The following is a 144179-nucleotide window of genomic DNA, read 5'->3' on the forward strand; positions in this document are numbered from 1 at the left end:
AAATCCAAACCAGTAGAGTGTGGCCAGTCTCCTCTGGCCACTCTTAAACTCCTTGGAAAAGTCTGGTCAAATGTCCAATATCCACACTCCAGGAAAGGAAGAAGTTCTCTAAATCCAGAGGTATAATCCACATCCAAGGGAATAATCCAACTCCAAGGGAATAATCCAAAAGGGAAAGAATGGCAAGAACATGGGAAATATTCCTCTTGCCCACAGCAGCAGCCTGTCTGTCTCCCTGCTCCTTCACCCTGCACTGCCTGAGTCAAACTCCCCAGGTGGCCCAAACATTGTGATTGCCCATCAACCCCAGGTGAGCTGTGGGCGGGGCTTCACAATCACTGCCTGTTGCCATAGCAACCCATCCAACTGGCTTCTTGTAGCATAGTCCAGCAGATAATTAGAAACATTTCATAGCGCAACGGATTGGTAGAAAATAATAAAATACATGAAAAATGGTGCATAGCAAACAAAAAATGCATGGAACCAATGTGACTCTGGGCACAGATGTTACAATATCACTGTTTACTATAGACCCTACTAAAGACTCACTGTTTTATTTCATATGATTTGAAATGTATTTGACTGAGTTTAAAGGTCTGATTTGTTGAACATATACATATATAGCTGATCAACAAGCTCGTATAGGTCGGCTATGGTTTCAAATAGCCGATGTGTATAATGGTTTATTATAGTGGAGCTACAGCTGATGTCGATATTAAAATAAAATAAAATAAAACACGAAACGAAATCGGACGGACCCTGCAGCAGTCTGAGACTCACTGTGCTATATAATTTAGGCCTATTGTGGTTATAGGTCAGCTAGGTCTGTCAGTGAACACTTTGATTGATTGATTGATTGATTGATTTAAATATTTATTAACAGTTTGCAGAATTTACAGGATACATTTCAAGCACCAACTCAATAACTGTGAGTGGACGACCCAATTTAGCATTATACACTTGTTTACAAGAGGGTCCACCTGACCACCTTGTTCAATTCATCAAAACATTTAGAGACGTAATGGACACTTCTATAATAGTTTGTAGCGTGTGGACCATGGTGACATTGATCAAATCTTGATAAAAAACGCTTCTACTATATTATTTAGGCCCCCCACAATCTAAAGCAATGTTTCTATGTCAGTGGTTCATCGATTAAAAAAAAGTAGCCGACCTACCACTCAGTGGCGCGCTATGAGCTTGTAGATCTGCTATTTTTCAATAGCTATAAAGCACCAAAATGGGTTCCCAACCCCAAAAATGTGCTGCACAAGGTGCCCTTTTTTTCCTTCACTTGAGCACCACCTGCCCCTCTAAATGTCTGTGCACGCCACTGCGGTTGGCCCTAGTTGACCCTCTGACTGTCGTGGAAAGAAACATGGCTTTTGCGAGCATTCGTTGACAACCCTCGGCCAAGTCTGATGTCTTCTTTAAAACACGGGGTGCCAAAACAAGGAGGAGCGATGGATGGAATGATGGAATTAAAATTGCTAAATTATCTAGGGACTAGTATTATCCTGGCCGGGTCAATGCATGAGGCACTTGTTTTCAGAATGCCATGTATTGCATATTTCTCCAGTCTCTGTCCTCGCTTGTGCAGAAGACACCCTCAGTTGATGTTTTGGTTATAGCCCATTTTGGGTGGGAACCCCTTTTGGTGTTAGGTGACTTATTATCACTAAACACTTTACAATCCAAAATAAATTATTACGTCCCTGAGGGGAATTATAACGGGAAACTATAAATAACACGAGGAAAGGTTTTTATAGCTCAGTTAAGTCCCCAATACGCAAACCTGCTGGCTGCGAGGAACAGTCTTCAGCCAGAGAGACGTTATGTTGTCTGCTATTACCATCATCACACATCTTAAGTATAAAGATTAATATAGTACGTCTTCAGCCAGAGAGACGTTATGTTGTCTGCTAATACTATCATCACACATCTTAAGTATAAAGATTAATACAAAATCCCCCAATCTCCCATTAATAAAATCAGGGTAGTGGAAAAGGTTTGGTATTTAAAAAATGTTGGAAAAGTGTTGGAACTCTGTTGTGTATCCACAGATGGGACTAAAGATGTAGTCTGGCACCCTTCGTTCGCGGCTGGCCCCCACCCAGTTCTCGCTAAACTCTGTCCACATCTTAAGGTCCCTTAAGGTGCGTGTGCGTGTGTGCGTGTGCGACTGTGCGTGTGTGCACGCACGCGTACAGTGCTATAGCTCTGGAAAACTCTGGATTCTTGCGGCGGTTTTAACTGGCATACCTCCTGTCCTGGCTGCCTCCTGTTAGCAGATGATCAACTACACACACACTCTCTCTCTCTAGCTGTGCCCCCAAAGACCCCCCCAATATACACACTACAGACCATGCCTTCATTTACAGTGATTCATAATGTATTCCCACATGGAAAAGGCAAAGCCTAATATGGCCGGGTTATGTGTGTGTGTGTGTGTGTGTGTGTGTGTGTGTGTGTGTGTGTGTGTGTGTGTGTGTGTGTGTGTGTGTGTGTGTGTGTGTGTGTGTGTGTGTGAGAGAGAGAGAGAGAGAGAGACAGAGAGAGAGAGAGAGAGAGAGAGAGAGAGAGAGAGAGAGAGAGAGACAGAGACCTGCAGGCTGCCACTGTAGGCTGGCACCCTGGTGTTAAACACAAAGAGTGGAAGTAGGAGGTCATTAGGAAAAGAAACAACATGCTTTCCTGTTGTTGGCTTCTGGGCGGGGGGGGTGGGGGGGTGGGGGGGGGGGGGCAGAGAGAGAGAGAGAGAGAGAGAGAGAGAGGCTGAGAATGTAATGAATAAAGAAACTGTGCCAAAGATTCAGGGATGTGCTTTTTTTCAAACTGTTTTCAAGGATTTTTTTTTTTTTTTGAGGATGCATGGGTGGGTGAGTGGGTGGGTGGCAGGGGTGGGAGGGGGGGGGGGTGCGCTGCAGTGCACAGCTCCCATTCATTTCTTTCTGTGTTTCTGACTCAGACGGTGCTCTCTCTCTCTCTCTCTCTCTCTCTCTGGTCTGGATTGCAAACCAACCTCTGCAAGTGAACGAGTCAGTCAGTCAGAGAGAGAGAGAGAGAGAGAGAGACGTACCGGTGGTGCGTGAAAGGAAAGGGCAAAAGAGTGGAGTGGAGGGGGGGTAAGGAGAGGAGGACAGGAGAGGGACGGAAAAACACACACACACACACACACACAGAGAGAGGGAGAGAGAGAGAGAGGGAGAGGGAGAGGGAGAGGGAGAGAGACACAGAACAGACACAGAATTAAGAGGCGACTGGCTGCTATTTGGGAGAAAATGGAAACAGCCGTCACTCTCATTTCTACTTTGTGCCTGTGTTCTCTGGTGCTCTGCGTCCCCACGGGGACCAACACGGCCACGCCGACACAGGTGAGGACTGTATATACGTGTGTGTGTGTGTGTGTGTGTGTGTGTGTGTGAGTGTGTGTGAGTGTTTGTGTGTGCAATGCATGTGGACGCAGTGGGGCAGCGGTGGTGGCTGAACGATTTGCGGAGCGGTCTTGATATCGGAAGGTAGCTATAAAGTTCGTTTACCCACGTTACAATGACCACCGCTGAAGTGCCCTTAATGGACAAGGCATTGAACCCCTACCATGAAATGTTCTATGAGCAGGGCCTGGCTGTAAACAAGTTCTTGAGCTTAGTCCAGTTACCCTGCAGGGTAAACATAGTAGCCTACCTTTCCTTTCCTTTCAAGTGTATAGGCCTATACATAAGTAAGTTACATGCATACTGCAGAGTCAACTACTACTTTGTAAGACCTGGTTACAGGAACATTTCACATTACAAAATACTCATTTTATAGGCCTATAGGGTGAAGTATATATTTTCAATACATGTGCTTTCTCTTTTTCCCTCCAATAATAGCTATATTGTTTTTATTTATTTATTCTCAATTGCATTTTGCGCCATGCATGGCCCAGATGAAGACTGATGTAAGTCTCGATGTGATAATGATTACAATAGCACACAGTAGGCTACACATCAATCATTTCTGTTACTTTCATCATGCTTTCAAATTGTTTGCACATCCTGTGTGTGTGTGTGTGTGTGTGTGTGTGTGTGTGCGCGCGTCTGCCTACTGATTCAGTATCTCTGAGAAATTTCCCCGTTATGCTATGAATGTAAAAATGCAGTCCTAATCCATTCAAGCAGCATTTGCTGCATAGTTCTGAGTGAGTCCTCCTGCATCTGGAAAGACTCACTGTTCTCAGCACTGTATGTATGTATCAATTAATGTGTCAGATTTGAAGGAAAACAGTAAAAAATGAAATAGCTTAACACATTAAAGGAGAATTCCGTACTAAAAGGCTTTCTTACCTTTCTTTGTAGTTGTTACGTCCCCACCAAAGAGGTCCAGGTGTTATTTTGTGCAAAAACTCCTTATTGGCTATTTTCCCTACCATAAGCCCTCAATGAATTGCATTGCATTGAATGGGAATTGAATGGGGCTATGGGGGTGTTATGCTAGTTCGCTTATTTCCATCGAAATAAGTAGTAAAGTGTGCCGCTTGGGATATTATTTACATTATGAAGAGAGGATATATACAAAGAAATTATAATTTTGAGCGATGGAAATAAGCGAATTAGCACAACACCCCATAGCCCCATTCAATTCCCATTCAATTCAATGCAATTCATTTAGGGCTTATGGTGAGGGAAACAGCCAATAAGGAGCTTTTGCACAAAATAACACCTGGACCTCTTTGGTGGGGACGTAACAACTACAAAGAAAGGTAAGAAAGCCTTTTAGTACGGAATTCTCCTTTAATCTGGACCCCATGACATGATAATCAATCAAATCAATCAAAAATAACACACTGGATATTTGTCTATATTTCTGGTGGGAGAAAAAAGATGGCTCCATACCAAATGGACCCAGTTGTAGTATTGAATAGGCTACAGATCTTTAACTCTTGAGAGCGTAAAATGAAACCAAATGGACCCTGTACGCCGGGTCCATTTGGTTTCATTTTACGCTCCAACTGTTTCACGGTTGTTTCACAGTTAGATGTCTCTAACTGTGAAAGGCCTCAAGTATATGTTTCACCCCTTGACACCCCTGTGTCTATATAAACCTGCACGATTCTCAGCCTTCTATATCCAGTGTCATATCATAATTATCTTGTTGTACTGCAGAACATGATGCCACGCTAATATTTCACTGTACAAAACTACTATGAGTGAGTGAGTGAATGAGTGACAAATAAACCCATCTTTAATCTTTCGTTTCCGACCGACAGCCATCCGTTACTATAATGTGGTGGAGAGTTGGTTCTTCTAAAATGGATGGTGAGATGATTTCATGTTAGATGTGGGGTTTTTTTCTCTTTCTTTTTCTGAGAAGCTTTACTTTAAATGTGTGTTTATGTGTGTGTGTGTGTGTGTGTGCGTGTGTGTGTGTGCGTGTGTGTGTGTGCGTGTGTGTGTGTGTGTGTGTGTGTGTGTGCGTGCCCTATAGGCCTCTATGGCGGGGATAAAGAAGACCAGAGGAGATGTTCCCGATGACCTCACAGAGCCTGACCCTGAACCCACCAGCCCTGTGTCAGACTTTGAGAACACATACAACTACATCTGTAAGTAATACATACAACTACATCTGTAAAGCCCGACACACACCGGCTGCGTCCCCCACGCGGCGCCGTGCGGCGCGCACAGCCGCCTCCATTATTTTCAATGAACCTAACGCACACCGGCTCCGTCCGCCGCGCGGAGCCGCGCCGCCCGGCGCGCCGATAGAACACAGTTCTATTTTCCAGGCGGCGCCGCGCGGCGCCGCGCAGCAACGCGCCGCGCCGCACACGGCCGCAGACGGTGTGTGGTGGGCTTCAGTAATACATACAACTACATCTGTGAGTAATACATACAACTACATCTGTGAGTAATACATACAACTACATCTGTGAGTACAACTAACTGTCCCACTTATTACACGGCGGTGGCCGAACGGTTTGCGGAGCGGTCTTGATATATCGGAAGGTCGCTATAGTTCGTATCCCCGTAACCGCCACGTTAAAATTACCACCGCTGAAGTGCCCTTTGAGCAAGGCATTGAACCTCCTCTACCATGAAATGTTCTATATGAGCAGGGCCTGGCTGTAAACAAGTTCTTGAGCCCAGCTGGACCACACTTTGATAAACACTGCACGACTCTGTCTTTGTGTCTCTCTCTCTCTCTCTCCATAGTGTCCAGCATGGACCAAGCCATCCACAAACTGAACCTCTCTCTGTCTCTCTCTCTCTCTCTCCCTCCATAGTGTCCAGACTAGCCAGCATGGACCAAGCCATCCACAAACTGAACCTCTCTCTCTCTCTCTCTCTCTCTCTCTCTCTCTCTCTCTCTCTCTCTCTCTCTCTCTCTCTCCCTCTCTCCCTCTCTCCCTCTCTCCCTCTCTCTCTCTCTCTCTCTCTCTCTCTCTCTCCCTCTCTCTCTCTCTCTCTCTCTCTCCCCATAGTGTCCAGACTGGCCAGCATGGACCAAGCCATCCACAAACTGAACCTCTCTCTCTCTCTCTCTCTCTCTCTCTCTCTCCCTCCATAGTGTCCAGACTGGCCAGCATGGACCAAGCCATCCACAAACTGAACCTCTCTCTCTCTCTCTCTCTCTCTCTCTCTCTCTCTCTCTCTCTCTCTCTCTCTCTCTCTCTCTCTCTCTCTCTCTCTCTCTCTCTCCCTCCATAGTGTCCAGACTAGCCAGCATGGACCAAGCCATCCACAAACTGAACGTTGGTCACTACACCTTGGATGTTAAAGTCAGCCAGTTGCTGGACCGTCTCTCCCGGATGGACAGTGAGATGATCCCTTCTTTTTTATTTTATTTATTACCCTAAAGCTAATAATTCATGTTTCCTTTGGCCAGGAATATTTGTGTTGCTATAGTTCTTTCTCCAAACATGTCAGATATTGGTCATGATATTGGTCAGCTATACACCAGCCGCCCGGCCAAACAAAAACAAACATAGGTTTCTGACCTAACTAAAGAAAAACAGGGAACAAACTTGATTGTTGTCATGATTTGTCACGACAAGAGTTGGCTTTGTACGACGCTTATAAGGTCTTTAAATAAATACGTTTTTGAAATGTCTATGAGGAACGGGACTGCGACACTCTATTGTAATGTGTTTGAGTACAGAATGAACAAGTAAGCTGTCTGTCTGTCTGTACACGTATGTCTGAAACATGGCTCAACTATGAACACCTCTAGATTGCTACAGGGACATTCGGGAAAGTTCCCGATGAAATCCTCAGATGTTTCTCTCTTTCTGTCACTCCCTGTCATCAACGCATGTCCAGCTAAAGTGGGGGAGTTGGAGGACAACATCCATGACGTGGAACAGTACAGCAGGGATAACCGCAAGGAACTGGGGAGACTGGAAGGTACCCGGACGGAACAGACTGTTCATTAACCCTGCATCCAGGTTGCCTTTTATAGCGTGGAATTGTATTATTTTGAGGATTATCATACAGTAGGCTACTTACTGTATGTTTCCTTGTAAGGATTCGGTGAAAATAAATGTCCGAAGCAGTAAAGGTGCCAGTGTAAAAACTAAGAAACGTATTAAGCCATTTCAAGGGGCGGGAACCTCTTTTGGTGTTTTAAGCATTATGTTATACTTTAGCCATTGAAAAATAGCAGATCTACAAGCTCGTAGCGTGGCACCGAGTGCCACGCTACGAGCTTGTAGATCTGCTATTTTTTTTAAATCGTAAAAATGTGGCACAAATCTTTGAATAGGTATATATTCTTTCAGAGCGAACGTAGGTTGTATAGGTCTGCTATTTTTTTGAAAAATCGAAGAACGACTGACATAGAAGAAATTTTTTAAATCTGATCTCAGGTCAGAATGGAAAACTGTCAGGATGTAGAAGACATTTTTTTAGAATCTGATCTCAGGTCAGAATGGGTTAATAAAACATTCCTCCTTCCTCCTTCCTCCAGGTTGCCAGAAGGGTCACCGGATCGGCTACAAGTGCTACCTGGTGTACCGCGCCTACAGGGACTACGCCGGCGCGTCCCGCAAGTGCCTGGAGCGCGGCGGCCGCATGGCCATGCCGCGCGACCGGCGCGAGCAGGAGGCGCTGGCGGACTACGTGAAGTCCTTCTTCCACCCGGGCAACTGGCCCGTGTGGCTGGGCGTGAACGACCTGCGCGCCGAGGGCCTGTACCTGTTCGACGACGGCTCGCGCGTCTCCTACTTCCAGTGGCGCAAGCACTTCCTGTCCAGCCAGCCGGACGGCGGGAAGCGCGAGAACTGCGTGGCGATGTCGTCGGACGACGGCGACTGGTGGGACCACTACTGCGACCGCACCATGAACTACGTCTGCGAGTTCGACGACAGGGTGGCGCTCTAAGGAGAAAAAATAATAATCAATGAATGACTACGCAGATTTTTATTTTTTTCATCCCGTTCAGGACGGTCGGGAACCCCTTTTGGTGTTTTTAAATTCTAAAGTTTTATCCCACGATTTTGTAACCCATTTTTCACCCCTGTGTCAATCATCTACTGTGATCCTGGGCTCTACACACCCTCCGCCAACCTGGGGAGAGCAACGGACTTAACTCATGCTTCCTTCATGCCTGAGTGTCCAAGTGTCTCCTTTACACCTGACAGGGGGGAGTTTCCCTGGTTGGACGTATAGCGCGTGGAAGGAACACGTTATTCCAACCAGTTCCTTTCCCCTCCATCAGGCGCCCCGGCTGGCCAGGGGGAGGCAGTTTAGAGACCAGGATTACTGCATGTTTTTTGTGAGGGTACCTACCCTGGCTAGGGGACACCTTTTGGTGTTTTTAAGCATTATGTTATACTTTTTTTAGCGTTTGAAAAATAGCAGATCTACAAGACAGACCTACTTTGTAGGTCTGTTATTTTTGAATAATCGTGAAAATTTGCAGCACAAATCTTTGAATATAATTATATTCTTTCAGAGCGAACGTTTGTTTTAACTCAAATGTCAAATCTTTGCTTCTGAGGGGGTTCCTGGAATAACGTATTTTCAGATGGGGGTCCGTGGCCCAATTACATTATAGTTTTTGGGCACCACTGATACAGAAACATGAGGTATTTCAGAAAACTGATTTAGAAGACATTTTTTAAAGTTTTGATGTCAGGACTAAATGGGTTAAATATGCCTATAGCTAATCTCTATCAGGGTGGCACTCTAAAAAATGAATGACTCTCTGAATTTATAGCAATACAGACTCATCAAAGTTGGTGTTGTGACTTTATTATATATTGTCAATTACTTCCATGAGAGGGAGAGAGAGGTGGTGGAGTTAGTTGCTTTATAGCAGACATTTTGAGGGTCCAATGGAGTTAAGAGGTCTCACGGTGCTCAATCTATAGGTCTGTTTTTATAATAGCTTTTTTACTTTAGCTATTGAAAAATTGCAGATCTACAAGCTCATAGAACTTGTATTGTAGGTCTGCTATTTTTTGAAAAATCGTGAAAATGTGGCGCAAATCTTTGAATATACTCTTTCAAAGCGAATGTTTTTTAACTCAAATCTTTGCTTCTGGGGGTGGTCACTGGAACGACACATTTTCAGATGGGGGGGTCGGCGGCCAATTACAGATAAATCTTGGGGGGGTCCTTGACATGAAAATGTTTGAGCACCACTGACATAGAAACATGAGTTTTTCAGAAAACTGTCAGGATTTAGAAGACATTTTTAAAATTTCGACGTCAGGCCTAAATGGGTTAAGCTCAAATTATCTCGGGGGGCCCATTTCCTACTCCTCCCTCTCCTCAGATGTTGATGTTGATTGTACTTCTGAATATTTATGGCTTTAGCGACGTATACTTGCCTTTTAAATATTTAAAGGGGGTGTCAGTGATTTCAGTCAAAAACCCTTAGGTTTCGTTTTTGCCTTGGGACACAATCTTTCATCCAATCAGGATAGAGAACAAAAACGAAACCTAAGGTTTTTTGACCCCCAGGGGTTAACTGGGGACAGGGAGGAACTCCTTATATGGTCAGCACACTCTATAGTAGAGAGGATTATCACAACAAAACAAAAAAATAAGTGATATTTGAATTAAGTGAAATCACTGAATATACCTTTAAAAATGAGTGGAAATCTTTATACTGGAAGGGAAAGTCATCACCGTGGCTCTCTGGTGGTTGTGTTTAGGCCATGCATTTCCAACTTGCATCGTTCCAAGAGGGCAGTGCCCAACGGGCACCGCTCTAGTTCTGTAATAATTTTACTTCAATGAATAACATTGTAATATTATAATAGCATGTTACCATTACACTTTATTACAGTAGTAACTATATGAAGCTTTCAATCAACTCAAGTACACCAATTATGAAAATGCAGATTGTCTATCATACTGTGTACTGATAGAGGGCGCTGTTGCTTGTGTTTATTACTCGTGACATTTTGGCTGCTAAAATACCAATTTTTTTTGTGGCATCATTCCGTAAAATATTATTCAACCTTATTCTCCTGCTTTTGTGCTTCATTGTTGTTTTCTGAAAGTAACAAAAAAAATAAAAATAGAACATGTTATTTAGGGTAGGGTCTTTCTGTGTGGAGTTTGCATGTTCTCCCCGTGTCCCCTAGGGTAGATACCCTCACAAAAACATGCAGTAATCCTGGTCACTAAACTGCCTCCCCCTGGCCAGCCGGGGCGCCTGATGGAGGGGAAAGGAACTGGTCGGAATAACGTGTCCCTTCCACGCGCTACGTCCGGCCGGGGAAATTCCCCTCTGTCATGTGAAAAGAAGCAGCTTGGACTCCTCATGCATAGAAGGAGGCATGAGGTCAGTCCGCTGCCCCCCCAGGTTGGCAGAGGAAGTGTAGCGCCCAGGATTACATTAGATAATTGGCACTGGGTGAAAAGAAAACTGGGTTACAAAATCGTGGGATAAAAATTTAAGTAAAAAAAATAATATTGTTATATACTTTATTTGATCTAATAAAAATATGCATTTTTTTAAATGAACTTTCCACACTGTAGCCTATATAATTATACTACACACTGTTGGTATCCTACAAACTATAAGCATGTCCCTGATGGCACCGTTTGAATATTAATGTTGCGGAATACTGTACACCACAAAATACAAATGTTGCCATTATTCTATTGTAATTACACATTGTCTGATATGATCTGCAATATCAAATCAACTTTTCCAGAAGGCTAATGGGAGAAAATATCATTTATTCAAAACAATCACATTTCATATTTCGTTTAGACGGCTCGACGCATTTTAGCCAAGTCTCATTCCACTCAAGGCCAGAGATTATCCTTAAAATTAGCATCCTATAACAAAGCTCATCAATTTACAATTTAGGCATTTAGCAGACGCTCTTAACCCATTCTGAACGGGAACCCATTTTGGTATTAGCATCATGTTATGCTTTAGCTATTGAAAAATAGCAGATCTACAAGCTCATAGCGCGCCACTCGTCTGCTATTTTTGAAAAATCGAAGAACGACTGACATTTTTAGAATCTGATCTCAGGTCAGAATGGGTTCATCAGACCAGTGTGTGTCCAGTGGAAACCTCGTATGAATCTGATCTCAGGTCAGAATGGGTTAATCCAGAGCGACTCACATAAGGCAAGTATAACATGTATATATATATAAATGTTTCCAGAAACAACATTAATTTCCCTACGTATCCCTAAGTGATATTTGGAGATAGATAGGTGAGTGTCTATTCTATTGTACTGTACTATACTGTACTGTACCTGAATGGGCAATTTGTGTACAATTTACTAGGGACGTCATAATCACGTTTCTTTGCTCCCGATCCGATTCCGATCATTTGATTTTGAGCATCTGCAGATACAGATTTTTCCCCGATCAGATTAATATTTTTATAGAACACGTTTATGCAACATCACAATAGTAGGCTATACAATATCCCAAATCAATCATATGGATATAATATTAATGATACTAGGGATGTCCCCATCACGTTTACAATTACAATTTATGCAGGGTTAGAGCTACAGTATATATCTCCTGAATTGTTTTTATCTAAAGAAAATTAAAACATTCAAACTTCAACAAATTTCAAACCAATTCAAGTAATGCAGTGTCGCAAAACCTACTGAGCCCTTCAAATATTATAGTGCTTAAAATGTATTATAAAGAAATCACACCCGTGTGAAGTGAGGGGCGCTCTTATCATCGTACATCATCATGACAAAACATGTCATGTTTGCTCCGACACATATGATGTAAATTATCCATTAATTGTCAATGAATTCTCCAATTCCTTGACAATGAATTCTCCAATTCCTTGACAATGAATTCTCCAATTCCTTGACAATGAATTCTTCATGTATAGTATGAAAATAGCCAATTTGCTCGTCTACATATGACTTAAAATTCTCCATTCATTGTCAAAGCAGCATTTAATGTTTGCGTTAGGACAGAAAATCTACACTTATAGCTGAATATAGGAGGAGCTAGCTAGCGCCCCTCAAAAACCAAGTGTTCGTTTGGTTTAGCTCAACAGCGCTGATGCAAAGCCCACGAAAAAGCCTGTACGACGTCTTCAGTGCAACATGTTTCTATCGGTCACCTCTCTTCATGACGTCATGAGTGTGAGACGTGACGTCATCAATGTGCGCCAAAGAGGTTTTTTTTTGTGTGTGTCGCGTCAGCGCTGCGCTGTCAGAAAAAAGAACACCCTTTGTTCCCCAAAAACTCAACCCCTGTCCTGGTCTGTGGGGCAGCTATGATAGGCTGTTTCTTTGTCTGTCTGAGTGGATTCACAGAGAAGATCGTGTGCACATCGCATCTCAATGCCTATATTTAGGCCCAGGTGCTGGAAGTCAGGCATCAAGGCAAACATCGAGGAAGTTTCGTTGCCTCTAAATAAAGTAACTTACTTTATTTGTAGCCTGTTTTCACCCAAAACTTACTTTATTTAGAGGCAACAAATTGCAACGTTTCGACCTTGTAAGGTCGAAACGTTGCAATTTGTTGCCTCTAAATAAAGTAACTTACCTCTAAATTAAAGTAACTTACTTTATTTATAGCCTGTTTTCACCCAAAATTACTTTATTTAGAGGCAACAATTTGTTGCCTCTAAATAAAGTAAGTCTCGGATCTTACTTTATTTATCTCTAGCATGTCTGCTAGCTAGAGGGCCTTATAGGGCCGATTCATACTCCTATTTTAGAGCCGAATAAAAGTCGTTTGAGGTCATTTGAGGTTCGGGGGGGGTGTTCTTCGGTGCTACTGAAAATTGAAATCCTTTCGGCACTACAGCGCCGAAACAGAGCGGTAAAAATAGGAGTATGAATGGGCCCTTTATAGACGGATGTTTCTATTGGCTGGCAGAGGCGCCGTCACTGGGCACAACCTGCAGCATCTCCGCTAGCGTGGGCCGGTCCATCGGGTTCTTAGACGGATGCGCCAGCAGAACCCGTCCCGCCTGGTCCAGAACGATGTTGCCTCCCAGCTGGAGGAGAGAGAGAGACATGTACAGTATTATAGAAACACACAACAACAACACAGATTAGTGATGTGGACGAGAGACGTTATGAGCTAAAGATGTATTTAATTATGTATATGATTTCATGGAAGAATCGGAGTGCCAACGTGAAAAAAACCCAAAAGAGCCTCTGTTCTAGAGCTATAATCAGACTATGCGTTCTAAATAAACCGATGTGGTCTTTATTGGAGTACGTGAACTATAATTTCGTGTACCGAATGCCAGCGAAGAAACCCATTGGTTATAACTTATAACTTATGTGAAAAAAAACTGCACAGTGGGGATGGAATTGGTTCCCATGACAAAAAAATATTTTCATCACTTGTCGAAACGAAACTCGCAAAGCACACATAATGTAATTCCATAAAGTAATCTACTTCTGGTTTTGCTTGTGGCCTATATATATATATATATATGCCACTGGTTCTCAAGGTGCGGTCCCGGAGACCACCAGGGGTCCAATTGGACCCTTATAGGGGTCTAAAACTGTTTACATAAACCCTTCAGAGTCAGGGACGTGCAGAGTGTGTTAGAGGGGTTAGGTTAGGGGCTGGAATCCGTAAGAGGGCACACTTGGACGAAAATAGCAGATCTACAAGCTCACAATGCGTCGCGCTGAGAGCTTGTAGATCAGCTATTTTCGGCGCGCAACCCAGCACTCTTTAGCTAGTGGAGATGCAGGTGTGTAACGACATGAATTTCTTAACCCATTGACGCCTGGTGCAACGTATACGTTGTTCTACCCTTGATGCCGGCCGCGCTCTCTGTGTCTCATCAGCTGTTGCTATACATGTAGCAACATAACAAAAAAAATCATCAGAATTTGAAGGTTTTCAGAAACCTTAGGTCAGGCCCTATAGAAGGCGTTCCCAGATTCGGCCTCAGGCATCAATGGGTTAAACTAATTTGTTCAACACAAAAAAGTTCAGGAAAAAATGCAAATGATCCTGAATGCAGACTTTGGGCATGGCATGGAAAGGAAAAGGAAAGGAAAGGAGAGGCATTTCTTTCACCATGTAGTAAACGCTGCATTCGTGGTCTGGAGAGGGCAGTTGTTTTACAGACGGGTAAAAGGGCAGGGGCTGAAGGACCCCTTTGATGTCTATGTGTGGACACTGAGCATTGACTACAGTGTAAATTGGGGGCACCTAGTAATAATAAAAGATTGTGTCAAATGGGCGGCCTGAGGGCATATGAAACTAAACCCTAGGGCATATAAAACTGGGGTCTTTGAAATTAAACACATTTACTGCCAGAGTTTCTGTAGAACAGTCTGCACACACTGCCAGTTTTTAAAGTGTTTTTTTTTTAGTGGTGCAACCACTCCTACAACCAGCAAGGTCCGTGTACCTGTTTGTGTACGTCAATGAGCACGAGTGGTGTGCGCATGCGTGAAATTGGAACGACAGAAGTATGTGACATGGCTGCCACCTGCTGGACGCAAATCCAACTTCTGACTGTCTAGGTTCGCTAAAGAAGGAAAGGCTGAGCCAAAATAATAATGAAAAAATAGTTCTCAGTGACGCGGATTGATATCCATAATAAAGCTAATCTGACGGAGCAGAAAGAGAGAGAGAGAGAGGAGGGGGGAGAGAGGTTCACACAGGTGTGATTTTTTTACTAATCTTTTAAGACGCAAATAATATTTTGTTCTATGGCGATGCCACGATGTTCCATAGGCTAGTTATTGCCAGTTAAATATAGCCTGTTTTCTTCCAAAACGCTTTCTGGGGAAAATAAAGCAGAGAATGTTTTATTCTTTATAAATCCTAGAATGGCGGTCAGTGAGCTAAAAGGTTGGAAATTGGTGTTCTACTCCCTCTCTCATCTTTAGGGTTATATATATTTTTTTTCTTTTTGGCTTTTTCTGCCTTGATATTGATAGGATGAAAGTAGCTAGTCTGACAGGAAATGGGGAGACCCCGGACAGTTAGCAGATCTACAAGCTCGTAGCACGGCACCGAGTGCCGCGCTACGAGCTTGTAGATCTGCTTTTTTTAAATTTTATCGTGAAAATGTAGTGCAAATCTTTGAATATATATTCTTTCAGAGCCAACGTTTTTAACTCAAATCTTTGCTTCTGGGGGGGGGGGGGGGGTCCCTGGAATAAGGTATTTTCAGATGGGAGTCGGAGGCCAATTACAGATATTTTTGGGGGTCCTTGACATGAAAACGTCAGGATTTAGAAGACATTTGTAGAATGGGCCCCCCCCCCAGGTCTAAACAGTCTATAGTCCTACTACCTGGTAGATGTCTTCCAGCAGCAGACAGGGTGGTGTGTGTCTAGTACCTGGTAGATGTCCCCAGGTTTAAACAGGTCTATAGTACCTGGTAGATGTCTTCCAGCTGGTCTAAACTAGTACCTGGTAGATGTCTTCCAGCTGGTCTAAACTAGTACCTGGTAGATGTCTTCCAGCTGGTCTAAACTAGTACCTGGTAGATGTCTTCCAGCAGGCGGTTGGGGATGTCGGGGAAGCTCCGATCGGCAGCGATGTACTCCGAGTACTGCAGAAGGCACCTGAACCTCATCACCTTGGCGTAGGACGAGCCCAGGCCGAAGGTCCTGTAGATCTGCAGCGACACACATGTTGGGACATTTAACATCGTTAGTACTGGGCGCCGGGAACCCCTTTTGGTGTTTATAGCACTATGTTATGCTTTAAGCCATTGAAAAATAGCAGACCTACAAGCTCATAGCGCGCCACCGAGTGGCGCGCTACGAGCTTGTAGGTCTGCTATTTTTGCAAAAATCGAAGAATGACTGACGTAGAAACATAGCTTTTTCAGAAAACTGTCAGGATGTAGAAGACATTTGTAGAATCTGATCTCAGGTCAGAATGCGTTAAAGAACCACCATCCGTCTGTGCATTAGAATCTGATCTCAGGTCAGAATGGAGTTGGAGAACATTCCACAGGGGATAGCAGGCCTGTTTCCCATGGGCTTAAATTGAGATACATTTAGGAGTAAAAACTAAAAGCGGTCATAATCAATTCTCTGTGCTGTGGTTTTTAGCTGGGGATTTAGATTGCACTCACACATCCACACGGACACACACGCACAAGCACACACAAACCTTTCTGCTTGGGTCCAACAGCATGTGGTATGTACATCCAGTCTGCTCCAGCCAGAGTCTGGCTCCCTCCACGCCGCCAAACGAGACCACCAAGACCTGCACGGACCGAGCTTCTAGGAGCTCCTACACAGCAAAACATGTCGGTTTAACTCAGACAGCTTTTAGGAGCTCCTACACAGCAAAACATGTTCATTTAACTCAGACAGCTTCTAGGAGCTCCTACACAGCAAAACATGTTGGTTTAACTCAGACAGCTTCTAGGAGCTCCTACACAGCAAAACATGTTGGCACGTCATGAGAACATGTAGAAACACTACAGCATGCAGAGGAGAAGTCATAACAGAACCATCTAAACTCTACAGCATGCAGTCATAACAGAACCATCTAAACACTACAACATGCAGTCATAACAGAACCATCTAAACCAGGGGTAACCAACCAGGGGTTCGCGAGCTACCAGTAGCTCGCAGGAACCTTTCAAGTCGATCGTGAAATGTCAGACCCATTGGAATGCAAATGCTTGCCTTTCAGGCTGCTTTTATATCCTACTCGTCTCTTTGAAAACGCTTCTTTTGATTGTGGGTGGGGGGGCGGACGGATGACGGGGACCAAACGGCGGTGAAAAGTTGACTTCACTGACTGATTTATAAACGGCTTCGAGTCAGTGTTACTTCCATGTTGCGTAGCACTGTCCAATCTTTGGTATCTTTGGCAGCAGCAGCTGTAGGCTATTTTGTCACGATCGCGTTAATGAAACCAAACGCTACACGCGGTGCAGGATTATTATTTCATGTGAATCATGTCAAAATGAAAAGATGATGATGTGGTTGGCACACAGCGCAGCAGCAGCGCAGCAGCAGCGCAGCACAGCGGCCCGAGAACAAAATAAGAAATATAACATTATTCTCCTCCTCCTCCTCCTCCAACAACTCGATAACGTTCTCATTTTAGTTTGTTACTCATTTTCTGAGCCATGCAAAAAAACAACAACCAGCACTGACGAGACGGAGAGGTTCATGTGCCCTGCGCGTAAAGCTTAGCCAGAAACAGGACAGTCATTGCGTCAGCATGGATGTGCTATCGTTTGGGGGTAACGTTTGCGGCTTCCATCTGTTACTTCTCTGACACAGCGCAGTTCAAACAGACTTCAGCCAGTCAATAGTGGGACACCGCACGCTGAGAGCCACATACACAGCTGCATTTGGTTTTTAATTAAGGGCGCGTTCTGAATATACCAGTCTGCAATGCAAACTAATAGGCGAGTGCACTCCGGTGCATATGCAAAGGGAAAGAATGACTTCTGTCCGTGACAATAATCAATGCTACAGTTTGAATTCTGTACACACGCACACAGAGCAAAAAATATGAAATATGAAAACTTGTTGAAGTACAACGCATGAGTCAAGTAGCTGCTTTTGTATCAAACCCTTTCCTCATTACTGAGCCTACTGTCATTGAACTGCTGTCCGATAAAATGCAGGATGTGTTTGCATTAACTTCAGATATTTAAATGGAGATTATTGGATTAGTAAGTGACTGTCACCTGCAGGTCAGAGCTAAAGAGAAGGAATTTTGGTCTCTTGTGAGCAGAGAAGTATCCCCTGATTGTGTCGTGTGGACTCAAGCTGCATGCCTACGTACTTATGTGAAATGGCCTTTTCACAAATGAAAATAATAAAATCCAAGTTTAGAACTCGTATGACTGACTCACATCTTAATGACACCCTCAGACTGGCAATCACTAAATATGAACCAGATTTCAAAACGCTTGCAGATAAAGTGCAGTCACAGCAGTCTCATTAAAGGTGGGCTGACCCTGAGAGTATGTCACCATATCTGTGCAAATATATATGGTCATGTTATGCCTATGTCATTTGAACATCTGCCAATGTGAATATTCATTGAAATGAGAAACAAAATATTTCTAATACTAATTATTTCAAATTTGTCTTAATATTATTTGACATTGATAATATAACTTACTATAAGTATTTATTCTAATTTAAGCTTCAGTCTTTGTGTGGATGTGTGCACATGCATTGAGACTGTCAGAAATAGCAAAAAAACAAGTGTTTTTTCTAACACGTTTTAGTGGTAGATCTTGGCTTACAATTGGGAATAAAATGGGCTCTTGGGCTTGAAAAGGTTGGTTACCACTGATCTAGGCTAAACCACAGCTGTGAGAACACATCATGAGAACATGTAGGCTAAACCACAGCTGTGAGAACACATCATGAGAACATGTATAGGCTAAACCACCAGCTGTGAGAACACATCATGAGAACATGTAGGCTAAACCACAGCTGTGAGAACACAGCATGAGAACATGTAGGCTAAACCACAGCTGTGAGAACACAGCATGAGAACATGTAGGCTAAACCACAGCTGTGAGAACACATCATGAGAACATGTAGGCTAAACCACAGCTGTGAGAACACATCATGAGAACATGTATAGGCTAAACCACAGCTGTGAGAACACATCATGAGAACATGTAGGCTAAACCACCAGCTGTGAGAACACAGCATGAGAACATGTAGGCTAAACCACAGCTGTGAGAACACATCATGAGAACATGTAGGCTAAACCACCAGCTGTGAGAACACATGATATGAGAACATGTAGGCTAAACCACAGCTGTGAGAACACAGCATGAGAACATGTAGGCTAAACCACAGCTGTGAGAACACATCATGAGAACATGTAGGCTAAACCACAGCTGTGAGAACACATCATAAGAACATGTAGGCTAAACCACAGCTGTGAGAACACATCATAAGAACATGTAGGCTAAACCACAGCTGTGAGAACACATGATATGAGAACATGTAGGCTAAACCACCAGCTGTGAGAACACAGCATGAGAACATGTAGGCTAAACCACAGCTGTGAGAACACATCATGAGAACATGTAGGCTAAACCACCAGCTGTGAGAACACATGATATGAGAACATGTAGGCTAAACCACAGCTGTGAGAACACAGCATGAGAACATGTAGGCTAAACCACAGCTGTGAGAACACATCATGAGAACATGTAGGCTAAACCACAGCTGTGAGAACACATCATAAGAACATGTAGGCTAAACCACAGCTGTGAGAACACATCATAAGAACATGTAGGCTAAACCACAGCTGTGAGAACACATCATAAGAACATGTAGGCTAAACCACAGCTGTGAGAACACATCATAAGAACATGTAGGCTAAACCACAGCTGTGAGAACACATCATAAGAACATGTAGGCTAAACCACAGCTGTGAGAACACATCATGAGAACATGTGTAGGCTAAACCACCAGCTGTGAGAACACAGCATGAGAACATGTATAGGCTAAACCACAGCTGTGAGAACACAGCATGAGAACATGTATAGGCTAAACCACAGCTGTGAGAACACATCATGAGAACATGTAGGCTAAACCACAGCTGTGAGAACACATCATGAGAACATGTAGGCTAAACCACCAGCTGTGAGAACACAGCATGAGAACATGTATAGGCTAAACCACAGCTGTGAGAACACATCATGAGAACATGTAGGCTAAACCACAGCTGTGAGAACACATCATGAGAACATGTAGGCTAAACCACAGCTGTGAGAACACATCATGAGAACATGTAGGCTAAACCACCAGCTGTGAGAACACATCATGAGAACATGTAGGCTAAACCACCAGCTGTGAGAACACATCATGAGAACATGTATAGGCTAAACCACAGCTGTGAGAACACATCATGAGAACATGTAGGCTAAACCACCAGCTGTGAGAACACATCATGAGAACATGTAGGCTAAACCACCAGCTGTGAGAACACATCATGAGAACATGTATAGGCTAAACCACAGCTGTGAGAACACATCATGAGAACATGTATAGGCTAAACCACAGCTGTGAGAACACATGATATGAGAACATGTATAGGCTAAACCACCAGCTGTGAGAACACATGATATGAGAACATGTATAGGCTAAACCACAGCTGTGAGAACACATGATATGAGAACATGTATAGGCTAAACCACAGCTGTGAGAACACATCATGAGAACATGTATAGGCTAAACCACCAGCTGTGAGAACACATGAGAACATGTAGGCTAAACCAACCTTGTTGGCCAGTAGCTCGGTCACATGGTCTCGTCACGGAAGTCACCCGAAGTGTCTGATGAGAACCAGCAGGAGACTCTGTCCTCTGCCGAAGTACTGTCCCAGAGTCACACCCCTAAAGGAGAGGAAAGGTACCATGTTTACCCAGGGTGACTGGACTAAGGAAAGGAAAGGTACTATGTTTACCCAGAGTCACACCCCTAAAGGAAAGGAAAGGAAAGGTACCATGTTTACCCAGAGTCACACCCCTAAAGGAAAGGAAAGGAAAGGTACCATGTTTACCCAGAGTCACACCCCTAAAGGAGAGGAAAGGAAAGGTACCATGTTTACCCAGGGTGACTGGACTAAGGAAAGGAAAGGTACTATGTTTACCCAGGGTAACTGGACTAAGGAAAGGAAAGGTACTATGTTTACCCTGCAGGGTAACTGGACTAAGGAAAGGAAAGGTACCATGTTTACCCTGCAGGGTAACTGGACTAAGGAAAGGAAAGGTACTATGTTTACCCTGCAGGGTAACTGGACTAAGGAAAGGAAAGGTACCATGTTTACCCTGCAGGGTAACTGGACTAAGGAAAGGAAAGGTACTATGTTTACCCTGCAGGGTAACTGGACTAAGGAAAGGAAAGGTACTATGTTTACCCTGCAGGGTAACTGGACTAAGGAAAGGAAAGGTACTATGTTTACCCTGCAGGGTAACTGGACTAAGGAAAGGAAAGGTACTATGTTTAGCCTGCAGGGTAACTGGACTAAGGAAAGGAAAGGTACTATGTTTACCCTGCAGGGTAACTGGACTAAGGAAAGGAAAGTTACCATGTTTACCCAGGGTAACTGGACTAAGGAAAGGAAAGGTACTATGTTTACCCAGGGTAACTGGACTAAGCTCAAGAACTTGTTTACAGCCAGGCCCTGCTCATAGAACATTTCATGGTAGGGGTTCAATGCCTTGTCCATAAAGGGCACTTCAGCGGTGGTCATTTTAACGTGCCGGTCCGGGGATACGAACTATAGCGACCTTTCCGATATCAAGACCGCTCCGCAAACCGTTCGGCCACCGCTGCCTAACACACACAAAACGACAGTGATGCCAACGTTGAAGCCACCAGCTGCGTGCGTGTGTGTGTGCGTGCGTGGACTCACTCTCCGCTGCGCGCGTCGGTCAGTGCCACATCAGCACTGAGGCTGTCCGTGGTGGAGATCTGGAGATCTGCCAACTGTCCGTCTGTGGTCTGCAGCTTCTCGTCCACATGCTCCAGGAACATGTCCCACTCACTCTGCGCACACACACACACACACACACACGCACACGCACACACACACGCACACGCACACGCACACGCACACGCACACGCACACGCGCACACACACACACACACACACACACACACACACACACACACAATTAATGATGAAGTTATTGCATGTCTTAGACACATTTCCAAAGTAAGACAAAATCAGCTGGACAGTCCGTCACGACACTCACTTAGAAATAGACACTATAATTCAATTGGTAATAGTGTTTAGAAATAGACACTATAATTCAATTGGAGCCGTATTATTAGACTTTTAGCGTCTTATTGTCAGGCCTGACAAAAAGACAAAAAAAAGTTCATAATATGATCTCGTCTTGGCTCAAAGGTCTGAGGAACACACTAGTGTCAACAGCTGTTAAATGAATGTAGCTGAATTTCATCACCGTCTAAACACGCCATTTTAATGGAATTAGAGACGGCTGCCCGGTATAGTGTGGAAACAACTGCTTGGCGGACCAGATGGGTGATTATTATTCTTTTCTTTCAAATATATTTTTTTTGTAACCCATTTTTCACCCGTGTCAATCATCTAATGTGATCCTGGACTCTACACACCCTCCGCCAACCTGGGGAGAGCAACGGACTTGAACTCATGCTTCCTTCATGCCCGAGTGTCCAAGTTGCTCCTTTACAACCTGACAGGGGGGAGTTTCCCTGGTTGGACGTAGCGCGTGGAAGGAACACGTTATTCCAACCAGTTCCTTTCCCCTCCATCAGGCGCCCCGGCTGGCCAGGGGGAGGCAGTTTAGTGACCAGGATTACTGCAGAACACCCTCCTCAATGGCCCCTGGGGACCCCCAGAACACCCTCCTCAAGGGGCCACTGTGGACCCCCAGAACACCCTCCTCAAGGGGCCACTGGGGACCCCAGAACACCCTCCTCAAGGGCCCCTGGGGGTCCCAGGACATCACTTTGAGGACCACTGCTCTCTGGGAGGCATAAATCCCCCTCAATACCTAAAGAGATTAACATAGTGAAAACCTGTGACCACAGCAGAGGCAACAATAGACCACTGTGTCGCAAACCACAAAGGTCAAAGGGCAGCCTGGAGAATTACAATATAATCCTTGACACAGAGATCAGATCAGCCACGTAAGAATGCCAGCTTAACTGGAATTGTTGATCGTACCAATTTAGGATTTTTCTTTAGCAGACGCTCGATATTAATCTAGAGCGTGTTACATGTGTTGATGTGTAGTCTGTAGTGTGTTATTTGGCAAAGACTTTGTTTGGGTTAGTCTTTATTTATAACATTTTTCATTCTGTACCAGTATAAAACATTGAAATTAAGTGAAGTGAATGTTTAAATTTAAATCATCCACGTCCGGCCGGGGAAACTCCCCCCAGTCAGGTGTAAAGAAACAGCTTGGACTCCTCATGCATAGAAGGAAGCATGAGGTCAGTCTGCTGCCCCCCCCCCCCAGGTTGGCAGAGGAGTCTTGATTACATTAGAGAATTATTGACACTGGGTGGAAAGAAATGCGTTGCAAAATCGTGGGATAAAGATTATTAAAAAATATAATAGGCCTAAATCAGAAAGAGGCGACAGAAAAGCGATAACAAACCTCCAACTGCAGGAGGTCGTCCACTTGTTCTCTGACATCGGCAACGCTGGAAAACACAACAGGGAAAGTGTGGCCAATCAACACAATGTAATAGCATATACACCTTATTGGCCAAAATACTAGGGCAAAATATACCGTAAATACTTTGAAATGCTAGTATAGGCTGACCTTGGCACAATGTGCATGTGTTTGAAATAAAGTGCATCAATAGCATAGTAGTATATATGTATAGTTTATATGTATAGTTTCATTATATAGATATTCCACTGTTACTTTCTTAGCTTACGCATGTTTCATGATAAATGCTTTCATGTGACGTATTGCCATGCTTTTTGTTCTTGCTTAATGTAAATCGCTCTGGATTAAGAGCGTCTGCTAAATGCCTGAATTGTAAATTGTAATCAATTCTGCCTCACTCAGACAATTTAATTGATTACTATGTTATATTGTAGCTTTTGGAATAATAGCAGATCTACAAGCTCATAGCGTGTGAAAGTGTGGCGCAAATCTTTGAATATATATTATTTCAGAGCGAACGTTTTTAACTAAAATCTTTGCTGCTGGGGGGGGGGGGGGGGGTCGCCTGCCAATTACATATCATTTTTGGGGTGTATAGAAAAACACTGACATAGAAACATAGGTTTTTCAGAAAACTGTCATGATTTAGAAGACATTTGTAGATTCTGGTGTCAGTCCTAAATGGGTTAATTGCATTAACCCATTTTGGTGTTTTAAGCATTACGTTATACTTTAGGTATTGGAAAATAGCAGATCTACAAGCACATAGCGAGCCACCGAGTGGCACGCTAAAAGCTTGTAGGACTGCTATTTTTGAAAAATCGTGAAAATGCGGCACAAATCTTTGAAAATTGAACATATATTCTTTCAGAAGACTTTTTGTTTTATTTCGACGTCAGGCCTAAATGGGTTAAAATCACATTAGTGTTCATGCACTGGTGACCTACAGTGTTTATACAATGTATTGATTGTATTAGCAGTGGTTGTGTTGCTTACACACAAAGATTATAGCTCACCTCACTCACCCTATATAAATTATCTGTATCCATTACCGCCCCATTACCGCCAGCAAACTCTTTGTACTAAAGTGGCCAAGGAGTTACTGGTAATATGGCTATGAATAAAACAACAATAAGTGTGAAAAGGGTCTGAGAAATGTTCATCTTTCATGGCTGTGATCCCAATAAACCCTGTCCCAGTCCAGGCAGCACTTCTCCAAATCTTACCAGGAAAGGGAAGCCAATCTCTGGACATATTATTTCGACTTTGGGTGGGACCACTTTTAACCAAACGTCTAGCTTAGCTATAGCGTGTATATTTGCACAACATGGTTCATAGTTTTGTTAAACTATTAGTTACAGTATTACTCACTGATAAGACGCCTGCCATATCGTCTCCGCTTCACTCCTCTTCTTCACTCCAAGGCTGGTGAAATAAAAACATCAAATATTGTTAGTGTTCAACATGGGGTGGAGTGGTTACTTTAGTTTAATGCCTTGTAATGGCATATGGTAGCAGGCTAATAACCACAACAACAGCACACATCACAACTAAAGGTACTGCTCATTTAACTCATTTAGCTGCATTTAGGTTTAGGTTTATTTATTTAGCATGTAGTACAAACAAATAGACAATAACATATCAAAGAACAAAAATACAATGCAAGGAATGCATCCTACTTCCATGCTTCCTACAGGAAAGGATTCCAAATAAGCCAGCTGTCTTCTTGGCTTATTTGGAATCCTTTCCTGTAGGGAAGAGGTCATTGGTTTAAACAGATTAAAAGTTCATAAAGAACAGTACATAAGTCTACAAGTTGGCAAAGGGGGGCAGCTGTGCAGTAAAGAAGGACTGCACAAAAAACAGAAATAAACAATACAACAACAAACACACAAAAGAAAATATAACGGCAAGGTAAAACATGTAATCTACAGAGAGGAAGAAATAAGATATTTCTTTAGATGTTTTTTGAATATTGGCAAGGATACTGAGGATTTAAGTGAAACATCTATAGGGAGTTCATAGATGAGGGCCTCTACATTGTCTGTCGGGTGGAACCCTCTTCATTATGTCCATCAAAACAGTTACTTTTCAGGATTCAAATCCAAAAAGTTGCAGCTCAAAATGTGGCGCGTTTGGAGCTAGTGGATCGCAATAGCTGTACTATGATCAAGTAGGGTGATAATTTACAAAATAAATACATTAAATAAAAGTTAAAATCTGGAGATAAGAGAATTTCTGCCTAATAGCACGATATATACTGTAGCAACATTTGTTTTTCAGAAAACTGTTTTAGACGACATTTGTAGAATCTGCCTAAGATCAGGTCTTGAAGCAATATGCTTTGACTACTTTCTTCCTTGGGTTATGTTTAACTGTAAAAACCTCTTTTGTATTGTTTTATCTGCTTCTTCACTTGCATTACATACTGTAGGCCTAGCTGATCATTTGGAGCTGGTGTCTGGGTTAATTGTCTTTTGACAGCTAGAGCCAAGAGGACCAAACAACCACCAAGAATGCTGCTCTACCTCCTCCTGAGCCACTGCTGCCCCCTAGTGGTGGATCTCTGTTCCTCCCTTCCTCTCCTACTGATTCTTTCCACTGCTGAACTGTTAAAGGGACACTTCTGATCCTTCCTTCATTTCATTTCTATAGCATTGATAAATGTGACGGCTGAAATCAATCTGGCACGCCCTATGAAATCAAGCCTCGCCTCGTTTTTTTTGCGACATGAACAACTGCAATACGACCACCAAAACAACGCATTGGGAACCATGGTTGCATGATGGAAAAAGCCAATAAAAAATGTTTCCCCCGCTTGCCACATTTGCATTCGAGCGACGCGTCGGGTTATCCTTAACGAGGAGATTGCACACATACCGCCACTCCAGAAAGACATGGGCCTGCATCCTGTAGATTAGGATACATAGGGCGTAGGCTACCCCCGTTGGGAGACTTGACTCCAGCTGCAGCAGTCCACTCTGCACTAGCCTGTCTCTCCACTCTGCACTAGCCTACTCTCCGTCCACTCTGCACTAGCCTACTGTCCACTCTGCACTAGCCTACTCTCAGTCCACTCTGCACTAGCCTACTCTCAGTCCACTCTGCACTAGCCTACTGTCCACTCTGCACTAGCCTACTCTCCACTCTGCACTAGCCTACTCTCAGTCCACTCTGCACTAGCCTACTGTCCACTCTGCACTAGCCTACTGTCCACTCTGCACTAGCCTACTCTCCACTCTGCACTAGCCTACTCTCCACTCTGCACTAGCCTACTGTCCACTCTGCACTAGCCTACTCTCAGTCCACTCTGCACTAGCCTACTGTCCACTCTGCACTAGCCTGCTCTCAGTCCACTCTGCACTAGCCTACTGTCCACTCTGCACTAGCCTACTGTCCACTCTGCACTAGCCTACTGTCCACTCTGCACTAGCCTACTCTCCACTCTGCACTAGCCTACTCTCCACTCTGCACTAGCCTACTGTCCACTCTGCACTAGCCTACTCTCTGTCCCACTCTGCACTAGCCTACTCTCAGTCCACTCTGCACTAGCCTACTCTCAGTTCCACTCTGCACTAGCCTACTGTCCACTCTGCACTAGCCTACTGTCCACTCTGCACTAGCCTACTCTCAGTCCACTCTGCACTAGCTACTGTCCACTCTGCACTAGCCTACTCTCCACTCTGCACTAGCCTACTGTCCACTCTGCACTAGCCTACTCTCCAACGTCCCCTCCAAGTCAGGAAAATATCCCAGCACAGCTGCACAAATCCTCGCATGTATGCACTCATGCAAAACACTGTTAGACCCGAGTTAAAAACATTCACTTTGAAAGATATATATTCAAAAATTTACGATTTTTCAATAATAGCAGACCTATAAGCTCATAGCGCGCCTGCTAATTTTTCAATAGCTAAATTATAACATAATGTTTAAAACACCAAAAGGGTTCCCGCCCCAAAATGGGTTAAATGGCATCTAAGCATCTAACTTGCAACATGGTTTTTAATTGCGCGATTTTAATTGCTTGTAGGCTACACTTTGGAAATGTCCTAACCAATTTCATATGACATGCTTTTACAAAATATATATTTCTCACGTGTATAATATGTATTCATTTTATATGCATTTTAGGAGTGAAAACATTATGTTTAGATAGATGCCTGTGACAGCCTGTCAGCTGGTCAGACAATGCTGCTGCCGTGATATTTGTCTGGGGCACACGTTCAAATTGAAGTTCAAGTGGAATGATAAATGCCGAAAATTGCGGTGATTTCCGGTGTGCGCCCATAATTTGGGCGTACGCCGCGTTGATAAATGAGGGCCTTATTAGTGAATACATTCTATGCAATGGTACGAAGACGTGCATATAGTGCATATAGCACCGCCGAAGGTCTTAGGACCGAAACGTTTGCTTTTTAATTGCACTTTGAGCACAGAGCACTTTAAGAGCATGATAGTCTAAGGACTCATAGTCTAAGGAGTTTTAATTCTATGTTCTATACGGTGAGCGAGTCTTTCCCTGTCAAAGTTTCCCTTATGGTACGAAAAACACAAGCAGTAAGAACCACAAATGCATTTTTTAAGAAGTCTTTTCACTCAATATTCACAGAACTCACACACATAATAGGAAGATATAATAAGAGCACCTTGTGTAGAAGTCGGCCCCTGCTGTCATCAGGCCAAATAGAGTGCTGATCTTATTGGGAACAAACTCTTCCAGGGAGGCTGTAACGAGAACAAGGAGGCATTGGTGATCTTATTGGGAACAAACTCTTCCAGGGTGTAACGAGAACAAGGAGGCATTGGTGATCTTATTGGAACAAACTCTTCAGGGTGTAACGAGAACAAGGAGGCATTGGTGATCTTATAGGGAACAAACTCTTCCAGGGTGTAACGAGAACAAGGAGGCATTGGTGATCTTATTGGGAACAAACTCTTCCAGGGAGGCTGTAACGAGAACAAGGAGGCATTGGTGATCTTATAGGGAACAAACTCTTCCAGGGTGTAACGAGAACAAGGAGGCATTGGTGATCTTATTGGGAACAAACTCTTCCAGGGTGTAACGAGAACAAGGAGGCATTGGTGATCTTATAGGGAACAAACTCTTCCAGGGTGTAACGAAACAAGGAGGCATTGGTGATCTTATTGGGAACAAACTCTTCCAGGGTCTAACGAGAACAAGGAGGCATTGGTGTGGTCGTTGGAATGATTTTGCAATAACCAATTTGATTTTCTTTTTTTTTTAAAGAAAAATATTTTTCTGAAAAACCTCATGTTTCTGTATCAGTGGTTCTCAATATTTCATGTCAAGGACCCCCAAAAATTGGCCGCCGCCGACACCCATGTGAAAATATGTAGTTCCAGGGACCCCCCCCCCCCCCCCCCCCCCCAGAAGCAAAGATTTGAGTTTAAAACTGAAACTCTGAAAGGATATATATATATATATATTTCACGATTTTTCAAAAATAGCAGACCTATACAAGTTCATATAGCTTGTACATCTGCTAATAGCTAAAGTATAACATGATGCTTGAAACACCAAAAGGGGGTTCCCTGTTCAAAATAATGTCTTTAGTGCAAAGAGCATGACAAGGATTACAGTGCCTTGCTCGATTTGACATTTCACTGGCTCTGTAATCCTATGTTATGCTCTGTGTTTAGGGTTACTGAGTTACTATGCCAACAAGCACATTAAGAATATTAATTCTTGAAACAAGCATGAGGTCGATTCTGACTGTACACATGCCATTTAAACCATTTTGGGCATGAGGAACCTGTCGTATAATTTTATAAATGAAACCATCACACCTAGCAGAGCCAGGTTACTTGACTATGCGTGATTGCTTTTCAAACTTGCAGACAGACAGACAGACTCCAACAATTGGTTCACAGACATGTATGATATAGTATGAATTATTGATTCCTGGATACGACAAACCGCTTTTACATTATGTTATAATTTTGCTATTGAAAAATAGCAGATCTAGTACAAGCTCATACGAGCTTGTAGGTCTGCTATTTTTGGAAAAACCGTGAAAATATTTATCTCAGAAAACCGGAGGATTTAGAAGATTTATTTTATTTTATTTTGAGGTCAGGCCTAAATGGGTTAAGAGGCACAAACACGGTATATTTAACGTCTGCTTTTTTTTTGCGATAAATAATCAAAATAATAAGTAACAACAAATTGATTTGCGGCTTATAGCATCACGTCCTCTCATCATGTCTGATGACTCTTCCATCAAGTCCATAATTGTATACAATATACAGTAGGCTATATTATGAATGTCTTCAGAATAAATACTAAACAGATTCTCACCTTCCGCCTCTTGCTTGGCGTTCTGTAACATGAGCCTGCCCAGGTTCACCAAGAGTGTCAGACCGCTGATTAGGGTGTCGTCGTCTGCATGAGCACTCACGACCTCGGCCATGCCTGCCACCTGATTCCCCTCCCTGGCTTCACGGACGGTCAGATGGGTAGTGGGTGCCACCTGATTCCCCTCCCTGGCTTCACAGTCGGTCAGATGGGTAGTGGGTGCCACCTGATTCCCCTCCCTGGCTTCACGCACGGTCAAATGGTTAGTGGGTGCTGGGCTCCAATTTCCCTATACAGCCAATAAAAGGCACCTCCTGGTGAGAAGCGATATATGACAAACGGCAAGGGAGGAGCATATTCTGTGCTGTCTGGGAGAGAAACCACCTAACTCCGAAATGTTCATTTTTCATGAAAATGAAAAATATAGGCTACGGTTATCAGAAAACCTTGTATATATATATATATATTTTTTTTTTAAACACAAAGCAATACAGCCTCATCAAAACTTGGTGTTGTGACTTTATGTATTGTTCAATTACTTGCATGAGAAGTGGGAGAGGTGGTGGAGTATAGTTGCTTTATAGCACAGTTTGAGGGGCCAATGGAGTTTAGGGGTCAAGGACCCCTAAATTGACACTAATTACTAATTAGCCCGCGGACCCCCATTTGAAAATACATGCCAGGGACCCCCATGAGTTTGAAATGCATTAGTCTACGGACCGCCCCCATTTAAATGGCATTTCTATCTCTGGGACCCCCAATTTATATTGTAAAATCAACGTTAATTTAACTCTGAGAGTGTACAAATGGAACCAAATGGACCTGTTTAGGGTCCATTTGTACACTCTCAGAGTTGTATACAGACCCATATTGGGTCCATTTGGTTCCTAACTTAACTATCATTTAGGTTCACTTTGGGAACCAGTCTGAGCTATGGCACTAAGCACCATCACGTGGTCACCACGGGTTCCACAGACACAAGTCATGCAAAGAGTATTAAGGACTGCTCAGCCAGCCAGTCCAACTAATAAATAAACTATGATCACAGCTGTGAGCGAACGCCGTCATCAATATAAGATTAATGAAAACAAGTTTTTTTTTAACATGAGCACGGTAAAACTTGAACAAACATCTATAAGAGCAGTAGCCTGCGCTAGTAGTCAAATATACCCATAAGTTAACGTTATAGTATAGGCTTACCAATACGCACACGTCCTCTTTTGGGGGGGCTGTCCGGGGGGCTATAAATTCCTTCAAATGTCCGGGGTTTTACACGTATCTGCACGCTCAGTCACCATTCAGATTTCAGACCAATGTTAGTGTGTAAGTGTATATTACAATGCACGTTCAATACACAAACCTGTGGTAGTGCACAAATAATGCTAGCCTACATTGGGATGGTAGATTTGTCAAGAAATTAGAAAAATAATAAACACGTTCCAACCTGGTGAAGTTCTAGTTCAACGGCTACTAACTAGTAGCATGACTCATCACAACCAGGACGGACCGTCTCGTCTCCAGCCTTGCTTGTTGTTTGGAACTAGTCTGACACCTAGTGGTGAAAAGTGTACATTTCAGGGACATCTGTATCCGGATCTGTAAATGCATTATTATGACCAACAAAAAACACCACAAAATACGTAATAAATTACGTATTTTAAGTGAAAATGTATGTACATTCAAAACATAAAATATGCTAATATTACCAAAAACATATTACATGACTAAATGAAGACCTTTCTTTTTTTTACCATAGGAAAATGTCAAAATAAATAAACTAAAGAAAAGACAATTCACCCCAGAATAGATGCTTCAAGTATGAAGTTATTTTTCAATCTGTCATAATAATGGAAACTATTGTTTTCCTCGATCGTCACATACTGTATGTTAGAGGGGAACATCAACATATTTAATGTACTGTATTATATGACATAAATGTAAGGTTCTATAAAGTAAGTAATAATGTAATTCAGGGGTGCAGTTATTTATAGGGGTGACCTGAGACAGTGGTTCCCCCAAAAGTGGGGTCCGGGGACCCCCAAGGGTCCTTGAGGGAGTTCCAGGGGGTCCCCAGGCCAAATGATAGTTAGGAAGTAACTCTCTGTAACTCTCTGAGAAATGCCATTAAATGGGGAACCGTAGCCGATTTCAGGTCAAGTCCTTGAAATGAAAATGCTAGAGCCGTAAAAAAAATAAATAATAATAATCTTTGGCATATCTTTTCTAATGGGGGTCCGCAGGCTAATGAGTGTCAATTCGGGGGGTCCTTGACATGAAAAAGTTTGGGTACCACTGACCTGAGACAAACGGTTTTGTAGGATGGCTACAAAATAAAGAAACCTTGGCCGTGTGTGGGTTGGGATGATCAGTTCAACACTTCGGTCAGAAAACAACCGGACTTGAAAAATGATCGGCAATGATTTCCACTTAATTGCGCACAGACTTTGAATCTCATGCTACAACTGAGAAAATGGTGCATTTAGTATACTAGCCCTTACCCGTTGTGAGGTATTTGCCCCCCTCTTGTGGCCGTGGGGGGGTACTGCGCCCGGAGCGTTTTTAATTCAGTAATAAATCTTGCATCCTTTGGTATTCTTCTCCTGATAAACTACACGGTTTGCACACATCTCACCATGCACAACGGCGACAGGTAGCCTGTCCACACATGGACCGCTACTTTGCATTCATATTCATGTCATATTGACAGTACAATACCCATTTTTGCATTTTTTAATCCACTAATAAATTCATTATAAATCATGAATGTGTCAAATTGGAAAAAGGGCTCCATTAAGACCTCCATATAATTATGGTCCATGCCTGTGTGAAAAGTGGGAGTGATTGGGGCAGCCAATGTTGAGATAAAGCGCTGTCAGGGACATTCAGACAGACAGACAGACAGACATTCGCTGAATTTTAGTATGATGATGATATGATGATGATGATAGCGCTTTACGTAAATTGTGAATTATACATTCACACACACACATTCACACACCGATTGCGGCGGAAGCCATGCAAGGCACCAACCAGCACATCGGGAGCAATTAGGGGTTCAGTGTCTTGCCCAAGGACACTTCGACATGTAGACAGGAGGAGGAGGAGGAGCCGGGATTCGAACCGCCGACCCATGGATCATTGGACGACCTGCTCTATACCTCCTAAGCCACAGTCGCCCCCCCAGGAGAAGGAAGCGTACCGCTTTTTGGTCAGGTTTGGTCCGCTTTGGCCTTTTTAAATTCCTCTAGGTCGTCCTCAGAAGAGCCCTCCTCCATCCATCCATCGTCACTTCCAGACTCCAGTCATTCCCGGCTCCAAAACCTTCACAGTCTTGCACACAATGTAGGCTCTACTGTATCTCAAAATGTAATGATAGAAGGTTAAAGATAAAGAACACTTTTTATTATCCATTAAATTAAACATAACGTGAAAGTTTGCCTTTGGCAACATGGCATACAATATACGACAGACAATGAAACGAGTAATAAAATAAACCACACCCACCCACACACACACACACTTAAAGCTGCTAGAAGCAATAATATGTAATTTTTTTAAATTTTAATTGCTTTTTTTCTTATATTCAGACAGCCAGCAATGGGTAAAACGCTCCCACTGTGACACATCTAGGAGCCGCAATGTGCATTCAAATATTTTCCTAGAAACCTGATTGGTTAGTCATTGCGAACGGGATTCTTTCGACCAATGACAAAGCTTCTTGGAACATCTTTGAATGCAGATTGGAGCCCCTAGATGTGTTCTAGGTGTGTGTTCTACCCATTGGCTGGCTGTCTGAATACCAAAAAAGAAAAAAAGTCATTACATTTTGACATATTATTTGCTTATAGCAGCTGCTGCTTCAACCAATTCTAGGCACCAATGAAAATCTTACTTTTAGTTTCCAGGCCCTCTAGTGAACGCACATTCGCACAAGGCACCTCGCCAATGTTGGACGATTCAAACTACATTGGTAGTGAGCTTGTTAAGACCCCAAGGGCTCCATTTGTCACCGCTAAACCCCTTATCCCTAAACGTCTTTGCCTTGTCAACGTGTCAACGTGTAGATCGGCTTGAACTATTCAAAAATGTTTTTCAAAATAGTAAAAAAAAAGGCAAAGTTTAGGGATAAGGGATTTAGCAGTGACGGAAATGGAGCCCTAAATATCACTAAGTACTACTAGTCTCGTTTTTGCCCTCGGCTCACACACACACACCAATAACTCACTGGATTTAATGCTCTGAACTGAACATTACAATCATATAGAACTAGCAACCAACCACAAAAGCAAATAGTATCCAATAGCTGTGAGGTGACTGCCGAGGTTTGGAAGAATGCTTTGACTTAGTACAGTACAGACTAACTTAAATAAACAAGTGCCTGTTTGTTTTCCCTTTGAAATAAATAAATAATGAAATGATAAGCTTCAGAATATTTTCTATCGTATCTCGTGGACCTTAGTCTCTAGAACTTCTTTGTGCACTCTGGGCTACGTGCAATAAGGACTACTGTGTGTGTGCAATATGGATCTGACAATATTGAATGTCTATTTCTTTATTTATCGCCTTATATTATATATGCTTAATTTAATTATTTAATGTCTACTGCTTTTACTGCATTTACTTACTGACCGGCACACTGGATGTATGTATCACTTTTTAGTTTTTACTGACACGTTTGCACTCTGGTGAGATGCGAAGACACCTTTCGCTGTACTGTACTGTACTGTACTGTACTGTACTCTACTGTACTGTACTGTACTCTACTGTACTGTACTGTACTGTACTGTACATTGACAATAAATTGAATCTCATCTCATGAATTGAATCTCTCATTTTCAGTCACAGTTCCCGGCAGATCAACACGTTTGATATTTTGTTTTACGATACGGATTTTAAGGTCCATCCATGCATAAAGCTCCACTTGGACGGATGACTGAAAGCTACGATGGCGGATTGATTTTATACTCTTACGATGTTGTCCCACGACAGGACTCGACACGCTCGTGTCAGCGGTGCGACGTGCAGTGAGCTTGCAGCAGGGTCGGGGGGGGGGGTCGGGGGTCTTGGGGTCTCATTTCTCAAAGAGGGAGCTCAGGTTGCCTTTGACTCTGCGTTCCTTCTCGATGCTCTCGAAGGTTGGCGTCCCGTGCGGCAGGCCCAAGAGCTCACGCTCCGAGACCATGATTCCTTCAGCCTCCCCTAGGCAGACACAACGAAACATACATACATATGTTAGTCCTTCTATTCCTGACTGACAAATAGCAAGTCTGTGAAGCAAAGTTATCATGGTTTTTGTGTAAATAATGTATTCTCATTAATTAATAATAGACCAGTTGTGATTAATCTTTGGTTTCTTGTTTCCTTAGGAGACAGCCCATAGTATGCTCACGACAGTAATATAGGGCACCGAAGTCTGACGTCAATATCGGTAGAGGGCGCAAACCCACAGGTTCATGTACTTTATATTTGCATTGTAATCCCCATAGGGGGATTTTAGATCACCTCATATAAGAACTGTGTTTGAAAAATAAACATGTCATCCTGGCCGTTTCACTCATATGGATATGAAGAATCAACTGACTGAGAGAAAACGCTATTTTCGCTAGAAGCAGACTGTATCATATATGAGTGACTGGCTGTCGCAAACGATACAGAGACACCTCCCTGACAATAACGCAGAGACAGCTTGTTTATTTTTGGACCACAACGCTTATATGAAACGCTTTTAAGATGACCCCATGCTATTCTCCATAGAGAAATGACTTCCGTGAACCAGGGCATGAGCGGGTGACGTCAGGACTTCGGCGCTCTAATGGCTGCACTTTAGCCAGAAACTGGAGAAGTCCCCTAGGGTAGGTAGCCTCACAAAAAACATGCAGTAATTCCTGGTCTCTAAACTGCCTCCCTCTGGCCAGCCGGGGCGCCTGATGGAGGGGAAAGGAACTGGTTGGAATAACGTGTTCCTTCCACGCGCTACGTCCAACCAGGGAAACTCCCCCCTGTCAGGTGTAAAGGAGCAACTTGGACACTCAGGCATGAAGGAAGCATGAGTTCAAGTCCGTTGCTCTCCCCAGGTCGGCGGAGGGTGTGTAGTTAGGTGATTAGGTGAAGAATGGGTTACAAAATCGTGGGATAAAAATGATAGAACAAAAAACTGGAGAAGCATTTGTCTGAGAAGTCTTACCTCTCATGCGGTAGATCAGAGTTCCATAGGCCATGTCTATCTGATAAGCCAATACAAAACTGAGAGGGACTATGGGGGCAAACAGAGCCGGTCTCCTCCTCTTTATGGCACTAATGGAAGGGAAAGAAAATAAATGGATGTCTTCTCATCACCATGCCTTAAGAATGACATAGAATTATGCGTGCATCATACGAATACATGACAATAAACACATTCAGAAAACGAAGATGTTTGTGTGTACGATTTTGTGCAGCATGCTCAACATTTTTGATACGCACGCTCACAAGTACTCTATGTGTGCATGCGCAGGAATGAGGGCTAAAGTGGAATGTGTCACATTAAAGGAGAATTCCATGCTAGAATGCTTTCTTACCTTTCCTTGTAGTTGTTACGTCCCCACCAAAGAGGTCCAGGTGTTTTTTTGTGCAAAAGCTCCTTATTGGATATTTCCCCTACCATAAGCACTCAATGAATTGCATTGAATGGGAATTGAATGGGGCTATGGGGTGTTGTGCTAATTTGCTTATTTCCATCGAAATAATTAGTAACCTGTGCCGCTTGGGATATTATTTACATTATGAAGAGAGGATATATACAACAAATATATAATTTTGAGCGATGGAAATATGCGAATTAGCACAACACCCCATAGCCCCATTCAATGCAATGCAATTAATTTAGGGCTTATGGTAGGGGAAATAGCCAATAAGGAGCTTTTGCACAAAATAACACCTGGACCTCTTTGGTGGGGACGTAACAACTACAAAGAAAGGTAAGAAAGCCTTTTAGTATGGAATTCTCCTTTAAGAACACACATCAAATGAACATATTCATTATATTTGGCGATTGCTTGTGCGTGTGTGGTGTATGAACAGGCCTATCTGTTTTTTATTTGTTTAAAAAAAAAAAGTGTGTTAATAAAGACTCACCCCGCTGTGAGCCCCAGAGTGGCCAATGCGAAGAAACTTCCAAAGTAATTGAGGAACTCTCTGGACCAGGCGATCTGCATGGCCACCTGTCTCTCCCTCATCTGGTTCTGCATCAGGATCTGACGTTCCATCTACACACAGTCACACACACACACACACACACGGAAGAATAGTATGTACTAAAAGTACCATAACAGATGGGCCCAATACAAACTAATACAGTACAGTACAGTCCATAACAGCCTCTGCTGCATCTCCTACAAACCAAGTGCTGACTGCTGACAATAGAAAATGTGTGCCACACACGTGTATGCATGTGCGGTTTGGGTCAGTTTAATTCAAAATGGATTTATTTGCATTAAATGTAGAAAAGTATTTGACAAAGATTGTTGTTAAATATATATATATATATATATATATATATATATATATATATTCTTTTAATATTTATATCAGGATTTGTTAAAGAATATAATTTACACACCAGATGCCACTGCCAAACAATGAGCTAAATAAGTGGGTCCCAATTTTTTTCATGTCAAGGACCCATGAGATTATTATATAATAATTCATATATTTACGGCTCTAGCAGTGATTCTCAACCCGTTTAATTTCAAGGACCCCCCCAGTTTGACACGCATTATTAGTCTACGGACCCCCCGTTTAATGGCATTTCTATCTCTGGGACCCCCAATTTATATTGTAAAATCAATGTTAATTTAACTCTGAGAGTGTACAAATTTGTACACCCTCAGAGTTACAGACCCATATAAAGGGTCCATTTGGTTGGTTCCAAACTATCATTTAGCTGGGGATCCCCTGGAACTCCCTCAAGGACCCCCGTGGGGGTCCCCGGCCCAAATCCCACTTTGAAAAACCACTGTCTATGAATAGACTGTGAGGTATGACCTTATGCACATAATAATGAATTGCATTTTCATAGCGCTTTACAATGGTTCATTCATTCATACATTGGGAGGTGAAGGTTCATTCATTCATACATTGGGAGGTGAAGGTTCATTCATTCATACAATGGGAGGTGAAGGTTCATTCATTCATACATTGGGAGGTGAAGGTTCATTCATTCATACACTGGGAGGTGAAGGTTCATTCATGCATACATTGGGAGGTGAAGGTTCATTCATTCATACATTGGGAGGTGAAGGTTCATTCATGCATACATTGGGAGGTGAAGGTTCATTCATGCATACATTGGGAGGTGAAGGTTCATTCATTCATACGTTGGGAGGTGAAGGTTCATTCATTCATACATTGGGAGGTGAAGGTTCATTCATTCATACATTGGGAGGTGAAGCGGTGAACAGTCGACGCCAGCGTCCTCACTTCCCCACATTCACACACCGACGCTGGCGAGCTCACACCGACCGACTCATTGGAGGCAGTGTAGGGTTCAGTGTCTTCTTGCCCAAGGACACTTCCACATGTGGGACAGGAGGAGGAGGAGCCGGGATTCGAACCGCCGACCCAGGGATCATTGGACGTCCTGCTCTCTACCTCCTGAGCCACAGCCGCCCATAACAGTAGAGCATGAAGACCCCCTGGCCAGCATGTCAATCACAGCTCCTCTCTCTCTCTCTCTCTCTCTCACCTGTAGCCTTGCATTGTGAAGCATAAACTCCTGCTGCTTCTTGAAGTTAGCATCCATGGACTTAGACACCATGAACCCCATCGTGATGGTTTATCTATGTTGCTGTTGGACTGAAAGAAGACACAGCACACAAAAAAACACAAGTATTTAAATTATTGTACAGTCATTGCCAGCCAGCCACCGTTCATTCACATCATCACTCAGATATCAACCCTCCTGTTAGTTTTCTCAACAAAAAAAAACATTCCCGTAAAAATATCCCGCATTTTAAAACCTTTCCGCTTAAAAGAAAAGATTGGCGATAAGAAAGTGTCAACTCATGTATGTTGTCACTGACAGATGTGCTACAATACAAACCAGAAAGGCAAAGGCAGCCACAACTGTTAAATCAAAACCGTTTCTGTCACTTAAATCCACATCAACGAACGAAGTGTCTGTACGTACCTAACGCTGTAGATGATTATAACTACCGTATCTCATGTACAATTAGAGGTAGTTATATTATATTATATTTGCTCAAGCTAACAGGCTTAGCTGCCAAAGTTCCACCAAGGACAACATGCTTCTGGATCAAAACACGCACACAAATACACAAGCACCGCCCAATTAAAAGCACAACGCCGTCTCATTGGCCGAGCACTCTGACAGAGGACAGGCCAGCGACCAATCCGCGTTCAACTGTAACATTGCGTCACCAGGCCGGAAAGCCTGTCTCTCAGTGAGATCCGGTCACACACACGCACGCACACCACACACACAAACACACACGCAGTTTCCGTATCTGCTCTAGCCCAAACCGGATCAGCAACCTGCAGAGCGAATTGACCCCTTGACCCCCCAGTCTAGCGAATAACACACAAACTTGTTATTAAACAGCCTAATTTTTTTTCTTTCTACCAAACGTCTTTCCAGAACATAGCCTACTCTTTTTAGATATGTTCTAAATGCTCCCAATGTCTGTGTACTAGCTTAAACCTGCCACACACACACACACACACACACACACACACACACACACACTTAAACTCACCAGTTTTATTGACTGCTTTACATTCCCATTACATAAAATAAAAATCTTCCTTCAAGTTTTAGACTTCAAGATGGGAGGTCGACTCCTCGTTTTAAAAGGCCCAACTTTAGGCTTTAGCACTTAAAGTTAGGCTATACTTGACCCAGTGCAAAAAAAAGTAGGACAAAGTGAAAGTGAATTACAGAAGGTCTTCCCAAAGAGATCAACGCTGTCACAGTAATACTAATAGTATAGTAAGAGTTTTTTTCTTCTAAAGCAGTGTGGTCCGGGGACCCCCAGGGGGCCCTTGAAGGCATTCCAGGGGGGCCCCCAGCTAAATGATAGTTTGGAACCAAATGGAACCCTTATATGGGTCTGTAACTCTGAGTGTACAAATGGAACCAAATTGACCCCAGTCAGATTTTACAATATATAAATTGGGGTCCCAGAGATAGAAATTCCATTCAATGGGGGGTCCGTGGACTAATGTATGTCAAACTGGGGGGGGGGGGGGTCCTTGAAATTAAAATGGTTGAGAATCACTTCTAGAGCTGTAAACATGTTCTCTTATGGGGGAGGGGTCCCTGACATGTTTTTTAAATGGGGGGTCTGCAGGCTAATAAGTGTCAATTTGGGGGGTCATCGACATGAAAAGGTTTGGGAACCACTGTTCTAAAGGACCCAGCTGTGTCGCGGCAATACCGTATAGAATAAAATTAGAACACGAAACCAATTCCCTTTAGTCTCTTTTTGACCGACAAGCAAAAATTGGCTTATTGGACATCGTTTTTGGAAGAACAGCAGAAGATTTGATATTCATGGGAGCATAAACTCAAAAATATTTTTAAACAAGCATATTATTAACCCATTCTGAACGGGAACTCATTTTGGTGTTAGCATCGTGTCGTGCTTTAGCTATTTAAAAATAGCAGATCTACAAGCTCATAGCGCGCCACCGAGTGGCGCGCTACGAGCTTGTAGATCTGCTGTTTTTGAAAAATCGACAGAACGACTGACATTTTTAGAATCTGATCTCAGGTCAGAATGGGTTAATCAGACCAGTGTGTGTCCAGTGGAAACCTCGTATGAATCTGATCTCAGGTCAGAATGGGTTAAACAAGCATATTATTAACTATTCAGACCATAAATATGTGCTTTTAAGTTTTAGCCATTGCTTTTAATGCACGACAGAAGGAATTCTGGGCAAGACCATCTGAACTGTGAATATCTCTTAACCCATTCTGACCTGAGATCAGATTCATACGAGGTTTCCACTGGACACACACTGGTCTGATGAACCCATTCTGACCTGAGATCAGATTCTAAAAATGTCAGTCGTTCTTCGATTTTTCAAAAATAGCAGACCTACAAGCTCGTATCGCGCCACTCGGTGGCGCGCTACGAGCTTGTAGATCTGCTATTTTTCAATAGCTAAAGCACGACATGATGCTAACACCAAAATGGGTTCCCGTTCAGAATGGGTTAATAGACCAGAACAAGTGGTCTACTTTCTTTGAACTTTTTAGTGGATTATATCCACACAAAAGAAAAAAAGAAAAACGTTCTATGTATTCATTGGTTTAATGCATATTAACCATGTCTGTATAGCTCAACCCGAAAGGCTGCAACGTTCTGTAACATTAAAGTTGTAACAATTTAAAAACATTAAATTGTTAAATTTTAACAAACAGGTGAAGTTGAGTGTTCCGTCCTCTCTCTCTGTTTCACTATGAAACAGATGAAGGGGGGGGGGGGGAAAGTTCTAAAAACCTCAATTGGGTTATAGATCATTTTAAAAACAGAAATGTGAAAATCCAAAGGGATTAAAAAAACTAAAAAGCAGGAAAGCAAAAAATGTAAAAGTCACAGTTGGATGCCACTGGCACAGCAGTGTCTCAATAAATAAAGCACAAAGAATCCTCTCCAACAGACAGTCGACCACACAGAGATTTCGATGGACGCCGAATGAGTTACACCTGTAACTCTAAAACACACAGAACTACTGTGAGAGAATGCCATAAGATGCCGGAAACAATTGACTATAGCAACATAGAAATGGGTTAAATTTGCATCTTTTAGGACATCATCTTTCAGGTGACCTTTATAATCCAAATTGATTTAAGAAACTTGAAATGCCATAAAAAAAATCTAGTCTCCATAATCTTTCCAAAAATCATGTTGATATATATATATATTTGTTTAAGAGGGAAATTAAAATAGAACTGAGGCGCGGGAGTAGACAGTTTAAATCCAAGGATTTCCTGCAGGCTCATTAGAAGTTTAACCCTAATTCCACACAGAGGTCTGTCTCGATGGAGTTTCTTGCATCAGCCTTGGGGCCGATTCGTTGTACACACAAACCCAAATCTTTCCACAGCTCGTCTCCGGCAACTAAGCCATGGAGTCCAGATTTATATTTAGCACACACAACATGGCAGGTCGTCTAACTCACAACGTTGCGGTTTTGTTTTTTAAATGTATAACTGACACCACGCTATAGACAGGAACGCCCATAAACGTCACATCCGGTTTTAGCCCAGGGTAAGAATTTTCTATGGCTAGTGCCAATGCAACTTATTCCAATGCTTAATCACATACGGACAAACATCTATGCCGATAATATCAAACTTGCGGAGGTATACAGCGTGCCTTGTCTTGTCCACGCGGGCAACAGATCTTTCAACGTGTGGCATTGCAAATACGTTTGATAATCGCTATACTCTGCGCAATATTGTTTTGGAAATGCCGCAAATTGCATTGCAGTGAACGAGAGCAAATCACAACTTCCCCCGGGGGTGGTGACTCCGCCCTGAATACGCTGTGTGGTGTCAGTCTATTATGTTGTAATTTAGCTATTCGAAAATAGCAGATCTACAAGCTCATAGCGCGCCACCGAGTGGCGCGCTACGAGCTTGTAGGTCTGCTATTTTTTGAAAAATCGTGAAAATGGGGCACAAACCAGTTGGAATATTCTTTCAGAGTGACCGATTTTAACTCAAATCTTTGCTTCTGGGGTTGCCCCTGGAACAACATGTTTTGAGATGGGGGTCGGCGGCCCATTACATATAATTTCTGGAGTCCTTGACATGAAATATTGAGTGATATAGGCCTAGAAACATAAGTGTTTCAGAAAAATGTTTAGAAGACATTTTAGAAATGTCGACGTCGGGCCTAAATGGGTTAAGCACCTACAAAAAAGTATCCGTTTAGTGTGGCTCTCAATGTTCCTTATATATATATATATATTCTCTATAAAATATCACTTTTCTGAAATCTCTGAGGTCGGTTCTTCAAGAAGATTCCTTGTTAAAAGAAAAAAAAATAGTTTTTAAGCAGCCAAACCATCTTTATACCAACAAACAACCTGCGATTCGTCAATTTAAAACTGTGAGGGTCAAACGCCCTTTAGAGGGCAGAAGACTTTGTTCTTTATATTGTTCAAGTAATCCAAGTGGAATAGAGTAGCCCTGAAGTTTATTTTTCTTTCTTTTCGTCTATTCTATAGCATTAACCCATTCTGACCGGGCACCCATTTTGGTGTTGGCATCATGTTATGCTTTAGCTATTGAAAAATAGCAGATCTACAAGCTCATATCGCGCCACCGAGTGGCGCGATACGAGCTTGTAGGTCTGCTATTTTTGAAAAATTCGAAGAACGACTGACATTTTTAGAATCTGATCTCAGGTCAGAATGGGTTAATCAGACCAGTGTGTGTCCAGTGGAAACCTCGTATGAATCTGATCTCAGGTCAGAATGGGTTAAAATCGTGTCCCTTTTCTCTGCTGATGGACTGTGTGTGTGTGTGTGTGTGTGTGTGTGTGTGTGTGTAAATGACATGTTGAGGAGAGGTAAAGTGCCAATTAGAATGATGGCATATTCACAAGATATCCACCACCGCAAAGGCTCAGTTCATCTTGGTGGCAAAAGGGCTGTGAGATCCATATCCTAAATGCCTCGTCATTCGTTGCACTTTGACGAGTGAAACAAACCCAGATATATATATAATAATTAACCCATTCTGACCTGAGATCAGATTCATACGAGGTTTCCACTGGACACACACTGGTCTGATGAACCCATTCTGACCTGAGATCAGATTCTAAAAATGTCACAGTCGTTCTTCGATTTTTCAAAAATAGCAGACCTACAAGCTCGTAGCGCGCCACTCGGTGGCGCGCTACGAGCTTGTAGATCTGCTATTTTTCAATAGCTTAAAGCATAACATGATGCTAACACCAAAACGGGTTCCCGGTCAGAATGGGTTAAAAGGTAGGATTCAGGTCAGTGCGATTTAAGATTGTTTATGCTAATATTTCAAGGGATGAAAGTTGTGCTTTGTGGTTTGGAGTGTGGCCTATAATGGGCAGAGAGAGAAAGAGAGACAAACAAACAGGGCCATGGGGGGGGGGGGGGGGGGGGGATCCCTTCTGCATCCCGAGCCAACCTAGCAGCCTAGTTTTCTCAACACACATTCTGTGCGTCCGCTGAAGCTCACACAGTGGATAATATACAAGCATAGCGACGCTCAAAACGTCACGTGTTGTGTTCCGTTGTTTTAGGGTAATAATCGACTGGTGAAGATTGGATTGTGCTATAATAATAATAATAATAATATGCCCATCCAGCTATAAGCACCACGGCGGATTTTGGCAAAATCAAATAGATCACACCTTTACACTCTTTAAAAAGGTCCAATAGAAATAATAATTTTAATTTGCCTCAAAAGAATGGTGGGTAACACTTTACAATAACGACCTATTAGAAGACTCCCCAGGGTCTAGGAAGACTCCACCAGGGTCTAGGAAGACTCCACCAGGGTCTAGGAAGACTCCACCAGGGTCTAGGAAGACTCCACCAGGGTCTAGGAAGACTCCACCAGGGTCTAGGAAGACTCCCCAGGGTCTAGGAAGACTCCCCAGGGTCTAGGAAGACTCCACCAGGGTCTAGGAAGACTCCACCAGGGTCTAGGAAGACTCCACCAGGGTCTAGGAAGACTCCACCAGGGTCTAGGAAGACTCCACCAGGGTCTAGGAAGACTCCACCAGGGTCTAGGAAGACTCCACCAGGGTCTAGGAAGACTCCACCAGGGTCTAGGAAGACTCCCCAGGGTCTAGGAAGACTCCACCAGGGTCTAGGAAGACTCCCCAGGGTCTAGGAAGACTCCACCAGGGTCTAGGAAGACTCCACCAGGGTCTAGGAAGACTCCACCAGGGTCTAGGAAGACTCCACCAGGGTCTAGGAAGACTCCACCAGGGTCTAGGAAGACTCCACCAGGGTCTAGGAAGACTCCACCAGGGTCTAGGAAGACTCCCCAGGGTCTAGGAAGACTCCACCAGGGTCTAGGAAGACTCCCCAGACCCCAGAGTGGCACTAAGACGATCTAGGGTTCATTGAAAGGTTTGGTTTTTTTTGGGTAACCCGTTCCAGACTGGTTTTGGGCTGCAGAAGGAGGGGCGTATCTCGTCGATTCTGTCCAGTGTTTAAAGAAGCTCCTTTTGAAGACATCCCATGGGACAGACTCTGTCCCAGGCGAGGACATCCCATGGGACAGACTCTGTCCCACACCAGGACATCCCATGGGACAGACTCTGTCCCACACCAGGACATCCCATGGGACAGACTCTGTCCCACACCAGGACATCCCATGGGACAGACTCTGTCCCACACCAGGACATCCCATGGGACAGACTCTGTCCCAGGCGAGGACATCCCATGGGACAGACTCTGTCCCACACCAGGACATCCCATGGGACAGACTCTGTCCCACACCAGGACATCCCATGGGACAGACTCTGTCCCACACCAGGACATCCCATGGGACAGACTCTGTCCCACACCAGGACATCCCATGGGACAGACTCTGTCCCACACCAGGACATCCCATGGGACAGACTCTGTCCCACACCAGGACATCCCATGGGACAGACTCTGTCCCACAACAGGGTCTTTCTGTTAGGACTGCTTGGGACAATGCGAGGTAGAGTCTGTGTTTAGGACTTCTATCATGGTTCTGGTCGAAGGGAAGGTCTCTGCTACAGATGGAAGACTCTGGTACCAGCTTGGTAAACTGCAGAGGGAGAAAAGGAGAAAGATGATTAACCCATTTTGGACTGAGGTCGATTAAAAAAAAAGGCTTCTAAATCCTAACATTTTTCTGAAAAACCCATGTTTCTATGTCAGTGGTGCTCAACCTTTTTCATGTCAAGGACCCCCAGAATTATCTCTATTGGGCCACGGACCCCCCCCCCCCCCCCCCCCCATCTCAAAATATGTAGTTCCAGGGACCCCCCAGAAGCCAATAATTGAGTTGAGTTGAGTTGTTGTTCGTTCTGAAATATATATTCAAAGCCACTCGGTGGCACGCTATGAGCTTGTAGATCTGCTATTTTTCAATAGCTAAAGCATGACATAATGCTTGAAACACCAAAAGGGGTTAACGGCCAACCCAACCTAACAGTAAAACCACTTTGTTGAGTTGGTGAATGATACATACTTCAGAATTCAGAGAATTGAATATACTTCATAATTGGAGTTAATTGATTTGGGGTCCCAAAATCTTGAGTGTTACGACCCCCAGAACTACGAGGAGTCCATTATTAAACCCAGAAATAATCATTGTAACGAACCATTTGATCACTCATTTGAGTATTTGAGTATTGAGATTATCGGTTCAAAAGGAAAGAATGTAAAGGTTTTGTCATTAAGATAATTCAGTAATGATCCAGTAATTCATGCGTTGCACTCAAAGGATTGTCATTTTGATATAAAAACAGTTAATGCTGAGCAATAGTAATTCAGAGGATCATTGTCAAATGTTATCGATGTATTTGTGACTTTATGATTTTCGTATAGTTTTACAGTATTCAGCTTTGCTACAATATGGTTTGTCAATTGTTTTCGTCAGAAGCCATAATATATGTAACATTTGTGTACCGTTTGTGTGTTTTTCCACCTATAGTTCTTACGGTGTTTCTGGAATAAAGCATTCTAAATCATCAGTTCGAGAGCTCATCCTTTTATCAGCCGGGGTTGCTTACAATCATCATAAAAAATTTAAAACCCTAAATGTCCCCAGTTGTCCTCACCTCTTCAGGTTCATCCAGCTCTTGGCTGTTTTACTGAAGCCATCTGGGCTCGGTGTGGTCATGGCCTCAAAGTCCACCAGCTGAAACCCAGGGGGAAAGAATTAGGGATGCACGGAATTCTTGGCCGAAACGAATACCGAATATAGGAAACAGTTGGGGCAGAGGTGGCCGAACGGTTTGCGGAGCGGTCTTGATATCGGAAGGTCGCTAGTTCGTATCCCCGGGGCCGGCACGTTAAAATGACCACCGCCGAAGTGCCCTTGAGCAAGGCATTGAATCTCTACCATGAAATGTTCTATGAGCAGGGCCTGGCTGTAAACAAGTTATTGAGCTTAGTCCAGTTACCCTGCAGGGTAAACATAGTACCTTTCCTTTCCTTAGTCCAGTTACCCTGCAGGGTAAACATAGTACCTTTCCTTTCCTTGGCCGAAAACAGAATACCCGAATATAATTTATATTATATATAATTTTTTTCCTACAATTGCTGTCATGACCGTACCTTAAAGCTACCTGATTTATGGCAAAACTTAACTTAAATAATAATCACTATTATGGGTCCATAAAACATTTATTCAGCTCTTTTGATTTGAATGCATTAATTGCATACACTATTATTCTGTCATATACAGTATTTTCTGCCTATTCGGGCCGAAACAGAATGGGCCGAAAAATCGAAGAACGACTGACATTTTTTAGAATCTGATCTCAGGTCAGAATGGGTTAATCAAACCAGCGTGTGTCCAGGTGGAAACCTCGTTATGAATCTGATCTCAGGTCAGAATGGGTTAAAAAAAATATATATATATATTTTACCTTTCCTTTGGGGATCCTGCCAATGACCTCCTTACCACTGGCCATCAGCGCCCCCATCACCACAGAGTACGCCACCACGCTGCAGAGAAACACAGGAGGAGGGGAAGCACAAGGTCAGGACAACGCTCTCACATGGGGGCGCGATCGGAGCACACTGTGCAATAGAGCACCGAAGTCTGACGTCACTGTCAGTATAGAGGGCGTCAGTCCCCAGGTTCATGTATTTGTTTAGTTGCATTGAAATCCCCATTGAGGCGATTTTAGATCGCCTCATATAACAACTGTGTTTGAAAAATAAACATGTCACCCCGGCCGCTTCACTCATATGGATATGAAGAATCAACTGACTGAGAGAAAACGCTAATGTTACTGCTGCTGAATAAGTTAGATTTCCGCTAGAAGCAGACTGTATCATATATGAGTGACTGACTGTTGCAAACTATACAGAGACACCTCCCTAAACAATAACGCAGAGACATCTTGTTTATTTTCGGACCACAACGCTTATAGTAGACGATATTAAGATCACCCCATGTTATTCTCCATAGAGAAATTACTTCCGCGAACCAGGGGAATCGTCGGGATGAGCGAGTTACGTCAGGACTTCGGTGCTCTATGCAAGCCAATGGGAGAGTGTGCTCCGGTGCGGATATTCCCGAACGCATCCCCTGATTTAATCTCTTTTAGTACACGGGAACTCTATAGAAAATACAGGATCAACCTCAATCTAATTACATAAAAAACACTCCTTTGGGCTATTAATAACAGCCATAGCCGTCATCACAAATGTGATGAGGTCAGCACGGCTACGTATGGCCGTTATTATTAGCCCAAGGAGTGTTTTTATGCAAAACTAATGCTTGGAATGGACTCGGCATCATGGAAACACCCTAGTTTGACATGTCAATTCAATTCAATTCAATTCAATTCAAAGGGCTTTATTGGCATGAGAAAACATACGTTTACATTGCCAAAGCAGAAAGAACAATACAACAATACAGCAATACAATCAAAACAGAAATTATGTACATTTGAAGGTCAGAATCTTCAATAGATCAAATTCTATGTACCAAGGTCACTCAATGCAGGTATAGTGCAGGAATATACACAATGATTAGTCTTTAGGGTGGTTGTGTTCCATTTGATATCCTTCTCCTATCACAGCAACTCACAAATCTTGCTGCTGTGTTTGCACATTGTTGTACTTCGCCCAGCAGATATGGGAGTTTTTTGTCATTGGTCATGTTTTCAAAATCTCTGTGTGTGGTTGTGATCTGTGGGAAGTATGTGTCTCTGATGTCTTGGTACAATGGACAGATGGTTAGGAAGTGTAGCTCGGTTTCCACTTAGTTTAGTGTGCAGTGGGTGCATAGTCTGTCTTCTCTCGGGATACAGGTCTGCCTATGACGGCCTTTCTCGATTGCGAGACTGTGCTCACTGAGTCTGTACCTAGTTAAGATTTTTCTTTGTTTTGGGTATATCATATCACATATCACATTATGCTACTTAAAGCAAAAGGAAACGTGTATATATATATATATATAGATATTTGCCTTATATTGGATGTCTATGGCGGCCATACTGTATACAGGCCATTTTCAACACTTTCCCCTCAAGCAATTCCAGGCTGTTAATCAGGATATATTGAAGATACAAAATCAGCTGAGTTTGGGTTTTTTTGCAATTAGATTTGAGGTCAAATTACATTATTATTACTGGACTATTTACAATCATACCAAGATCATTAATGTCGCTGTCGACAGAAACCTTGCATCTACAATTTTTTTTTTCAATAAACGGATAAAAGAACCTTGGTTCCAGGAGTAGTTACATTTACAGATTTCCGGGGCGTGTCACTGTAAATGAGTCCGTTTGATTAGGGCTAGGTGCACAGAAAAATGACACACCAAAAAAATCCATCGTTGCCAAAGATTTATTCATTCAAATGTTTCCAAAAATAATGTTTAAAATAATTTCGCAGGACAGCACAAAAATAAAATATAACTTAATTATTTTTATTCTTAAATGACATGCTTAAATTCAAGCACCCAGTGTGGACATGACCAGTCCTAACACTGTCCTAGGGCAGAGCTTCTAGCATTGTGCCCCTTTTCTCCCCATGTCTCAACCATTGGACTGACTACATCAACTCAAACCTCAAAATTTAGTAGAGTATTTGAACTTGTCCTTACCTCGACCCTCTGGAGAGAGGCATCAGGTTGCAGAAGTAGTATACCAGGGAGAGGATCAGGTTACACACAGCGTCTGCATCCTGAAGGACCAGAAAAGACGTGTGTCGTTTGGTTATTTTGTACCCTGTTTAGGCGTGTAGGGTGCAACAGTGAATTTATGAATTATTAAAACATAGAAGTAAGACGCGTGAACGCGGGAAGCGAACGCAGCTGTTGTGGCAGTCTGACACACATACACACAGAGCTTTTTTTCCCCTTTTTTTTAAGTTTTTTTTTTTAACGTTAAAAAGTGTATTATTCTTTTTTATTTTAATTTGTCTTAAGTTATTTTGTGTGCATGCATGTGTGTTTTTGTGTGTAATACAGCTGCGCCCTCTGGTGGCGGGCGGGTGGTGTTACAGCTTGACACACAAGGGCTACACACACCGTCTGCGAACGCCGCGTGTCAAAACAGCCGCCTCTGTTATTTTCAATGAACCTAATCGCACACCGGCTGCGTCCGACGAGCGTTCACGCCTCGCCTGACGCTCCGATACGCCACCGTTCTATTTTCCAGGCGTTGCCGTGCGGCAACGCCTGTGCCGTCACATGTGTGGAAGTGTCCTTGGGCAAGAAGACACTGAACCCTACATTGAAGTGTCCTTGGGCAAGAAGACACTGAACCCTACATTGAAGTGTCCTTGGGCAAGAAGACACTGAACCCTACATTGAAGTGTCCTTGGGCAAGAAGACACTGAACCCTACATTGAAGTGTCCTTGGGCAAGAAGACACTGAACCCTACATTGCCTCCAATGAGTCGGTCGGTGTGAGCTCGCCACCGTCGGTGTGTGAATGTGGGGAAGTGAGGACGCTGGCGTCGACTGTTCACCGCTTCACCTCCCAATGTATGAATGAATGAACCTTCACCTCCCAATGTATGAATGAATGAACCTTCACCTCCCAATGTATGAATGAATGAACCTTCACCTCCCAATGTATGAATGAATGAACCTTCACCTCCCAATGAATGAATGAATGAACCTTCACCTCCCAATGTATGAATGAATGAACCTTCACCTCCCAATGTATGAATGAATGAACCTTCACCTCCCAATGAATGAATGAATGAACCTTCACCTCCCAATGTATGAATGAATGAACCTTCACCTCCCAATGTATGAATGAACTACACCATTGTAAAGAGCTTTGAGCACTTGGAAAAGCGCTATAAAAATGCAACAAAAAAAAAGCGATTCATTATAAATTATTTTGGGAGTTTTTAAAACGCCGTGCAGATCTTCTCTCTCCTTTCTGATACAAGGGAGCTCTCAGGACTTTAATCAGACCAGTGTGTGTCCAATGGAAACCTCGTATGAATCTGATCTCAGGTCAGAATGGGTTAAATAACACTGAAGCCAAACAGAGGGCTATGATGAATACTTCTACTTTGCATATCCCCCCCCCCCCCCCCCCCCCCCCAACGTGACATAAACGTAATGTATTGTTCCACTGCCAGAGGAAGGCATATTATTATACTGTCTGGTCGTGATGATAAACAGAGGTTATTGTTCACTGCAGAGCAACGGCAGTGATTGAATTGAATGACACTGTAAAATATACACAGCCCGAACAATGGAGCCAAAGAACACAGTATAGCTTGGTTGACGATAACCCGCACAGTTAACAAACAATGAAGAGACCTGGTGGAAATGCAGAGAAGAGAAGAGAAGAGAAGAGAAGAGAAGAGAAGAGAAGAGAGAAGAGAAGAGAAGAGAAGAGAAGAGAAGAGAAGAGAAGAGAGAAAGAAAGAGAGAAAGAAAGAAAGAAAGAAAGAAAGAAAGAAAGACGACCTGGCTAGAGAAAGAAATTGCAGGAGCAAAAGAAAAGTGCAAGGCACCAACCAGCACATCAGGAGCAATTAGGGGTTCAGAGTCTTGCTCAAGGACACTTGGACACCAACTCTGGGGGAGCCCACAGGGTTCGAACCATCCAGCCACTCTACTGTACCCCTGAGCCACCGCCCTGCCGAAACAAAGCCAACGAAAGGACAACTGTAAGCAAGCTGTTCATAGTCATACCCCCAGTTCGGTGGACAGCATGAGGGCCTTTCCCTTGGCCGTGAGGTCTTTGTAGATGGCTTCTATCTCCGACTGATACTGCTGGGTCCTCTCCTCTGTGGTCTGGGTCTCCACGGAGAAAAGCATGTTCCCCACCCTAAGGTCACACACAAATAGTTCCACGGTTTTAGTTTGTGGGTTCAAGAGGGTACACAGTTATATCAGTGCTGTGGGCCTTGATTGAGGGGGTTCCAGGTGGTCCCCAGCTTATATATAGATCTTTAACTCTTGAGAGTGTAAAAGGAAACCAAATGGACCCGGGAGGGTCCATTAGGTCTTTCATTTTACGCTTTCAAAAGACTTACATTATTGTTAAACATCCGCATTACTTAATTTACGAGAAGTCTTCTACAGACAAGTCAAAGTTTGCCTGTTATCTCTCCTATGGTTGGACAAAATATTAACTTTTGGGTCTGAGAGGCTAAATGTCACAACAAATGGTGGTCCGTCACATGGACGTAAATACACCGGATATATGTAGCACAGTTGCTAATTTTCATCCGCAGTCCTCACAAGAAACAGAAAACGGAAAAACAGACAGTCAAACAGTGGAATACATTTACATAATATATTACATAGGGAACACAGCATAAAACAAAAGAAGTAGGCTACACCTAAAATAATGATGAATGGTTGCAGCTTTGGCTATAGGCAGCTAATTTCTAGGCTATAGGCAGCTAATTTCTAGGCTATAGGCAGCTAATTTCTAGGCTATCGGCAGCTAATTTCTAGGCTATAGGCAGCTAATTTCTAGGCTATCGGCAGCTCATTTCTAGGCTATCGGCACTAGCACTACAGTAGAAAACGTGTAGAGCGGAGCGGAGCAGAGAGCACACCTGTCTCCAGTGATGGTGATGGTGAAACCGTCGTACTCCTTCCCGGGATCCTTCAGGCTGGGCACCTTGGAGTTGACCGTGAATCCGTCCCTGGTTTTACTGTTGAACTGCTTCAAGAAACAACGCATGCAAGACACACAACACCGCTCATGGGTTTAAGACACACAACACAGACACACAACACAGCTCAGGGGTTTCCACTAGTGCACTGCAGGAGATGTGTGAGAAGTTACACAATGAATGCTACACTACTACAATCATACACTATAGCTCTTCACACAATGTGTCACAGTTGGACTTCGTGAAATTGTCCATGCCGTGTTTTATTCGGGCGTTAGACTTGTAGTCATTATTCGGAATGTGTTTCCGATGGCTAGTCTCAACCCGCCTCCTGCTCTCATTGATTTGATTTGATTCGTGAGAACCAATGGAATTAAATGCTGCCCTGAGCCCTCAGAACACATTCTAATGAATATAAGTCACAGTCATTAATTCAGTCAAACACTTTGCTGTATATCCATCATTGTTATTTTAAGTATGCATGTACTGTTCCAAAAGGTCAATGTAATCCCACTTTAACTCAACTGACATCACTGGATCCTTCAAATCAGTCAAATTCATTACCCCATCCCTACCTTCATTATAGGAAGCAGATCTTCAACTTTGTTAACATTCTCTAGAGCCTGCCGCACTTCCAGCAGGCCTCTGGGATTGTACGCCCTGAGAGAGAGAGAGAGAGAGAGAGAGCGAGAGAGAAGGAGAGAGAGAGAGAGAGCGAGAGAGAGAGAGAGAGAGAGAGAGAAGGAGAGAGAGAGAGCGAGAGAGAGAGAGAGGACGAGAAACCAATGAACAAACAGGAGTGAGTAAGTGAGAACACTGGTTCAAAGAATAAAATATAATACAATGGACATTTACATTCCGTTCCATTCCATTTTGGTGTTTTACTGCAAGCATGGTTATACTTTAGCCATTGAAAAAGTGCAGATCTACAAGCTCATAGCGAGCTTGTAGGTCTGCTATTTTTCAAAAATCGTGAAAATGTGGTGCAAATCTTTGAATATATATTCTTTCAGAGTGAACGTTTTTAACTCAAATCTTTGCTTCTGGAAAAAACATATTTTCAGATGGGAGTCGGCGGCCAATTACATATAATAATAATAATAATAATAATAATAAAACAACTGACATAGAAACATACTGTAGGGTTTTTTTTAGAAAACTGTCAGGATTTGTAGAATCGTTTCCAGGTCAAAATGGGTTAACCCATTCTGACCTGAGATCAGATTCATACGAGGTTTCCACTGGACACACACTGGTCTGATTAACCCATTCTGACCTGAGATCAGATTCTAAAAAATGTCAGTCGTTATTCGATTTTTCAAAAATGGCAGACCTACAAGCTCGTAGCGCGCCACTCGGTGGCGCGCTACGAGCTTGTAGATCTGCTATTTTTCAATAGCTAAAGCATAACATGATGCTAACATCCAAAATGGGTTCCCGTTCAGAATGGGTTAAACATGCAATCAACTTCAGGCAAGTCAAAATGAAGGCGGTGTGTTTCAAACATGACGTGTTCTTCTTGCGTGTAACCCACCCGTGGTACACCAGTATCCTGTCTTTGATGAAGTTGAGGATATTGTCGAAGTAGGCCAGGTACCGGATGTTTATGATCTGTCCTCTGAACACAGAAACAAAACGCACACTGATCACCTGCTCTTTACTGTATATGCAAACTGTAAACGTCTGATGCAAGCTTTGTGGAGAGTCGTAACATACGTACGTAACATGCCAAATCTCACTTTAATCCCTTTTGGTGTTTTAAACATTATGTTATGCTTTAGCTATTGAAAAATAGCAGATCTACAAGCTCATAGCTCGACCACCGAGTGGCGCGCTACGAGCGTGTAGGTCTGCTATTTTTGAAAAATCGTGAAAATGTGGAACACATCTTTGAATATATATATTCTTTCAGAGTGAACGTTTTTAACTCAAATCTTTGCTTCTTAGTCCCTGGAACAAGATGTTTTCTGATGGGGGTCCGAAGACATGTACAGATAATGCTGAGGGTCGTTGACATGAAAATGTTTGAGAACAACTGACATAGAAACATGGGGTTTTTCAGACAACTGTCGGGATTTAGAAGTAATTCTTTTAGAATGGGCTAGTCTGGAGGCCAGGTTCCAGTCTCACCTTATGAGGTTGATATGATTGTTAAAGCCTCGACTGAGACTCCTGGCAGGCATCTGGTCTAACCACAACACTGGCTGGTCAGGGTCCGCAATCCTACAGAATAATACAAAAAAGAAAAGTAATACTGTCACTTTAGAGAAAGAGAGACCCATGGGGAGCTGATCAGAATGAACCCATCCTTTGTGTTTTAAGCATTATTTTACACTTTTTTTTGCTATTGAAAAATAGCAGATCTACAAGCTCATAGCACGGCATTACACTTTAGCTATTTAAAAATAGCAGATCTACAAGCTCATAGCGCGGCACCGGGTGCCACGCTACGAGCTTGTACTGTAGGTCTGCTATTTTTGAGAAATCGTGAAAATGTGGCGCAAATCTTTGAATATATATATTCTTTCCGAGCTAACGTTTTTAACTAGAATCTTTGATCCTGGAACAACATATTTTCAGCGGCCGAATACATATATTTTTGGGGGTCCTTGACGTGAAAATGTTTGAGAACGAATGACATAGGAACGAATGATAGAAACATAGGGTTTTTTGTTTTCAAGAAAACTGTCAGGATTTAGAAGTAGGATCGTCCTCAGGTCTAAATGGGTTCATCTCTCTCTTCTATCGAGCATTCGAGCACTTTGTGAGCTGCCCCCACCCTCGAAATGTTCAAAAGCACTCTCAAAACCCACCTTTTCAAACTGGCTTTCCCTACATAACCCCCCCCCCACACACACACACCCCCTTCTTGTTTGTCCCTCTTTTGATTTTGATTTCTAGTTTTTAACCTTTTAAACCTTTTTAAATAGTTTTCTAATAAATATGTCTGTACCTCTTTCTGTAAAGCGACTTTGGGTACCCAGAAAAGCGCTATACAAATCGTATATATTATTATTATTTGTGAAACCTTCTCACCTTCTCCACTTGACGGCTATGTCGAACATGTCCCTCCACTGCATCTGCCGGGTCTTCCCGTTCACTCGGACCTTGGAGTTGCTCCACGTCCGATGCATGGCCTGCATCACCTCCAGGGTGGCCAGGCCCATGGCTGGGGAGGACAGGTCATTATAATTATGAATGTTACATTACTGTCATTACCATGGACCCCATGGCTGGGGAGGACAGGTCAATAGAGCGCCGCAGTCCCGCCCCCTCTCAGAAAAGCGAGTGGCCCAGGAAATGAAACCCCAATGCATTCTCCCATCGGCACTTCTAATATAATTTATTTAAAGACGGTTACGCTGCGGACAAAGCCAATTCGGATCGTGACAAATCATGACAATGAACACAATGTTTTGGGCCGATCAAATCATTAGAAAGAAGAAAAGAAAGTAAGGAGACAACACTATTTGTTTTGTTTTTCGTCTTATAAATTATTTGATCGGCCCAAAACATTGTGTTCATTGTCATGATTTGTCACGATCCGAATTGGCTTTGTCCGCGGCGTAACCGTCTTTAAATAAATTATATTAGAAGTGCCGATGGGAGAATGCATTGGGGTTTCATTTCCTGGGTCACTCGTTTTTCTGAGAGGGGCGGGACTGCGGCGCTCTATACGAGCAGGGAGGGAAGGAAGGGGCAATATGAATGGTACATTATTGTCGCAAAAAAATCTAAATACGATAAAAAGAAAAAACCCTCTCCATTCTGGGGGTAACGTCCTGGGGTGAAAATAGCCGACAGACAAGCTCGCCACTAGCACCAGCAGTGTTGATTTCGTCGACTAAAATAACTATGACCAAAAATGTTCGTCGACTACCGTACCTTTTTTTCACTGACAAAAACTACATGGAAACTAAATGAAAACTATGATGACTCAAACTAAGACTAAATATAGTGACAATTCTGTCAACAAATACAACCTAGACTGGATGTTAGGAAGGGGACTAGCGGACAAGAGATCCAGTATAAGTCATTTTTTTACACATGATGATTGCATGCTGAAAATAGCAGATCTACAAGCTTTGGTGGTACCTCTGTGTATTCTCCTGTTGGGCAGGAAGCCTGGCGTGTTGTATTGCATTAGCGCCCCCAGGTGGTCGGCCGTGCAGATGAGCTTCTGCACCTCGCTGCTGTAGCTGTCAAAGTTCTGAGGCAGCACGTCTCTGCAAACAACAAGGACAGGACATGCTACTCTACTGTACTGTACTGTACTGTACAGCAGTGGTTCCCAAAGTGGGGTCCGGGGACCCCCAGGGGTACCTGAGGGAGTTCCAGGGGGGACCCATCTATTTTGTTCATGTTCATAAAGTGCTAAAGTGTTTAAAGCAGTGGTTCCCAAACTTTTTCATGTCAAGGACCCCCAAATTGACACTACTTAGCCCGTGGACCCCCATTTGAAAAGATATGCCAGGGACCCCCATAAGAGAAGACGTACACATTTAGACGTCTGTATACATTTAGACGTCTACATTTAGACGTCTACATTTAAAATTGCGGCCTGTGCCCAGCACCATGCCAAAGCTTTTTCCTGCAGGAAACACTGCTTGTGGTTGTAAATATATTGTTATCCGTGTTGCGAGGATGAGGGGGTACCTGGAAAAATATCTACCCCAAAAGGGGTACCTGGTCCAAAAAAGTTTGGGAACACCTGCTGTACAGGACATGCTACTGTACTGTACTGTACTGTACTGTACTGTACTGTACTGTACTGTACTGTACTGTACTGTACTGTATGTAGAAGGCTAGCTCTGGTCCATAGGTCCAATGCTTCCATGATTCGGCCCTGCATTGGCTATGCTACTTTCGCTTTTAACTCTCACATGCAAACTCAGACCAGCCTCTCCTCTTTTTAGCGTAAATAAAAAATAAAGTTTTTGCTACTCACCAAAACAAAAGGTGGGCTGTGTGTCATTAGAAAGCTTTCCTTAGTGGACGCACATTATGTTATAATGTAGCTATTGAAAAACAGCAGATCTACAAGCTCGTAGCGCGCCACCAAGTGGCGCGCTACGAGCTTGTAGGTCTGCAATTTTTTTTTTTTAATCGTGAAAATATTTATTTCAGAAAACTGGAGGATTTAGAAGATTTCTTTTAAATTTTGGAGGTCAGGTTAAGCAAGAACAAAAAGGCATGGGAATACATCACGTAAAAAGCATTCATCATGAAACATGCCTAAGCTAAGAACGTAACAGTGGAATATAATGAAACTATACATATATACTATGCTATGCTATACAATAATGTACTATGACATGCTATGACTACATACAATGCAATTATAGTGCTGCCTATCTACATAACATGCTAGAAGTCTGTATCATATGCTAATACACAGGCAGCGGTGGCCGAACGGTTTGCGGAGCGGTCTTGATATCGGAAGGTCGCTATAGTTCGTATCCCCGGACCGGCACGTTAAAATTACCACCGCTGAAGTGCCCTTTGAGCAAGGCATTGAACCCCTACCATGAAATGTTCTATGAGCGGGTACAGGCTTTAAGTTCCGACATACTATTGATCCGAAACCTCAATCCCTAACCTAACCATAACCGCAAGCACGGGAGCAGCGCATGACGGACCATCGTATTTTCGCATCCCATGTCCCCGCGCTTCAGGCCTTTGGTGTGTCGGAAAAGCATGCGCACCCCCTATGAGCAGGTCTGGCTGTAAACTTGAGCTTTAGTCCAGTTACCCTGGGTAAACATAGTACCTTTCCTTTCCTTTAGTCCAGTTACCCTGGGTAAACATAGTACCTTTCCTTTCCTTTTCCCCCTCTCGTCTTACTTGATGTGCGGCTGCAGGCCGGGCTGCTCCTCGTAGTCTTCGATGAGGAAAGGCAGGTTCTTGGCCCAGTGGTTCTTGAAGTTCCCCGGCAGGTCCTGGTCCACGTTGTACTCCGCCACCGGTATGTCCAGGTGGGAGTGCAGGTACCGGGAGTACTCTGGGAAGAGGGAACGCGTCGAGGACAAATGAGAGGCGTATAGGGTAGGCAACCCAGAGACATTAATCATTAAAGGACCACTTCACCACTTTTCAACCTATCTTCATATACTGTAATAGGTCCTCACTAATAATCATGATAAAATGGCACGATTTTTTCCTACTCAGTCTGTGTCTCATTGGAGGGCTGTGGGCAGTTCAGAAACCGTCTTCCAGTGACATCATGATTAGGCAGATTTTCTTTTAAACAAAAATATTTAGATTTATTATCGTGAGAACGATGGCTTCCATTTTCGCATTGCAACTTTCCAGGACTAGAAAGCCTGCAGTTTATATTAGCTTGTATTCCCCATCGATGATGTCACTGGAAGACGGTTTTATGAACTGCCCACAGCCCTCCTATGAGACACAGACTGAGTAGAAACAAATCGTGCCATTTTTTCATGATCATTAGTGAGGACCTATTATATGAAGATAGGTTGAAAAGTTCTTCTACATCTTGACAGTTTTCCATTCTGACCTGAGATCAGATTCTAAAAATGTCTTCTATACATCCCGACAGTTTTCCATTCTGACCCGAGATCAGATTCTAAAAACGTCTTCTGCATCCTGACAGTTTTCCATTCTGACCTGAGATCAGATTCTAAAAACGTCTTCTGCATCCTGACAGTTTTCCATTCTGACCTGAGATCAGATTCTAAAAATGTCTTTTACGTCAGTCGCTCTTCGATTTTTCAAAAATAGCAGACCTACAAGCTCGTAGTGCGCCACTCGGTGGCGCGCTATGAGCTTGTAGATCTGCTATTTTTCAATAGCTAAAGCATAGCGTAATGCTAAGACCAAAAGGGGTTCCCGCCTAAAATGGGTTTTAAGACATGCAAATCCCTAGACTCCTTCAAAACCGCTCTCAAAAGGGGGCACCTACGGACGGCTGCAATTCGAAACTGTCCCCCGTAAAATCTGACCCCCCCCCCCCCCCCCTTTTCCCCCCTCACTGTATAATATATGTTTCTTTTCCCCTTTTACCTCCTTTATGATGAATTCCCTTTCTGTTCTGTGTCTATTTGTACGTCTCTAAATGTTTTGATGAATTGAACATGGTGGACCCTGTTGTAAACAAGTGTAATGCTTAATGGTGTCGTCCACTTACAGTTAACAGTCTTTGTATTGAGTTGTGCTTGAATTGTACTGTAATTCTACAAACTATTAATAAATAAATAAAAATTTCCCCATTCTGGGCGGGAACCCCTTTTGGTGTTTTAAGCATTATGTTATACTTTAGCTATTGAAAAATAGCAGATCTGCAAGCTCTGCTATTGAGCTTGTAGATCTGCTATTTTTGAAAAATCGTGAAAATGTAGTGCAAATCTTTGAATATATATTCTTTCACCGTTTTTTAACTCAAATCATTGCTTCTGGGGGGTCCCTGGAACAACATATTTTCAGATGGGGGGGGGTCGGCTGCAAATTACATAATACATTTTTGGGGGTCCTTGACATGAAAATGTCAAGTTTTTCAGAAAAACTAAATAGAGGAAATATATCAGTGTGGAGTTTGCATGTTCTCCCCGTGTCCCCTATAGGGTAGGTACCCTCACTAAAAACATGCATTAATCCTGGTCTCTAAACTGCCTCCCCCTGGCCAGCCGGGGCGCCTGATGGAGGGGAAAGGAACTGGTTGGAATAACGTGTTCCTTCCACGCGCTATACGTCCAACCAGGGAAACTCCCCCCTGTCAGGTGTAAAGGAGCAACTTGGACACTCAGGCATGAAGGAAGCATGAGTTCAAGTCCGTTGCTCTCCCCTTGTCCCCCATATATGGGGACTAGGTTGCTCTCCCCTTGTCTCCCATATATGGGGACTAGGTTGCTCTCCCCTTGTCCCCCATATATGGGGACTAGGTTGGTCTCCCCTTGTCCCCCATATATGGGGACTAGGTTGGTCTCCCCTTGTCCCCCATATATGGGGACTAGGTTGGTGGAGGGTGTGTAGAGCCCAGGATCACATTAGATGATTGACACAGGGGGTGAAAAATGGTTTACAAAACCGTGGGATAAAAAATATAAAGAAAATACTGTAGGTACTGTACACTGTGTTGCACAGACAGTACAGACAGTACAGACAGTACAGACAGTACCTCTGAGGTATTTGACTTTGAGGTATTCCGAGCTGGCCTTCTGCCCCAGCAGTGGGTCGTTCAGCATGACCTTGGTCTGGGCTTTGATACCCTCGTAGAACTGGCCCATGGCCACGTGGCTCAGCCCCTTCATGTACTGACACACCTCGTTGTAGGGCTCCAGCTGGAGACACCTCTGGAAGGAAGACAAAACGGGGAAAGAGGAGATAATGAAAGGGTCAGTGGATGTGACACACTTGAATGAATGAATGAATGACCTTTATTTATATAGCACCCTTCTCAGCATGAGTGCTTTACAATAGTACAAAAATAAAACAACTATAACAACAGCAGGCAGCCATTTCCACAGGGTCAACAGTGAAAAACTAGCATCAAAAAGGACAATAAGAACACACAGATAAAAACACAAACAGTAGAAAATCAAGTGATTATAGGTGACCAAAAGCCTGTCTGAACATGAACGTTTTCAATTGTTTTTTAAAAGAGGCCTCAGAAAGGACAGTTCTTAAGTCCAGGGGGAGGGCGTTCCACAGCCTAGGGGCTGTCACTTCATCTGGTTGATAAGTCTTATCAACACTAGTTGATAAGAAAAGGGGGAAAAAAAGGGGGTGGTTTTGTGTTTGTTTGTTTTTTCACTCTGGGTGTATGAGGAAGAACGCGAACCCCTTTTGGTGTTTTAAGCATCAAGTTATATTTTAGCAATTGAAAAATTGCAGACCTACAAGCTCATAGCGCGGCACCGAGTGCCTCGCTATGAGCTTGTAGATCTGCTATTTTTGAAAAAATTGTCAAAATGTGTCGCGAATCTTTGAATATAATATTCTTTCAGAGCAAACGTTTTTTTTTAACTCAAATCTTTGCTTCTGGGAGGTCCCTGGCTGGAAAACAACATATTTTCAAATGGGGGGTTGGTGGCCAATTACATATATTTTCTGGGGTCCTTGACATGAAAATGTTTGAGAACGACTGACATAGAAATATGGGATTTTCAGAAAACTAAATCTACAGTTGATTTAGTCGACTAAAATGTATTTTGGTGGGCCTTGATGTTGTCGTAATGGCTGATTTTACACTTGCTGAAAATAGCCGATCTACAAGCTCACAACGCGTCGCAGCAGATCTGCTATTTTCAGCATGAAACCAAGTGTAAAATGACTTATACAGGATCTCTTGTCGACTAGTATTATTTAGTCTTAGTCATCATAGCTTAGTTTTCATTTAGCTTCCATTTAGTTTTCATCAGTGAAAAAAGGTAGTTTTTTTTGCCATAGTTTTAGGCGACGAAAACACTGCTCAGCAAGAGGAGAAATGTAGGAAAGAGATGGGGGCAAAGAGAAATGGAGGAGAAAATGAGAACAGAGGGGAAAACATAGAGCATTGCAGTCCCGCCCCCTTTCAGAACGACGAGTGGCCCAGGAAATGAATCCCAATGCATTTTTTCCCATAGGCTTTTCATAAAGTATTTATTTAAAGACGGTTACGCCGCGGACAAAGCCAACTCGGATCGTGACAAATCATGACAACGAACACTATGTTTTGGGGCCGATCAAATCATTAGAAAGAAGAAAATAAAGTCAGGAGACAACACTATTTGTTTTGTTTTTCGTCTTATAAATTATTTTCTGACCGGCCCCAAAACATTGTGTTCATTGACATGATTTGTCACGATCCGAGTTGGCTTTGTCCGCGGCGTAACCGTCTTTAAATAAATACTTTAGGAAAAGCCTATGGAGAAAAAATGCATTGGGATTCATTTCCTGGGCCACTCGTTGTTCTGAAAGGGGGCGGGACTGCGACGCTCTATGGCCCCCTGCAGTGAGCCGTGGTGTTACAGCATCATGTACATCAGATGTACAGTACCTTGAAGTTGCCTATGGCCTCCTGCAGTGAGCCGTGGTGGTACAGTATAGATGTACAGTACCTTGAAGTTGCCTATGGCCTCCTGCAGTGAGCCGTGGTGGTACAGTAGATGTACAGTACCTTGAAGTTGCCTATGGCCTCCTGCAGTGAGCCGTGGTGGTACAGTAGATGTACAGTACCTTGAAGTTGCCTATGGCCTCCTGCAGTGACCCGTGGTGGTACAGTAGATGTACAGTAGATGTACAGTACCTTGAAGTTGCCTATGGCCTCCTGCAGTGACCCGTGGTGGTACAGTAGATGTACAGTAGATGTACAGTACCTTGAAGTTGCCTATGGCCTCCTGCAGTGACCCGTGGTGGTACAGTAGATGTACAGTAGATGTACAGTACCTTGAAGTTGCCTATGGCCTCCTGCAGTGACCCGTGGTGGTACAGTAGATGTACAGTAGATGTACAGTACCTTGAAGTTGCCTATGGCCTCCTGCAGTGAGCCGTGGTGGTACAGTAGATGTACAGTAGATGTACAGTACCTTGAAGTTGCCTATGGCCTCCTGCAGTGAGCCGTGGTGGTACAGTAGATGTACAGTAGATGTACAGTACCTTGAAGTTGCCTATGGCCTCCTGCAGTGAGCCGTGGTGTTACAGTAGATGTACAGTACCTTGAAGTTGCCTATGGCCTCCTGCAGGGACCCGTGGTGGTACAGTAGATGTACAGTAGATGTACAGTACCTTGAAGTTGCCTATGGCCTCCTGCGAGCCGTGGTGGTACAGTAGATGTACAGTACCTTGAAATTGCCTATGGCCTCCTGCAGTGAGCCGTGGTGTTACAGTAGATGTACAGTACCTTGAAGTTGCCTATGGCCTCCTGCAGGGACCCGTGGTGTTACAGTAGATGTACAGTACCTTGAAGTTGCCTATGGCCTCCTGCAGGGACCCGTGGTGGTACAGTAGATGTACAGTACCTTGAAGTTGCCTATGGCCTCCTGCAGGGACCCGTGGTGGTACAGTAGATGTACAGTACCTTGAAGTTGCCTATGGCCTCCTGCAGTGACCCGTGGTGGTACAGTAATGTACAGTAGATGTTCAGTACCTTGAAGTTGCCTATGGCCTCCTGCAGTGAGCCGTGGTGGTACAGTAATGTACAGTAGATGTACAGTACCTTGAAGTTGCCTATGGCCTCCTGCAGTGAGCCGTGGTGGTACAGTAATGTACAGTAGATGTACAGTACCTTGAAGTTGCCTATGGCCTCCTGCAGTGAGCCGTGGTGGTACAGTAATGTACAGTAGATGTACAGTACCTTGAAGTTGCCTATGGCCTCCTGCAGTGAGCCGTGGTGGTACAGTAGATGTACAGTAGATGTACAGTACCTTGAAGTTGCCTATGGCCTCCTGCAGTGACCCGTGGTGGTACAGCATCATGTACAGTAGATGTACAGTACCTTGAAGTTGCCTATGGCCTCCTGCAGTGAGCCGTGGTGGTACAGTAGATGTACAGTAGATGTACAGTACCTTGAAGTTGCCTATGGCCTCCTGCAGGGAGCCGTGGTGGTACAGTAGATGTACAGTAGATGTACAGTACCTTGAAGTTGCCTATGGCCTCCTGCAGTGAGCCGTGGTGGTACAGCATCATGCCGCGCAGCTGGAGGGACTGGATGTGGTTCTGATTCAACATCAGGGCCTTCTGGAAACTCTCCATCGCTGCCTCGAAATCACCCAACTCCCTGTGAGACAGAGAGACAGAGAGAGAGAGAGAGAGAGAGAGTGAGACAGAGAGAGACAGAGAGAGAGAGAGAGAGAGAGAGAGAGAGAGAGAGAGAGAGAGAGAGAGAGAGAGAGAGAGAGAGACAGAGAGAGAGACAGAGAGAGAGAGAGAGAGACAGAGAGAGAAAGACAGAGACAGACAAAGAGAGAGAGAGAGAGAGAGAGAGAGAGAGAGAGAGAGAGAGAGAGAGAGAGAGAGAGAGAGAGAGAGAGACAGACAGACAGAGAGAGAAAGACAGAGACAGACAAAGAGAGAGAGAGAGAGAGAAGAGAGAGAGAGAGAGAGAGAGAGACAGAGACAGAGACAGAGACAGAGACAGAGACAGAGACAGAGACAGAGACAGAGACAGAGACAGAGACAGAGACAAAACAAATGTATTAGTATTGGACTACTACTTGGAAATTAAATATAATACAGATGGTTCATCATAGCCCATGAACGATTTGAAACTAGTTTGTATTTAAATCCTTTAAATACAAATATATATATATAAGGCTATTGGGGGAAAAATCGGGTAAAAGAAACTCAAAATTGAAACATTGCAATAATTAGATTGAAGTGGTTTGTATTACCTGTAGGCCTGCCCAAGGCTTTTATATGCATCGATGAAGTCAGCCTTCAACTTCAGAGCCTCTTTGAACGTCTCGATGGCTTCCTATAGGAGAGAGGAAGGGTGGGAACGTTGGTACGCTTTGAAAAACAAACAAAAAATGTAACTTTCTAGGTAGCCAGAGGTCCTTTGACGAATGACCGCGAGCTTCAGTTCTTGACCGTTTCACCAGATTGACGAATTTCGTGGAAAAGCGTCGGCACGGGACTGCAAAAAGTGGCGAAAGAAAAGACGGTAGATGCAACATTAAAAGGAAAGTGCGCTAACAAAACTAACCCCATTATAGTCCCTATTTCACTATGTAATTGTTTTTTAAACTTTTTATTTTGTCGTTTCTGTGATTTATATATCTGTATATGTCTTAGCGCGTTTTCACACCCAAGGTCCAGATCAAGGACCAAGGACCAAATATTTGCATTTAGATTCTGGTCCGTTTGGTGTTCACACTGGACTTTGTAAACTGTACCAAATATGTAAACAAATGACACGTGGACATGTTAAGCGAACCAAATAGTGGAAAAAAAGAAAAGAGCTCGCATCGCAGGCTTCGTCATAACGTTACGTGGTGGCGGCGGTCGGCGCATGCTTCAAATAAACAGATCTACAAGCGTACATCGTGTACCATACCATATACATACCATTCCGTGTCGATAACTTGTGCATCTGTTATTTTTGCGCATGTGAACCTCGTACGCTGCCGTTACATTTTGCGCTGCGCCTCGACAGACAGACATATATGCGTCTACGACTATTAAAACCAGACAGCTATAAGCTGTCATAATTATTGTGTGGTTTTATCCCATTTTTAATATAATCATTTTCTTGCTATGCTTTCTATTTCCTTTTTTATTTTGTATTGAGTGGTGTAAGAGTGACATCTGTCGGCAGTAGTGGTCACGCGCAAGATAGGCTCATATGCGCATGCGAGGACTGGCTGCTGGTCAGGAGGAGGACGATGGACATTGTTGTTGATGGGTGTTGTGGAGCTGTCGATTACCTAGCCGAAACTAGCCACTAGTTGAAACTGACTGAAAAGAATGTGTTGAGTTTAATAAATGTGTTTCAAATATGCTCAAGTAAGTCACTGTCTCACCCGTCGATAACCCCTTTGCGGAAGGAGTTGCTAAATTTGAGGAGTAATTTAGTAAAACCGTACAATTATCAATAGTGTTCCCCGTGAAAAAAAAAGACATGCTTTTAGAACTTAATTATTAATGTGTACTTCACTTGATCTCTTGTCCACTAGTCCCCTTCCTAACATTTTAGTCTAGTTTTTATTTGTCGACGAAATTGTCAGTATATTTAGTCTCAGTTTTAGTCATTGTAGCTTAGTCTTCCTTTTAGTTTCCATTTAGTTTTTTGAGCATGCCTCTGTGGAAGAAGGTGAGTCCTTTGTACACATCCTACCTTGAGCATGCCTCTATGGAAGAAGGTGAGCCCTTTGTACAGCATGGCGATAGGCTGGTTCTTCTTGAGGTCCAGAGACTGCTGGAAGTCCTCCATAGCAGCAACGTAGTCCTGAGGGAGGGAGGACGGGTCAGAGGTTCAGAACGTGGTCAACATGGGGATGGACTCAAGTTTGTCCAGTTTAACCCATTCTGACCCGAGATCAGATTCTAGAAATGTCTTCTAAATCCTGACAGTTTTCGCTGTTTCTATGTCAGTCGTTCTTTGTCAGTCGTTCTTCGATTTTTCTCAAAATAGCAGACCTACAAGCTCGTAGCGCGCCACTCGGTGGCGCGCCATGAGCTTGTAGATCTGCTATTTTTCAATAGCTAAAGCATAACATAATGCTGACACCAAAAGGGGTTTCCGCCCCAAAATGGGTTAACCCATTTAGACCCGAGATCAGATTCTAGAAATGTCCTATAAATCCTGACAGTTTCCTTGAAAAACCCCCATGTTTGTATGTCAGTGGTGCTCAACCCCTTTTTCCATGTCAAGGAACCCCAGAATTATCTGTATTTGGCCGCAGAACCCCGTCTGAAAATATGTTGTCCCGGACACCTCCCAGAGAAGCAAAGATTTGAGTTAAAAACGTCCACTCTGAATTAAAGAATATAACATTCAAAGATTTGCGCCACAGTTTCACGATTAAAAAACAAAGCAGATCTACAAGCTCGTAGCGCGGTACGAGCTTGTAGATCTGCTATTTTACCTTAAAGCATGACATAATGCTTAAAACACCAAAAGGGTTTCCCGCCCCAGAATGGGTTAAAGTCTGAACTCCAAAATATCATTGACATTTTCAGAGTCTTCCTTTCAAGACCTGTTCAGTCAAAAGTGTCACTCAACTAAAACAACATCCAAACCATATTTTTAAGCGACATTTCGTCATTCTTCAGACCTCCGATATGAAGAGGAGCGTTTCTCTGTGTCTGTAGATAGAGGGGTACCTCTGTGTCTGTAGATAGAGGTTGTACCTCTGATATGAAGAGGAGCGTCCCTCTGTGTCTGTAGATAGTGTCTGTACCTCTGATATGAAGAGGAGCGTCCCTCTGTGTCTGTAGAGACGTGCCGAAGGCTGCAGTTGGATGGCTTTCGTCAGATCCCCCAACGCCTCGCTGATACGACCCAGTGGGGACAAGATCTGCACACACACACACACACACACACACGAAAGGTCAGTATAAAGACAATTATAGACAGCACTATAATTGTACATTATAAATGTAGTCATAGCACGTCATAGTACATTATGTATAGCATATGCAAACGACCTCCTCTCATCCACTCTGCAGGGAGTTCCAACTACTTCCCTCTGGTAGAAGAGTAACATTTTTAGAAATTCTTTCATACCAAATGCCATTAAGGCACTAAATGATACCATGTCTCGCTAGATTTGTTTGTTTTCCAATGTATCTGCCACTGTTGTCCTGCATGAGAAGATTGTTGTTGCTGTTGTTGTAACCGTTTGTTTTTTACTGTTTGAGACCGAAGACGAATTTCCACACGTGGACAATAAATGAAACTAACTAACTAACTAACTAACCTTGATTTAAATGTCTGTTAGGAATGATAGTATGTTAAAAAAAAAAAAAAAAAAAAAAAACTGGGAGAACAATCTGGGGGATTTTTCCGTAATGCTGTAATGTGTATTACGTGGTTCATTACAGTACATCTCCTAAAAGGGCAAGTCACCCATTTTAAACTAGATTATATTGTAATTGTTCCATGTGAAAATCTTAAAATGACTCCTCCCAATGTGTTCTGAATGTTGAAACCTCTCTTTAAAAAAAAGCCCTGGGAAATCAATGCCAGCATTTTATATTATATAGATAAGAGCATTGGGGGAGAATCCTCACAACTCTTGACAGTACAAATGGAACCAAATGGAAGCTTATACTAATTAACACGGAATTTACCGTGTAAGTATTTCAGAAGCAAACCCCGAATAGAGGTGAATGTTGGAGCTGAGAATCTTCCCTTTCCCGCGGGGGACAAAAGGATGAAATTATAGACTATGTGCTTTTCCTTTTATGGACCATCTGAATTTGAGTTTAATATGGACTTCCCGTAGCGAGCATGGATTACAGACATAGTTTTAAACCCATTTAAACCCAGAGTGAAAAACATTCACTTTGAAAGAATACATATTCAAAGATTTGCGCCCACATTTTTTACGATTTTTCAAAAATAGCAGACCTACAAGCTCATAGCGCGCCACTCGGTGGCGCGCTATGAGCTTGTAGATCGGCTATTTTCAAATAGCTAAATTATAACATAATGTTTAAAACACGAAAAAGGGGTTCCCGCCCCCAAAATGGGTTAATATCTTAATTCCACAGAGTAGGAAGATACTAAGATATGCTTTAAAAAAACATCTAAAGAAATATCTTATTTCTTCCTCTCTGTAGATTACATGTTTTACCTTGATGCGTTATATTTTCTTTTGTGTGTTTGTTGTTGTATTGTTTATTTCTGTTTTTTTGTGCAGTCTGTGTTTTTATTTCTTTACTGCACAGCTGCCCCCCCTTTGCCAACTTGTAGACTTATGTACTGTTCTTTATGAACTTTTAATTGTTTTAAACCAATGACCTCTTCCTACAGGAAAGGATTCCATATAAGCCTTCTGGCTTCTTCCTTTCCTTTCCTTGCATTGTATTTTTGTTTCTTTGATATGTTATTGTCTATTTGTTGTACTTTATGCTAAATAAATAAACCTAAAACCTAAACCTGCTCGTCTTTCTTCCTCTCCCTCATTTCTGATCTGTTTATAGACTCCCAATGAGTCTCCACTCCCAGGAAGAGAAATTGGTTCTACTAACAGATCTACAAGCTCACAATATTAAATATAAAAAAAGGTATATAAATTAAATCTGACTTTCCTAAGCCTGCAGTCCACTCCAGTCCTGTTACATGTATCAGAATGGACAAAACTATTATAATCTTTTTGGAATGATTTACCACTCTGCTTGAGAAACGCTGCTGTGTCTGTTGGCATCTTTAACCCATTTAGTACATAATACGTCCTGAAACGTCATAAGGATTGGAACCGAGAGGTGCCTTAGACGTCTGTGGACGTCCAAACGACGTCCAAACGACGCGGGGCGAGATAAGAATATTCAGAATTATTCCTATTTTTTTTTTTTTGGCATTTCGCTTTTCGCTTATGTATGCTAACGCTCTGTGCAACTATTAGCTTGTCGTTGACTCCCATGTTAGCGCGGCGGAAAGAATGACTCGTATCTCCTGATCCAGGGCGCTCTCCGTGGTGATGAATGGATCGATATGCTGGCGCTGCGTTTCTGCTCCTCATCCGTCTCTCCCGCAAAATATGAACTCTTTTTGGAGCGTATATAAATATATTAAGATGATCGGAGATTGTGAGGTCACTTTGTCAGTCAACTTTTTTAAGAAAGTATTTCCGGTTCATGGCTTTCAAAATAAAAGCGATCACTACTCTGGCGCAAGCAACGCCTTTATTTTGATGCAGTTCCGGTACTAAATGTGTTAAGAAGCTACTGAAAACACATTTGTACCACAAACATTTTGGCTTGCTCCAGTGATTTCTATGTACTGTACTGTTCTATCTTATCTATTTCTAGGTATACTGTCTTTGCTGCTCTGTTTCTTATTTCATTGTTGGTTTATTTTTTTGATTGAGATGTTCTTGTTTTATTCCTTTTATTTTATTGTACGGCACCACCTTGTAACCACTGTTTTGAAAGGAGCTCTATGAATAAAATAACCTTTAACCATACTCTTATTTGCAATATTGGCTAAATGTCTCGTTTGCTCAAATCATACAGTATTTTGTTGTCTTATTATGACCGTAACTTGGAACGTCTGAATGTCAGGGAAATCTCTGAACTTGAAAGCCCAGACAGCAGCAGAGTCTACTTTAAATTCATATGGCATCATTTCTGGGTCGTGCACTCTTTGACTGTGAAAACTCACACAAAAAGAAGCTACTGCAGTTTTTAACCCATTCTGAACGGGAACCCATTTTGGTGTTATAGCATCATGTTATGCTTTAGCTATTGAAAAATAGCAGATCTACAAGCTCATAGCGCGCCACCGAGTGGCGCGCTACGAGCTTGTAGGTCTGCTATTTTTGAAAAATCGAAGAGCGACTGACATTTTTAGAATCTGCTCTCAGGTCAGAATGGGTTAATCAGACCAGTGTGTGTCCAGTGGAAACCTCGTATGAATCTGATCTCAGGTCAGAATGGGTTAATCAGACCAGTGTGTGTCCAGTGGAAACCTCGTATGAATCTGATCTCAGGTCAGAATGGGTTAAGGACCTTTTTAAGGACCTTTTTAGTCACGTAACACTTTGGATAATTGGCTCTGGCAGAGCTTTGATTGATTGATTGATTGATTGATTATTAACGGTTTTCAGAATTACAGTACATTTCAAGCACAACTAAATACAAAAACTGTCAACCGTGGACGACACCATAATATTACACTTGTTTAAAATAGGGTCCACCGTTTTCAATTCATCATAACATTAAGGTCACATTCACACCAGAGAGCTTTGCTGCGATTAAAACGAATGCTGCTGCGCATTTTCAGAAAGTGCACTTCGTTTGGCAGGCGTGAATTAAGGCTCATTCTAATCCTAATGCGTATCAAAGAACCGCATTTTACTCCAAGAAAAAACGGGGGTTTAGCTTCGCTTCCAATCGCACTTGATCAATCCGTAGTAAATAAAGGAAATGAAGCAAACAATGTGGCGGGTGAGGAGCTGAACACAGTTGGAGACGGAGAAGTCATATTTTACGCAGCGCAAAGATGTCCCGTTACCGTGGATAGACGTGGTCGAATGAGGAGACTGAAGCCCTGATCGAAATGAGGACGAGTAGGCTACCTTAATCAATTGCTTAAGAAAACAGATAAAAACACTGCAGTGTATTATAGCCTACAGAATATTCCCAATTTCCCTGCCCATACGTATCGAGTCTACCGAAGTATTATGTGAGAATGTGACCTTAGAGACATACAAACACACACTTCTGTAAAACCAAGTCATCACAGAGGAGGTAAAAAGTGGAAAGAAAAAAACCCATATACAGTGAGGGGGAATAGTTCAGATTTTACGGGAGGGCCCGTTTCGAATTGCAGCTGTCCGTCCGTAGGTGCCCTTTAAGAGTGGTTTTGAAGGAGTCTAGGGATTTTCTCTCACCTCAGCTCTCTGCTCATACACCTCCGGCCGATTGGGCTCCAGGGTAATGACTCGGCTCAGCTCGTACAACGCCAGGTCAGCATTTTTTATGTCCTGATGGCGCAGAAACAGAGGATGGGGAGGAATAGATGGATAGATAGATTATTTATTTTTGTGTCATGCACCAAAGGCACCCTGCAGCCCACATGGACTTATAGAGCGCCGCAGTCCCTCCCCCTTTCAGAAAAACGAGTAGCCCAGGAAATCAAACCCCAATGCAGTCTCCCATCGGCACTTATTTATTTAATTTATTTAAAGACGGTTACGCCGCGGACAAAGCCAACTCGGATCGTGGACAAATCATGACAATGAACACAATGTTTTGGGGCCGATCAAATCATTAGAAAGAAGAAAAGATGAAACCAAGTGTAAAATGACTTGTGTCTTATACTCTTGTCCACTAGTCCCTTCCTTCTAAACTTATATTTTTTATCCCACGATTTTGTAACCCATTTTTCACCCCTGTGTCAATCATCTACTGTGATCCTGGGCTCTACACACCCTCCACCAACCTGGGGAGAACAACGGACTAGTTTTTATGTGTTGACGAAATTGTCTTTAGTCTTAGTTTTAGTCGTCATAGCTTAGTTTTCATTTAGTTTTCGTCAGTGAAAAAAAGGTAGTCGACGAACATTTTTCGTCTTCGTTTTTAGTCGACGAAAACAACACTGCTCAAAACTCACCTGAATGCTTTTCTTCCCGTAAGCTATCCCTCTCCCGTAGATGGCGCTGACCAGCTCTGGGTCGCTCTGCAAGCAACAATGACACAGACAACACAAGAAGTGTTTTGTTATTTTACAAGCTATGAGAATGATAGCATTGACCTGGAAGAGGCCTGCAGACAAACCAAGTATTACACAGTGGGTTCAGGGAATTGTCTTTATATGTTTACCTTTGGAAAAGATTGCAATACATTCTTAAGGACAAACAAGAAAAGTTTCAGGAGGTGTGGGGGGGTCACCCACATACAGTCTATATCCCGTTACTTTGTAGACTGTATAGTCACTAGGAATATCAATTACAGATCAGATATCATTTCACGGTTATATCCACAATGACATGTATTGACCTATAGCCTAGTGGGGCGGCAGTGGCTCAGGGGTAGAGTGGCCGGATGGGAACCGCAAGGTTGCCGGTTCAAACCCTGTGGGCTCCCCCAGATTTAGTGTCCTCCTTGAGCAAGACTCTGAACCCCTAATTTGTCCCGATGTACAGGCTGGTGCCTTGCAATGGCTTCCTCGGTCATCGGTGAATGAACGGGTGAATGTAAATTAGCACAATCTATGTAAAGAGCCTTGGATAAAGGCGCTATATATAAATGCACGGTTGCGGTGGATCAGCGGTAGAGTGGCCGGATGGTAACCACAAGGTTGCCATGGTTCCAACCCTGTGGGCTCCCCCAGAGTTAGTGTGGAAGTGTCCTTGAGCAAGACACTGAACCCCCTAATTGCTCCCGATGTGCTGGTTGGGGCCTTGCATGGTTTCTGCTGCTCATCGGTGTATGAATGTGTGTGTGAATGGGTGTGTGTGAATGGGTGAATGTAATGCACAATCCTATGTAAAGCGCCTTGGATAAAGGCGCTATATAAATGCACCATTTTTTGACAGCCTAGTTTAAGTGCATTGAATGCAGACTGACCTGTAGCAACAGAGAGAAGTGCTTGATGGCTTCGTCGTAGAGGCCATTACCTATCAGAACATACCCTATGGCTGCAACGACAGGAAACAAGACATGAGACACGCCACAGGGGAGCAAGGGTTGTACAGTAGACATTAACGCATTTTGGGCGAGAACCCCTTTTGGCGTTGGCATTATGTTATGCTTTAGATATTGAAAAATAGCAGATCTACAAGGTCATAGCGCGCCACCGAGTGGTGCGCTATGAGCTTGCAGGTCTGCTATTTTTTGAAAAATCGAAGAGCGACTGACATAGAAGACATTTTTAGAATCTGATCTCAGGTCAGAATGGAAAGCTGTCAGGATGTAGAAGAACATTTTTAGAATCTGATCTCAGGTCAGAATGGGTTAAAGGCTTGCCATGCACAGTCAGGGCAGCTCAATTCAGTGCACTGTCGTTCAAAACGCCAAAAAAGGCTTTTTATCAAGAAAAAAGTGTCAACTTACCAAGTTCTTCATTCGTATTGTGGTTCTCTACAGGGAAAGGGAATTTCTTCTGTTCTATGAACAGTTTCGCTTGGGTCTGTGAGAATAGAATAGGATAGAATTAGAATAGACGTCTTTATTTTGCCATTAGCACATAGGACATTTTGGAGCTCAGACAGGGAAAAGACATAGGGCTGTATTTTGCGTGTCTTAAGAACCAGGTCTTATGCCCTATAACTTGAGTAAACTAAAGACCTGGAGTCAATGCCATTTTGACTATTCTGAGCATTGATCACGCCTCCAGGTCTTTAGTTTACTCAAGTTATAGGGAATAAGACCTGGTACTTAAGACACGCAAAATACAGCCCATACAATCCTATTAGAATAAATAAGTACTTCATAATCAATCTAAAAACAGTGCAAAAGATAGTGCAATTCATCTATCATACTACAGTGAGGGAGAAAGACGCATGGAAGGAAGCACATACAAGAAAGAAATATGGACTCATTACAAAAGTCAGCATGCGTCACGCGTCATTTAACATTTTATGTAAGCAAAGATAGATAGGCCTATTAGACATTAAGTGAGCAATGCATGCGTGCACACATGGACACATTACGATGCATAACGAGATTGCAACTAAGACACTGCAGCGTTCAGATTGTGGTTTCCTGTGTGAAGCCGACAGAGTAACGAATCGACCCAGAAGTGTGCAGAAAATGGAACACACAAAACTTACATGTATGCCTAAAAGATATTCATTTTGGGCGGGAACCCCCTTTTGGTGCATTATGTTATGCTTTAGCTATTGAAAAATAGCAGATCTACAAGCTCATAGCGCGCCACTGGGTGGTGCGCTATGAGCTTGTAGATCTGCTATTTTTGAAGAACGACTGACATGGAAACATAGCTTTTTCAGAAAACTGTCAGGATGTAGAAAACATTTTTTTATAATCTGATCTCAGGTCAGAATGGGTTAAATGGTAGGTCTGCTATTTTTCTGCAGTCATAACAGAACCATCTAAACACTACAACATGCAGTCATAACAGAACCATCTACTACAACATGCAGAGGAGAAGTCATAACAGAACCATCTAAACACTACAACATGCAGTCATAACAGAACCATCTAAACACTACAGCATGCAGTCATAACAGAAACATCTAAATACTACAGCATGCAGTCATAACAGAACCATCTAAACACTACAACATGCAGTCATAACAGAACCATCTAAACACTACAACATGCAGTCATAACAGAACCATCTAAACACTACAACATGCAGAGGAGAAGTCATAACAGAACCATCTAAACACTACAGCATGCAGAGGAGAAGTCATAACAGAACCATCTAAATACTACAACATGCAGAGGAGAAGTCATAACAGAACCATCTAAACACTACAGCATGCAGTCATAACAGAACCATCTAAACACTACAGCATGCAGATGAGAAGTCATAACAGAACCATCTAAACACTACAGCATGCAGAGGAGAAGTCATAACAGAACCATCTAAACACTACAACATGCAGAGGAGAAGTCATAACAGAACCATCTAAACACTACAGCATGCAGAGGAGAAGTCATAACAGAACCATCTAAATACTACAACATGCAGAGGAGAAGTCATAACAGAACCATCTAAACACTACAGCATGCAGTCATAACAGAACCATCTAAACACTACAGCATGCAGATGAGAAGTCATAACAGAACCATCTAAACACTACAGCATGCAGAGGAGAAGTCATAACAGAACCATCTAAACACTACAGCATGCAGAGGAGAAGTCATAACAGAACCATCTAAACACTACAGCATGCAGTCATTACAGAACCATCGAGATTCATAGCTTGCTATTCATAGCTTGTAGGTCTGCTATTTTTGAAAAATTGAAGAACGACTGACACAGAAACACAGCATTTTCAGAAAACTGTCAGGATTTAGAAGACAATTTTTGAATCTGATCTCAGGTCAGAATGGGTTACTCAAAAGATCACAAATTACAGACGTAAAGTCACATAACATCACATAAATTAGAGACCTAGTTACATATTAGTCCAGAGTCCACAGATAGTGACTCTATAGAATGACTACTGTACAAAAGTTACAGTATTGTTGCACGTTTTTACATGAACCTAAACATTAGAGTAACCGTAACGCATTGTGTGCAGTCAGTGCAGAATTTTAAACTATAAATGGGAGCATTGCGGTAGTTTGGGGCCGGCAGGCACGGAAGTCAAACCCTGTGCCGTTCTCACCTCAAACGGTAAACCCTCAACATGTTATGTTCCCCCAGCTGTCAGGCAGATCGTCAGTTGAACAAACCATCATCACCTCCCCCAACTCTTCCTGTTGTGTTGTACCAGTTAGATCTCTTCATTATGTTACCCTGCCACTAGCTCTGGTCCATAGCTCTAATGCTCTGGTCCATAGCTCTAATGTGTTTCATTTAGAGCTATGTTACTCTCAACTTACGCCGCTCGCATGAATGCAGACCAGCCTCTACTCTTTGGCATGAATAAAAAGAACGCTTTTGCTACACACCAAAACAAAGGCTATAGTTGTGTCATTAGAAAGCCTACTTTCCTTAGTGGACGCACTCTGAGCCCCCCCCCCCCCCCCCCCCCCCCCCACCACACGTATAAACGGTACTTTTTGGGCAAAAGGGGATTTTGTTTCCACCGGATTTTATTTTATTTGCTCCGCTGCGCCCTCTACCGATATTGCCCAGAGAACTGCCTCATAAGAGAATATTTTTCCTCCGGTGAAAGAAAGAAAATCCCTTTTGGCCAAAAAGTACCGTTTATACGTGTGATGGGGGTGACTGACAACTCGCCTTTGTTTTGGTGAGTAGCAAAAACGTTCTTTTTATTTACGCTTTAAAGACGAGAGGCTGGTCTGCATTCATGCGAGCGGCGGAAGTTGAGAGTAACATAGCTCTAAATTAAACGCATTAGAGCTATGGACCAGAGCTACCCTGCCATTCAGTGTACGGTTAATACGTCCATGTATAATAACTATGTATCTTTAGTCTCTGTGTGAACATTCCATCCATCCATTTATTTATTTATATGGCATCATATGGTTCTCTTACAGCTGAGGCTGTGTTTAGACATAAGCCCCGTCACTGATTAATTACCATAATGACTCATACCATCTTTGGTGTTTTAATGTACGCTCAAATGGTCTATATATATTGTTAATGTATCTTCCCTGACCTCGATTATTGAATTCCTGTTCTGTTCTTTGACTGTATAGAAGTGTCTATTTGTACGTCTCTAAATGTTTTGATGAATTATTGAACATGGTGGACCCTGTTGTAAACAAGTGTAATGCTTAATTGGGGTCGTCCAACTCACAGTTAACAGTCTTTGTATTGAGTTTGTGCTGGAAATGTAGCTGTAATTCTGCAAACTGTTAATACATATTTCAATCAAAGGCTATGGAACATATTAAAAAGCTCATAATGTAGTTTAATAATAATTAGGTTAACCCATTCTGACCTGAGATCAGATTCTAAAAATGTCTTCTACATCCTGACAGTTTTCTGAAAAAGCCATGGTCCTATGTCAGTCGTTCGACTTTTTTCAAAAAATAGCAGACCCTACAAGCTTGCCATGAGCTTGTAGATCTGCTATTCTTCAATAGCTAAAGCATAACATAATGCTAACACCAAAAGGGGTTCCCGCCCAAAATGGTGTTAAGAAGAAGTATCTCAAACTGACATAATGTGGTGCAGTGATGTCATGATTAGATTTGGCTTCGTTTAGACTCGAGGAAAATTCAAACCACAGTGATGTTCTTCAAAAAGGAAATGGTTACTGACTGTATCAGTGATCACTTGATCTACTGTGTGACTGAGCGTATGTATGCGTGTGTGCATGCGTGTAATGTGCATGCATGCGTGTGTGTGTGCGTGTGTGTGCGTGTAAGAGAGGCCAATATCTCACAAGAATCTTCTCAGCATTCAGTGAGAAGATAGACTCGCAGGGTGGGTTGCTCCCCTCTTCACAGTCTGGGTCTTCCAACTGCAAAATGGACGACTCTGGAAGACAATGTGGGAGAATGGAAAATTAATTATCCGATCAAGATATTGACACACTGCAGAGACAGTAGAAAGAATGGAGTTTACTTTAAATCATAAAACATAACGACGGAAGGACCACTGGCCCAGAAGCAACTTTAGGCCTGACGTCGAAATAAAAAAAACGTTCGCTCTAAAAGAATATATATATATATATATATATATATATATTCAAAGATTTGTGGCGCATTTTCACGATTTTTCAAAAAATAGCAGACCTACAAGCTCGTAGCGGGCCACTCGGTGGCGCGCTATGAGCTTGTAGATCTGCTATTTTTCCAATAGCTAAAGCATAACATAATGCTTTAGTTAAAACACCAAAAGGGGTTCCCGGCGCCCAGAATCATGGGTTAAGAAAGATGCTACACTATCTGGCAAAACCTTGACAGCCCATTCATCAAAACAAAAAAGCCCTAGATCAGTGTATTATTAAACGGTTAAACTAACCAAGATTGCACCTGTCAGGAAAGCATGGGTTATGCTTTTTTCCATCCAGTCTTTGTTGTTATTATTATTTTAAACAAGCTGTGTATTGTACATAATGGGCTATCTCAGATGTCAAAGTGACTTCCAAAACAGCAAAGCGCGCTCATATAGCGCGGTTTGGACAACAGTAATTAATTCCACACAGAAGTGTTCTTCTTCCAAAAGTATGCAATGATCACAGGACCACAGAAATGTCCTATTCAGCATTGGTGGTGGTGGGCTGGAGTTGCCGTTTGACAACTTGCAGTTCATACAATGTGAATAATAAGATTGGATAGTACTGCTAAATAACAGCAAATGAAAGAGGTTGCATGATTGCAACAACAACAGAAAAAGCCAACATGGACTTCTTCTTTCATGTAGGGGGTAATCAAAGAAGTGCAACCACCACCACCACCACCACCAATACACAGAAATATACTCAGTGCGTTTATATTTTTTAAACATTATTATAGCCGTCACTTTGGAGGTCTAAATCTGGCCTTTTTGCACAAGACCACACAGCTTCAGTTCTATCTCACCTCCAGTCCTGTCAAAGGGCACGGAAGTAAAGCAGTCTAGTTAGCATACATACACACACACACACCGACTTGTTACCGTTAATCTGCCACACGAATGCTACACAGAGTTTGGTGACCTGTCGAAATCAGTGACGCCAAAGAACAGGGCCGCAAATATAATATCTAAGACACGCCAAGAACAACAACAACAAAAATCAGTCGTTCCCAAAAAAGAAAAGTCAATAAATATATTGTTTAAAAAAAGATCAAGTCGACCTGTCGAGCTACCTTTCTTAGCCAGGGTCACGTAAATCGATAGGTAACAAACATGGTTACAACGCGAGTCAGTTAGCTTCGGCGGGTTCTACACACACACACTTCTCGTACTGAGAGAGAGACAGAGAGAGAGAGGACGTGGCGCCTTCTTCCTTCCTTACCACAGTCCTGAGCATATTCCTCCCACTCGGACGGCGAGCTGCAGCCGTGCTTGTGCAGCTCGCTGTTGAAGAACGTGAGCGTGGAGAAGTACTCCGTGGACAAGATGGCCCGGGAGGAGACGAGCAGAGACAGCGCTAGCACGGCAACAGCGCGGCTGGCAGGTGCCATGTTGGCTTTCATTACAGTGTGACTCTACTGGGGCTGCGGGGCAGCGTCTCGTGAGCAGAGCTAATGAGCACATTTAAGACTTCCGGTGGACGATCTCTTCAAAATAAGAGTATTCTCTAGAGTATTGAAAAACAAAAGTTTAATTTGCACATTAAAACTACAAATTAGCATTTAAATGATGCTATAAGACTAATAAGCTAATAAGTACTACTAATAATGTAATGTAATATAATTATTTAATTAACGAATTAAATAATCAGATTCTATTCTGAAGGCAACCGGATGTCTTGAATCTGCTAGCTCTCAGAGTTCTAAGTTCTAAATTTTCTAATGAGACGGAGCCACTGTGGAGGAGGAGGTGATGAGAGCGGAAGCGTCGCTGCTCGCTATGAATGTTGTTGTAGTTCCACGTCGTACACGCCCCCAGCCGCTGGAAACGACAAAGAACTACATTTCCCCAAGAGATTTACTTACTTACGCCCCACCCCACCCACCCACAGACAGATCACGGAAGTCGCGACAAAAACTGTCAAACACAAACCGGCGGCTACTTATTTTTTGTTATTATCAGATTATAATCATAATCATCTCAGTCAGGATGGGTAAAGATGAAGGTGTCTTTCGCTGTATTGAGTGCCACCAGAGGGCCACAGAGCTGCACAGAGATTATAGTAATGGCATCCTGAAGATTACCATATGTGTGAGTTATTATAACTATTAAACAGCTTCTTTAGTTGTACTGTTGTTGTACATCATTCATTCATGGCCAAAACACAAAGCCGTTTTCTCACCCCGTAGCTAGCAAAATGACCTGGCTGTAATTGTAACACCTCTGTGTCTCTGTCTGTCTCTCTCTGTGTGTGTGTGTGTGTGTGTGTGTGTGTGTGTGTGTGTGTGTGTGTGCGTGCATGTGTTGTGCCCCATAGGAATCTTGCCAAAAGCCAGTGGATAAGTACATAGAATACGACCCAGTGATTATCCTGATCGACGCCATTCTGTGCAAGACCCAGGCGTTCAGACACATTCTGTTCAACACACGTCTGAATGTAAGCAACCTAAAGCACACTAACCTACTACTATACACCAGGGGGTGCCCTGCACTCTTTTTTGACATGAGAGCTACTTTCAAAATGACCAGCTCAACAAGATCTACTCACTGTAAAAAACATTATAATACCATTGCTGAAAATGTCTTTGGAATTGCTGGCGCAGCGCTGGCATTACATTTAAGACAAATGCACCTGGAATGGGAAATAAGGGGAGAAATGGAATAGGTCGTTTTATTTGGTTGTATTTCATTTGTAATCTATACCGACATTTTGTGCTCAGCAACACTCTTGAAAATAAAGTATTGCATTTAATATGGGTTTGAGCTGACAGGCACTTTTTTTATGTCAGTCAATCAAGTAATATTTAAATTGATCTACCTGCACAGCCTTTGTGATCTACTGGTAGATCACGATCTACCTTTTGGGCATCGCTGTACTACACAGTGTTGTAAACAGGTTTCCAATGTAATGAGTCCCAGGATGCAGGGATGGTCTTTTAGAAATGAGTCCCAGGGACATTTTATGAGTCCCACTTCAACCACGTTAGGTGTCATATTTTGCCTTTTTTTTTTTTTTTTTTTTTTTTTACAAATTGCAGCATTTAACTCCCATTAAAAAATTTTATATGGTTTATAATGTGGTTATAGAAAACAGAATAAGAAATTATTATTAATAACTAAAGCTAGCAAAATAAACTAGAATAAAAAGCAGTACAGTAGTACAAACTGCGTTTTGGGATTCAAAATGCAGTTACTTTGCACCCTATTTTTTAATCTCTGCTACACCTGAACGGTGACTTGCAGAGAGTGTTAGAGAAACCCCGTAAGAGGGCACTTTTGGACAAAAATAGCAGATCTACAAGCTCTCTTGAGAGTCATTCTCTCTTTATACTTGTGTGTCTCTCTCTCTCTCTCTCTGTCTCTGCAGATCCACTGGAAGTTGTGTGTGTTCTGTCTGCTGTGTGAGGCCTACCTCCGTTGGTCCCAGCTCCAGGGCTCTCCAGGGCAGAGCAGTGACCCTGCAGACATCATCAGATACACTAAGGAATGGGACTTCTACAGCATGTTTGGACTGGCTGCCTTTGGTAAGCTTGAAAGCGGAAAAAAATCTGCCTAAAAATCTATGCTAATTATTAGTCGGGATGATCAGTTAACTCTAGCCCAGACCTATACACTTTGAACTTTCTTGTTAACAACCCATTTTGGGGCGGGAACCCCTTTTGGTGTTGGCATTATGTTATGCTTTAGCTATTGAAATAGCAGATCTACAAGCTCATATGCACACATGGCATCAACGCATGGCGCACACTGTCTTTCTTTTATCATTCATTTTTTAAGAGCCTGCCCAGAGACTACAGATGAAATTTACTGTAGCTTTGGCTAACTCTGGCCCATTTACATTGATGTGAAAACTGACATGTAGATTAATGAGCTTTGTCCCTGTCAAATAAATAAATGAAATGCCACCGATCGAAGAACCACTGACATAGTTTTTTTTAGAAAACTGTCAGGATGTAGAAGACATTTTTTAGAATCTGATCTCAGGTCAAATTAAACGGGTTTTAAAATGTGTTATACCAGGAGGAGAGCTAAACAACTCGTGTTTGGCAGTTGCTGCAGCAGCTAACGTGCATCTCTGCTGCACGCACAAGGTAATTTGTACCCCGAATATAATATATTTTGTGCATTGTGTTGTTGTGACGTAAGAGTTGTCGGCGTTCTGCGGCGGCGTGCTGTGCTTCCTGTGGGCTGTGGCGGGCCGTCACCACCACCAGGGCGGCGACACCACCACCACGGTGGAGCTGGGCCTGCTGCTCAGAGCCCTGCTGCTGTCCTGCTACGGGAAAATCCTGCTCATACCGGCTGTGATCTGGGAGCACGACTACTCTCCGCTCTGCCTGGGGCTCATCAAGATGTTTGTGCTCACCTCCAACTCACAGGCTGTCAGAGGTAGGTCTCACCTCCAACTCACAGGCTGTCAGAGGTAGGTCTCACCTCCAACTCACAGGCTGTCAGAGGTAGGTCTCACCTCCAACTCACAGGCTGTCAGAGGTAGGTCTCACCTCCAACTCACAGGCTGTCAGAGGTAGGTCTCACCTCCAACTCACAGGCTGTCAGAGGTAGGTTTCACCTCCAACTCACAGGCTGTCAGAGGTAGGTCTCACCTCCAACTCACAGGCTGTCAGAGGTAGGTCTCACCTCCAACTCACAGGCTGTCAGAGGTAGGTCTCACCTCCAACTCACAGGCTGTCAGAGGTAGGTCTCACCTCCAACTCACAGGCTGTCAGAGGTAGGTTTCACCTCCAACTCACAGGCTGTCAGAGGTAGGTCTCACCTCCAACTCACAGGCTGTCAGAGGTAAGTCTCACCTCCAACTCACAGGCTGTCAGAGGTAGGTCTCACCTCCAACTCACAGGCTGTCAGAGGTAGGTTTCACCTCCAACTCACAGGCTGTCAGAGGTAGGTTTCACCTCCAACTCACAGGCTGTCAGAGGTAGGTTTCACCTCCAACTCACAGGCTGTCAGAGGTAGGTCTCACCTCCAACTCACAGGCTGTCAGAGGTAGGTCTCACCTCCAACTCACAGGCTGTCAGAGGTAGGTCTCACCTCCAACTCACAGGCTGTCAGAGGTAGGTCTCACCTCCAACTCACAGGCTGTCAGAGGTAGGTTTCACCTCCAACTCACAGGCTGTCAGAGGTAGGTTTCACCTCCAACTCACAGGCTGTCAGAGGTAGGTTTCACCTCCAACTCACAGGCTGTCAGAGGTAGGTTTCACCTCCAACTCACAGGCTGTCAGAGGTAGGTCTCACCTCCAACTCACAGGCTGTCAGAGGTAGGTTTCACCTCCAACTCACAGGCTGTCAGAGGTAGGTTTCACCTCCAACTCACAGGCTGTCAGAGGTAGGTTTCACCTCCAACTCACAGGCTGTCAGAGGTAGGTTTCACCTCCAACTCACAGGCTGTCAGAGGTAGGTTTCACCTCCAACTCACAGGCTGTCAGAGGTAGGTCTCACCTCCAACTCACAGGCTGTCAGAGGTAGGTCTCACCTCCAACTCACAGGCTGTCAGAGGTAGGTCTCACCTCCAACTCACAGGCTGTCAGAGGTAGGTTTCACCTCCAACTCACAGGCTGTCAGAGGTAGGTCTCACCTCCAACTCACAGGCTGTCAGAGGTAGGTCTCACCTCCAACTCACAGGCTGTCAGAGGTAGGTTTCACCTCCAACTCACAGGCTGTCAGAGGTAGGTTTCACCTCCAACTCACAGGCTGTCAGAGGTAGGTTTCACCTCCAACTCACAGGCTGTCAGAGGTAGGTTTCACCTCCAACTCACAGGCTGTCAGAGGTAGGTTTCACCTCCAACTCACAGGCTGTCAGAGGTAGGTTTCACCTCCAACTCACAGGCTGTCAGAGGTAGGTCTCACCTCCAACTCACAGGCTGTCAGAGGTAGGTCTCACCTCCAACTCACAGGCTGTCAGAGGTAGGTCTCACCTCCAACTCACAGGCTGTCAGAGGTAGGTCTCACCTCCAACTCACAGGCTGTCAGAGGTAGGTCTCACCTCCAACTCACAGGCTGTCAGAGGTAGGTTTCACCTCCAACTCACAGGCTGTCAGAGGTAGGTCTCACCTCCAACTCACAGGCTGTCAGAGGTAGGTCTCACCTCCAACTCACAGGCTGTCAGAGGTAGGTCTCACCTCCAACTCACAGGCTGTCAGAGGTAGGTCTCACCTCCAACTCACAGGCTGTCAGAGGTAGGTCTCACCTCCAACTCACAGGCTGTCAGAGGTAGGTCTCACCTCCAACTCACAGGCTGTCAGAGGTAGGTCTCACCTCCAACTCACAGGCTGTCAGAGGTAGGTTTCACCTCCAACTCACAGGCTGTCAGAGGTAGGTTTCACCTCCAACTCACAGGCTGTCAGAGGTAGGTTTCACCTCCAACTCACAGGCTGTCAGAGGTAGGTTTCACCTCCAACTCACAGGCTGTCAGAGGTAGGTCTCACCTCCAACTCACAGGCTGTCAGAGGTAGGTCTCACCTCCAACTCACAGGCTGTCAGAGGTAGGTTTCACCTCCAACTCACAGGCTGTCAGAGGTAGGTCTCACCTCCAACTCACAGGCTGTCAGAGGTAGGTTTCACCTCCAACTCACAGGCTGTCAGAGGTAGGTTTCACCTCCAACTCACAGGCTGTCAGAGGTAGGTCTCACCTCCAACTCACAGGCTGTCAGAGGTAGGTTTCACCTCCAACTCACAGGCTGTCAGAGGTAGGGAAAAAGGTTTAGGCATGTCCGTTTGTGACAGTGACCAGTGATTGGTGGTTCATGCAGACCAATCACTGCTCACTACGTCACAGCCCATTATGTGCAAAGCATAATTTTCATCACGCGATTTTGTAAGCCATTTTTCACCCCTGTGTCAATTATCTATAATGTGATCCTGGACTCTACACACCCTCCGCCAACCTGGGGAGAGCAACGGACTTGAACTCATGCTTCCTTCATGCCTGAGTGTCCAAGTTGCTCCTTTACAACCTGACAGGGGGGAGTTTCCCTGCTTGGACGTAGCGCGTGGAAGGAACACGTTATTCCAACCAGTTCCTTTTCCCCTCCATCAGGCGCCCCGGCTGGCCAGGGGGAGGCAGTTTAGAGATCAGGATTACTGCATGTTTTTTTGTGAGGGGACACGGGGAGAACATGTGAGGGTACCTACCCTAGGGGACACGGGGAGAACATGTGAGGGTATACCTACCTTAGGGGAGAACATGTGAGGGTACCTACCCTAGGGGACATGGGGAGAACATGTGAGGGTATACCTACCCTAGGGGACACGGGGAGAACATGTGAGGGTATACCTACCCTAGGGGACACAGGGAGAACATGTGAGGGTATACCTACCCTATAGGGGACACGGGGAGAACATGCAAACTCCACACAGAAAGAGTTTGGCGTTTTCATAAGAAACCAGCAGAGGGCAGCTGCTCATTGAAACATAGTACATTGGTTAGTCTTGCCAAGTGAGATACTCTGAGATCTCTCCTTCAATATATGCCTTATAAACTGAGTGGGGAAAATGATGGCACTGCTAAAAAAGATTATTTTTGTTCACTCTTGTCATCTTCTCTCTCCTGCCTTTTAAACTCCAGTCATTCTGAACAGCAGTCGACGTCTGTCCGTGATGGCGGTGTGTGTGGGCCTGGTGGCAGAGACTTGTGCCGCCTGGGCTGTGGAGAGACTTCCGAGGACCTTTGAAGATATTTTTACCGTCTAAATGACCACTACGACACCCCACCCCAACACCACTGCTACGATTACAACTACTACTACAAATACGTACACATTAACAATCTGTCAGACCGAGGGGAAGAACATTAAACCCATTCTGGACGGGAATCCGTTTTGGTGTTTTATAACTAAGCATTATGTTATACTGGAAAAAATAGCAGATATACAAGCTCATAGCGCGCCACCGAGTGGCGCGCTACGAGCTTGTAGGTCTGCTATTTTTGAAAGATCGTGAAAATGCGGCACAAATCTTTGAATATAATATATATTCTTTCAGAAGACTTTTTTTTTTTATTATTTCGACGTCGAGGCCTAATCCAAGTTAATCATCCAGAACGAAGTGAAATGAACTTTGCTGTTAGCAGCAGCAAAGCGCTGGGTGTTTTTTTTTTCTTCTTGTGTTCGTTTAGTAACATTTCCTTTTTGTGGGGAGAGAGAGAGTTGGAACACTGCCTGGTTTTAGCTTTTTAGGAACTTGGAAGAGCTTCAAATGCTTTTTGTGAGACCGTGAGAGGGTAACACGAAGCCCCAAGTATACATCAACCCAAAGATACGGTTGTTTGTTTCAGGACACCGAGGAGAGGAATGAGAACTGTCCTCTGATTATTGTTTATGGATCTGTATTTCTTTTCCTTATTTAAAAATCATATATATTTTGTACATATTTTGTACATTTTGTACAGTTTGGAAGGTATTCTTGACATTCACTGGTCACTATTGTATAGTGGGAAGAGACAGGGAATGGAGGTTTGTGAAAAGTTAGTGGGGTTGAAAATGTTAATCGAACAAATTGATTATAAAAAGAAATAATTGATCATCCTGAATTTTTTAATAAAATAATCTATACCTATTTTGCACATTTCATTATTGGAAAGGTCATAGCAAAAACTTTGGAACGCATTGAAAATAGCCGATAGTTAAGTCCTATTTTCACAGTTTGTGCGCACACCGTACAAGTATAAAATAACACTTAAGTGGTTAAATACGCTATAGTATGCCGTACGATATGGGCTATAGCCCATGGTCCAAAATGATGAGAAACGAGGCTAACTTTTTTTTTCAAAATTTCAAAAAACATGGGCTATAACCCATCGTTTTTTGTTTTTTTTTCAATTTCCAATTTCCGCAATTTGCAGAAATCCCCAAAGCAGCTCCATATATGGGCACAAGTTGGACCACGCCATCACACTCATGTCACCATGACTCAGCCATAACCATATAAGGAGTCCACAAAGCAGCTCCATATATGGGCACAAAAGCGTGACACACGGACACACAGACAGACAGACAGACATGATCTGCTAGGTCTCATAGTAAGTGCTCATTGCATTCGCAATCACTGCGTTCGCAATAAAAAAAGGTTATGCATAGAATAATCAATGTGAAAATAATGGATAATTGCAGTCCTAAATGTGGCCTCGTCTTAGGGAATGAGGGCAAAGGGTAACACAATGAGGACAAACACAGCATGCTCTGTGTTTGTCTGGGAGTCGGCCTGAAACCTCGGCGCATTCCTCAGTTCATTCATTTACCTGTTGTGGACGCGCAAATACACACACAGCAGGACCAATTATCTGGGGAGGAACTGCGGAAGAATTCTTGAACCCATTCTGACCTGAGATCAGATTCATACGAGGTTTTCCACTGGACACACACTGGTCTGATTAACCCCATTCTGACCTGAGATCAGATTCTAAAAAAATGTCAGTCGTTTAAAAAATAGCAGACCTACAAGCTCGTAGCGCGCCACTCGGTGGCGCGCTATGAGCTTGTAGATCTGCTATTTTTCAATAGCTAAAGCATGACATGGAGAAGAAGAGGAGTCTTTAACTCATTCTGGACGGGAACCCGTTTTGGTGTTTTAACTAAGCATTATGTTATACTTTAGCTATAAAAAAAGAAAATAGCAGATCTACAAGCTCGTAGCGCGCCACCGAGTGTCGCGCTACGAGCTTGTGTAGGTCTGCTATTTTTGAAAGAATCGTGAAAATGTTGCACAAATCTTTAAATATAATATTCTTTCAGAAGACCTTTTATTTATTTCGACTTCAGGCCTAAATGGATTTTAAAAGGTGACCTGGCATGTTTAACACATTAATAACCATTCATTGGTATTACTTGTTATTACTGCCAATTACTTTCCAAAACATAGTGGTGTGCTGTGGTGTGTTAGATTTTTAGAGGAAGCCATTGGACTCCATTCAGACTTGAAATCTAAAACAGTACGCAATGCAATGTCGACGCATTGATTTGAAAAGTCCAGCTGACAATATAGTTCCTATGGGGCAATTCTAATCTAAAAATCAATGCTAACATGGTCCCTGGAACAACGTCATAACAGAACCATCTAAACACTACAGCATGCAGTCATAACAGAACCATCTAAACACTACAGCATGCAGAGGAGAAGTCATAACAGAACCATCTAAACACTAAAGCAAGCAGAGGAGAAGTCATAACAGAACCATCTAAATACTACAGCATGCAGAGGAGAAGTCATAACAGAACCATCTAAACACTACAGCATGCAGAGGAGAAGTCATAACAGAACCATCTAAATACTACAGCATGCAGAGGAGAAGTCATAACAGAACCATAGATTCTAAACACTACAACATGCAGAGGAGAAGTCATAACAGAACCATAGATTCTAAACACTACAGCATGCAGAGGAGAAGTCATAACAGAACCATCTAAATACTACAGCATGCAGAGGAGAAGTCATAACAGAACCATAGATTCTAAACACTACAGCATGCAGAGGAGAAGTCATAACAGAACCATCTAAACACTACAGCATGCAGAGGAGAAGTCATAACAGAACCATCTAAACACTACAACATGCAGAGGAGAAGTCATAACAGAACCATCTAAACACTACAGCATGCAGTCATAACAGAACCATCTAAACACTACAGCATGCAGTCATAACAGAACCATCTAAACACTACAGCATGCAGAGGAGAAGTCATAACAGAACCATCTAAACACTACAGCATGCAGAGGAGAAGTCATAACAGAACCATCTAAATACTACAACATGCAGAGGAGAAGTCATAACAGAACCATCTAAACACTACAGCATGCAGTCATAACAGAACCATCTAAACACTACAGCATGCAGAGGAGAAGTCATAACAGAACCATCTAAACACTACAGCATGCAGAGGAGAAGTCATAACAGAACCATCTAAACACTACAACATGCAGAGGAGAAGTCATAACAGAACCATCTAAACACTACAGCATGCAGAGGAGAAGTCATAACAGAACCATCTAAACACTACAGCATGCAGTCATAACAGAACCATCTAAACACTACAGCATTCAGACATGAAATATTGAGCACCACTGATATAGAAAGATAGGTATATTAGACAGAAAACTGTCATGATTTAGAAGACATGTTTTGAAATATCAGCTCCCCTCTATATAGTTGTATGCATTGCAACAATGTGATGGCCTTACAAAATTCCAATGCACAGCTGGATTTGTCCCGCGGCAAACAGCGGTCGCTGTGCCTCGACATAGCGCCTCATGGGTTACGAACGGTACAAGCTTAAACCTGCCGGTTTAATGCAGGAATCATGAATATGTGGCTGCAGGCATGTTCCTGGCACGCATACTTTAGAGCTGCTATAAGCAATATGTCAAAACTTTAAAGACTTTGTTTTTCTTTTCTTTTTTCTAATATATTTTTTATCCCACGATTTTGTAACCCATTTTTCACCCCTGTGTCAATCATCTATTGTGATCCTGGGCTCTACACACCCTTCACCAACCTAGTCCCCATATATGGGGGACAAGGGGAGAGCAACCTAGTCCCCATATATGGGGGACAAGGGGAGAGCAACCTAGTCCCCATATATGGGGGACAAGGGGAGAGCAACCTAGTCCCCATATATGGGGGACAAGGGGAGACCAACCTGGTCCCCATATATGGGGGACAAGGGGAGAGCAACCTAGTCCCCATATATGGGGGACAAGGGGAGAGCAACCTAGTCCCCATATATGGGGGACAAGGGGAGAGCAACCTAGTCCCCATATATGGGGGACAAGGGGAGAGCAACGGACTTGAACTCAGGCTTCCTTCATGCCTGAGTGTCCAAGTTGCTCCTTTACACCTGACAGGGGGGAGTTTCCCTGGTTGGACGTATAGCGCGTGGAAGGAACACGTTATTCCAACCAGTTCCTTTCCCCTCCATCAGGCGCCCCGGCTGGCCAGGGGGAGGCAGTATAGAGACCAGGATTACTGCATGTTTTTCATTTATTTTTTTGGTATTCAGACAGAGTAAAACGCTCCCCAAAAGAAATGTGTGTCTCTGTGACACATCTAGGGGCCACAATCTGCATTCAAAGATGTTCCTATAGAAGCTTTGTCATTGGTCGAAAAAAAAAAAAAACCTGGTCGCAATGACTAACCAGTCAGGAAGCAGACAGGCAAATCGACCAATGACAAAAAGCTCATTGTGGACCAATGACAAGCTGAACACCAAAAATAAATAAAAAGGTCACTCAAAATTGAAATGTTGACATATTATTGCTTATAGCATGCTTTAACCACCACTTTCAATAGACGTTTTATTTCTTATTTCTGAATTGTATTTGTTTATGTTCTATGTATACTGTGTGTACACTATATACAGTAGGCCTAGGTACTTTTGTCATGTGACCGTTTATACTAGCGCTTAAGATGTGGTTTAACAGCAGTGTTGTTTTCGTCGACTAAAACTAAGACGAAAAATGTTCCACTGACGAAAACTAAATGGAAACTAAATGAAAACTAAGCATTGATGACTAAAACTGAGACTAAATAATACTGACGATTTCGTCAACAAATAAAAACTATAGACTGAAATGTTAGGAAGGGGACTAGTGGACAAGAAAGAGATCCAGTACAAGTCATTTTACAATTGGTCGCATGCTGAAAATAGCCGATCTACAAGCTCACACAACGCGCCGCGGCATCAAGGCCCGCCGAAATACTTTTTTTCCCCGACTAAATCAACCTTAGAGATTTAGTCGACTAAAATCTTAGGATAGGCTATTTAAGTCGACTAAAACTAGACTTAACACTATAAAATGTGACTGAAACTAGATTAAAACTATTCAAGAGACCTGCATGACTAAAACTAAAATAGCAATTTGCTGCCAAAAACAACACTGTTTAACACATTCTGAACACCTTTTGGTGTTGGCATCATGTTATGCTTTAGCTATTGAAAAATAGCAGATCTACAAGCTCATAGCGCGCCACCGAGTGGCGCGCTACGAGCTTGTAGGTCTGCTATTTTTGAAAAATCGAAGAACGACTGACATTTTTAGAATCTGATCTCAGGTCAGAATGGGTTAATCAGACCAGTGTGTGTCCAGTGGAAACCTCGTATGAATCTGATCTCAGGTCAGAATGGGTTAACAGGCATAATATGAGCCTCACTGAAACACGTTCTGCCGGTGGAATGTTGAGTGTTTGGTTGTGTAAACGAAGTGGTTTCTCTCTCAGTAAAAACACACAAACTCTCAATTAAAGTCAAACGTCAGAGGAATGAGCAGTACTTATATTTACCAGTGGTGGAAAAAGGTATACTCAATTGTTTTACTTATTAGTAAAAGTACCAATAATACTGCAATTTAGAACTATATACTTCCGTTAAGTAAAAGTATACGGAATTGAAAATGCACTTGAGTAAAAGTACACACAAGTATTGGCATCAAAATGTATTTTAAAGTATACTAAAATTAAAAGTATACTCATATTGCAAAATGTATGCATTTCACGAGTTCAATTTTGATCAAACACATTAGATTCTAATGCAAACACATTAGATTATAATGCATCATATGTTTATTTTCCAAAGAATGTTTTAACCTTGTCTGTCCAGGTGTTATGCGGAAACGCCTACTGAGTGGCAAAAAACTACTTTCTGGCCTTGAACTGCAGCCCCCATTCATCCACACAGAAAAGTCCTGTCTGATTGCATTAAACGATGTTAAACTCACCAACATTGCACCAAATTATCCACAGTTTTGTTTCATAAAAATCCACCATAGAGACGTTATGAGCTATACTTTATGTCAAGAAATGCCCTGCATTTGATTACTTGCAGCATGGATGGAGTGTCAGAGTTTGGAAGTGCTTGTTTTCAATAACACAACATTGTGCTGCCTCCTGCATTATGTGACATTTAGAAACAGGACGGTTGGGTGATTTCCAACGAGCGCTCCCAAACTCCAACGCTCCATAATGCTGCTCAAGGTTCTGCCACTCAGTCTAGATGAGGGGGGCGTGTCCTGATGGGGAAATCATGCATGTGCATACTAAAGTATAATATAATATATCATACTCTCTATTGCTAGATGTCAGCTTTTACCATTAGTCCTCTATTCCCTATATTGTGCATGGCATGCGCCAGCCCGCACACGCACGCATTATATATATTTTTATATATATATATATATATATACACAAAATCTACCGAGCTGTCTGTCGTTTTGTTGGAGACTCAACTCATTGCAAACCGACTCACTTCCCTCCCCTCACGGTGGCGAAAGAGAGTGTCTGTCATGCACCCTGGATTATTAAAGAGAGTGTCTGTCATGCACCCTGGATTATTAAAGAGAGTGTCTGTCATGCACCCTGGATTATTAAAGAGAGTGTCTGTCATGCACCCTGGATTATTAAAGAGAGTGTCTGTCATGCACCCTGGATTATTAAAGAGAGTGTCTGTCATGCACCCTGGATTATTAAAGAGAGTGTCTGTCATGCACCCTGGATTATTAAAGAGAGTGTCTGTCATGCACCCTGGATTATTAAAGAGAGTGACTGTCATGCACCCTGGATTATTTAGCACTCTCGCTCTCGAGATTATGTCATCTCATTTCTAATCTCCTAACAGGTGGCAGTCAGTCAGTCAGTCAGTCAGTCAGTCAGTCAGCACATATAACCAGAGACACAGAGAATAACAGCAAAAAGACCAACGTGGGGGTTTTGGTCCAAAAGACTACTGCCCGCCCTCAGACAAATTAACCACGCGTCATTTGAAATGAGTGTTTCTGTGTGGAGTTTGCATGTTCTCCCCGTGTCCCCTAGGGTAGGTACCCTCACAAAAACATGCAGTAATCCTGGTCACTAAACTGCCTCCCAGTACCCCTGGCCAGCCGGTGAGCCTGATGGAGGGGAAAAGGAACTGGTTGGAATAACGTGTTCCTTCCACGCGCTACGTCCAACCAGGGAAACTCCCCCCTGTCAGGTGTAAAGGAGCAACTTGGACACTCAGGCATGAAGGAAGCATGAGTTCAAGTCCGTTGCTCTCCCCTTGTCCCCCATATATGGGGACTAGGTTGGTCTCCCCTTGTCCCCCATATATGGGGACTAGGTTGGTCTCCCCTTGTCCCCCATATATGGGGACTAGGTTGGTGGAGGGTGTGTAGAGCCCAGGATCACATTAGATATTTGACACAGGGGTGAAAAATGGGTTACAAAATCGTGGGATAAAAATGAAAAAAAAAAAAAATGAAAAAAAAAAATGAAATGAGTGTTTCTTGTACAACTCAACTCTTATCTAAAGGACAGAGTCCTGCTATACCAAGTCACTGGTAGACAGCTGCATGTTGGAAAATGTGTGATTCGGAAAAGCTCTGTTTGATGTGAGACACGAGAGAGGTTTACATTTCTAGAAAAGGGTTTAGGGGTTAGTATAATTAATGTAAAACATTCAGCAGTAAAACGCAACAGCAAAAATGCCATTAGCCTACACTACAGTATTTCATTCAGTCTGATCAGAAGCAGTGATAAAACATATCCATGGCTATTAAAATGAATGACCAAAAGGGGGAATATCAAAAGCAAAGGCATGCATGGACCCCCAACCAGGAAGTCAAACCCTGCATCTATGAGTCTGACATGCAGAGAATGCAGAAATCAGGGTGTGATGAGTCCAGGAAATTTACAAATCACACCCGTGTCAGTGTGAAGTGAGGCCGGGGCGCCCACTGTGGTTGCCACACGATGTCACAGGGCCATACTACACACAGCAACCATAACATGTTTTTTTGCTAAGCCACCAAAAACCCACGTGAGGCCTTTAGGAGGTCCATTCAAGCCGCAAGTGGAGCCTGCAGAATATACCACTCCCGAATGAAGGAACTCTTCAGCAGCCACGCGGGGACTATGAAACTAGGGCATCAGTGTTAACAACAGTGTGACATTCCTTCTACAGCTGCTGCACGACGTTACACCAGACCAGAGTGTAATTTATGGGAAGCATAACATACTTATGCAAATGTGTTGGGTTTTCTGTTTAGATTTGTTTTGCTTGACTTCAAATGTTAAGAATGTTGTTTTGAAAGATTCTACTTTTGATGTTTTCCCAATTTATTTTTGAAGAAAGTTAAAAGCACCTTCTAGGGTAGGTACCCTCACATGTTCTCCCCATGTCCCCTTTCAAAAACATGCAGTAATTCTGGTCTCTAAACTACCTCCCCCTGGCCAGCCTGATGGAGGGGAAAGGAACTGGTCGGAATAACTTCCACACACTACGCTACGTCCGGCCGGAGAAACTCTCCCGTCAGGTGAAAAGAAGCAGCTTGGACTCCTCATGCATAGAAGGAAGCATGAGGTCAGTCCGCTGCCCCCCCCCCCCCCCCCCACCCCTACAGAGGAAGTGTAGTGCCCAGGATTACGTTAGATAATTGACACTGGGTGAAGAAATGGTGGGATAAAAAAAATATTATATACAACAACAAAAAAGCATCTGCTTTTTTGTATTGGAGGTGAATCAGTTGTATGAAACTTCTAGACCACAAAGTCTTAAATAAACACAAGTGAAGGTTATGTTCACATCAGATTAGGATGTGTGGTCACACATTAAATCCAGGGCATTCATACCGTAAGTCTTTTTGAAATGCATAATGCAGAGGATTAGGTCCTGCATATACAGTATATGGCTTGTGCAATGAAATGTCTGTCAACAACTGTAGTATATACGTATTGAGTCACTTTATTAAATCCATAATTATATAATAACTGATAAGAGAGCATCAAAACAATCTTGCAATACAGTAGTATGGTCATTCACTGATCAAAATCAACAGCAAAAAAACAGGAGGAATGGATTTGAACAAAAAAAGACAAACGAATACTTCACGACGTTCTCCGGCTTAACGTTGTTCCCCGTGAGACATTAAGACATTAAATATATCACTACAGATCTCCTTAACAATTACAGATGAGTTATATAGTATATAATATATATATATATAAATGAACATAAATATTTGCCATGATTGGTCACAATGTGTTACTGTCTTGATGGCTGATTTGAAATCATTGACATCATGCCTGCTGACCAAACAAAGAGACATGGGGGAAATGTTGTCAAACGTTTTAACGAAGATTATGTATTTAGGTTTGATTTAATAGCTTGTTTGAGTCTAACCCCTTTCGGTGTTTGCATTACGTTATGCTTTAGCTATTGAAAAATAGCAGATCTACAAGCTCGTAGCGAGCCACCGAGTGGCGCGCTACGAGCTTGTAGGTCTGCTGTTTTTGAAAAATCGAAGAACGACTGACAGATAGAAACATAGCTTTTTCAAAAAACCGTCAGGATTTAGAAGACATTTTTTAGAATCTGATCTCAGGTCAGAATGGGCTAAGGCTGTCCTGTGTTTCCCATGGCTGCATGGTGCATACAGGGTTCCCACAGTCAAGAGGCAAATGCCTGGAAAAGGTTTGGAATAAATCAAATTTTTATTTATTTTGTTATTGCACCATATGATTGCTATTAAAGCCTTTCTTAAAGTCTGACCGAAACCCAACCCCGACATTGTTCGGGCCGGGCTTAAAAATGTTTGCTAATTAGTAGGCTCCATGAAAACAAATAGGCCTATATAAATATTGATTTAAAAAATAAATCTGTTTTCTCTGTGTTCTCAAATTCTCCCCAAACCTGACCCCAAACGTAGCGTGCTACCGAGTGGCGCGCTACGAGCTTGTAGGTCTGCTATTTTTGGGGAAATCGAAGAACGACTGACATAGAAACACAGCTTTTTCAGAAAACTGTCATTTTCAAACAGACATTTTTAGAATCTGATCTCAGGTCAGAATGGAAAACTGTCAGGATGTAGAAGAACATTTTTAGAATCTGATCTCAGGTCAGAATGGGACAACACTCGTCACATTAATTAAGGGGCGAAAACGTCTCGATACAATTTCTGACCGATAAAACAAAACGACAACCAACCGGAGGTACAATAACAATTTAAGTGTCGAATGAATTTGCCACACACTACTGCACATCATTTAATAACCACGTTAATCTTTAGGTTGTGGTCTATATAAACAGTCATATTCTTCAGTTGACCATATATGGTACAAATTATATACTGCTACGATTTGCTGGTATGAAAACAAAACATTTTAAGGTGAACGCTTTGTTGTGCTGAAGAAACGTACAGTAGCTACATCGCTATTGTACCAAAAGGAGCAGCGTAACATCCGATAAAGAACAAGTGAAAACTCCTCGGGTACAAGTTGTTGTTGTTGAGGACTGTGTGAACACAGAACAGCTACAAGGTGTTGTTGAGGACTGTGTGAACACAGAACAGCTACAAGTTGTCGTTGAGGACTGTGTGAACACAGAACAGCTACAAGGTGTTGTTGAGGACTGTGTGAACACAGAACAGCTACAAGGTGTCGTTGAGGACTGTGTGAACACAGAACAGCTACAAGGTGTTGTTGAGGACTGTGTGAACACAGAACAGCTACAAGGTGTCGTTGAGGACTGTGTGAACACAGAACAGCTACAAGGTGTCGTTGAGGACTGTGTGAACACAGAACAGCTACAAGGTGTTGTTGAGGACTGTGTGAACACAGAACAGCTACAAGGTGTTGAGGACTGTGTGAACACAGAACAGCTACAAGGTGTTGAGGACTGTGTGAACACAGAACAGCTACAAGGTGTTGTTGAGGACTGTGTGAACACAGAACAGCTACAAGGTGTTGTTGAGGACTGTGTGAACACAGAACAGCTACAAGGTGTTGTTGAGGACTGTGTGAACACAGAACAGCTACAAGGTGTTGTTGAGGACTGTGTGAACACAGAACAGCTACAAGGTGTTGTTGAGGACTGTGTGAACACAGAACAGCTACAAGGTGTTGTTGAGGACTGTGTGAACACAGAACAGCTACAAGGTGTTGTTGAGGACTGTGTGAACACAGAACAGCTACAAGGCGTTGTTGAGGACTGTGTGAACACAGAACAGCTACAAGGTGTTGTTGAGGACTGTGTGAACACAGAACAGCTACAAGGTGTTGTTGAGGACTGTGTGAACACAGAACAGCTACAAGGTGTTGTTGAGGACTGTGTGAACACAGAACAGCTACAAGGTGTTGTTGAGGACTGTGTGAACACAGAACAGCTACAAGGTGTTGTTGAGGACTGTGTGAACACAGAACAGCTACAAGGTGTTGTTGAGGACTGTGTGAACACAGAACAGCTACAAGGTGTTGTTGAGGACTGTGTGAACACAGAACAGCTACAAGGTGTTGTTGAGGACTGTGTGAACACAGAACAGCTACAAGGTGTTGTTGAGGACTGTGTGAACACAGAACAGCTACAAGGTGTTGTTGAGGACTGTGTGAACACAGAACAGCTACAAGGTGTTGTTGAGGACTGTGTGAACACAGAACAGCTACAAGGTGTTGTTGAGGACTGTGTTCACACAGAACAGCTACAAGGTGTTGTTGAGGACTGTGTGAACACAGAACAGCTACAAGGTGTTGTTGAGGACTGTGTGAACACAGAACAGCTACAAGGTGTTGTTGAGGACTGTGTGAACACAGAACAGCTACAAGGTGTTGTTTAGGACTGTGTGAACACAGAACAGCTACAACGTGTTGTTGAGGACTGTGTGAACACAGAACAGCTACAAGGTGTCGTTGAGGACTGTGTGAACACAGAACAGCTACAAGGTGTTGTTGAGGACTGTGTGAACACAGAACAGCTACAAGGTGTTGTTGAGGACTGTGTTCACACAGAACAGCTACAAGGTGTCGTTGAGGACTGTGTGAACACAGAACAGCTACAAGGTGTTGTTGAGGACTGTGTGAACACAGAACAGCTACAAGGTGTTGTTGAGGACTGTGTGAACACAGAACAGCTACAAGGTGTCGTTGAGGACTGTGTGAACACAGAACAGCTACAAGGTGTTGTTGAGGACTGTGTGAACACAGAACAGCTACAAGTTGTTGTTGAGGACTGTGTGAACACAGAACAGCTACAAGGTGTTGTTGAGGACTGTGTGAACACAGAACAGCTACAAGGTGTTGTTGAGGACTGTGTGAACACAGAACAGCTACAAGGTGTGTTGTTGAGGACTGTGTGAACACAGAACAGCTACAAGGTGTTGTTGAGGACTGTGTGAACACAGAACAGCTACAAGGTGTTGTTGAGGACTGTGTGAACACAGAACAGCTACAAGGTGTCGTTGAGGACTGTGTGAACACAGAACAGCTACAAGGTGTTGTTGAGGACTCATGTGTGAACACAGAACAGCTACAAGGTGTTGTTGAGGACTGTGTGAACACAGAACAGCTACAAGGTGTTGTTGAGGACTGTGTGAACACAGAACAGCTACAAGGTGTTGTTGAGGACTGTGTGAACACAGAACAGCTACAAGGTGTTGTTGAGGACTGTGTGAACACAGAACAGCTACAAGGTGTTGTTGAGGACTGTGTGAACACAGAACAGCTACAAGGTGTTGTTGAGGACTGTGTGAACACAGAACAGCTACAAGGTGTTGTTGAGGACTGTGTGAACACAGAACAGCTACAAGGTGTTGTTGAGGACTGTGTGAACACAGAACAGCTACAAGGTGTTGTTGAGGACTCATGTGTGAACACAGAACAGCTACAAGGTGTTGTTGAGGACTGTGTGAACACAGAACAGCTACAAGGTGTTGTTGAGGACTGTGTGAACACAGAACAGCTACAAGGTGTTGTTGAGGACTGTGTGAACACAGAACAGCTACAAGGTGTTGTTGAGGACTGTGTGAACACAGAACAGCTACAAGGTGTTGTTGAGGACTGTGTGAACACAGAACAGCTACAAGGTGTTGTTGAGGACTGTGAGAACACAGAACAGCTACAAGGTGTTGTTGAGGACTGTGTGAACACAGAACAGCTACAAGGTGTTGTTGAGGACTGTGTGAACACAGAACAGCTACAAGGTGTTGTTGAGGACTGTGTGAACACAGAACAGCTACAAGGTGTTGTTGAGGACTGTGTGAACACAGAACAGCTACAAGGTGTTGTTGAGGACTGTGTGAACACAGAACAGCTACAAGGTGTTGTTGAGGACTGTGTGAACACAGAACAGCTACAAGGTGTTGTTGAGGACTGTGTGAACACAGAACAGCTACAAGGTGTTGTTGAGGACTGTGTGAACACAGAACAGCTACAAGGTGTTGTTGAGGACTGTGTGAACACAGAACAGCTACAAGGTGTTGTTGAGGACTGTGTGAACACAGAACAGCTACAAGGTGTTGTTGAGGACTGTGTGAACACAGAACAGCTACAAGGTGTTGTTGAGGACTGTGTGAACACAGAACAGCTACAAGGTGTTGTTGAGGACTGTGTGAACACAGAACAGCTACAAGGTGTTGTTGAGGACTGTGTGAACACAGAACAGCTACAAGGTGTGTTGTGCAAAACGAGCTGAACACACATTAAATGTCCCAAAAGCACCGATGGAGCGATGGCGCTCGCCATCGCTCCACTTTGATACGACGCCACCAACGCTGCTGCTGGTGTCGTTGTTGTTGTTGTGTCTACAAGTTAATTCCAAGTGCGCAGCAAGTATAATTCCAGACCTGGTTTCATTTTTTTGCTCAGGTCTGGAACAGCATTATAGAGCCACAGGTCAGACACTGAAGGCTTGGGTCAAGGCACTAATCATCGTTTTGTGGTTGCAGCATCTCTTTAACACGTGACCTGGCTGGGTCCCAGCCATATTGACCTGGGTCCTGGGTCCCAGCCATATTGACCTGGGTCCTGGGTCCCAGCCATATATTGACCTGGGTCCTGGGTCCCAGCCATATTGACCTGGGTCCTGGGTCCCAGCCATATTGACCTGGGTCCTGGGTCCCAGCCATATTGACCTGGGTCCCAGCCATATTGACCTGGGTCCTGGGTCCCAGCCATATTGACCTGGGTCCCAGCCATATTGACCTGGGTCCCAGCCATATTGACCTGGGTCCCAGCCATATTGACCTGGGTCCCAGCCATATCGACCTGGGTCCTGGGTCCCAGCCATAATTGACAAGAGATCTTTCAAAAGGGAAATGATTGTTTGATCTATAAGTAACCTTTGCCCGAGTGCCAGAAGGTGAGAACGGGGCTGAATTTGAACCAAATCGGCACCGATACGATAAACCAGGCATTTTCCAAATCAATCCACAATAGATGATTGTGAATGAAGTTCCACTTGCATTCAGGTCCAGGCCTGGCCTACTTTCTCTGTACGAAAGCGGTTGTCCAGGGGATACTGGTTTATTGCGAACGCAGTGAGCACTTACTATGAGTCCTAGCAGATCATGTCTGTCTGTCTGTCTGTCCCGCTTTTGTGCCCATATATGGAGCTGAGTGATTACGTCACCATGACTCAGCCATAACCATAGATCATGTCTGTGTGTCTGTCTGTCCCGCTTTTGTGCCCATATATGGAGCTGAGTGATTACGTCACCATGACTCAGCCATAACCATATAAGGAGTCCCCAAAGCAGCTATACGTCCAAAACCCAAATATGTACGAGCTGCGTTCGCTTCCCGCGTTTGCGCGTCTTACTGGTACTGAGAGGGGGGGCTGTGGCTTCAGGGGATACTGGTTTATACTGAGAGGAATCAATAGACTTGGCCCTAGAGACCACTCCGAATACAAAAATCATCAGCATTTATAGATATTAATCTATATAGTACAAAAACCAAACATTCTGCACAACACATTCAAGTAAATTCATTACAGGTTTTTTTTACTGGGGATAATCTCATCATGATTCATCTGTGTTTTGTATGTATAGACCTACTCAAAGAGGCCAGGAGATAAGTTGGGAGACGGTTACACACAGGCAAGCGTCATGAGATATCAAAGTGTGATGTGAAAATGTGAATGTATATGCATTTTCATAATATTAATGACTAAAGAGGAATTAGACTTGCAAGTTTGTATGACAATTATAGCATGTAACCAGAAAGTAATGTCTTGGTTAATTACCATTTAACTTAAACAGCCAAAAATGATTCCTAAAAAAAAAAGAAAAAGTAAGCCGACTGCACGTGCATAACTTTACTTTAACAGAGAAATATAATGAAGTTTTGAGAGTTGAGTTTGTCTTTTTCACCCAAGTCTCAAAAATCCCTTTGTCACATTATGCACATTAAAATGCAGACTAGATTGTACCCCCTCCCGTTAAATGCATCGCTTTTAAAACATTCTCGAAATACATCAACATTTTTGTTTCCAACAGCTGGAATTTAACAATTTGTGAGAAAAGCCAGTTCTAGTTCTGTACATTTTTATACTTTATACTACGAATGACAGCGATTTCAGAGTCGGTAATACTTTCTTCTTTGGTTTGTGTACCACAAGCACAGAAATATTGGAGCAGTCTACAGTCATAATGGAGGAGGATGTACAGTAGACAGGCTATGGCATTTCTACACTATGTTGACATTATGTTGGACATTTTACAGAGTCATATGGAGGAACAGCAGGGCCTCATTTCAAAATGTGACATTTAAATCAAGGCAAAGTCATGATTTATTCATTTATTTTCTTTTAAATACTTTGGTGACAAAAACAAAGTAAATCATCCCGATGCGTTTTCAAATAGCTTTGGGTAATAGATAAAAATAGGATAATAATAATTATACTATATTAATCTTTATCCACTGTCTACTAGGTGGCCTGCTGTGACAGAACTTATTTTCAATGTCACATCACCCAATACAAATTTAGTCAAAAGCACATTTTATGAATCAAGTCCTGTGGTAAGGAAAGGAAAGGTACTATGTTTACCCTGCAGGGTAACTGGACTAAGCTCAAGAACTTGTTTACAGCCAGGCCCTGCTCATAGAACATTTCATGGTAGAGGTTCAATGCCTTGTCCATAAAGGGCACTTCAGCGGTGGTCATTTTAACGTGCCGGTCCGGGGATACGAACTATAGCGACCTTCCGATATCAAGACCGCTCCGCAAACCGTTCGGCCACCACCGCTGCCCATATATGGTATAAATAGTATGGCTCCGATATAAGCGTTTGTGGAGTCGACTGCTACAGGCTAGACATGCTTTTACCCCTTTTGGTGTTTTTAAGCATCCTGTTATGCTTTAGCTATTGAAAAATAGCAGATCTACAAGCTCATAGCGCGCCACCGAGTGCCGCGCTATGAGCTTGTAGGTCTGGTATTTTTGAAAAATCGTGAAAATGTCGGTGGGCAATTACACATAATTCTGGTGGTCCTTGACATGGAATATTGAGCACCACCGATATAGAAACATGGGTATTTCAGAAAACGGTTAAGATTTAGAAGACTTTTTTGTTAAATGAGTTATTTTAGAGACCGTGGAAGACGGCACAGACCGCTCAATAATATAACAAAGCAGAACAAAGCAAGTTTGTTATTTTGGGACATCCAAAAGGTTTGGGCTCTAAAAGGCAGGCGTTATATAGCCTCGATAACAACAACAACAACACCCAGGCTTTCATTTAGGTAGGTGTAGTAAACGTAAACGCATAGCGCGGGGACAATGGGAGAGTAAAAATATGCACATAACGTAATGCTCCCATTGTTTGTGGGTTCCTTTGTTGTGGGGAGGTTTCAAAACCACTACTATTAGCAAAGAAAGGAGAGCCACAAAGACACACAAAGATGGCGGCATACAATTGTGTGTGTACCGAGTGACTGACTTAGCATGGTAGTCTTTTTTAACCCATTCTGACCTGAGATCAGATTCATACGAGGTTTCCACTAGGACACACACTGGTCTGATTAACCCATTCTGACCCGAGATCAGATTGTAAAAATGTCAGTCGTTCTTCAATTTTTCAAAAATAGCAGACCTACAAGCTCGTAGCGCGCCACTCGGTGGCGCGCTATGAGCTTGTAGATCTGCTATTTTTCAATAGCTAAAGCATAACATGATGCTAACACCAAAATGGGTTCCCGTTCAGAATGGGATATAATATAGGTGCATATGATGAGGGGATGAGCTCCAAATGGTTTCAAAAACTTGCTTTGTTAGCACAGCCATATAGCTTACAATCAGGTCTGTGATTAACCCATTCTGACCTGAGATCAGATTCATACCAGGTTTCCACTAGGACACACACTGGTCTGATTAACCCATTCTGACCTGAGATCAGATTCTAAAAATGTCAGTCGTTCTTCGAATTTTTCAAAAATAGCAGACCTACAAGCTCGTATCGCGCCACTCGGTGGCGCGATATGAGCTTGTAGATCTGCTATTTTTCAATAGCTAAAGCATAACATGATGCCAACACCAAAATGGGTGCCCGGTCAGAATGGGTTAAAAACAAACACAAAACAAAATCCTCTAAAAAGAAAAAAAGATCCTCCAGAATGAAACTGCCCCTCAACTTGGCAGGAATGACATAACGTTGCCAGGCTATGCGTTATGCTTGTGAAGTGAAACATCTCTCCAACTGCACACCACATAGGTAGGCCCTAGAGCCTATGGCCAAATTCCAATACCCCAAATCTCAGCCACTCGCTCACTCACACTCGATCACTCCAGCATGGCGGTGTCGTGGTGAAATTGGTGACCGTGACGAAATATGTGACCATTTTGAGGATTTCACACAACTTATATGGAGGACTTTAAATATGTGGCCTAAATACCGCCAGGTTGAACTCTGCTAATAAACAAACTGCAACGATTTACATTCGGACACTGACATTATGTGGTTGTCTACACGATTGTTACATATTTCAGCGGGTCACCAATTTCACCGTAACACCACCATGCTGGAGTGACCGAGTGTGAGTGAGTGGCCAAGATTTGGGGTATTGGAATTTGGCTTATGTGTGTAGCACACGCATAGTCGCAGTACACGCATAGCTCACATGCCGTAGGCTGAATGCTGCAGAGCCTGTTATAGTGAGACTGGATTCCTATATTATATTGTGGTATAATATATTGTATATATATATATATTAATAGTTGTATATATACAGTATGGAATAGTAAGCGTACTGTTGAAATTGGTAGGAGAAATAAAAACCCAAAACGACTGTACTGTACCCTGTGTTCATTTGTTAAAATCTACGAGGGTTTTGGACAATTAAGCGACCAGGTTGAAATTAAAAGAAGTACATTGGGCTTCTTTTTTTCCTTTTCTTTAACCCATTCTGACCTGAGATCAGATTCATACGAGGTTTCCACTGGACACACACTGGTCTGATTAACCCCATTCTGACCTGAGATCAGATTCTAAAAATTTCAGTCGTTCTTCGATTTTTCAAAAATAGTAGACCTACAAGCTCGTAGCGCGCCACTCGGTGGCGCGCTATGAGCTTGTAGATCTGCTATTTTTCAATAGCTAAAGCATAACATGATGCTAACACCAAAATGGGTTCCCGGTCAGAATGGGTTAAAACCCTACAGTTTCAAACCGTTTCCAGCATTTTTGGAACATTTCACATTTTCTGATTTTTTTTTTTTTTTTTTTACAAATGTCTGCTCCAGCTTACAGCTAAAATAAAGAAGGAAAAAAATAATATTTGTCCATAATTATGTCCACTCACGTGTACACACACATCATCTCGTTTTCATACATTTCTTCTTTTTTTTTTAACATTTTTTCCCGGTGATTTTCAGTTTGTCTATCCTCGTTAGGCTTGGGTTGTGTACAGTATACAGTATTATATGCCACATGCATACAGTCACATGGATTACAAATCCAGCTCACCCCCACCACCCCCCATTATTAACACTGATAACAGAATTCAACAATCCCATTCTTTCCATTTCCAAAGTCTCCAGTCTGTGAGGTTTCAACCCTGTAAAGTGTAAACACAACAGCTGGGGGGGGGGGGGGGGGGGGATATGTGCTTGCCCAACTCGGGTTGTGTGATTCAAACTCTTAAGACGACGTCCGCGGAGGATTAACCCATTCTGACCTGAGATCAGATTCATATACGAGGTTTCCACTGGACACACACTGGTCTGATTAACCCATTCTGACCTGAGATCAGATTCATATACGAGGTTTCCACTGGACACACACACACACTGGTCTGATTAACCCATTCTGACCCGAGATCAGATTCTAAAAAATGTCAGTCGTTATCTTCGATTTTTTTCAAAAATAGCAGACCTACAAGCTCGTAGCGCGCCACTCGGTGGCGCGCTACGAGCTTGTAGATCTGCTATTTTTCAAAAGCTAAAGCATAACATGATGCTAACACCACAATAGGTTCCCGTTCAGAATGGGTTAATATGAAGAAGAAGAAAGGAAAAAAAAAAAAGGAAACATTATATTATATAATAAATAATCCATTTATATTTTTTTATATGTAAAAAAAAAGTTCTGGCAAAACGAAAAAAAAAAGATAAACAGGTGATTAAGCTAGCAAAAAACCTCCCATACACGGGGCAGCAGAGCTGGTTATGTAAAAAGTTAACAAGTCTTGGGGAGCGTGTCTCTAGTCTTCTTTAGGACAAAACGTCTCAAACTCCTGAGTGTTTCGCATCGAGGGTGACAATTAATTAATGACCCCGTTTAAAAAATAAAGAAAAAAAAACGCCTACATAAATCACTCAAGACTTATAAGAGTCATCGTCATACCCTGCTGGTCGTCACACTGCAAAAAAAAAGAAATAAAATAATGTATAGCAGGTTAATTCTGCAACACAAGCAGCAGCAGCAGGCATGGGGGTACATTGTTGTCACCTGAGGAGTGAAAGTTTCTCCTGAAAATAATGGTCTTGTTGTTACACACTTCTTAGTTGTGTAACCCAATGTGGTAACTGGATACCACAGCACACACACACACACACACACACACACACACACACACACACACACACACACACACACACTCCTGTCCCTGGCCATACGGTTGGTCATCCCACACAAAAACACACACACACGCGCGTGAGCACCGCTCAGAGAGGGGGGAGAGGGTTTCTCAAAGGGTATACTGCCTGCCACACTATCAAAAGAGCTGCGCACATTTCCGGCTGCGGACAGCCCGAAAAAAACGGGTTTTTAAGACAGCTAGCTGGTGGATGGCCAGATTCTCCCGGGAAAAAAACGCTCTTCTCTCCGCGGCAGGTCGTCCGCGGAGGTGGAGCTTATTTTCCATCCATCCAACCAGCTGTCTTAAAAACCTGGAAAAAATAAGCCGCGGACACGGACAGCTTCTTTTCTGTCCGCGCAGCGCAAAACCGGTTTTCCGCTAATAGGTCTGGAAACGGGTTTTAAGCGAACCCAGTCTTCTTATATCTCCTCAATGTACCCGGAGGAGGTCCGTTCCTCCGTTGAATCCGTTCCACCTTTTCCCGGGACATCGGCGGCGGGCGGCGGGCAGGGGCGGCGAGGGAACGCCGCAGCGAAACAGCGCCCTCAGATGGTGACGTGAAACGAGTCCTGCAGCCAGCTGCTGCTGCTGCTGCTGCTGTCGTTACTGCCGCCACCGCCGCCGCCACCGTTCTTGGCGGACGCCGCCGGTGTCCCCGCCACCCCGCCGTCCTCCCCGCCGTCCTCCTCGCCTCCTCCGCCGGGCGTGGTCGGGCCCCCCCCCGCCCCCCCCTCCTGGTAGTACTCGTCGTCCTCGTCGAAGTACCCGTTCTCCATCTCGGCGCTGGAGGCCGCGCTGAGGTCGTGGCAGCTGCCCTTGTACTCCTGGATGGACTCGTGGAGCGACCACAGCTGGCACAGCAGGGACATGTCCTGCTGCCGCAAGCCCACCTATAGGGGGACAGGGAGGGGGTGGTCAACACGGTCGGGACGGGAAGTTCGGGAACCTCTTTTGGTGTTTTTTTCAATTGAATTGAATTTTTATTTAATTTTAAAATCAGACAAACATGCAAACGAAACTACTGACAATACAAACAAAACAAGACAGGTTTAGGTTATAAACTGTTTTAAACACATAATTTGTAACACTTTTTAAACGTGTCACAGTGTTTAGATTATAAACAGAAGAACATGTTTAATCCCTGTAACACTTTTTAAACACATAAACGTGTTTCGTTTTTACAATCAAAGTCAGTCATATTATAGGTGTTTAGAATTCAAACACTAGGTGTTCTCGTGAGGTGTTTGAGTGAACTCGTGTTCTACTGTATTGTATGAATATTAATAAACACTTGGCATTTTATTATTACACACATGGTGTTTAGGTTTAAACGTGTCACATGTTCCAGGGATTTACAGTGTATACATACAATACACACAAGGGGGGAAATCTGCCTTTCTTCGACTCTTATTGATGATCATAAATACATAAGTACCTCAAACAGGTGCATCTGCTTCTACAGGTTAAACAAATGAATTTAAACAAAATCTGGTCTCATTGTCGAGATATGAGCAATCCATCTAAACCAGTTATCTGTGAAGACTTCAACCTGGCCCTCTAAAGCTGAATGTAATTCTCTCCATAATAAATATAGGCTATACCATAGATTAAATCAATCCATTAATTTATAGTTAGTTATTTGTAATCCACTTTTTTGTTAAGGCTTTTTTGGAAGCCTCTTTTGGTGTTTTAAGCATTATATTATAGGACCAGCGCGTAGGGAGGAGGAGTTTCACTCAGAACAGGTTTTTCTGGTTGCCATTTTCCTGCCTATACCAGGCTACCAGTAGGCTATAGTAGTAGGCTGGCAGCTAGGCTACATTTCCCAGCCTCACTGTGGAGACATATATTATATATACCATTGTAGATATAAAAGAACGCTGTATGGTTTGGGGTGTCAAAGATGACAAAAATAACATAAATAACTCGATACTCTAACTTGACACAGAATGATGCTTCCATTGAAGCCTGGCAGTGCGTTGTCGACTGTCAGAGATATCAAATCATTAAATACACGCCTGTATGGTTTCTTTGATTTGGGGCGTCAGCTGACAAAAACAACATAATCTTCAGCAACATTCCCAAACACATGTATGTACAGTATATACGCTCTGCTCTCTCTACTACCCGTCCTCAAAACCAGCATGACAGTGTAATCAAAACGATAATGGGTCAGATGGCATACGCTGCAGACAGATTCATTATTTACTGCGGAGAGATTAAGAACACATGTTTGACTGATCACTCGTCACTCTGGAGGTGTTTTTCCGCCTCTCCCTGGTTCCATAAGGATACAGTATGTCCACATGACATGTATTATGTATGTATGTATGTCCACATGACATGTCTTCTCCTCAGGTAAGATGTAAACTAACGTTGAGAACTGTTTAGACGTGAGGGGAGGGAAAAGGAAAGGAAAGGTACTATGTTTACCCAGGGTAACTGGACTAAGGAAAGGAAAGGTACTATGTTTACCCAGGGTAACTGGACTAAGGAAAGGAAAGGTACTATGTTTACCCTGCAGGGTAACTGGACTAAGGAAAGGAAAGGTACTATGTTTACCCTGCAGGGTAACTGGACTAAGGAAAGGAAAGGTACTATGTTTACCCTGCAGGGTAACTGGACTAAGGAAAGGAAAGGTACTATGTTTACCCTGCAGGGTAACTGGACTAAGGAAAGGAAAGGTACTATGTTTACCCTGCAGGGTAACTGGACTAAGGAAAGGAAAGGTACTATGTTTACCCTGCAGGGTAACTGGACTAAGGAAAGGAAAGGTACTATGTTTACCCAGGGTAACTGGACTAAGGAAAGGAAAGGTACTATGTTTACCCTGCAGGGTAACTGGACTAAGCTCAAGAACTTGTTTACAGCCAGGCCCTGCTCATAGAACATTTCATGGTAGGGGTTCAATGCCTTGCTCAAAGGGCACTTCAGTGGTGGTAATTTTAACGTGCCGGTCCGGGGATAGGAACTATAGCGACCTTCCGACATCAAGACCGCTCCGCAAACCGTTCGGGCCACCGCTGCCTCTGGCGGTCATCAGATCATCACACCCGAACAATAATTAATAATACCACCGTCTATCCAGAGCCATGGAGTAGAAGAGTTGTGACAAGTCAAAGATAGTACAGAGATGGAAGACAGTACACACACCAGCGTCACTGACAAGCAAACTTATGAACTACAGACTGGCAGCCAAGTAGCCTATAGCATCCTACTAGCAGATCTACAAGCTCACAGCACAACACCGAGTGCCGCGCCCGAGCTTGTAGATCTTTTTTTAAATGTTGTATTATGTGTGACGCAAATCTTTGAATAGATATTCTTTCAGAGCAAACTTTTTTTTTTTTTAACTCAAATCTTTGCTTCTGGGGGGGGGTCCCCGACTCACTGGAACAACATTATGTTCAGATGGGGGGGTCGGTGGCCAATTACATATAATTCTGGGGGTCCTTGACATAAAACAGTTTGAGAACCACTGACAATTAGAAACATAGGTTTTTCTGAAAACTGTCATGATTTGGAACTAAGACATTTGTAGAATCGAACTTATAGGTCTAAAATGGGTTAATGTGAAATCGACTCCGGGTAGATTTCTTACCGTGCAATCTTTTAGCGCCTACTTCAATACAATTTATAGTTCCAGTTATACGTCATCAAACGGCACATACACACACACACAAACACACAATATGTGTCATCTAGAGATACGAATTACGAACACACCCAAGAGCTGTGAGAAGACAACACACATTACCACAATATCATCATCTTTATATTATTTATAGCACTACAAGCCGCGTAGCTGACGCACGCATGCAGACGACAACAAACATGTACAGGCAACTGTTACTCTATTCATTGCACGTCTTAACCCATTCTGACCTGAGATCAGATTCATACGAGGTGTCCACTGGACACACACTGGTCTGATTAACCCATTCTGACCTGAGATCAGATTCTAAAAATGTCAGTCGTTCTTCGATTTTTCAAAAATAGCAGACCTACAAGCTCGTAGCGCGCCACTCGGTGGCGCGCTACGAGCTTGTAGATCTGCTATTTTTCAATAGCTAAAGCATAACATGATGCTAACACCAAAATGGGTTCCCGTTCAGAATGGGTTAAACATTTAAACTGCTACAGCTAAAGAACTAGAATTAGTGCGGTGGATCGAGGCTCCATGCAGATTCACACCAAAAGCTCGTATTGCCTCATTCCCAAGCCACAGATCCTTTTGAGACTTGTTTAACATTTGATGTATGTGTGTGTGTGTGTGTGTGTGCAGACTCTTCCAGCTTTTAAGGTAGGCCTGCATGGTATTTTTAGCCTGGGGCTGGGCAAGAAATCCATACTGGTTTTTCCTTCAGAAGACAGCCCGTGTAAACCTAAACTAAAAATGGTTAAAAATGTGAGGAAACTAAAGTGGCAGGATTTTGAAGTTTTACTGAATGTTTCATAATACAACTTATATCTAATATGCTCCCCATGTGAGTCTTAGCTGCTAGGGGGGGACTAACGAACACTCATGACAACTACTGATTACATTATTGACAGGTTGATAAAGAAATCATTTTGTATAGAATTCTTTGTTTTTAAAATAGAAAGCCAATATTACAGCTGGGGGTATGTGTGTTTGACCAGAGCCATTTGTTTGTATGAACTGCCAGCGACAATGTTTTCCCAAACAAATTGCAATGACAAAAAAACAACAAACAAACAATACAAGTTATATAACTTAGTGTCAAATAGCAACAACACACATCAGGGTGGTGACATTTGTGTTCTCGGTCCAACGACAACTTAGCAATGTGATATGCTGGACTTTACACACTGTTACAAGTAGTAATATAAGGATATGGGCTTTTTTTTGCCCTTTGAAATAAGTCCTAGAAACATGAGCCCGATGGATTTGTCGAGAGACTAAACTATAACTATTAGGGGTCATTGTTGCCATATATATAGTTTCAGCAAATATAACATAAAACCCTTCAATCAATCAAAACATAGACCGATAGGATTAAACATCTAAACTTGCAGCGAGAGAGCATAAAAAAGGGCAATGACAAATCTCGGATCGACCCCATCTTTAAGAAATATATATTAAGGCTATAAGTGTTTTTTTTTTCCTCTCTCTCTTCGAGGAGATACGTTACGCATTACATAGCCATGTTTTTGTCGTCGTTTGTGTTCATTTTTCTTTAACGTGTGTTCTGATCAAAGGTGTCAAGCTGAAAAACGTGACCCAAACTTTTAGGCCCCGATAATAAATTATAATCGTGTGTCTGGCTTTGATCTGCTAGCAGCCAGCCGGGCAGCCGAGTAGAAGAACATGCAACACGCTCCCGATCAAAGAACCGTGGAAAACATTATCATTCCGCCCAATTGAACACAATTCCCACCAGTATAGTTTTCACCCTAACCCTCCCTCTCTCTCTCTCCCTCCCGGACCTCGTCTGAATGTTTACGTTGTGTTCTAGTAGTTCTATATATATAATAATTAGTACCATTTCTTTGCGGAGCAGCGCCAGAGCCGCGTCCAGGTTGGCCGGAGGCTTGCTGGCCATCAGGCTGTCCTGGTGGCTCCGTCCCCGGCTCAGGTCGTCCTGGATCATGGTCTTCTTCACGTACATGCGCTCCATGTCCCTCCAGGACCCGCCGCTGGAGTTCAGCAAGCCGCTCAGGCTCTTGGGCAGCGGGGGGAGCCCCTCGATGCAGGCCAGCATGCCGCCGCCCGCCGAGCCGTTCGAGGATTTACCGTTCATCGTGTCTATATATATATATATATACGAGATTAAATGCTATAGTCCGTAACGACACAAAACTCCAGCTTCTATATACGGTGAAACGCGACGACGGGAACCTTGTCTTTCTTCCTCCTCCAACCTCCACCACCACACCACGTCTTTCTCTCCTGTCTCCTTGAAACCGAACAGCCCCGAATAGAACGACAATGGCTCCGCTTCTTGGTTACATTACATGGGGGGAGAGCAGAGCCAAGCCACGGCAGAGCAGAGCTATACTAATCTATCTCTGACTGTGTGTGTGTGTGTGGAGCTGAGCTGAGCTGAGCTGCCTGCAAAGCGATCCACTTCCTGTGCTTTTTAAACACACAGGACTGGCTGCTGGCTCAGGCTGGGCTATGGTGGGGCTGGGCGTCTCCTCCTCTCACTGCTAAACACACAGGACTGGCTGGTTCTGGCTCTCGGCTCTGGCTGGGCTATGGTTGGGCTCACTGGGCTGGGCGTCTCCCTAGTCCCTCTCCCTGCTGCTCCCTGTTTTAAAACACACAGGACTTGCTGGCTGGGCCATGGTTGGCTGGGCGTCTCCCTGAGGAGGGGAGGGGGGGCTTGGTGTGGCTGGCTGGCTGGCTGCCTGGGGGATTATTGCATTATTCATAATTTATGACATGGATGCTGAGAGGGGGGATTTTTTTTTAAATCAACTTTACTTCCCACCATGGTGTTTCTAGTATTCGTAGAAAAAATAGAGGCCCAGATAGATATAGACAGACAGACAGACAGACAGACAGACAGACAGACAGACTAGAAGGACAGACAGACAGACAGACAGACAGACAGACAGACAGACAGACAGACAGACAGACAGACAGACAGACAGACAGACAGACAGACAGACAGACTAGAAGGACAGACAGACAGACAGACAGACAGACAGACAGACAGACAGACAGACAGACAGACAGACAGACAGACAGACAGACAGATTAAGATCAATAGTCTACCATTTCAAGGAGAATGTATATAATAATAATAATATCTCAAACTTATATAGCGCTTTTCTGAGTACCCAAAGACGCTTTAAATAAGTATATACTGTATATACTACCCCCCCCCCTACCCACCCCCCCAACACACACACACACACACACACACACACACACACACACCCCCAACTCCAGAGCATAATACAGACATATATATTTTCTCTGAGGAGGTCATGGTGATGAAAGTGTGCCTGCAGGAGGAACAATAGTGGTGGGTGGGATGAACTGGGACAGATGGTGGGCTTCACTCCGACCCCCCCCAACCCCCCCGACCCTCCCAAACCCCCCCGACCCCCCCCCCCCCAACCCCCCGACCCTCCCAAACCCCCCCGACCCCCCCAAAACCCCCCAGGGAGGTCTACGGCCTTCACCCCCAGAACCACAACCACAACAACAACAACAATATACTACTATGAAATAAAGACACAAAAGGACCAACACATGCTCCTCCTCAGCAACAGCAGAACATGTGGTGTGCTGTTGCAACATTATGTGTCTACGCACACACGCACGCACGCACGCACACACGCGCGCGCACGCACGCACACACGCACGCACAGGCCTATAGCTTGTACAGTACACTATACACATGCACAATCACATGTATACCAGTAAGTCGTACGCCCTGAGGGGTGAGAGGTCGTGCACGCATCCACCTGGGGGTGACGTCAGACTGCTGGGCGAGAGCTGGCGCTTTGGCATGGGGGGAAGGGAGGGGGGGCTCAGATCAACATAATTATGGAATGAATTCTGAAAACTGGCCATATATACAGTATGGAGCGTGTCCTGAGTATAGACTAGGGTTTGATGATTTGATTTCAGACATAATTATGGACATAATTATGGACATATATGGAGATCTAAGGATCTGCATGATGTCATGTGATGTCACGATGGTCAGATCCATATATGGAGATCTAAGGATCTGCATGATGTCATGTGATGTCACGATGGTCAGATCCATATGGAGATCTATTAAAGTGTCTCCATGCTGTCACGAGGCGCGATACCATATATGGAGACAATGGGTGACACGTCATGGTAAGCGCAACCTTCGGTCGCAATAATTGAGTCATCATCATCATTAGAAATGTGAACATTTTAGCCAATGTTTAGACGTTCTAGAATACAAGTAAGACACGCAAACGCGGGAAGCGAACGCAATACGTCCAAATATGGAGTGTGTTGCATCAATCACAAACAAATCACTCAGCTCCATATATGGGCACAAAAGGGGGACACACAGACAGACAGACATGATCTGCTAGGTCTCATAGTAAGTGCTCACTGCATTCGCAATAAACTCAAAAAAGGAAACTTGCCCAAATTAGGGACACCAAGGTTATAATGTTGTCATCTGGATCCTCAGGGGGATAAATGGTCTCTCATAATAATCCCACACTTAAAACAATTAGCTGTCAAGCGGCGATTGCCAACAGCTGCACCATTTAGACTAAAGTGTTGGAGTACAGTACAACCAATCTGTTGTGAGGGGGTTTTAAAGGGGGGGGGGGGTCCATGCCCATGAGCTGTTGTGGTCTTTTGGGTGCATAGATGCGATCAGAGGATTAGACAGTATACTGTACAAACCCCCCCTGGGGTTACTGTAGTCATCATAACAGGCTTCTGTTAATCTGGCATGCAAGCACACAACTGTCTGCCTTCCTAAAAAGCACAATATGTGACTGACTTTTATGGTGTTAGCCAGGCAGCTAATAGATGGCCTGAAGCTATAGCCATACATGTCTTTAATTTGCATACTGGTATACATGGAGTAGCTTCATATTATAAATATTGAATGCATTGATATTGTGCTAGACTTTTGTTTGTTCTTGGTTCCATCGTATGTTCTATACCAGGGGTGCCCAAAAGGTAGACCACATGACATGATGCCCCTAAAATATACAATTTAAATTAAATAAATAAACAATATTTGGCATCCGTCACTTGAATCCAGGTGACTTCATTGGATTGAAAAGGACGGCTCAAACCCACAATGCAATAGTTGCAATAATGTTTTGCACAAACATCAGTATAGTACAAAAAAAGGAAAAAAAGTGCATTTGTCTAATATGTAAACACTTTCATCAGTGTGGTGGGTAAATCTAGTTGAGCTGGTCATTTTGAAAGTAGCTCTCAAGTCTAAAAAGTGTGGGCACCCCTGTTCTATACCAACATACAAAAAAGGCATTTGAATGTTTCACCATGTTGTTGCTGTCGGGCAGAAACCTTGCATCTATCTCCATATTTTCAAGTTTTTTATATTTTGTAAACGAATGCCTTACTCGTCATACAAGCATCATGATTCATGGCGAGTTCTGAGCTTGACAAGATAGCTATTATCACTATTTCAAAAATGTGTGTGTTTTCTTTTTAAAATAGGCTAATACTTTGGATATAGACGTTTTTGGCCCAACAGAAATGCACCTTGGCCTGGGCCATGGCTCAGCGGTCCAGGCACCTTGGCCGGTATAGTCTGGCTAAATCTGGCAGTGTGCCGCGGGTTCGACTCCCGATCCCGACGGCCTTTACGGCGTAAACTCACCCCAGCACTGAGAAAACTGTTTCTTCGTCCTTTTTTCCCCAAACTTGACTACGGTATAGCCGGCGGTGGTCTCAAAAACATAAGGTAAACTTTGACAGAAAAAGACCTTCGATCGTCAGTGCTATATTTATCATATATAGCACTGACGAAGGTCTTATAGGACCGAAACGTTTGCTTTTGAATTGCACTTTGAGCACACAGAGCACTTTATGAGCGTGATAAAAATAAAAGAACAAATATTTTCTTAAGTCTTTCAGTCTAAGGAGTTTCTATACGGCGAGCGAGTCTTTTTCTGTCAAAGTTTCCCCTGCGTGTCACCCCGCCATCTCTCTCTCCCCATTCCCTGTCAGCCTAGCCCTAGATACTGTCTGTCCCTCTATAAAAAAATATAAAATAAAGGCAAACGCCACAAAAGAACATTAAGACATGTACTGTAAACAGGCCCTATACTGTATACAACCAAATTGAGAGCATTTTGAGGACTCAAGCTTTGCTTTGCTGCCTTTTGCCATAATATAGTCCAGCACCTTCAAAGGTAGTTTGTTTCATGTGGATGAATTGAGTGATCGATTCATAATATCCACCACCACCACTGTATACAAAATCTACAAAATCATACACAGGGATATTATAGAGATGTCGATAAAGTTACACATGAGTGCAGTCCATTTTTTAAAACGTCCTTGTCTGACATCATAATGGCGGCCTTTTACAATAATGACATTCCATTGAACTTGGACATTGTCTGTCGGGCGGTTACAATGGACCAGAATCAGAGAGAGAGAGAGAGAGAGAGAGAGAGGTCAGGGTTCTATAGCGCCGCAGGTCAGGATGGGCGTGGTCTCACTGGTCAGGGTGAGCAGCAGCTGTTGCCGGGCCTGGCAGCCCGGGCCTTTCCTCTGTGGGGAGACCCAGAGGAAGAGGGCTTCCTCCTCCCCGCATCCAAGGCAGGGAACATATTTTGGCTTTTTTTTCTTTTTGGAACCCTTTTTGGTGTTTTAAACATTATGTTATAATTTTGCTATTGACAGGTATAAAGTTATGGAATTCACAAAACCAGGAGTTGTACAACAGTGTTTCAGTTTAAGAAAGTGTTTAAAAAGGAAAAAAATATAAAATATGAATTGGAAGGTTAGATATAAGTATTATTTTGTTCCCTCAGCGTTGTTTTATTTATGATATATAAAATGTATGGTTGGAAGCAGCATCAATTAGATGTTTTTTTTAACGATAGGGGCAGGTATAAATAAGATTTATCTTCTTCCTCCTGCTCCTTTTCTTTTCTGCTATGGAATATGTAAGTACAAAGTAAAATGAATATAATCACGTAAAACCATAACTGAAAAGAAATAAATAAATATGAAATGAAAAATGAAATGTGGCCTCTCTGGTGCTGCTGACAAGTCAGCAAAAAGTAAAACATATTCAACAGTTCATATACAGTACCTACTACCTACTGGACGTACATTATAGTACGACGTCGTGGCTATATTGAGCAGTTTAGCACAGATGGAGTCAAAAGATTTAACATGATACTGTAATATCGCTCACACATTGATAGTGGCATACTGACTGTACAAGGCATGAATACGCAGGAGAAAGGGCGCACACCGATATTAACGAAGTGCCAAAGCAAGGCCTAAAAGGCGATGAACAACGAAAAAATAAGAAAAAGCCCGCACACTCATAGCTATACGATGCTGAAAGTCTATTAACCCATTCTGACCGGGCACCCATTTTGGTGTTGGCATCATGTTATGCTTTACCTATTGAAAAATAGCAGATCTACAAGCTCATAGCGCGCCACCGAGTGGCGCGCTACGAGCTTGTAGGTCTGCTATTTTTGAAAAATTCGAAGAACGACTGACATTTTTAGAATCTGATCTCAGGTCAGAATGGGTTAATCAGACCAGTGTGTGTCCCAGTGGAAACCTCGTATGAATCTGATCTCAGGTCAGAATGGGTTAACAGAAACCAATGTTTGGACCTGTAAGGTCTCCTTCAGGGAACTAAACACTGTACATACTGTACAATGTAAGGTCTTCTTCAGGGAACTGAACATTGTAACAACTTCACTTCAGAAACTTTACACATCCACGTATGATAACAGCATCCTAAGGTTAGCGAGGAATATCACCTCTAAATACTAAGCATGTGTTGTATGGAGAATATAGGTTTGCTACCTTCAGGAAGGAGATATGGTGTACCACCAGCATACAATAAGGTCAGACTAAAGAGGTCCTTTGTCCACCAGTCGACCTTGAGGCTTAATCGGTGGATATTGCTCTTTATGTATGAAAATTGTCTTGTTCTTTGTGTTATGTCAAATGTGTGTATATGTGTTCTGCATACTTGGCTGCTGGGTCGCAAGACAGATTTCAGTGTGAACTGACAATAAAGTACTGTATCATATCATATATATCGTACTGTACAATGACCTGTAAGGTCTTCTTCAGGGAACTGAACACGGTCACTCCAGGTCACCACCCCACCACAACAACCAGAATGGAGTCCCCCCCCGCCCGTCCCGTCCCCCCCCAATCTCAGGAAGGATGTGCTTGTATGTCAGTGTGCTGTGACTGACTGACTGAGTGGGCGCGGCTTATTATAATGGGGACGGATGTGTGCTCTGACTGACATTCTTTGGGAGAAGCCAGACATTCTTTGTCCCTGACCCCACCCTGCCTCCTGGGTCAAGTCTGCCCAGCAGGTTGTGGTACTGGTGGGAGGCAGCTGTCCCATTGTAGGTCCCTCCTCCTCCCCGTCCCCCCTGTCCCCATCCCCTGCTGTCATTCGGGCTCTTTAAACTCTCCTCCTGCCTCCTCCTCTCTCTCGTCCGTGACTCGACACCTTTCGTCGTCATCTTATACACGTCCAGAGTGAACAGTTTTTGTACCGAGTTGTGCTCGTTGTAAACTAAGGCTGGGTATGTAATATGTACGGTATGTATGTTGGGGGTAAGAATGGTGGGCCCTTATTGGCTCACCGGTGTAGGGTCCATTGGGCCACGGGGGCCCCGTCTGACTTCAAAGAGAGGGGGTGAAAAAACACAAGAAAAACAACAAAGAATAGCCTACTTTTGCATCCAGCCTGGAAGCGCGAAAACGTGCATTTGCATGTTTTCCCAGCCCGGAAGCACGAAAACACGCATTTGCATGTTTTCCCAGCCCGGAAGCGCGATAACACGCATTTGCATGGTTGTTTTCCCAGCCCGGAAGTGCGAAAACGCAAATACAGATAATTCTGGGGGTCTCTTAATTGACATATTGAAATATTGAGCACCACCACCGATACAGAAACATGAGGTAGGCTATATATGTCATGATGATTTAGAAGACATTTTTATTAAACGTCGACGTCAGGCCAAAATGGGTTAACATACTGTATTTAGTTTATCCTTCCTCTCTCTCGTTCGTCCACTACCTTTTTTCACTGACGAAAACTAAATGGAAACTAAATGGAAACTAAGCTATGACGACTAAGACTAAGACTAAATATATCGACAATTTCGTCATGAAATAAAAACGAGACTAAAATGTTATAAAGGGACTATAGTGGACAAGTGGATCCAGTACAAGTCATTTTACACTTGGTTGCATGCTGAAAATAGCCGATCTATAAGCTTGTAGATTGGCTATTTTCAGTATAAATGTATAAATGTGCCAAAACACATTTCAGTCGACTAAATCACCTGTAGCCGACTAAAATTGCATGACATTTAGTCGACTAAAACTAATACATTCCAGGTGACTAAAACTAAGTCAGTGAAAACTATTGAAGAGACTATGACTAAAACTAAAATAGAAATTTGCTGCCAAAAACACCCTAGAGATGGAGGTGTCCTTACCGCGTCCCTCCCTCCTCCTCCTCCTCCCTCCCTATTCCCCTGGGCTCGCCTCCTCCTCCTAGAGATGGAGGCGTCCTTACCGCGTCCCTCCCTCCTCCTCCTCCCTCCCTATTCCCCTGGGCTCGCCTCCTCCTCCTAGAGATGGAGGCGTCCTTACCGCGTCCCTCCCTCCTCCTCCTCCCTCCCTATTCCCCTGGGCTCGCCTCCTCCTCCTAGAGATGGAGGTGTCCTTACCGCGTCCCTCCCTCCTCCTCCCTCCCTATTCCCCTGGGCTCGCCTCCTCCTCCCCTTTGAGATGGAGGTGTCCTTACCGCGTCCCTCCTCCTCCTCCTCCCTCCCTATTCCCCTGGGCTCGCCTCCTCCTCCTAGAGATGGAGGTGTCCTTACCGCGTCCCTCCCTCCTCCTCCCTCCCTATTCCCCTGGGCTCGCCTCCTCCTCCCCTTTGAGATGGAGGTGTCCTTACCGCGTCCCTCCTCCTCCTCCTCCCTCCCTATTCCCCTGGGCTCGCCTCCTCCTCCTAGAGATGGAGGTGTCCTTACCGCGTCCCTCCTCCTCCTCCTCCCTCCCTATTCCCCTGGGCTCGCCTCCTCCTCCTAGAGATGGAGGTGTCCTTACCGCGTCCCTCCCTCCTCCTCCTCCGTCCCTATTCCCCTGGGCTCGCCTCCTCCTCCTAGAGATGGAGGTGTCCTTACCGCGTCCCTCCCTCCTCCTCCTCCGTCCCTATTCCCTATTCCCCTGTGTTTCTATGTCTCAGTCGTTATTCGATTTTTCAAAAATAGCCAGACCTACAAGCTCGTAGCGCACAAGATCTGCTAAAGTACAACATGCTTAAAACGTCAAAAGGGGTTCCCGCCCCAAAATGTGTTAAGGTTTTACAATCGTTGCTGTCGGGAGAAAACCTCATAACTCCATTTTTTAGGTTTTATTTTTTTAAAGTTTTGTATAAATCAGTGTTATTGAACTCCCTTTACGACGTGCTGTTTGCTTTGGACAAAACCTCTTAACTCCATTGGAACCTCAACATGTCTACTAAAGCAACTAACTCCACCACCTCTCCTCCCTCTCAATCATGGAAGTAATTGACAATAATATAAAGTCACAACACCAACTTTGATGAGGCCGTATTGCTTTCGTTTTAAAAATATACGTTTTTCTTAATTTCCTGAAAAATGTATATTTTACGACAACAGAGATATGCTTCACACAGAAAGGGCCTTTCTGTGTGGAGTTTGCATGTTCTCCCTGTGTCCCCTAGGGTAGGTACCCTCACATGTTCTCCCCTAGGGTAGGTACCCTCACAAAAAACATGCAGTAATCCTGGTCTCTAAACTGCCTCCCCCTGGCCAGCCGGGGCGCCTGATGGAGGGGAAAGGAACTGGTTGGAATAACGTGTTCCCTCCACGCGCTACGACGTCCAACCAGGGAAACTCCCCCCTGTCAGGTGGAAAGGAGCAACTTGGACACTCAGGCATGAAGGAAGCATGAGTTCAAGTCCGTTGCTCTCCCCTTGTCCCCCATATATGGGGACTAGGTTGGTCTCCCCTTGTCCCCCATATATGGGGACTAGGTTGCTCTCCCCTTGTCCCCCATATATGGGGACTAGGTTGGTCTCCCCTTGTCCCCCATATATGGGGACTAGGTTGGTCTCCCCTTGTCCCCCATATATGGGGACTAGGTTGCTCTCCCCTTGTCCCCCATATATGGGGACTAGGTTGGTCTCCCCTTGTCCCCCATATATGGGGACTAGGTTGGTCTCCCCTTGTCCTCCATATATGGGGACTAGGTTGGTGGAGGGTGTGTAGAGCCCAGGATCACATTAGATGATTGACACAGGGGTGAAAAATGGGTTACAAAATCGTGGGATAAAGAAATATATTAAAATAAAGAAAGACGAAGGTCCTTGGTGTGATCCATGGTCAGGCCATGCCCTTTGGATTGTTTATTGTATTAATATATATATATATATATATATATATATATATATATATATATATATATATATATATATATATATGATATGGTTGATGATGCTGCTGCGTGTTTGGTCGTGTAAACTAATTTAAACTTTTTATTTGTTTATCTTTTCTATCTTTGTTTTATTCATTTATTCATACATTATGCCCATGCATACGTATTCTGTTGTTGTTGTTGCTTGCGTTTGTTTTTTCTGTTTTTGTAAAAGAAATCTAAATAAAGTACTGATCATAAAGACGAAGGTGGAACACAAACCACATTTTATTCTTCCAACAGATATAGAAATATACATTTTAGTGTGAAAACAACCTTTCTAACTTAACCCATTCTGAACGGGAACCCGTTTTGGTGTTAGCATCATGTCGTGCTTTAGCTATTGAAAAATAGCAGACCTACAAGCTCGTAGCGCGCCACCGAGTGGCGCGCTACGAGCTTGTAGGTCTGCTATTTTTGAAAAATCGAAGAACCACTGACATTTTTTAGAATCTGATCTCAGGTCAGAATGGGTTCATCAGACCAGTGTGTGTGTGTCCAGTGGAAACCTCGCATGAATCTGATCTCGGGTCAGAATGGGTTAAACTAATAAAACCGATAGAACCGGCGTGTGAATTCTAAGGCCTGAGCAGCAGCAGAGGGTAGAGAGAGAGAGACACTCGCTGACGGTTGAAAAGTGTGTGAAATCCGATACCAGCAGGTCAGACTCAGCACGCAGAGAGAGGTCGGTCAGTCAGTCACTGTCTCCCAAGACAGAAGCTCTGTATTGGTGTCGGGTAGCGACCATGACACGCTGAAATCAGAAGCAACAGAATCCAGCACGTCCATATCTAATATTCAACCTTTAGAACCCTTCTAGAGTTCACAGCAGCTCAGCACACTCACACTCACACTGTAACTGGGTTTCCTTTTTAACATATAAAATTAAAAAGAAAAACAGCATGATTGTAAACGAGCCAAAGAAAATATTAGCTTTTTCAAGTGCAAGAATTAGCAGCAAACCCCCCCCCCCCCCCCCCCCCCCCCCCCGGATGAAGCCAAACATGCCCTGTGGCTTTGTTTGGACATTTCCACTGACTTTCCTCCGAGGTCAGATCAGTTAAAGGTGCTGCGCCTCAGAAGTAGGAGAGACAGGAATCGAGATGTTCATTGATCTTGGATTCGTGGACCTTGACTTGGCACACGGGACAGCTGACGCCATCGGAGGACGAGGAGGAAGAGGAGGAGGAGGAGGCAGGTACAGTACGCGGTCCAGAGGTAGACGGGACAGAAGGATTGGACGAAGGGAAGGAAGCGTTTGTTGCCTGGTGTGAGGAGGAGGAGGAGGAGGAGGAGGAGGAGAAGGGGGGTATTTTGGCTACCACTGCAGAAGAGGAGGGGGGGCCGACCCATGACCGTTTCGCGGCTGGAGACGTCGTCGGCGACTCCTCGCTGCTGCCCTGCAGCGCCTCCCGGAGGAAGCTCATGAGGTCCGCTCCCGAGTCATCCAAGACGAGGTCCGCTCCTCCAGAGTCACGCAATGGTCTCTTCCTAGACACGCCTCCAGATCCAGAGATGCTGCCTCCTCCTGCTGCAGTCTCATCCGGTGGCTTTGAAACTGTGGCCGAGGGAGAAGAAGAACTCGACGTCTTGAGGGACGGTCTTCTGTTGAAGATGTCCGCTATGGAACCGTTTGTGGTCGACCTCGGGTCTCCTCCTCTCCCTTCGACGATGCCGGAGGATGGGATACTGCTGGCCCCCGCCGTTCCCGTTCCACGACGGGGAAGGGGCTTGGGGAGTCTAACCGGTGAGCCGTTGACGTTTGTGAAATATCGGGTGTTGCCGACGGACCTCTTCTTAGGCGGCCCCTGGACCTTAGAGGGTGGGGGGTTCCAGGGGGAGGCAGGGACCTGAGGGGAGGTCTGGGACGAAGGGGAGAAGAGGGGCTTCTTCTTCGGAGAGAAGGCAGGGCTTGAGGAATTCCCTCCTCCTCCTCCGAGGGTGAGTCCTTTCCCACTGAAAGGAATGAAACTCCGGATGTCCTGTAAGCCGGAACCTGACAGGGGAGAAAATAATGTTAATAATAATGTTTTGACCTGAGAAAATATTTAAAAAAAAAGTCTTCTCTACATCCTGACAGTTTACCATTCTGACCTGAGATCAGATTCTAAAAAATCTCTTCTACATCCTGACAGTTTTCTGAAAAAGCTATGTTTTCTATGCTATGTCAGTCGTTCTTCGATTTTTCAAAAAGAACAGACCTACAAGCTCGTAGCGCGCCACTCGGTGGCGCGCTATTGAGCTTGTAGATCTGCTATTTTTCAATAGCTATAAAGCATAACATAATGCTATAACACCAAAAGGGGTTCCCGTCCCCAAAATGGGTTAAATGATGAACTACTACTTACAGCTACTATATAATGCTTTTTATAAATAATGGTCTATTCCTGCTGTAAAGTATTTCATGTGCGTATACTTGATGAGACTCACTGGTCATCTCTTTACAATAAATGTTTGCACTATTGTGCATTTTGGCCGACATAATGGGAATAGGTTTTCCGTACAAAATATGACTAAATATTCAGCTTGGGAGGCTTATTAACTAAGCTAATGAACTTACCACATGATTTACTGTATTCAAAATCATCTCTCGTCACTCCATACACGACACATAAACATAGCCTCTATTAGACCGCTTTACTTCATGTTTGTTTACATTTTCAATTCAATGAAATGTAACTGAAATTAACTACTGAATATCATTGTTTTTTCACAAGTTGTTACTATTTCCATTGAGATAGTAAGATATCGGATTAACTAAATTACTAGTAGTTTAGAGACACGATTGTTTCATGAGTCGATAATCATGCAGTCTTTTGATAAAATATCAGGAATGGAGCTGTGAGACTGTATATATCTTTTTCTCCACTGAATCTTTGCCTATTTACGCTAAATTAATCTATTTTTTATATGCCCGAAATAAATACGGATGCTACGGTTCATGTGTTTATGACGCTTGAAGTTGAAATGTAAAATAGTGTAACAAACAATACATGCCTGCCTAGAATGAAAGGCACTTTCACTAGACAGTGGAATCAAATTACTTTTAGGGTATAGTTTGAATTGCTACCACAATGGACACTACAAAAAATGTCCTCAAAAACTCTAACGAATCACTGCATGCTTTGGAAAGTGGTCTGACGGCACACAGGAGTAATGTGAAGCATACCCTGTGATTCAGTCAATGGCGTAAACATGGTCAGATCACCGGTCACTGTTCCATTAACCCATTTTGGGAGGGAACCCCTTTTGGTGTTTTAAGCATTATGCTACACTTTAGCTAACGAAAAATAGCAGATCTACAAGCTCATAGCGCGGCACCGAATGCCGCGCTATGAGCTTGTAGGTCTGCTATTTTTAGAGAATTTGTGAAAATGTGTCGCAAATCTTTGAATATATATTCTTTCAGAGCGAATGTTTTTAACCCATTTAGGCCTGACATCGAAATAAAAAAAAAAGTCTTCTGAAAGAATATATATTCAAAGATTTGTGCCGCATTTTCACGATGTAAAAAAAAACAAAAACATAATGCTTAGTTAAAACACCAAAAGGGGTTCCCGGCCAGAATGGGTTAACTCAAATATTTGCTTCTTGGGGGTCCCTGGAACAACATATTTGGGGGTCGGCGGCCAAATACATATCATTCTATGCTTTCTTGACATGAAATTGTTTGAGCACCACCGACGTAGAAACATGGGTTTCTCAGAAAACTGTCATCATCATCAGGTCTAAATGGGTTAAATGCTAAATGCTAAATCACCTGTGGTCTGCGGTCTGGAACTCTTGGCGTTTCCTGGATCCTGGAGCACCTCAGGGGTCTTGGTGGGTCTGGAACTCTTGCCATTTCCTGGAGCCTGGAGCACCTCAGGGGTCTTGGTGGGTCTGGAACTCTTGGAGTTTCCTGGAGCCTGGAGCACCTCAGGGGTCTTCTGGTCTTTGCTGCCTGCCACTGCTTTCCCCTTCTTCTTGTAGCCCTCTGGCTCCTTCACCTTGACGTAGGCTCCTCCACAGCTGCGTCGGTGGTCCTCCCACCAGTTGTCCAGAGCGGAGGGCGCGCGGTTCATGGCCCGTTTCACGTAGCCCAGGTAGGGCTTGCGGGTCTGGCAGGGCCCGTTGCAGCGCCACCAGTGGGTCCGGTACGCATCCACCTCGTCATTGAAGGAGTGGTAGATCTGTGCCGACGAGTGGAAGGAGCGGGAGTGAGAGACGAGAGAGAGAAGAGGATTACCCAGAGAAAGACAAACAATACTGGAATTGAATTCATGGATTTATTTTAGTTTGAAAAGCCATGAGGAAATGTACATATGTGTTGCTTTAAATTATTATTGTTATATCACTTACTGTTACTTGTGTTAACTTATTATTCATGTCATGTGTGAGTGGGTAGGACCCGAATGGAAACAAGGCCGCAAGGTCTTTCTTCGGTGAGATCCTTTTTTTGGACATAAATGCCTGACTGTATACATTGTGCTGTTTGCATTTATGTTGCCTAATAAAATATTCAATCAATCAATCAAAAAATGCATTGGAGTCAGTGTAACGGTTTGCATTGCTGCAGATATAATGGAATGACTTACGGATATTTTGGTCCCCGTGTCCGCGTTGATTCTGTGCATGTGCTTACAGAACTCTGGCCCGTGTCCGTCTCTGTCCCGGTTGTTTGCGGTCACAAAAAGCAGCGCATGGATCATTTCATGCAGGAGTGTCTGGGGGAAGTGTTGAGCACAATTAGCATCGTAGTCGTAAAGTATATTCTGACCTGAGATCAGATTCTAAAAATCTCTTCTACAACATCCTGACAGTTTTCTGAAAAAGCTATGTTTCTATGTCAGTGGTTCTTCGATTTTTCAAAAATAGCAGAGCTTGTAGATCTGCTATTTTTCAGTAGCTAAAGCATGACATGATGCCAACACCAAAAAAGGGGTTCCCGCCCAAAATGGGTTCATAACATTGCCCTTTTCTCTGCATAGCCATTAGTCAGACTTGATATGTCAATTCAATTGTTTTACATACGATTTGGGGGGTAAAGTTCCTATCGTGCAAAGTGCAAAGATCTGTCCAACTACAACTAATCTCTCATGGGGTCAAATATTTTCTATTGTACGTAACGTCATCAATTTGGCAGTCCTTGAGGTGCATTGTATTTTTGAGGGGTGCCAGCCCCTTTATACACAGGTTTGATGTGTGTCGTTAGTTCAATGTTTGTTTTGTAGACGCCACATTGACAATGAAGGGAAAAATGCAAGTCATAATGCGCCTCATTATACGTCATATCGTCTCTTTATTGTTAATGGCGTTTAATGTTTGTGTTGGCACCGTTTGTTTTACATATCACCGTTACACCAGTAAGACGCGCAAACGCGGGAAGCGAACGCAGCTCGTACATATTTGGGTTTTGGACGTATAGCTGCTTTGGGGACTCCTTATATGGTTATGGCTGAGTCATGGTGACGTAATCATTCAGCTATATAATATATGGGCACAAAAGCGGGACAGACAGACACATCACTCAGCTCCATATATGGGCACAAAGGGGGGGGAAACGGACACGCACACAGACAGACAGACATGATCTGCTAGGTCTCATAGTAAGTGCTCACTGTGTTCGCAATCACCTAATCAACTAGCCCCATATGTGCCCTCTCTCCCTACGCTCATTCTGTATCTCCGAGATGAGGTCACACACTGGGCCCCTCCCACCGCGTTTCAGAAACGGCGCAAGTTTCCACAATACACGTTTTTGACCCTTTTCGCCACGATGAATCCAAAACGTGAAGGGGCAGAAAGGGTTTACACTAATTCAACCTTGACAGGTTTACTGCCAGGAATGGTATACTCCAGGTTACTGTCGCTGCGATATACAACATACAACTTTTGTTTTATGTGTTTAATCCGCCATATTGTAATAAATAAAAATAAACTCTGTCTTCGCTGCGGAGATAAGAGACTAGATGGTTTCGTTTTGATGACGAAACCGGAAATCGTCACATGCTGTGGGCTGCTAGGGCTTCTGGGAAATTGAGGCCAATGCAAATTAATGGGGTACAACGCCTCATGGAGGCGGGTCTTGTGTGCGTCTTCCGGGTGCACCAAGATGGTGGATGGTACGATCGGATCATAACAAACCGAGGGACCTTTTTTCGCTGGATTTTCGCGGATTAAAAGCCCAGATAATTCAGCGTATGCTCTAAAGATAATACAACAATCTCGGCAGTGAAGGGGGGTTGATTAAAATGCGGGTTACGCGTTTAAACCAGTCAAACTGTTAACAACGCCCAAGAAAATCCAACTAGCCATTTGAACCGAGCCTTTACCTCCCGTCTTTTGTCAGTCGCTTCCATGTTCATCAAGGAAGTCGTGCGCGTGCGGCCGTGCACGTCGAGTGAACCGAAGTCAGTTGGTCATTTTCGACCAGGGGAGGCGCCGGGGAGGCGCTTAAAGCTTTTCACAACTTCCTTGATAAACATGGAAGCGACAAAAGACGGGACGTAAAGGCTCGGTTCAAATGGCTAGTTGGATTTTCTTGGGCGTTGTTCAAGGTTGAATTAGTGTAAACCCATTTTGCCCCTGCCCCCTTCACGTTTTGGATTCATTGTGGCGAAAAGGGTAAGAAACGTGTATTGTGGAAACTTGCGCCGTTTCTGAAACGCGGTGGGAGCTACAGAATGAGCGTATAGGGAGAGGGCACATATGGGGCTTTCTAATAGACATGAGTTGACACTTCACACGTGACGGGTCACGGTGTGATGTTTTTTTTAGAAATACTTGAACAGAGTATCAGTGTTTTACCTCCACCAGGTCACGTCTGGGGCGGAGCTTCAGGAGGGGCGCACTGAGTCTGATGGAACACAGTCCCCCGCGACCTTCGTAAGAGCACACACCTGCACACCTGGAAGGGGGAAATCAGATAGGATATTATTATTTAGTTAGTATCATTTATTTTATATAACACTGTACGTTGTAGTTAATTCCCCAGTGTATTAATAATAATGTGTCCAATGGGCTCTATGCACACACGCGACATTTTGGAAAGTGCTTGGGGGCCCCTCCCTTACTTCCTTCACAGGCGTTACTGATGATACAGTAATGAAGGCTCTGTTCCATTCTGGTCATAACAGAGTCAGGGTTAGTGATACTAATGAAGGCTCTGTTCCATTCTGGTCGAACAGAGTCAGGGTTAATGTCATTAACCCTGACTCTGTTTGACCAGAATGGAACAGAGCCTTCATTAGTATCATTAACCCTGACTCTGTTCGACCAGAATGGAACAGAGCCTTCATTACTGTATCATTATGATACAGTAATGAAGGCTCTGTTCCATTCTGGTCAAACAGAGTCAGGGGTGCTGATAGTCTCACTATTATTGGCTCAGTGGAAACACTGCTACAACAGCAGTGGGTCTCGAAGTGTCCTTGAGTGGGTTCCAAATGGCCCGTACGGGTCTGTAACTCTGACAGTACGTTTTAACACATTTTCCGGAAGTGCATAATTTGTCTAATATGAGGATGTCCCAAGACCAAGGGGTACAGACTTGAGAGTATTTATATTTACAATACATTGAACTTATTGAAGTATTCATTGATTGAAGTATGTATGTAACAGTTTGCAGAATTACAGTACATTTCAAGCACAACTCAATACAAAAAAACTGTCAATTGTGAGTGGACGACCAACGCTTGTTTACAAGAGGATCCACCATGTTCAATTCATCATAACATTTAGAGACATACAAATATACACAAATATAAACATGTATCAAGACCTTAACAGGAGCCCTTGTACAAGGTTTCTTTGACTATGCATCCACCTCCTGGTACCACAGCACCTCAAAGGCCCTTAAAACAAGGCTCCAGACCTCCCAAAACAAACTGGTCAGGCTCCTACTTGGCCTCACCCCCCGAACCCACCTCACCCCTGCCCACTTTGACAGGCTGGGATGGCTTAGGGTCGACGACAGAGTACAGCATCTTGCAATGGGTCTGGTCCACAAGATTAGATACACCACCAAGATACCCATGTACCTGTCTAAATACTTCCTTAATGTAAACGAAGTCCACACCCACAACACCAGAGGGAGTGCAACAAACCATGTACAACCCAGATTCGGCACAAACAAGGGACTAAATTCTTTTCGCTCCTATGCGACCAAAATGTGGAACGCCCTACCAACAGTCATTAAGACATGTGAATCCCTTGGCTCCTTCAAAACTGCTCTCAAAGGGCACCTACGGATGGCTGCAATTCGAAACTGGCCTCTGTAAAAGCTGAATTTTTATCTGGATTGTACTATGTTTTTGTATGGACATGGTGTTGGGTGCCTGCACATATGCACACATGGCATCAACGCATGGTGTTGTGTGCAGGCGCCCTACACTCTGTCTTTGTACTATGGATTGTACTATGTTTTTGTATGGACGTGGTGTTGGGTGCCTGCACATACGCACACATGGCATCAACGCATGGTGTTGTGTGCAGGCGCCCTACACTCTGTCTTTCGTTTTCTTTTCTTTTATCCCCCTGTTCCCCTCACTGTATATATATTTTTTTCCCTTTTCGCTTCCTATATGATGAATTCCTGTTCTGTTCTTTAACTACATAGAAGTGTCTATTTGTTTGTCTCTAAATGTTTTGATGAATTGAACAATGTGGACCCTGTTGTAAACAAGTGTAAGGCTTAATTGGGTCGTCCACTCACAGTTAACAGTCTTTGTATTGAGTTTGTGCTTGAAATGTACTGTAATTCTGCAAACTGTTAATAAAGATTTCAATCAATCAATCAGTGAGTGACTATGCTAAACATGATGCACAATTTGTGACAATTCAATTAATTTAAACCAAAAGTATGTCAAATATGATCATCTTGAAAAGTACATATGGGGGGTCCCTGCCTGACTTACAGTGTCATTCTGGGGCTCCACTTGACCTCGACCCCGTTGAGTTTCCCCCAGAAGAACCTGTCGTTGAAGGTCAGGAACATGGCTCGGACGTCGGGGCTCGGGTCCAGCATCTCCCACGACTCATCCACGACGGACAGCGGCCTCTCTGGGTCTCTGCTGCCGTGACCACCACCTCCACCTCCACCTCCTCGAGCTGGCTCCACGGTGGTGGGCTTATTATAATTATTAGTATAATTATTATTACTCACGTTGTTATTACTTTGAGTGGAATCGCTGCTCGGCCACAGCGAGCCCGACGACTCGTGTTCAATGTCGAACTGCTCCTGCAGCTGCAGGGCGAGGATAAAATCTGCGTCCAATCCGTCCATGTCTGTCTGTTGTTGATCAACAACAGAAGAGGAGACGAGACGTGGCTGGCAAAGAAAGTGCTTTACGTGTTTGGGAATGTAGATTGTAGCCGTTTAGCTAACTGTTGTAGGGCTCTGTATCAAACATATGGAAACAGACAACACTACTCTACTATAATATCACATCATAATTAATTAATAACCTCGTTTTCCTAACGTTTTCTTCTCGTCACGACCGTAAAGATAGATTCAGGCGCCAGTTGTTTTTAGGTTTGCACTTTGTTGTTCCGGGGCAACGGGGGCATAGACTGGTTCCGGGGCTTTTTTTTATCGAGAGAGGAGAGGAAGAGAGGAATTCTGGGATATGTAGTTTCTCCAGGTTGCCAGTGCGGGCTAAGGGAAAACGTAACCCTGCGTTTACCGTTTTTGCAGCCACAACAAAAAGCGATATCATTTATTTACTCATCACCCAGTATTTCGTGTTCGTATTTACATTATATGTTCACCATAGGGGTAAAAACTACTGTAATATTATTAATAACTCGGTTCATTATTAACGTGTCGTCACACTGGGTTGGACACTTGTTGGCCACCGATATTGTTCCTGACCCTCGTGATGTTCCAGGCAGTGTTGCCGTGTCCGCTTATTATAAGCGACTTTGGGCATCTTTTTCTGTAAAGTACGTTGTGTATTATTGATTGACGATGTATTTATTAACAGTTTGCAGAATAATTACAGTACATATGAAATATATGTAAATATTGGTAGTTGCGGATTGAGTTTTTGGGGCTTATTGTTAAAGTTAATGTCGTTTAAAACCATTTATTATTCTCACACAGAATATGAATGTATTTGTTCAACTAAAGGAGGACCCTACATCCAGAAATACTTTGTGCCAGGGACCCCCATTACAAGATTACTGTTGAACTTGTTGATAACAATTATCAATTATTATTTGAAAATAGCAGATCTGCTTATTCTGCTATTTTCAAATGGCATGAGTAGTCAGTCAGGCTTCTTTTGGGCTTGTTTTCAAGCTATTCTACCAGTTCTATTCAAAATAGAACTGGTTGCTTATTTCTCTCACACAATCTGGCAACACTGGTTTCAGGGTGGGTGTCAACCCAGGGTCCAGCTTCCTGTTTATTGTTTGGGTCACTGCTGCTGTTGTGAGCCTCTTCTTCCTTTCTTCAATTTCGTTATTTTAATAACGTTAATAACAGTTAACGTTCGATAGTTTACAGCGTTTTGGGCGTGCAGGTAAGGTAACCACTTAGGAAGGACCATGGCGGACACGACGGGGAGTCGGCTGCGCAAGCAGCTGGAGTCGGCCAACTTCGACCCGCAGCACTACGTCAAGCAGCTGTCCCAGCAGTCCGACGGCGACAGGGACCTCCAGGAGCACCGCCAGAAGATCCAGACGCTGGCCGACGAGACGGCGCAGAACCTGAAGAAGAACGTCTACAAGAACTACCGGCAGTTCATCGAGACGGCCAAGGAGATCTCCTACCTGGAGAGCGAGATGTACCAGCTCAGCCACATCCTCACGGAGCAGAAGAGCATCATGGAGAGCATCACGCAGGTAGGCAGGGGTGACCACCAGATGACCCTCTTTGCGTGGGACAGTGAAGTCCCTCCTCATTATTACCAAGACTTTTCAGGCGTCCCACAAATTGAGACCCTGTCCCACATTGTGACTGCAGGGTCTGGCAGGCAATTGCATCAGTGTTCAAATTCAAATGCCCTAATAGTTCGTCCCCCTTTATTAGTTGGCCTTCTGTTGTAAAGCTCTCTCATTGTCTCTTCCTGCGAGATGTGTTTATTCTTGTTAAAATAGCATAAAAATAAAGCATGCTTTTAAAACAAAATGTGACTCTTCATGTGACCACCGCGCCTCTGACTGTAGGTGGCGCTACCCGTTCAAAACACATAAAAAATAACGGTAGTTGGTCGCACATACCAAGACTTCAGTTCAAATTGTTTATTTTCATATTGTCCTGTGCTGTCCCTGTTCAAATATGAAATAAACAATTTGAACTGAAGTCTTGGGTGTGTGCGACCCACTACCGTTATTTTTTTAAACAAAATGTGAGACACCACAGAGGAGTTTATAAATTACAGCCAATAGGCCTATGGTCGAATATGACATCAAGGCCTTTAATAGCAACTCAAGCAGTAAGTTGCTAACCCGCTAGTCCAGTATCGCTTGTGTGGGACTAGTTTTTTGCCACTCATTAGGCATTCCTGCATAAGTTCCGGGTTTGATGATGATGTCACGCGCATACCCTCCATCTCTAGAACAAAGAAATCAAATTGCATGTAATTTATAATGGAAAAAGTTGGTGGCGCATTCTTCTTGTTCTCATTGTTATCTCTGAGCAACATTCCGAATTAACCGTAAGTTGGGTTTGGCAACAGAATGTTAGCAGAATAGTTTATTGATATTTTAAGGCATGTGCACTCTTGAGATTTACTTCTGTCCCTCGATCTAACGAACCGTCTGGATGTTGGTCACCCTACAACAACACGCAGGCCCTGCTGTCCACGGACAAGGACGAGACGTCCAAGGAGATGCTGGCCGCCTTCCCCAAGGAGACGGAGGAGGTGAAGCAGCGGACGCTCACCTCGCTGCTGGAGAAGGTGGAGGGCGTGAAGAACATCCTGGACACCCCGGGGAGGCACCTGGTCTACAACGGGGACCTGGCCGAGTTTGACGTGGACAACATGGCCCTCATCCAGAAGGTCCACGCCTTCCTGATGAACGACTGCCTGCTGGTCGCCACCTGGCTGCCCAACCGCCGCGGCACGGTCAAGTACCGCTACAACGCCCTGTACGACCTGGAGAGCTTCGCCGTGGTCAACGTGAAGGACAACCCGCCCATGAAGGACATGTTCAAGATCCTCATGTTCCCCGACAGCCGCATCTTCCAGGCGGAGAACAGCAAGGTCAAGAAGGAGTGGCTGGAGATCCTGGAGCAGACCAAGAAGAACAAGGTTGTCACACGCACGTCCAAACATCACATTTTTCATCAAATTTAGAGGCCCTCATCTATGGAACTCCCTATAGATGCTTCAATTAAATCCTAATTATCCTTGCCAATATTCAAAAAAACATCTAAAGAAATATCTTATTTCTTCCTCTCTGTAGATTACATGTTTTTACTTTGATGCGTTATATTTTCTTTTGTGTGTTTGTTGTTGTATTGTTAATTTCTGTTTTTTGTGCAATCTGTGTTTTTATTTCTTTACTGCACAGCTGCCCCCCTTTGCCAACTTGTAGATTTATGTACTGTTCTTTATGAACTTTTAATCTTTTAAAGCTATGTCCTCTTCCTACAGGAAAGGATTCCATATAAGGGCCGATTCATACTCCTATTTTACCGCTGTTTCGGCGCTGTAGTGCCGAAATGATTTCGGCTCGTCAGAAATTTTCAGTAGCACCGAAGAGCCGACTTTAGGACGGTACCCGCCCCCCCCCCCCCCCCGAACCTCAAATGACGTCAAATTGTAGGCTCTACAGAGCCGAACCGACTTTTATTCGGCCCTAAGCCTTCTGGCTTCTTCCTTTCCTTTCCTTGCATTGTTAGTATTTTTGTTTCTTTGATATGTCATTGTCTATTTTTTTGTACTACAACATGCTAAATAAATAAAACCTAACCCTAAAGGTGACCAAGGACCGGCACAAGAAGGAGGAGGTGGAGCCGCCGGTCCTCCTCCTGCCCAACTCGCCCGTGAGGACCGAAGCGCCGTCGTCCACCAACCCCTTCGACGACGAGGACGAGGCCGCGCCCCTCATGGACTCCTCCCAGGAGGCCGCCGGCGTGGGCGTGAACGTGAACCTCGCCCTGGAGTGGATCCAGGAGCTGCCCGAGGACCTGGACGTGTGCATCGCCCAGCGCGACTTCGAGGGCGCCGTGGACCTGCTGGACAAGCTGAGGGAGCACCTCCGGGACGCGCCCGCCGCGGCCCAGGGGGTCAAGGAGCTGCGGGGCCGGGTGGAGGAGCGCGTGCGGCAGCTGACCGAGGTGCTGGTGTTCGAGCTGTCGCCGGACCGCTCGCTACGCGGCGGGCCCAAAGCCACCCGGCGGGCCGTGTCCCAGCTCATCCGATTGGGTAATGGACGGACTGAGTGTGACTGGTGTCAAGTTTCAAGTTTATTGGTCATTTTTTAACCCATTCTGACCTGAGATCAGATTCTAAAAGTGTCTTTGATTTTTCAAAAATAGCAGACCTACAAGCTCATAGCGCGCCACTCGGTGGCGCGCTATGAGCTTGTAGATCTGCTATTTTTTGAATAGCTAAAGCATGACGTAATGCGAACACCAAAAGGGGTTCCCGCCCAGAATGGGTTAAAATACACACACCTTGTACAATGTATTCAGGGGTTTTCGTTATTGACCAAAAGGGAGTGTTTTGGCAGAAGCCTCAGTTTATATAATGCCAGCCCTTTTAATATTCAAAATAGCTATAAAAAGGATGAAGATACAAAACTAACTAGGGGCACGGTGGCACAGTTGGTAGTGCTGTCGCCTCACAGCTAGAAGGTCCTGGGTTCGATTCCCACTGGGGACACTGTGGGCACTGGCGGCGTGTTCCCTCCTCCGCCCATACCCGAGGTGGGGGTTGGCGATAGGGCCTTTCTGTGTGGAGTTTGCATGTTCTCCCCGTGTCCCCTAGGGTAGGTACCCTCACAAAAACATGCCGTAATCCTGGTCTCTAAACTGCCTCCCCCTGGCCAGCCGGGGCGCCTGATGGAGGGGAAAGGAACTGGTCGGAATAACGTGTCCCTTCCACGCGCTACGTCCGGCCGGGGAAATTCCTCTCTGTCAGGTGAAAAGAAGCAGCTTGGACTCCTCATGCATAGAAGGAGGCATGAGGTCAGTCCGCTGCCCCCCCAGGTTGGCAGAGGAAGTGTAGCGCCCAGGATTACATTAGATAATTGGCACTGGGTGAAAAAGAAAACTGGGTTACAAAATCGTGGGATAAAAATTATTAAAGAAGATACAAAACTAAAAAAAAGACAAAACAAAAAACTAAAACATACAAACAAAAAACGGAGAAGGGCAACAAAAATTATAATTATAATAATTAATAATAATGGTAATGATGATGATAGTAATAATAATAAACAAAGGAGGATCACACCTACAGTATATACAGTAGGATCTGCATACGAATATGTATATTTTGTAAAATACACATGCGTGTCCCTTATTTATACTAATTTTGCATTTGACTAGATAGAAGAGGAATATTTCTCTTCCTCTTGCAATTGAAATTCTGAAAGTATCTTAATAATTAAGCATTAATTTATAATTGGTAAATTAACACTCCTTTTTAGGCCATTTAAACTTAAGAATATTACCCTTGGATGTTGTGTGAGTTGTCAACAATTATCACCTTCACCTACCATATTATAATATGTCCACCAGGCCAGTCCACCAAGGCCTGTGAGCTGTTCCTGAAGAACCGCGCGGCCGCGGTCCAGACGGCCATCAGGCAGCTGCGCATCGAAGGCGCCACGCTGCTCTACGTCCACAAGCTGTGCAACATCTTCTTCACCAGCCTGCTGGAGACCGCCAAGGAGTTCCAGATGGACTTCGCCGGGAACACGGGCTGCTACTCCGCCTTCGTGGTGTGGTCCCGGGCGGCCATGAGGATGTTCGTGGACGCCTTCACCAAGCAGGTGGGTGGGAGAGGCTGGGTCTTCACCAAGCAGGTGGGTGGGAGGCTGGGTCTTCACCAAGCAGGTGGGTGGGAGGCTGGGTCTTCACCAAGCAGGTGGGTGGGAGGCTGGGTCTTCACCAAGCAGGTGGGTGGGAGGCTGGGAGATGACCGCACACACACACACGCACACACGCACACACGCACAGAGAGAGACTTTTGTGTCCTAAGCAAAACCCAATTCTGGAATATTTTTGAGCATATGAATTAGTTACATTAAAATGCATTGCAGACATTACCAATGTAAACAGTCATTTTTTTAGGGCACCAAAAGTAAAACATTGTACCTATCATCTAATATTTAGCCCTTCTATCTAAGAGCTGACTTGGTCAATTTTGCAGCCGGGATGTCGAACTAATTTTAGGGGGGACGAAAGATGACTTGAGTTGATAATGATACACCCACATCAAGTCACCTTTCGTTTCGTCGCCCCAAAAATGGGTTGGACATCCCTGCTGGACGGCGCTCGCACAACGTTTACGTACACGGCTGCCCTCTCCAGACCACAAAAGCAGCGTGAAAGAAACGCAAATGCCTCTCCTTTCCTTACCTTCCTCCATGCCACATACCGGAAGGAAGGCAGCATTCAGGAGAATAGAATAGCTTTTTTCCCCCCCTGAAGTCTCCTGAACTTGAACACAGTCAGTATTTGGCGTTGGAACACATTTGTTTCTAAATCCATGTCGTTACACACCGACCGCATCTCCAGTAGCTAAAGAGTGCTGGTTTGCGCCCCGACGCTGCGACGCGTTGAGAGCTTGTAGATCAGCTATTTTTTGCAGTTTTTGTCCAAAAGTGACCATAACAGGATCTCAGCCCCTGCCCCCTCTAACCACTCCCTCCCTCCCTGTCCTCCCAGGTGTTTGACAGTCAGGAGAGCCTGTCGACGGCGGCGGAGTGCGTGAAGGTGGCCAAGGAGCACTGCAGGCAGCTGAACGACATCGGGCTGGACCTGACCTTCACGCTGCAGTCCCTCCTGGTCAAGGACGTCCGGGCGGCGCTGACCAGCCAGAAGGACATCATCATGGAGGCCACCAAGCACCGCAACTCGGAGGAGATGTGGAGGAGGATGAACCTCATGACGCCCGAGGCGCTGGCCAAACTCAAGGTGATTCTCCTTGGGATTTTTAGCAGTTTTTACTGTGTGTTGTGTGTGTGTGTGTGTGTGTGTGTGTGTGTGTGTGTGTGTGTGTGTGTGTGAGTGTGTGTGTGTGTGTGTGAGTGTGAGTGTGAGTGTGAGTGAGAGTGAGAGTGACAGTAAGGGCTACATCTTGCACCACCCCTTATCCCTAAACTAATTTGCCATTTTTTTTTACGATTTAAAAAAACCTTTTAACCCATTTTGACCTGAGATCAGATTCTAAAATAATGACAGTTTTCTGAAAAAGCTATGTTTCTATGTCAGTCGAAAATGCACTCTTGAGATTTTTTGCCTCCATCACCAACCCTGGCCAATTTGTTTTTTAAATCCTGTATTCCTGTGGTCTTGGTATGGTAAAAAGTTATTTCTTTTTAAAAAGCGCTTTCATCCATGGTTCTCTTCTTTCACACCACCAACCACCACCAGGATGAGATGCGCGCCTGCGGCGTGCACAGCTTCGAGCAGCACACGGGCGACGACTGCTGGGTGAACCTGAGCTACACGGTGGTGGCGTTCACCAAGCAGATGATGAGCTTCCTGGAGGAAGGGCTGAAGCTCTACTTCCCAGAGCTGCACATGCTGTTCCTGGAGAGCCTGCGCGAGGTCATCCTGGTGGCCGTGCAGCACGTGGACTACAGCCTGCGCTGCGAGCAGGACCCGGAGAAGAAGGCCTTCATCGTGCACAACGTGGCGTTTCTGCACGACACCGTGCTGCCGGCGGTGGAGCGCCGCTTCGAGGAGAGCGTGGGCAAGCCGGCCAAGCAGCTGCAGGACCTGAGGAAGACCACCGGCCGGCCGGTCCGGGTCAACCCCGAGAGCACCACGTCCTTGGTTTAAAAAACTATGTGCTTTTCAGTCACCAGGAGGTGTAGAGAGAGAGAGAGACTGCTGCTGGGCAGTGTGTGTGTGGGGCACTCGAGTGGGCCGTTGATAAATTCTCCTGGGCACATGGAACGAGTTGGCTCCTATAGAGAAATTAGTCATATAGCTTGCTTAGTCCACGTGACCATGGAAATGTCCTGCACATAAATGAGTTGTACAGTAACTAATATGCACATATAGAGTTAATTAATATTGTCACAGGAGGAATCCTCACGACTCATAAGGAGAAAGGTATGACTGACTGAATACAAAGGGATTGACTGAGGGAAGCAAAATGTCCTGGTGAATATTGACCATTTTGTCAGTGCGCAAAAGAGTGAAAAAAAAAGCCCTCAAAAAGTATTGTGCCCATCTACTGTAACGATGCCGAGGAAGGTCAGGAAGACCGAAACGTCGCATTTTGGACATTAAATAAAAAGCTCTTGAACCAGGAAGTGGCCGTGTGCGGGTCTCCCTCCCTCCCTAGTCTCTACGTGTCTGCTGCGTTGTCGCCTGTTATTAGTAAGTCGAGTGTGCGGACGGAGGTCTTCCCTTCAAAAAGCCTTTGTACATTGAATTATTTGAATTAAACATTGTTAAATATGTACAAACGGTTTGTGTTTTGTTTGCCGTAAGAAGCCAGCTGAACGCGGACGCTGTGCTGTGCTTTTGCTGAGCACATGGGGCTGTGTTGTTCTAGTATAAACATGGAAATGTCATGGGTCAAACTAGAGAAAGGCAAAATGGGTTGCGATGATGAGTAAGAGTGCGCCTAATCCACAATATATTTGGGCACAGGACATAATTTTAGGACTGCTTTATTGACTTTGTGGAGATTAACATTAAGCATAATGGCTTCCATTATAGTTGTAATAGTTATAATGTTAAACTAGGATAAAAAAATAAAATTCATCTTACAGTGCTGTTTTCACTAGACTAGAGCACATCGGGTGACAAAAGTGTAAACAGAAACCCACTTGAGTAAACCAAAGACCTGGAGGCGTGGTCAATGCCATTTGGCTATTCTGTGAGTGGCCAAAGAGGTCTTTAGTTTACTCAAGTTAGGGAATAAGACCTGGTAATTAAGACACGCAAAATACAGCTCTATGACTCTCTGACATATCTGCATAAAACCCAAAACTCTGGCTTCGGTGTGGCTCTATTTATGGCGGGACTGTGTGAGGCATGCCAGACAGCAGCAGACTGTCTGTCACATGACATGCAGCAGGGGTGGGCAACTTTGACGATGGAGAGGGCCACTATAGTTCCACGCTCACCCCAGAGGGCCACTATAGTTCCACACTCACCCCAGAGGGCCACTATAGTTCCACACTCACTCCAGAAGGCCACTATAGTTCCACACTCACCCCAGAGGGCCACTATAGTTCCACACTCACCTCAGAGGGCCACTATAGTTCCACACTCACCCCAGAGGGCCACTATAGTTCCACACTCACCCCAGAGGGCCACTATAGTTCCACACTCACTCCAGAGGGCCGCTATAGTTCCACACTCACTCCAGAGGGCCACTATAGTTCCACACTCACTCCAGAGGGCCACTATAGTTCCACACTCACTCCAGAGGGCCACTATAGTTCCACACTCACTCCAGAGGGCCACTATAGTTCCACACTCACCCCACTCACCCCAGCTGGGGCCACTATTATTTCCACACTCACCCCAGAGGGGCCACATTGCATGGTAGTGTTGTAGCAAACATAGCCAATCTACAAGCTCAAAGCGCGTCGCAGCGTCGACACATTTTGAGCTTGTAGATCGGCTATTTTTGCTATCATTTGAATTGAAATCCTTGATAATCTTTTGCTATTCTTTTGAATTGATCACCCCGGCTGGGTCACCTGAGAGAGGGGTATGATGTTGGGAGACCTGAAACCCCGATGACCTCGGGATACATCACTGAGGATACGTCCCAGGTGATGACCTTGGGATACATCACTGAGGATACGTCCCAGGTGATGACCTCGGGATACATCACTGAGGATACGTCCCAGGTGATGACCTCGGGATACATCACTGAGGATACGTCCCAGGTGATGACCTTGGGATACATCACTGAGGATACGTCCCAGGTGATGACCTCGGGATACACCACTGAGGATACGTCCCAGGTGATGACCTCAGGATACATCACTGAGGATACGTCCCAGGTGATGACCTCAGGATACATCACTGAGGATACGTCCCAGGTGATGACCTCGGGATACATCACTGAGGATACGTCCCAGGTGATGACCTTGGGATACATCACTGAGGATACGTCCCAGGTGATGACCTTGGGATACATCACAGGATACGTCCCAGCCAGGTGATGACCTCGGGATACACCACTGAGGATACGTCCCAGGTGATGACCTCGGGATACATCACTGAGGATACGTCCCAGGTGATGACCTCGGGATACACCACTGAGGATACGTCCCAGGTGCATCCATGCATGTATGTATGTATTTTGTTTTAGAATTGGAATCCTGAAAAGTAAGTATTTAGTATTTAATTTCAAAAGCCTTTAATTATAGTTATGTTAACTTTATGAACTAAATACAAATACATTGGACATAAAAAAAAATATATATATGGAGTGTTGTTGGCAGGCAGCTGTAAACAGAAGAGTAACACGTGTCAAATATACAGCAGGGCAGGCTGACCACAAAGGAAGTTGCACTTAATAAAAACCAAACTTGTTAAATTAGTGGCGAGCTCTCCTGCATTCCTGTGAATGGAAAGGCATCATGTGCCAGTCTGCCTGCCAGCAGGTCTGAATTAGTAGCTACCCAGCTAGGGCGCCTAGAGGCGGTGCAGATGTTGTTGTGGTTATTTTAACAAGATAAAAAAAAAAAAAGGGTCGATGCTGGTTTTATGAAACTTTGATGCACGTGACATATGAGTCACATGACTGTCTCTACACAATTTCAGAATGTAGAAGAATTGTTATTTTCAATCAATATTTGCCTGTTATCTGTACTCTGGTATCAACACAGCATGGAATTGTGGACTTGAGTCACATGACTTTTGTTCTGATTGTATTGCTGTATTGTTGTATTGTCCTTTCTGCTTTGGCAATGTAACCGTATGTTTTCTCATGCCAATATAAAGCCCTTTGAATTGAATTTAATTGAATTGAATTGACTGATCTGAGACTTGAATGCTTGTGGATTGTATGGTAAAGGAAAGGTCGGAAAAGGTCAGAATTGATCAGAATGGCCACAAGCAAGCAGCACGATAATTATTACATTGGAGTAAAGTTTATTAGTCTGAAAGAATGTGTCGTCGTGCGACATGCGACTAAAAAAAAAAACCTATGATGTGTTTTCACCTGAAAAGGTTGAGCCAAACGAAGTGTAAATCAGACTTGTGTCACTCAGGATACTGACACAAGTCAGGGTGGAAAGAGTAGGTCAACCAGAGGTTTTCTCTAGAAGTAAATGTTACTTCACTTAACTAAGTAGGCCTATAGAGCGCCGCAGTCCCTCCCCCTTTCAGAAAATCGAGTGGCCCAGGAAATGAAACCCCAATGCATTCTCCCATCGGCACTTCTTATTTAATTTATTTAAAGACGGTTACGCCGCGGACAAAGCCAACTCGGATCGTGACAAATCATAACAATGAACACAATGTTTTGGGCCGATCAAATCATTAGAAAGAAGAAAAGAAAGTCAGGAGACAACACTATTTGTTTTGTTTTTCGTCTTATAAATTATTTGATCGGCCCATTGTTCATTGTCATGATTTGTCACGATCCGAGTTGGCTTTGTCCGTGGCGTAACCGTCTTTAAATAAATTATATTAGAAGTGCCGATGGGAGAATGCATTGGGGTTTCATTTCCTGGGCCACTCGATTTTCTGAAAGGGGGAGGGTTTGAGGACTATTCTGAGTACAATGTAGTCATCATGAAAGAGTCTTGAACATCATTAATGCTCAGGTGGCAACCAATAATTCTCCAAATCGATGATGCTCTCAAAGTGGTGAGTTGTGTTTAGATTTTTTTATTTACTGTATCAAAGATTGGCGTATAAAATGAGTTTCATAAAGCTCATTTAAATAATAAGATCTTCCTGATTGGACTGTACATCATGCTATAGGTTGACTTAATTGAAAGTAGAATTACTAATTAAAACGTAAAAGTACACAGCACTTGTAATTAGTTACTTTCCATGCTGACTGCATTGCATGGCTGTTGAGGAAACAGTAAAAACTCCAGAGATTTATATGGTATCGTTAGCTAATCCTGTTTTCACTGCAGCACTGCCCTCTTGTGGCAGTACTGTAGAATAGCATGGCTTAGAGACGCTTTCTAATAGAGTCAAACATGATTGAAATGTAAATGCTAGAATTTGTAGCCTAGGCTACACAATTCCAACCAGTCAATTATTTGCTGCCATCATTTCCAACAATTTCTCCACAGAAACATGTTCTATTAAATTATCTGAGAAGCTTAATCATTATGTTCATAGCACTATACCATGCCACTCATTTGTATAATGACAACACCATGTGATTTAATTTAGTGATGGTGGTGGTCTGGTCCATAGCCCTAATGTCCTAGAGCTAGAGCTATGGACCAGAGCTGCAGTAGGCTACCCATTCGTTAAACATGAACATGTCTTTGCAGCCCCGTAGAATGTATAAACTATAGCCTGGCATGAGTCAGAGTCAGGCTATATAGCTGGTGAAAATAGGCCAACATTCAGCAAAAGCGTAGACCTTGTATGTAGAAGCACATACTGGTTTGTCCCCCCACACAAGATATCAGAGAGAAATATGGACATGAGGGTATTGATTTGAGCTCACTCTTTGTGGGCACTAACTAACAGAGAGACTTTTCATAATTATGCTACATGCCTGCCTGTCAGTTGTGGAGCAATAGAAAGCTCCTGTTGTAAAGGGTTTCTGTGTATTGTGTATTTTAATGTATTGTACCTTTTTAAAGTTTTGTTTGGACCCAATGTTTTATACATTTGTGTCAATAAAGTAAACTAACTATGATCCTCTACGCCTCAACCCCTTTCATGTTTTGTTTTGTATTCTTATGCCTGCTGATCTTTTGTCGTTTTCTTTTGATGTAAAGCACTTTGTGACTTTGTCTAGAAATGTGCTATATAAATAAATACATTCATTATCATTTCATAAGGACCATTATTTACTCTGCATGCATTTGAGCCCACGGACCACCATTTTAATGAGATTTAGCCCCGCAGACCCAAAACAAAACTAAATGATATTTTGGTTATCGTTGGATAAGATTTGAGTCCACAACTCCATGCTGTGTTGATGTTGGTACCAGAGATAACAGGCAAACATTGATTGAAAATAACAATTCTACATTCTGAAATTGTGTTAGACTTCTTGTGAATTAAGTGATGGCCGATGTGGGCTCTAATAATACTACCAGTAAGACGCGCAAACGCGGGAAGCGAACGCAGCTCGTACATCTTTAAAGGACAACTTTAGTTTTTTTCAACCAAGGTTCATGCATGTTTTAGGTTGTCATTTTTTTTTCATTTGCTGCTTTCTTTCGTTTTAGGGATTTTAGCTGTTTTTGACAGGGGGGCGGGGGCATTCGAGCATGGGGCTAAATATGTATTTTTTTACAACATTTTATATTTTTACTATAGTCCTAATAAACCCCTGGAAATTTCATCTGGCCACAAAACATCACAAGATCTACTGAATGTGTCAAAGTGACATTGAGCCTATATGACACACAGTGTGGCTTCCCCCCAGTATTCACCTTCACATTCAGTAGATCCTGTGATTTATTTGTGGCCAGATGTAATTTCCAGGGGTTTATTAGGACTATAGTAAATAATAAAAATAATAATCTCCATAATATTTTGTAAAAAAATACATATTTAGCACGATGCTCGAATGCCCCCGCCCCCCCCCTGTACAAAACAGCTAAAATCCCTAAAACGAAAGAAAGCAGCAAATGAAAAATAAAATAACACTCCTCTTTTAGTTTCTCTAATGACAACCTAAAACATGAACCTTGGTTGAAAAAAACTAAAGTTGTCCTTTAAGTTAAGTTATTTTTAAGTTAAGTTTTTAACTCAGCCATAACCATATAAG

At 43.6% G+C, this 144179-nt stretch overlaps 8 protein-coding genes and 1 long non-coding RNA gene across 11 annotated transcripts; 3 read left to right on the forward strand and 6 right to left on the reverse strand.

Annotated features, from left to right (window-relative positions):
• The first annotated feature begins 3144 nt into the window (after nt 1–3144).
• On the forward strand, nt 3145–10601 carry clec11a (C-type lectin domain containing 11A). Of its 2 annotated transcripts, XR_013965860.1 has the most exons (6): nt 3145–3374; nt 5467–5581; nt 6687–6794; nt 7299–7382; nt 7945–9833; nt 10079–10601. XR_013965860.1 is itself a non-coding variant. In XM_080790821.1 (5 exons), exons 1-5 carry the CDS (start codon nt 3282–3284, stop codon nt 8355–8357), a joined length of 813 nt encoding a protein of 270 aa, XP_080646947.1. In that variant the 5' UTR covers nt 3145–3281; the 3' UTR covers nt 8358–10601. The 2 variants fall into 2 exon arrangements, 1 of the variants encoding a protein (XP_080646947.1); XM_080790821.1 differs by having other exon boundaries at nt 7945–10601.
• A 2593-nt stretch (nt 10602–13194) lies between these two features.
• selenol (selenoprotein L) lies at nt 13195–31126 on the reverse strand. The gene is made up of 10 exons (XM_080790929.1): nt 31064–31126; nt 29867–30152; nt 28194–28272; nt 24916–24969; nt 23527–23572; nt 21789–21922; nt 20652–20766; nt 16542–16664; nt 15901–16038; nt 13195–13434 (listed from the first exon to the last, which is right to left on the reverse strand). Exons 2-10 carry the CDS (start codon nt 29976–29978, stop codon nt 13300–13302), a joined length of 936 nt encoding a protein of 311 aa, XP_080647055.1. The 5' UTR covers nt 29979–30152; nt 31064–31126; the 3' UTR covers nt 13195–13299.
• A 2123-nt stretch (nt 31127–33249) lies between these two features.
• On the reverse strand, nt 33250–39150 carry plgrkt (plasminogen receptor, C-terminal lysine transmembrane protein). The gene is made up of 5 exons (XM_080790826.1): nt 39030–39150; nt 38586–38695; nt 36977–37107; nt 36048–36157; nt 33250–35062 (listed from the first exon to the last, which is right to left on the reverse strand). The coding sequence occupies exons 2-5, from the start codon at nt 38664–38666 to the stop codon at nt 34935–34937; spliced, it is 450 nt and encodes a 149-aa protein (XP_080646952.1). The 5' UTR covers nt 38667–38695; nt 39030–39150; the 3' UTR covers nt 33250–34934.
• Nucleotides 39151–45323: 6173 nt separating this feature from the next.
• Nucleotides 45324–79523, reverse strand: ttc13 (tetratricopeptide repeat domain 13). 2 transcript variants are annotated; one of them, XM_080790406.1, is made up of 23 exons: nt 79339–79523; nt 77782–77876; nt 73841–73916; nt 73355–73425; nt 72399–72464; nt 71677–71769; nt 67519–67635; nt 66453–66563; nt 65008–65090; nt 64253–64394; nt 60816–60990; nt 58523–58679; nt 56774–56904; nt 55715–55847; nt 54809–54901; nt 54213–54296; nt 53254–53338; nt 52619–52725; nt 51744–51879; nt 49686–49765; nt 47494–47572; nt 46681–46760; nt 45324–45662 (listed from the first exon to the last, which is right to left on the reverse strand). In XM_080790406.1, exons 1-23 carry the CDS (start codon nt 79517–79519, stop codon nt 45548–45550), a joined length of 2490 nt encoding a protein of 829 aa, XP_080646532.1. In that variant the 5' UTR covers nt 79520–79523; the 3' UTR covers nt 45324–45547. The 2 variants fall into 2 exon arrangements, with proteins under 2 accessions (XP_080646532.1, XP_080646531.1); XM_080790405.1 differs by having other exon boundaries at nt 52619–52728.
• A 520-nt stretch (nt 79524–80043) lies between these two features.
• Nucleotides 80044–86636, forward strand: arv1 (ARV1 homolog, fatty acid homeostasis modulator). Its single transcript, XM_080790407.1, has 5 exons — nt 80044–80207; nt 80434–80553; nt 81484–81640; nt 82263–82505; nt 85696–86636. Exons 1-5 carry the CDS (start codon nt 80106–80108, stop codon nt 85818–85820), a joined length of 747 nt encoding a protein of 248 aa, XP_080646533.1. The 5' UTR covers nt 80044–80105; the 3' UTR covers nt 85821–86636.
• A 14995-nt stretch (nt 86637–101631) lies between these two features.
• On the reverse strand, nt 101632–106558 carry LOC308334767. The gene is made up of 2 exons (XR_013965919.1): nt 103428–106558; nt 101632–103176 (listed from the first exon to the last, which is right to left on the reverse strand). It is a non-coding gene; the product is annotated as an uncharacterized lncRNA (long non-coding RNA).
• A 57-nt stretch (nt 106559–106615) lies between these two features.
• fam89a (family with sequence similarity 89 member A) lies at nt 106616–111795 on the reverse strand (the record flags this gene model as incomplete). The annotated part of the gene is made up of 2 exons (XM_080791514.1): nt 111440–111795; nt 106616–106825 (listed from the first exon to the last, which is right to left on the reverse strand). Coding segments are annotated over exons 1-2 (468 nt in total), but the record flags the coding sequence as incomplete, so codon positions are not given.
• Nucleotides 111796–122195: 10400 nt separating this feature from the next.
• On the reverse strand, nt 122196–130457 carry sprtn (SprT-like N-terminal domain; the record flags this gene model as incomplete). Its single annotated transcript, XM_080791516.1, has 5 exons — nt 130017–130457; nt 127909–128008; nt 125697–125825; nt 124880–125291; nt 122196–123115 (listed from the first exon to the last, which is right to left on the reverse strand). The coding sequence occupies exons 1-5, from the start codon at nt 130382–130384 to the stop codon at nt 122196–122198; spliced, it is 1929 nt and encodes a 642-aa protein (XP_080647642.1). The 5' UTR covers nt 130385–130457.
• A 1032-nt stretch (nt 130458–131489) lies between these two features.
• Nucleotides 131490–138692, forward strand: exoc8 (exocyst complex component 8). Its single transcript, XM_080790817.1, has 6 exons — nt 131490–131946; nt 132897–133358; nt 134030–134477; nt 135797–136050; nt 136949–137197; nt 137657–138692. The coding sequence occupies exons 1-6, from the start codon at nt 131650–131652 to the stop codon at nt 138065–138067; spliced, it is 2121 nt and encodes a 706-aa protein (XP_080646943.1). The 5' UTR covers nt 131490–131649; the 3' UTR covers nt 138068–138692.
• The last annotated feature ends 5487 nt before the right edge of the window (nt 138693–144179 follow it).

Source organism: Protomyctophum bolini, assembly GCF_963924005.1.
Source record: "Protomyctophum bolini genome assembly, chromosome: 19".
Taxonomy (NCBI): Eukaryota; Metazoa; Chordata; class Actinopteri; order Myctophiformes; family Myctophidae; genus Protomyctophum; species Protomyctophum bolini.

What these genes read in the sequence shown, in the direction of transcription:
- exoc8 (XM_080790817.1), top strand. Translation starts at nt 131,650, where the DNA reads ATGGCGGACACGACGGGGAGTCGGCTGCGCAAGCAGCTGGAGTCGGCC. An exon ending in AGCAGACCAAGAAGAACAAG is followed by an intron (nt 133,359 to 134,029) that starts GTTGTCACACGC and finishes CTAACCCTAAAG; the next exon opens with GTGACCAAGGACCGGCACAA. An exon ending in TGGACGCCTTCACCAAGCAG is followed by an intron (nt 136,051 to 136,948) that starts GTGGGTGGGAGA and finishes CTGTCCTCCCAG; the next exon opens with GTGTTTGACAGTCAGGAGAG.
- arv1 (XM_080790407.1), top strand. Translation starts at nt 80,106, where the DNA reads ATGGGTAAAGATGAAGGTGTCTTTCGCTGTATTGAGTGCCACCAGAGG. An exon ending in TCCTGAAGATTACCATATGT is followed by an intron (nt 80,208 to 80,433) that starts GTGAGTTATTAT and finishes TGTGCCCCATAG; the next exon opens with GAATCTTGCCAAAAGCCAGT. An exon ending in CAACTCACAGGCTGTCAGAG is followed by an intron (nt 82,506 to 85,695) that starts GTAGGTCTCACC and finishes TTTAAACTCCAG; the next exon opens with TCATTCTGAACAGCAGTCGA.
- ttc13 (XM_080790405.1), bottom strand. Translation starts at nt 79,519, where the DNA reads ATGAAAGCCAACATGGCACCTGCCAGCCGCGCTGTTGCCGTGCTAGCG. An exon ending in AGCCTTGGGCAGGCCTACAG is followed by an intron (nt 64,395 to 65,007) that starts GTAATACAAACC and finishes TCTGTCTCACAG; the next exon opens with GGAGTTGGGTGATTTCGAGG. An exon ending in TGCTGTCCACCGAACTGGGG is followed by an intron (nt 49,766 to 51,743) that starts GTATGACTATGA and finishes CTGGTCCTTCAG; the next exon opens with GATGCAGACGCTGTGTGTAA.
- clec11a (XM_080790821.1), top strand. Translation starts at nt 3,282, where the DNA reads ATGGAAACAGCCGTCACTCTCATTTCTACTTTGTGCCTGTGTTCTCTG. An exon ending in CCGTCTCTCCCGGATGGACA is followed by an intron (nt 6,795 to 7,298) that starts GTGAGATGATCC and finishes ACGCATGTCCAG; the next exon opens with CTAAAGTGGGGGAGTTGGAG. An exon ending in GGAACTGGGGAGACTGGAAG is followed by an intron (nt 7,383 to 7,944) that starts GTACCCGGACGG and finishes TCCTTCCTCCAG; the next exon opens with GTTGCCAGAAGGGTCACCGG.
- plgrkt (XM_080790826.1), bottom strand. Translation starts at nt 38,666, where the DNA reads ATGGGGTTCATGGTGTCTAAGTCCATGGATGCTAACTTCAAGAAGCAG. An exon ending in ACTCTGGGGCTCACAGCGGG is followed by an intron (nt 36,158 to 36,976) that starts GTGAGTCTTTAT and finishes CCCTTCCATTAG; the next exon opens with TGCCATAAAGAGGAGGAGAC. An exon ending in TCTGATCTACCGCATGAGAG is followed by an intron (nt 35,063 to 36,047) that starts GTAAGACTTCTC and finishes GTGTCTGCCTAG; the next exon opens with GGGAGGCTGAAGGAATCATG.